Source organism: Anas platyrhynchos, chromosome 2, assembly GCF_047663525.1.
Source record: "Anas platyrhynchos isolate ZD024472 breed Pekin duck chromosome 2, IASCAAS_PekinDuck_T2T, whole genome shotgun sequence".
Taxonomy (NCBI): Eukaryota; Metazoa; Chordata; class Aves; order Anseriformes; family Anatidae; genus Anas; species Anas platyrhynchos.
In genome coordinates this window covers 39,201,360-39,345,538 of record NC_092588.1, presented here as the reverse complement: position 1 = coordinate 39,345,538, position 144,179 = coordinate 39,201,360, and the positions used below count along the sequence as shown (strand labels likewise).

At 39.9% G+C, this 144,179-nt stretch overlaps 4 protein-coding genes and 2 long non-coding RNA genes across 17 annotated transcripts in view; 2 read left to right on the top strand and 4 right to left on the bottom strand.

Moving 5' to 3' along the window:
* Nucleotides 1-6,876: 6,876 nt before the first annotated feature.
* CYP7A1 (cytochrome P450 family 7 subfamily A member 1) lies at nt 6,877-14,262 on the bottom strand. The gene is given in 6 exon segments (NM_001310351.1): nt 6,877-7,834; nt 8,505-8,680; nt 9,587-9,717; nt 11,363-11,973; nt 12,641-12,881; nt 14,109-14,262. Coding segments are annotated over 6 exon segments (1,539 nt in total). The 5' UTR covers nt 14,189-14,262; the 3' UTR covers nt 6,877-7,534.
* Nucleotides 14,263-27,790: 13,528 nt separating this feature from the next.
* On the top strand, nt 27,791-41,619 carry SDCBP (syndecan binding protein). Its single transcript, XM_027452272.3, has 9 exons — nt 27,791-28,075; nt 31,884-31,949; nt 33,466-33,544; nt 36,038-36,147; nt 36,475-36,633; nt 37,979-38,154; nt 39,377-39,548; nt 39,944-40,035; nt 40,904-41,619. Exons 2-9 carry the CDS (start codon nt 31,899-31,901, stop codon nt 40,956-40,958), a joined length of 894 nt encoding a protein of 297 aa, XP_027308073.1. The 5' UTR covers nt 27,791-28,075; nt 31,884-31,898; the 3' UTR covers nt 40,959-41,619.
* Nucleotides 41,620-44,378: 2,759 nt separating this feature from the next.
* Nucleotides 44,379-81,650, bottom strand: NSMAF (neutral sphingomyelinase activation associated factor). Of its 4 annotated transcripts, none has more exons than XM_027452273.3 (31): nt 81,307-81,650; nt 71,870-71,959; nt 71,695-71,773; nt 71,535-71,602; nt 71,412-71,448; nt 68,565-68,615; nt 66,123-66,194; nt 65,694-65,741; nt 65,543-65,595; nt 64,920-65,049; nt 63,891-63,962; nt 62,914-63,022; nt 60,836-61,012; nt 59,922-60,001; nt 58,475-58,565; nt 58,318-58,381; nt 58,137-58,188; nt 57,075-57,195; nt 56,650-56,781; nt 55,122-55,164; nt 54,568-54,725; nt 52,978-53,086; nt 51,614-51,672; nt 50,896-50,963; nt 49,151-49,218; nt 48,781-48,904; nt 47,964-48,047; nt 47,003-47,153; nt 46,454-46,556; nt 45,730-45,839; nt 44,379-44,744 (listed from the first exon to the last, which is right to left on the bottom strand). In XM_027452273.3, the coding sequence occupies exons 1-31, from the start codon at nt 81,357-81,359 to the stop codon at nt 44,650-44,652; spliced, it is 2,751 nt and encodes a 916-aa protein (XP_027308074.1). In that variant the 5' UTR covers nt 81,360-81,650; the 3' UTR covers nt 44,379-44,649. The 4 variants fall into 4 exon arrangements, with proteins under 4 accessions (XP_027308074.1, XP_012948096.1, XP_071890684.1 ...); XM_013092642.5 differs by lacking the exon at nt 81,307-81,650 and adding an exon at nt 78,353-78,481; XM_072034583.1 differs by lacking the exons at nt 62,914-63,022; nt 64,920-65,049; nt 65,543-65,595; ... (6 more) ...; nt 71,870-71,959; nt 81,307-81,650.
* A 173-nt stretch (nt 81,651-81,823) lies between these two features.
* On the top strand, nt 81,824-109,577 carry LOC119716158 (uncharacterized). Its single transcript, XR_011807498.1, has 5 exons — nt 81,824-82,241; nt 97,865-97,968; nt 102,947-103,093; nt 103,632-103,769; nt 108,912-109,577. It is a non-coding gene; the product is annotated as an uncharacterized lncRNA (long non-coding RNA).
* A 384-nt stretch (nt 109,578-109,961) lies between these two features.
* Nucleotides 109,962-124,968, bottom strand: LOC110351435 (uncharacterized). The gene is made up of 3 exons (XR_005263924.2): nt 124,924-124,968; nt 114,488-114,576; nt 109,962-111,591 (listed from the first exon to the last, which is right to left on the bottom strand). It is a non-coding gene; the product is annotated as an uncharacterized lncRNA (long non-coding RNA).
* A 16,906-nt stretch (nt 124,969-141,874) lies between these two features.
* The window catches only part of TOX (thymocyte selection associated high mobility group box), a 223,865-nt gene continuing 221,560 nt past the window's right edge, over nt 141,875-144,179 (bottom strand). For all 9 annotated transcript variants that reach the window (XM_005012134.6, XM_013092644.5, XM_038174659.2 and 6 more), the window contains one exon: nt 141,875-144,179. This exon is cut by the window's right edge and continues 39 nt beyond it. The gene's annotated coding sequence lies outside the window, so the exon portion shown is untranslated.

Below are 144,179 nucleotides of genomic sequence, written 5' to 3'. Positions count from 1 at the left end.
GGATCCATCTGTCTGAATTTCAGAAGTGGCTGTTATCTTTAAAAGATAAGTAGAGACTGATGAATTATGTAAAATGGACTTTTAATTTTAAAAATTGGTGGCTCTTCAATAATTGCTCTGAAGTGACCTCTCTCTCTTTTCATGACATGTGAACCACTGAAGATTATTTGATTTTGATCATTTGATTTTAAGTGTGTCTCATAGAGTTGTCTGTTTTGGCAGAAAACAAAGTAAAGTCAACAACAGTTAGCAAGACAGGTATTTACTTTGACAGTAGTCCATTTAATAATATGTAACCTCTTTATTGTTTAATTCTGAGGTTACTGTGAGGCAATGACTGCTTTTACCACCAAACCTCCTTATACAGCTGACTAAAGAGGGACAGGCCATAGCCATAATTATGCTCAAGCCCCCTCTGCGAGCTGTTTAAATGTGTTGACATAACTGTGGTTATTGTGGTGTGAATGAGGGCAGATCTTGGTGCTATGTTCAGCCTGCCAATTACCCTACTTCAGCACTCTGTGCAGATCATAAACAGTGGATGCCTATTTATCCTGCTTCAGCTATCTGATTACACCAAGACCATGGACAGTATCTTCTAAAGCATGCTACTGACAACTGAGCTGTAATTATCAGGAAAGCATATTTCATGCTTTCAGACAAAATTATCCCATGATTTCTCCTCTTTGTGCTTCCTCTTCTTTTTATCTTTGGAAAATTGCTTGAAAGGTCCTGCAACATAAAGACTAGCTTATCATGTTACTACTACATTAAGATCAAAGAACAGTTTAAGAACTTCATCCATGATTTGTAAAATCTTAGCTCAAAACTGCAGTCATTGAAAACACTTGTTATGTTGAAGACTGGCTGGCTGAACCTAGAAGCAGCACTGTTAATAGGCACCTACCATTCCTCTTTTATTTGAGCCTAGGAGTGATTTTTTTATTATGTTTTTAATTGAAAAGAGCACCTTGCATACAGCTTTGACCCTCAGCCCATCAGGACCCATATACCATGAGGACCTCCTCCCCTTCTGTCACTGGGGAGTTCCTCAAAGCAGGTCTCAGAGATTGGGTCCACACACAATACGGTAGCAGCTTTTTCCATTTAAAATTTGGCTAAGATGGCCTTAGATCCATCCTGTCAGGCAGTTCCAGGCTGAACCTGAACCTTGACAAAATCACCAGGGTGCTGCAGCTCCCAAGAGCCAGGTTCCAGCTACCGAGAGCCAAAACTACCAAGACCCCTCTGTGCTGCATCTTCCACATCCCAGGCCTGCCCCTAATGCCTCTGAGTGTGGCTGCTGCTGCTTCATGCTCATGCTCCTGGAAAGGAGCTGGTTCAGCCTGCCAGAGATGGTTGACTGACCAAGCTAGTTTTACATGACCTTTAGCATCCAGCAAAGGGTTATCAGGTGTAGTTTCTCTGCAGACAACTCCCAGCTGGTGAATAGCAGTGATGGCCAGCATGGTTTCAGAAATGTGAAACTGTCTTTTTCTGATAAGGTGCCTTGTTACTTTAGTAAGGTCATTGTGTCACTTCCAGGAACTCCAGCATGAGGAAAGATTTCTTTCAGCAGAAAAACTGTAAAGCATTTTCTTTGTCTCACTTCTACCTCTTCAGCCAAAGTGCCTCTCTGCCGGGTTATACACCACCTGCTCCCACTCAGCTGCCCGTGTCCTGCTTCTTATCCCAGGACTGCCGTGCAAAGGCACCTACCAAGCCCTTTGCAAAGCTCATCTGGGTCCAACAAAGGCTTGTGCCCTTAAACCCCTTGGTGTGCCTAATCTACCGAGTGCTTGTGCCTCCCTCAGGAGGTACCCTCACTTTTACTCACCATGGTTAGAGACTGCCCTCAGCATGTGGATTTGATTCCTTCATCCACCTCCGGGACTTCAATCCCATGTCAAAACTGAATAGTTTCTCAGCTAAGAGAGGACTTTAATTAAAAGAGTACAGGTTGGGAGACATGCAAATCATTCTACTAAATTTGTTCAGTTTTTCAGAGAAAAGCTACCACTGGAAAAAGCAGTGAATGCCTGAGCTAGCCTAATGGTTAGGATTCTCACCTGGGAGGTGGGGTCTCTGCCTCCTTTCTGCCCATATCTCCTTCTGTGTAGTAGATAGGTAATGTGAAAGACTCACACAACTCATGGCGTAGGCTGCCTCCTTCATACCAACCTGAGTCTGCACAGTATTTTTCTAATTGCTTGTACGGCCTTTCATCTTACCTTGTTTTGGTCTCATATCTTGAGAAAAGTACAGTTATTTGGAGACGCAGCACAGAGAATTGCCCTGGTATAACTTTGCGGTGTCCGTGACCCTGGCAAGGCAGATGAGTATTGATTGTTAAGTATTTGATTACATTAGCTGAGGCATAGCAGCCACAGACTTTGTACCACTTTCTCCCCTCACTTGCATCTGGGTGACCCTGGTAACAGAGGTTTAACTGAGGTTACAAAAGTAGCGGTCATGGAATGAAACCAAAATACTTCCATATTAACCAATATTATTTTTTTATTTTTTTTTTTTTTAAAAAGAACTGTTCAAACTTTTCATTTGCATTTCTTTTGTCACAAAGTGTGGAAAGTGCTCAAGAGTTTATTCTGGATCTTTTCAGCTTCATAACTCTGGGTCAACATTAAAAATTGACATTGCTCTGCAGAGTCCTCTGAAGATATGCTGATATGCTCCTTCTGTTACAGGAGTTCAGAACTGGACAAGAAGAACCGATCACCTCTCTTGTTTTATATTTCTCACCCAATGAGTACCAGTTCACAGCTTGTGGGTCCAGGTGTCCATTGAGAATTCCTACCCCAGCAAAGGAGCAGTGATGGGAAGTTGAATGGCAATGACCATGCTCCTATGGGAATTTTGGCAGGAGCACTTGAGCCATCCCTGTGGGACCCTGTGTATGGTCTGATTTCTACCAGTTTGTAATGAGTCTTCAGTTAAGGCATTGCACTTGGGTGGGATGGGTATATGGATTCTCCTGCCTGCTGTGATTTGTTAAATGTTCTCATTGCCTCTCATAGTAAATCTTTGAAATAGCTCTGTGGGAGAGGTGTACAAAATCTGTCCATTATTATCTGCATTACTATTATTACAAGAGAGTTGTGTTGCATGAACTAGTGCCAAGATTTGTCTTTTGGAAGTAGTCTCCCCACATTCCTAATGGAATGAACCTTCATCTGGCTCAGGTACCTCAAAGCAGTAGATGGTCGTGAGTCGGATTTATTGTAAATTCTTTGTAGAAAGGCTTTAGTGCAGGACAGATCATTAGCCTGCACTTGGAGCTATGTCTATGAATGGTCTTGCTCTTAATAGGTTTAAATCAAGTAAATAACGTGACTGAAAGGATGTGATAGGAGAAAAAAGTGGAGTGTTTCTTCTAAAAAAAAAAAAAAAGGATGTGATAGGAGAAAAAAGTGGAGTGTTTCTTCTAAAAAAAAAAACTCTTTCCCTTTTTCTTTCGCTTTTTTCTTCCTTTTTTTTTTTTTAATTATTATTTATTTATAAAAGCATAGACCAGTAAAAGGTAAAGGTAAATTTTTACCTTTTACAAAAGTAAAATACAAAACATTCACATAATATGGCATATTTGCTTTAAATCCCATAACAAATGTGGATGGAAGTCTAAAATAAAATAAATATAAAATAAAATATATAAAATAAAATAAAATCCTGGTATATACATATGTAATTTGTGGTTACAGCCTGTAAAAATATTTCTGATAAAACTTAAAGTTATAATCCTCTGATTTAGATTAAAGAGGATATATTTATGCATCTTTATAAATAGTTTATAGAAAGGTGGGGTGGCTGGTTAAAAAGAATTTGGCTAGAACTTGATGGTGTCTTTACAACATAGCCAGACCCTAAGCAGTGTGTGGACATTGCCAGCCCAACTCTAAACAATTCGTATGGTCATAGACCTTATTCACATGACCCTTATTCACATGTTTGCTTGTTTGTTTTTTAACATGGTACTACTTTGCTCAGTTACACTAGCATGACCAAGCCAGTTGGAGGACCCATGTCTCACTGTTCACTTTATTTGACGTTAATTGATTTCCAATTCTCGATGGGGATAAAAGTTACAATATAGATTGGTATTGGCTTTTGGCCCAGAATGACTATGCAGTCCTGGAAGGCCTAAAGAGCTAGTCTCAGCTAGTCTCAGCCTGGACCTTTATCCATGTGCAAATGGAAGCTGGACATTCATTCACATCTACCTCACATTTCTGGCCAGTGTATCCAGACAGACAGATGCTGGAGAAGTTAAATCCAGATACATTACCCTCTTGTGAATTCTGAAGCACATTTGCAGGTAGCCCTTCCTACTAGAGACTTCATTTCATGAGTTCTCCCATTCTTACAGGTATTGCATTTTGATAAGGAATGCATTTTCCCTCTTTAACACAAGGCTTGGAATCATCCGTCCACTGTTAGGTAAGTTTCCTGGACACAGTTATAAGATGGACCATAATACCTCAGACACAAAATGTCTTGGGAGTTCTCCTGGCCATTCCTTAGTCATATCTGCCTTGGCAGGGGTATCTCTCTTTTGTATTAAGCTTGGGTTTATAAAAGTTTCTTTGAAAAAGAAAGCCTTTACTTTCCATATTGCAGTAAATAATTTTTAAAGGAAAGTTTTTCATCATGTGCATCAACACGTATTGCAAATAAAACAGTATAGTTATTTTAATTGCAAATAGAGTTTTAAGAGTAGCAGTTTACATTATTTCCATTGGAAATTCATAGGGATTTATGCAGGTTGCAATGAAGCACTTTTTGTTCTAAAATGTCAGCAACAATTTAGCACTGGCTTCAAAAACAAACATAAATTTGTAAATAGCTGTCTAGTCACAGAACCTTACAACTTTTTTTTTTTTTTAATTTATTTGGTCTTCACCTTCTTGGTGCAAAAGTAGCTGAAGGCTATAGACAAACCCTAACTTATTTGTAGAATTTATCTTGTACATTAAAGACTGATCTAATCCTCACTAAAACAAACAAAAAGAAATAAACATAAAAAACAAAGCTCAAACAGAAACTGAGTTTCTTCTTACATGTCTGCTGCAATAAAAAATGTGGATGGTTGCCTCTAACTGAACTTGTAGGCAAGATCCAATGGATCAGGGTTATCATACATCAGGGGATGGAAGAAAAAGTGCCAAGTGTCAATGCAACCATGGAGATGCTGGCTTTAATAACTCCTGTGCTGTCTTCCATTATCTACTGTTGCAATTCTGTTTTGAATTCATTTTCATCAAGGAAGGTTATTTTGCTTAAAACATTGCACAGACTTGCTACTCTCAAAACCTGTAGTGTTAGGAAAGATTTGTTTAAGAAAGGAGGAGTAGATACTCTAATAGTAATAATATGTGCCAGGGCATATGTAATTATGATAATGTCAGGCTTTCATGTGTTCTCTGAGTCAATACTAACTTACAATGAATGTGCTGTAATTTATATAAATCATACAAAAACATAATTGGCAGAACTATGAAAAGAGGCTGTACCTATGACTGGGCACTTCCCTTACCAAGAGAACCAAACTAATAATTCAAAGCCACTTTCATTATATCTAATTTTTTAAATATTATACATATTATAAATGGCAACAATGTGGTGTTCTTTGTTCTCTTTTGAAAATGAAAAAAGTTTAAATAAATTTACAAAGGTAACACACGGGTAATAATCACACACTACAGAATCTTTTTCTTTGCCTTTGAATATTTAGCACAGTGGATAGTGAGAATAGAAACAGATGCATAATTTAAAGCAGTTCAAGGCCTGTGTCCTGGTAAAATTCCATGTTTAGGAAGAGCTTTATCAGCTAGATTGGATGTCTTGCCAGAACGGGAAATCTGAAAATATCTAATAGCTCTGTATCTCATCTTCTGTGATGAGGCTAACATTTGATTCAAGGACAAAAGGTCAGATCGTAAATCCTTAGAAGCATAAAAAAAAATAGGATAACAACAATATTTTAAGTCCATTTGTTGTTTTCACTGGCGGATGATAAGAAAACTCTTTCTTTCAGCCTAAAGATGTTTCATTAAAAACTGGACTTTTGTGACACCCATCCATCATTTGCAGCAGAAAGGAACAGGATGTTACAGAGAACCAAATGATATGCCTGAAATGATTTTTCTTACAGACATGACACCACTGAAAATGAAATGTGTGGGCATATCCATAGTAGCTTTAATGGAATTAGACTAGGAAGATCTATGGAGTATGACCAATGGAGGCCTATGGATATATGGAATTTAGAGAAGGGTGCAAAATCCAACTACAAGCACTGGTGGCTATTTACTTATCTCCGTATTGACAACACAGATGGTGAAGGGTCTAGAGGGAAAGATGTATGAGGAGCATCTGAGGCCCCTTGGTTTGTTCAGCCCAGAGCAGAGCAGGCTGAGGGGAGGCCTCATGGCAGCCTGCAGCTCCCTCAGAGGGGAGCAGAGGGGCAGGCGTTGAGCTCTGCTCTCTGGGGACAGCAACAGGACCCGAGGGAACAGCATGGAAATGGAACAGGGGAGGGTCAGGCTGGGGTTAGGGAAAGGTTCTGCACCCAGAGGGTGGTCGGGCACTGGGACAGGTTCCTCAGAGTAGTGGTGATGGCACTGATCCTGCCAGAATTCAAGAAACGTTTGGGCAGTGCTCTCAGACACATGGTCTGATTTTTTGGGTGGTCCCGTGTGGAGACAGGAGTCGGACTTTATGATCCTTGTGTGGCTCTTCCAAGCCAGGATATTCTACGATGTTTGAGCTGGCTAGTTTAAAGGTGGCTCAGGTGGCTAGTGATGAGTGCATAAATCTTTGAGAATGTTAAGACATTGAAACAACCAACAGTCTAGAGAAGCATTTAGTGCAGATAATATCATTTATTGTAATACAGTTAAAAACTTTCTGAACAGAAATATATATTACAATGAATATGATACAGATTCTGCAGTTTCACTAGAACGTGAAAGATTTTGTAGATTTTATTCAAGTCTTTTCTAGTTTTTAATAAAAACATAAAAGTACTTCCCCAGGAAATTCTCCCCTCCCCCAGTCTGCCTTTATACTATAAAAATCTTATTTCACCCATGGTGAGAACCCTCCACCTCCAACATTTCAGTTATAAAAAAAGAGTATGGTTTAACTCTTGTTGAATTTTTATAATTATTTTGAACTACCTGATGAAATTTTAACTATATTACTCTGGGAAGGTAGTTGCTGGCAGAAAAAAAATGAACTATTGTACATACACAACTCAAAGTCACAACTTGCATTTTAGAATGGTTGGTAAAAGGAGTAACTTTTGTATCAACAACATGCATTAAACCCATTTTCTGCTGGTACCATAATAGTATTATGTATTCTCTATTAGGTTGATGAAGTAGCATCTTCCTATGGATTTTCCCCTGAGACTTACAATGTTTCACTTGCATACATACGTAATGTATATACAAAATATATGTTATATAGTGTATTTATACTGTACACAGTTTATAGATATAATAAAACATATATATATTCATAGACATTTCAGTCTATACCTGAAATCAATGTCATTGGATGGTTGCAAAATCCCCAGTCCTGCACGGGATTGATCTAATGAAGGACACTGCACGTTGTTGTCCACAAGCTCTATCTCAAAGTATGAAAATATCAAAACCAAAAATTGTTTAATTTCATGGACAGCAAATAATCTGCCAGGGCATTTTGCTATTCCTGTCCCAAATGGCATATAATAATACTTCAACTTGCGACCATTGCGGTAGAAGTCAGTCTTTTCTTCTCCGTTCTCATTGAGATAGCGATCGTATTTGAATGTCTGCAATAAAACCCACAAAAGAGTTAGTTGATATCTGAATAACTCCAAGGACTGGATAATGCTATTAAGACACAAAATGCAGGCTGGGAGGGAAAAGCCTCAGGCAGTAAACACTTTACAGGACAGTTTTTGTGCTTCATGGTGGTACCAGGCCCTAAGGTGCTTTCTGCAAAGGGTAGTCCTTGAAAAGGTCTGGCATGTGGGACAATATCATCTCAGGATCTTTGCTAGAGTCAAGCTAGGGAATCCTTTTGATAACTTCTTAAAAGTTTTGATAACTTCTAACCTCTTAAAATAAGCAGTACAGCTTGCATCTGTGTTCATGCATCTGAACTGGAAGGTTTCTCATCCTGTGTTGTTGAGAAAATATTATCCTTATCCTTGCCCTCTCTCAATCTCCTCCTCTTCTTCCTCCCCAAGTGGTAATCTGTCATTATTGAGGGAGACAAAAGCTAAAAGGCTCTCCTGGGCTTCCAGTACACTTTTTGTTTACACCCAAACATGTTTTGCAGGTAGTTCTTGCCTATCCTTGAGACTCCAGGCATAAGAACAGACTGTCTGGAGCACAACAGAATAACAGCTGTAGAAGCATTCTTGGTAAGTGCTCTATTAAAAAACATGCTGGCTTCTGCTAGAGCTCAGAATTTAATGCACTGTGATAAATACTTACCAAAGGATCAGCATAGATTTCTGGATCAAAATGCAAAAGTTGAGGATAAAGAGCTACAATATCATCCTTGCGAATGTTGTAAAAATCATTCTCTAAGTGCAAAGTGAAATCCTCTTTAGCAACTCGGAAAGTCATGGATGCACTCGATAGCCTCATTGCCTCCTTGATGATGCTATCTATAGAGAGAGGAAAAGGAATGATTACCACAGAAATAGTATGTATATGTCCTTGGGGGAGGACATATTTTGAGCTATTTCAAACCCACTATTAAAGCCTATTAAAAAAAATAATTTAACAGTAACTTCATAAATGCCTAAGAAAGTATCTTTCTCATTTCTTGTTAGCATTATTATCCCTTCTGCAGATAACACTGAGAACATAATCCGCTTTCCCCTAGAAAATTACTCATAGCTGATGCAACAGAATGTTTGAAAGTGAGACACACTTTTAAGCTGAAGTAAAGAAAACCATGAAAACATAACAAGAAAAGGAAACAGTGCAGTGATCAGGCTTTTCTGAAACTTTTAGTGCTGGTGCACAGGAGCACCTTGTTTTTTGTTTGATTTCAATATAAACTGATTAAAGAAATCAGCAGTAGTCAAACAGTGACATTTTCAAAACTCTTCCCTGTAATTTGGACACTTGAAATATGTGCCTGTAATTTGAAAAACATTAAGAAGAAATTCCAGTAATGGTACTAGAAGATCTTGCTTGATATAATAACAGCTGCCATATACAATTTGGCAACACCCTTTATTTGATCTAAAGCCATTACCAAACAAAATATTGTTCTGAATTATCCACGGGTGTCCAACACTGAATAGTTGTGCTGACACACACTGTATTCCGACATGCCATTACCCATGCTAAAAAAAATGCTATTTATGTGAATTGGTACACTCAGGACCACCTCTGATACTGGGAAGACTGATTGTGTTGGCCATTGCCAGGGAACATACAGGTTTTTGTTCTGGTGTGTGCTGGTTAATAGTAATTCCGTAGAAAGTGCTTATATGGGGACAAATAGAAGATTGTGAAAATTGTGGGGTGATTTCTGGTACTCCTGCATAAAACAGTCATACCTAGTACTGGCATATTATCCAGCTGTTTTCGGTTCAAGGAAATATGTTTGCCATCTAAGCTGATCTTCTCTCCAGCACTTTCCAAAATGCTTTGCACTTCTTTGATAGCAGCTCTCATTGCTTCTGGATTCCTAAAATCAAAAGTGCAGAAGTATGACATAATGTTATACTTAAGAATGGTTTAAAAAGGGTTTGTGCCATTCATTTTATTCCCAAATAAAATTTAGTTTGTTAGCTGACAAGTACAACCTTCCAAAATGAAAATGTTGAAGCAAAATCTACTTATGCAATTAGACTTTTTCACCTTTTGGCAAAGATACAATAGATTCTATAAAGGAAAAGAACCCCAAGTATTTGATCTGTCTCCAATGACAGGAGGGACAGAACTAATGTGCGTAACAGAGGTAATAAATAGTGATGTCACTAAAAAGCAATGCCAAGAATAAGAAATGAAACAATCAGTTGCATATTAGGAAAGAGCTCCATTGCAGGTAGAAGATTTGGGAAGGGGATCATAAATCAGTTTTATAACATCACTTATCCTGGATGATGTCCTATTATGTGATGTCCTATTCTGTTTATCTGAAAAGAATCTTCCAAATGCTAAAAGTCCACATAGTACCCTTTACTATTTAGACTTTCTTCAGACATGCAATATATGAACAATATATGGTGCAATATGCATGATAACAATGCAGGATTCAATAGTGTTGTCATTATGAAGGCGTGATTAGCCAAGACAATTTAAGCAAATGCCTTCTTAGAATAAAAAGTACCAAATAACCCCAGTTAGTGACACTGGCTGGTAGGTATGAGATTACAAGCCACTGGCTAAATAAAAACATTAGAAATTTAGATACATACTTAAGAGCTGGGGTAGTTTATATTCCATGGAGTATACTCACTCTAAATTGGACAATTAATAGTTTTATCTGAACTGTGCTCTCCTCTCATAAGTAACAAACTCAGTAGCTCCAGTTTATACTGCAGATATCTAAAGTTAGGAAAATACTATATAGGAAAGTCTATTCTGGAAATTTAGGAAATTATGTACAGGAATCTTAACCCACTTAAGGCTTTGAATGCCCTTCCTTCTCTTGAGGAATTTGGACATACACCCCAAGTGAATCTCAAATCACTGGCCTAAAACATGTATGAATAGTTGAGGATTTTGTGTCTCACTCTTCATGCTGCCACGACAGCTTTATCCAAGTGGAAGAGCTCTGCTGAAGTCTGGGTGAAGAAAGCAGCAGGGAGCTGCTGTGTTGATATTGCTGCATAACTACTACAACCTCAGTAGGATCTATCAACATATAAACTACTGTCTATTAAATATCTGTTAAATCAACCATGAAGTTAAAGCCTGTTTTGCCTGCTCTAGTGAGATGGTCTAAAAATGTCTGATTATACTGGGAGCCTTCAATGTAATTAAAATTTTGACTGCAAGCAGCACTTTTAGTGTCATATATAAACTTACTCCAAATTTGCCTTTACAAAGTGCATCACGTGCTACTTTTTAATGCTAGGATTCAAGGCATTGCCCTGGAGTATTTTTGAAAATCTTCTATGGCATTGCTCTGTGGTACCTCTACTTGGTCTGAGACAAGAAAAGTGGGAGTTCTGCAGAAGTCTACAACATGCCATTTGTGTTGTAATCAGTAAGCTTCTTGATACTGAAGTATCAAGCAGTGGAATTTACCCATAGTAGTGAATTGGTTTCTGAAAGAAAATAAACATTATTTTTCTCATTTGGAAGCAAGAAATGTTGGGACTTACTTCAGAAGATAGAACAAACTCCAAAATGTGGCAGGAATGGTGTTGGCTTGCGAGGCCCAGAGTACTGCCACATGGGTCTTCGCTTTTTCCATGTCATCAAAGGTTGACAGAGTGTCATTCAGGAACATGCGGAGGGTGACAAGCTCAGAGAGATTGTTCCTTTTCAGGAGGTTCTTGTGGAGCAGTGCTTCCCCCAGCTTCTCACGTGCACTGTGGGCACTCTTGAACAGATGGATAGGCAGCCCCGCCACAAGAGCCGGAAAGATCCTATCAAATTCCTTGAAATTTTCAAGGGCATTTAGAATATGTGCTCTCTCGGTCTCCTGCTTTGATAGATTTTTCTCATGATTTGAATTAAATTCTTTACCAAAAAGTGTTAAAAAGCCTGACTCAAACATCACCTGGCAACAGAACTTATAAAGTCCTTCTGTTGTCCAGGCATTAAACTGAAGTTTAGATGTTCTTGACTGCAGCATGACGTCTTGTAGATTTTCCATCATTGCTTTGATGAGGTCATCTAGGGCGTTACCTTGAAGGGTTCTAATGAAAGTCTGATGAAAATTTTCAGTGGTGTTTCCCTCTGCTGGGTCAATGCTACCATGCCCAAAAGCCTGTCACAAAATAAATTGCATGCATGATAAATAAGACCTGTGACAACCTTGATGATAAAGTCTAACAGAAATTAAAGCCAAAGTATAACTTCATACCTTACTAAAGGAAAGTACAATAAGGACTGTGAATACTAGAATTGATACTTTCTCATAGCAGTTAAAAATGCAAATGCAAATAAAATCAAGCATGCTTACAATAAATGTGGTTACCTAGAGCTTCATTCAACTCCCACTGACATCAGAAAGACCCTTTTTGCTTACTTCAATAAGAGTTTGATTGAGCTTCTACTGTGTTGCATCATTTTTTAAGGCATTGGGAGCTAATCTTCCACTGAGAAGCTCCTGAAGAAGTTTTCAGCTTCAGCAAGCCATGTATCATTTTGTAAAAAAGGTGCTAACTGTGTTTCTACTTTAGCAATTAGGAATACTACCTGACTAAATGTCCTTCTTTTACAATCCAAATTACTGTAAATTTCCTTTCTGTTAAGGAAAGGGGGGGAAATAAGACTCCAATGTTTTAAACCGATAAAAGTGCAGAAATGTGAAGTCAATTATATTTCAAAGGCATGGTTATGCTACAGGGATTAACTTCTGTCAGGACAGACTACTGTCTGTCCTGCCAGAAGATTCTACACATTAGATATTGAAGCCACTTTTAACATTGTACCTTGGCAGAAGTAGCAAAATGGAACTTTTTCCAGTCCAAGTGTTTTCCATGGCGTATCAATGAATGGTATGAAAAAGGGTCAGTGAGGAAATGAATGTATTTCCCCGCTACTCGGCAAGTGAAAATGTGGCCATGCTTCTTTTGCTTTTCTTTGAGGAATTCGAGGGGGTTGGCACCGAACTGCAAGGCACAGCCCAAGTATGGAAGGAACCCGTTTTCAAGTGGTGGCTCTCCTTTTTGCCTACAAAACACAAACAAAAGCTGAGTTTAGAAGTACGTATCAAGATATCTCCTCCAGGAGAGTAAGCAAAGGTAAGTAAAGGTAAGTAAAACAATGATGCAAAGCTTTTTGTAATAGTTTTCTGCTGCTGTTGATTAGTAATTTCTTTGCCTTTAAAGAGTAATCCTATTGTGATGTCTATTGTATACAAAAAAGAATAACTTACTTATGTGTTATGATAAGCATAACAACACAGTTTGACTTTGTCACTTTTATTTTCTCTTGATCAAGAGTTTATTTTTAATCTATTTAAATGCAGTATTGTTGCCACTACCTAACATGCACAGATGCTTAATTGCCCCATAAATAAATAATCTTTCCTGCTAGCATTGTCTGAAACATTTTTGGCAGTGGTATTCGCAAATCAATTTGAACACCAAAGAGAATAGCCTTTTGAGTGTAGAAAGGTTGTTATTATTGGCATATCCCATTTGGACCAGGTCCTGCTGAAAACAGTGGGAATTTGGCCATGATCTTCAGTAAGCATAAGATTTAGTCTTTCAAGGAAAACGTCATTAAGAACATGCTTTATGTTAAGCATATACTTAAATGATATTTTTTATTCCGACAATCAGAAAACTGCATACAGTCACCGTGGCTGCTAAAATAACTTTCAGGTAATAGTTTAGTTCTTCTACTATGTTGCAGGTGGTTATTATATGAACTTAAATACTTTTACCTTTTTATTAAACTTTTTTATAGTAAAACAAGAAAAGGACTGCTGAAAAATATAAAATTACAACAGATAAGCAAATATAAACTTGCTCTGTGTAACTAGTTAGGATAGATTGATAATATGAAAATGTTTCTAAATAGGTATTAAAGTATAATTAGATAGAAGTAAGTATTAGTTGCAATTAAAATGCATGTAAAAATATAACCTAGTACTTTAGGAAATCAGAACAAGTATATTAATGTTTTAATTTCCTCATTTATGCATAGATTAGTATTGGCACATGCCTAGGCATTAACTCACCATTATTAAAAGCATGTATGGACAAGTTCTGTTGTAACACAAATCTCTCAAAAGACCAAAGTACCTTGTTGCCCATGTTATCCTGCATTTATCTACCTGCATTTATTCACATGATAAACTTAAGATTATACTAGTTTTAGGCACATATACAGTATCTTTGTCAGAAGTAAAGACTTGGTATACTGAGATACATTTTCAAACAGATTCCTTACCTCCTCCTCCTCCCTAGAAGAAACCAAAAACTGCAACAGAGTATTATTACTATTCCCCAGATCCATGGTGATATGAACATTTCTGGCTGTACACAAAATCTTCCAGGTGGACAACCTGGTAACTACCAGTATGGCAGAAATGGTGACTGAGAATGATACAGACAACAGGTCACATCTTATATACAGTAGGTGCACCACTGTATTTAATGACACTCAGTCAACCTTGCAAGCTATTGATTAACCTTTTTCTGGACATAGCCCACTTTGTCTCTATTCTGACATCTTTTTGCAGAGCACTTCACTGGATTGATGCAGCCAGTTGCAGACATGGCCTTGAGCTGATATCGGGTATCAGTAGTGGTTCCAAAGTAATCAAACAGCTGTAATAGTTGATAATTTGAAGGTCTCTCAGGTGTGTTTTGATCTATCCTGCAGATTTACCAATTACAGTCTATAGTTCAAGTTTAGCAATAAATCAAATGGCTGCTGACAGGTGTCCAGTGGATTCAGACTGGGCTAAACGGTGGCTGAAGATCGTGTTGTCCTTTGGCTACCAGCCTGCCCATCCCTGCTCTTCTCCTTTGTGTGTGCTGACCTGACTCTACTGTGCAAGAGGGAATGGGAGAGGTCTGGCTATGGGTAAAAGGGTGGACTTGCTCCCTCTAACAAAGTTTCCCTAGCAGAAAGAGCAAATTATTTCCCTAGCAAATTATTTTCTATAATGCAGAGCAAGAGAAAACAAATTTGTATGATCATACAGTGTTTTTTTGTTTTGTTTTCCCTCAATGCCCTTGGATCTCCAATCCACCCTTTACTTTTCAATTTAATTCTTCTGTTTTCTATCTTTGACCCATGCTGTACAGCACAGCACCAATTCAGCTAATTTTATGGCCTACGGTCTCTGGTCCTATTTCCCAGAAGCTCTGAAAAATGTATTGAATTTTCAGCACCCAGAGGACAAATCCTCCACCCCACCCCACCCCACCCCACCCCACCCCCTTTTTTTTTTTTTTTTTTCTTTCTGATTGATTCCTTTCTGCTTAAATACATTCCTATGCACTCATTTTCTTTGATCATCCACATTGAGTTCTGCCATAGATCAAGACACTCAAGCACCTCTCCTATGAGGAGAGGCTGAGAGAGCCAGGACTGCTCAACCAAAGGAGGCTCAGGGGGAATCTCACCAATTATGTCTATACACACCTGAAGGGAGGGTGCAAAGAGGATGGAGCCAGGCTCTGTTCAGTGGTGTCCAGTGCCAGGACAAGAGGCCATGGGCACAAACTGGCACTCAGGAGTCTCCCTCTGAACATCAAGAAGCAATTCTGTGTTGTGCTGTGACTAAGCACAGGTTGCCCAGAGAAGTTGTGGAGTCTCCTCCTTGGAGATATTCAGAAGCTGCCAGGGCATGGTTCTGGGCAGCCTGCTCTGGGTGGCCCTGCTTGAGCAGGGGTTGGAGCAGATGGCCTCCAGAGGTCCCTTTAAGCCTCAGCCACTCTGTGATTCTGTGATACCCTGTCCACACATTGCTAAGACCTTTCTAATTCTCCATCCAACCAGCCACTTTCACTCTGACGTTTGCTTTAATCAGATATCACAAATCCTGGCATTGTCTCGCTACTGTATGAATAGAAATCACCCACAAATTTCCTCTACTTATCTCATGCACTGCTCTGAATTCTAATTGCACTTTCCTCACTCTCTGATTCCACACCTCTCTGTTCTAAAACACCTCTCTGTTCAAAATTCTTTCAATTTCTTAACTCCCAAGCCTTTTCCTTACCTTCCTCTACCATTATGAACTCAAAAGATTACAAACCAAGATGCTTCTCTATGTCTGAGCAGTTACCATCCCAGTTTCTGACACCTTGCCAACAGGCCCTTCCCAAGTGACAGGAATTTCCATGGAAGAACTGACTAAATTCTCCATGAGGTATGACAGACTTTTTAGTAGGGGAAGTGGAGTCAAAGGCTTGGAACAGAGAGATCTGGGAGAAGATCATGACAAACTGACTTGCTTGGAGAACTGGGTTAAATCAGGGACCTACTGCAAAGGGCCAAGTGTGAGATTGGAGCAAAAAGTCTGCTAGCTCTGGGCTGGAGATAATCCAGGTGTGAAGTAACTGCTGGAGACACACCAGCTGCCCAAAGGTCAGCGCTTGGAGTGATCCTGGACACGTTCATATTTGGTAGCGAATATGTGGCTTCTCCCTGCTTTTCCCTCATGGCTAAGCTGCAGGGAGTAGGACAGCACTTTTGTGCTCAAAAGGGGTAAAAGGATCGTATGAGATGAATTTAGTAATCACTAAATAGACATGTTCTCCTGTATTTTGACTAAAATCTTCAAGAAAATGTAAGGAAAAAGTCATGAGAGCTATGCTGCTTCTTATTTGAAATCAACAAGTACAATAACTAATGTGCATACCAAGGGTTGTTGGGTCACCCAACACTGGAAAGGACAGAGTGGTTATTTCTATCATGATGCTATTTTAATCATTTAAGATTAAACTTTCTTCCTTTTCTGTTGATAGTCAATGGGAGTTCAAACTTTGGCTTGCCCCTAGCACCTGGCATCAAGCCATCTAGGAGGTGACTCAGGAAGCATATAGCAATGTCTCATTAATCACTCAGGGCCTCGTGTATTTCTAAGAGAGAAACTGCTGGGGGTTAGTCATTTTGGGGGCTCACTTTTGTACCAGTTTTGCTGAGGTCACTACAGCTGTGCGATAAAACAGCAAGGATTTGGACCTTTTGCCAAGGCACTGAGCTGCAGGTCTGGTAGGTGCAAGTATTGCCCTGGCTTCAAACTGAGGCAGGCAGTGAAGCATGGGGTAATTCTGTGCAAATGCCATTACATTGGAGGCAATTTTTAATTTTCTAAACAAAAGAGAAAAAGCAACATTTTTATATCATTAAGGTTTGCCCTCATTTAATCTAAAAGCCACTCTCTTTGCATGTCACCTAAGGATTTGGTATCCCACCCCATTTCCATTTAAGCACAGATGTTCTTATATTTTGCTACAAAAACTGCTTTTTCCATCAGCTGAAAATAGCCTGTTATAACAGAACTACTTTATAAAATTCATGTTTTCCCACTTGCTGCTTGTTTCCGTTATGGAAACATCTTTGACTACATACTGTCATTTCCTCATCCTAAACAAGTAATAACCATTTCATGTTTGCATCTAAGTTTTATTGCATGTATAGGCCTCAGCCTTTTTATGTCCAAACAACAGAAGAAAGTTGGAAGTTTCTGTCAGTTTTGTGTCTAACACACACAATACTGTTTGTCCAGCAACCGATACATGTGGTTTCTCCTACCCTGTGTGTAGCACCAGGTAGAGCTGCCAGTCACACCTGTCTTTTCCCTACATGATTTGCATAGCTGTGCTGTAGTGTGATGGTAAAGTCATTTACAAATAGCATCAGGCTGCCACACAAGTAACTTCTCTAAAACTGCCCATATTTCTCATTTTCATTTCTCATTTTCATATAACAGTATCAAAATGTCTTTCTGATAAATCTAAGCAGGAGCATTGCCTGCCATAGATACTCCCCACAATTCAGCAGATGAGAAATTTGATTCTCTTTTCACTTATACCAGCGGACACGAGGCTTTCTTGATTTTTTTCACCAGCATCAGTAGGGTGCCCTGAAGTTCTGGATATGGTATTTTGGTGCTTTTCAGTTTCAGGCATAGACATGTCGTTTGGCTAGACGCTGGGTCCCTCTTCCTACTGCCAAAGCCCAGTCAGTTGCCCTCCAATCTGCACAGCAGGGCTTGAAAACACTGTGGTGTCCCACTCTCATTAACAGATTCTTTATTTTCTGCAGCACATTGTGTGTTCGGTACAAGCCTGGCTATCTCTTGTCCCAGCCTGAAAGGGAAACCCATGCCCATGCAGTCAGAAAAAGAGTTTGCCCAAGACCAGCCCATACTGACTGCTTTTGCCCTGGCTTTGTGAAACAGGCTCCTGACATAAATGGTAAGAAGATTAGTGAAAAGGACTGATGTGACTTGGGCTCAACACTCCCCCCAGGCCAATGATACCAGAAGCAGTAAAGCAGCACTTATACCTGTTTCGGGCATTCATCTCTTATGGATAGTGGAGAAACTCAGCGGTGCATTTGGTGGTGGTCAAAGATAAATGGGACACATTTTAACAACTGCCAAGTGCCTGTGCACAGAGGCTGCCAGGAGTACTCACCTCTGCTCCCGTCCATGAACTATTTTTGGTCGTGGCCTCCACAGAGCCAGTGTTGTTCCCATGAAGCAAACAGCCCCAGCTTCACTTCTGGAGAGGGACAGCTGTGACTCCTGAAGCCTGAGGGAGCCTCCTTGCTTACTACGTGCAGCTGCTTGGGAACAATTTGCTGTCCACCTAAACCCCAGCTCCATCTCTTATGTTGCAGCTCCACATCTCTCTTAGTCATCACCCACCCATGGTGTTTAAGCAGCCAATAATTAATGGAACAAGCTGAGGTGAATTGTTTTCCTCCAGGGTTACTGATAACTTCAGAACTTGAGAGCACTTTCCTGTAAATATCAATTTTGCATGCAGCTAGCTAGAAAACCCGTTTATTCAGTAGAAGTCAGTAAGAGAGACACCCTAGAAAAAAAAATGATTGACTTTTTTTTTCCCCCTTTATTGTGTTGTGAGAACTGGACTAATGTTTTTCATCAGCTGATAAAAAATACAAAAACTTTACAAAATACAACACTGCAGCATGAGGGCAACTGTAGTTTACAGAGTGGTGCAGGCTGACACGCTACAGCCCAGAGATGCCATCATAGCTATGAAACATTTCTGCAGCTGTGAAACATATAAAGGATATCTCAGAAAGCTGCAGAAATATGAAAAGAACATGTTAGAAGTTCTGCAGATAACTGGTTGTAGCTCAGAACTTTTTGCAGGCAGAAAAATACTAATAAATAATTGTATATCACCACCTACTGGTAATCATTTTCAGCACTCGTATTCTACAGCAGTCAGTGAACTTTGCTAGTATTTCTTTCCTTTTTCTACAAAACAAAAATGGCATTTATTCCTCATGCCTATGTATTTCTCTTTGCATTTACATATAATTATAGAATATACAAAGGCTGTTTAATGGGGTAGAGAGATTTAGATTTGTTCAGAGCATGGATGTTAGGTAGGCAGTGGACTGCTGACATGATGAGTAACATTGTTGAGGTTCCCAAGGTGCTGAGGTGAAAACTTGACTTTTTTGGGGTCACTGGGAATTTTGTCATTGACTTCAGCAGAATCAGAATATTATTGTTCTCCAGCCATGAGAAGCAGCTATTTTAAGAGAGGAATAACAGCTGTCATCACATGAATCCTATGTTGAGGGGTGAATCTAGGAATTGAAGGTCCAGCATCAGTGTTGACTTGACACAGCCACCATATATCTAGAAACTAATTCAACTTACCAGCACCTCCTCCGCAGAGCTCTGGCTCACACTTTGAAAAGCATCAGTGATGCTCCAGGCACAGAAGGGACAATGCTGGCTGTCGTGTCCACTACCAACAGCCAGACCTGCCCTCCCATTGCAGCACGCCATCACCCATCCTGCCTTCACTGCAGTTTCACAGAGGTCAGCACTTGTTCCTGTACATGCTTTGGCACAGAACTGCCCCGTTGGGCAGCAGTTAATGGCAGACAAGCCATTAAGTCTTAAGCCTCACCTCCATTGCACTCCAGCTTTTCTGTGCTTCCCCTTGAGGAAAAATTATTACTGGGAAACGGAATTACGGTGCTTCTTGATCCCATCTTATTTTCTCCACCATTTTAGAGCTCTGTTGTAAGAGCATAAGCTAGCTGCTGTTATCAATAGGTCATACCAGAAATGTGGTTTCTTCTGCAAGAGACTGTAATCCCAGAAGTAAATCCAGCAGAGCCCAAGCTGAATTCACCTTTCCATGGTTTTCTTAGATCAGTGGAAATGGTGGAAGTCTTGCTTACCTAAACGAGAATACATTGTCTAAAAGAATTGGAGTAAAATGATATTAAATATGCTGCTGGGGAATAACGCCAAACTGTTTAAGTACTTAATGATCTGCATAATCTGTCATGATTTCATGCTACTACAGTATAACACTACAGCTCTATTTTAGCACATGTCACGGTTGTTCAAGGGGCAGATGTTGTCTTCATGGTAATCTGCCTGCTGCAAAATTTTTGAGTTATCTGGCTCCAGGACAGTACTGTGCTCAGATTTCCTTTACTCTCCCTCCCTCTCCCCCATGATTGTTTAAATGTACATACAACATTTTAGTAATGATACTTTTATGATATCTTTGAACCTGTCATTTTTTTTTTTCATCATGAAGCTCTCTGTGTATACAATGCATTGTATTTGCATTAAGTTAATCAACATTGGCAGATTATAAAGATGGACAGGCATGGAAACTGGGCTTATTTGCATCCTGTTTAAGGACAATTGCCCCTGAATATTTCAATAGCAATATGGACAGATGTTTCATTGAATGAACAAGTTAATGTTTACATATTTATCTCAGAGCATCCTCTGAATGTGCTCGTATATCAAATAATGACCTTTGCTTGCTTACACCATATCAGGTCATTTTTTCTCTGGAATTTTCTTTGTTCTTTGGGAATGTCAGTTCATAGTTTTGTAACCTTTCCATCAAAAACTGGATCTTGCTATGTCACTACCGGTCCATGAATATCAGCCATCTTAAACTAAATCTTATTAATAAATATAATAATTTATTTAATTTGAATTATAGTATTTTAATAATATTCAGCAATTTGGCTTGGCAGTTTTCCTTAAAAATGCAGAAAAACTACTGCTAGTACTTTTAAGCATCTCTTGGTAAAAGCTGAGAATATTAAGATTTAAGTAAATTACTTTTTTTTTTTTTTCTATGTATCACAGAGAAGAAACTGAAAAGAAAGAGGGCAGTTACGAAAGTAGGGCAAGCAGGGAAAGGGCATGGATACTGGATGCAAAATAAGCCATGAGGATCTTACTACTAATTACTGCTACTACAGGGCATACTACTATTCAGTGTAGCAAACTGCATCTTCCTAAAGCAATTTTTTTTCAAACTCTTCAGTTGATTGAAACAGAACAGCAGCTTCTATATTATCCAGTTGCACTTAAAAGCTTAATTGCATGCACTCGAACACTGAACGGGGAGAAATCAAAGCTCAGATGTGATTACAAAAATGATACAGCTTCCTAATACGAAATAATTATTTGGAGAAAGGTAAACAGGTAACAAGCCATAGAAAATGATGACAGTGCAAACTCTGGAAGAATATGCCAAGCTATTCTGGGCTGCCCCAGCAGATGGAGCAGGGAATGTAACAGCACCTTTTCTCCTGCTTCCCTTTTCCCTTGGTTATAGTAGCCTGATATTTTTTATTTTGTTTTTCCCCTAAAACAAATACACAGAAATACAGTCTTCCTGTATCTCATGTTTTATCATGGCTCAGTAGTTGCTCTAGTTGCTCCTCTCCCTAAATTAGCCACCTGCAAAGCGTAGCTCTTAATTCGTGTTTCCTACTCCATCATACTCACAACTCATTTTTATGTCCCCATTTAAAAGTCACAGAGATTGGGTTTCTGGAAGATCTCCAGCCATCCAGGATTATGTCAGTTAGTGCAAGTGGATCTTCCACCTTACTGAAACACCATTTCAGAGCTGGGAGCCAGCCTGGGTCAAAGTGGGGTATCTTCCATAGGGCTGATCGGAGGGAAGATGGGCCAGCAGGGAATTGATAGTTGGAAGCCATCAGTGAGTTCCCCTTGATGTGGGCTCACATGGCCACTTTGGGACTGAAATCTTCCAACAGTACAGGGAATGGAGAAGCTGCATTTATAACACCAACTGGAAAGGCTTCACAGTCTGGAAAGGCTGAGGGTTGCCTGATGGGCAGAGACAAGTTATCACTTCTTTGGACAGCTGCTCTTTTGTTTCAGGAGCCTCTATCATTTTTCCTATAGATCTATATACAAGCACAGGGCTTATTTTTTGAGAGCATCCTTTGTGGGTTGCTGCTAGCCTGTTGCCTAGGTATGAGAAATTTTGCCTAGAGTAACTGTACATAAATCTGACCTTTAATGTGGATTCAGGCTTCACTGGACTGTGCAAAACGTGAGGAGCTAGATGAAGTGTGGGGCACACAGCTCTGTGATTGATCCACATTTTGCTCTTCCAATGGAAAATGCATGTCCGTCTCATACTAGAACTGCTTGAATATTTTATTTTCCCCATCTCTATGTGCTACTCTTTATTTTACAGTATTTGTTGGAGGATATGAGAGAAGAACTGAACAGTGAGTTCCTTTGTATATTGCAGCAGAAATCTGCCAGCCATGGCACATCCTTTTTTTTGTGATATATTTCTCTTTGTGATCATATTTATATGTGGGCAAAGTTTTTTTTTTTTCTTTTTTGTCCTCTTTTTTTTTTTTTTTGGCTAAAGGAAGCTGTGGAAGTGAACAATGTCTTCATTGTGCAGCAGAAAGGAAAAGTAAGGCATGTTGTTGTAATAGACATAATATGAAAGCATCTTGAAAGTGTGAGGCTGCCCAACCACCCAGATCAGATTAAAAAGAGATGAACACAGGACTACATAAACAAGCTGTCTAAAGCACATCCCACTAGCTTTACATGTGAATCAGCCTTCTGGCCTGAGAAAATTGAATTGCAACTGAATACAGATGGCTAATTTGAAAAACTATTTATCTGTGCACAAATTTAACAAGTAATTCTGATTTTCCACTACCAGAATTGCTGTAATACTGTATTTTACCCATCTCTGTTTATATGTTTTTTATATATATTTTAACTTAAATAGTCAAAACCCAGAAATTGATCTATTATGGCTTCGCTTTGTTAATGAAAAAAATTAAAGCATAAATGGAAAAGCAAAAATGAAAAAGAAATACATAAATACATGAAATGACATGGTAATATAGGAAGAAAAAAGTGATGGATGAGGGATGACAGGTAGGCGTAACAGAGAACAGGAGGTGAGGACAATAAAGACAAAACACAAGGTAAAAGACAGAAGACACTGAGACATCTGTAAAGTTTGCAAGTTGGAACAGATTTTTGCTTTTCTTAACAAATTAACAAACATGGATGCTCCAGAAGCCATATGGCTCAAAACTCTGATCTTGTAAGTTAAGCAGGTTTTGTGTAGTGTGACATGTGGTGGCAAACTTCCAAAAAGCACTCGTGCTACAGAAAGCACTTGACTCACTGAGTCAGCGTGGAGACAGCTCCCCAGAAAAGCAAGGGCACTGTGCCACCAGCACAGCATCCCTTCGGGTGAGACCCATACAGCAAGTGTCTGGTTGCTTTGGGCAATTGCACTTCCCAGGGCAGTTTTCTCCAAAACTGTCAGGTTAGCTCAGGAGGGGCGAAGACTTCCCGTTGTGACAGGTGAACCTTGCTGAAGGAGTTGGTGTCGCTGATGGCTTCATCTCTTCTTTGCCTCTTCTGCCTGCGGTCACCGTTCCTGTAATGAAACGAGAGCGCTCAACTCCATCTCAGCCACCCCAGCTCAGAGGCCAGTGTCTGGTCAAATTTATTCTCAGATGTGTGTTAAGACAAAATACCAGCCTCCCATCCAGGCACCAATACTCCTGTTTCTTCAGGCCCTTCTTGCTGCAAGCACTCGTGCCATGTTAGCAGAGTGTGAAGGAGAGCAGCCATGGTGCTGTCCCCACGGCGAGGTCTGCCTAACCATCGCAGTGTTACTTCTTGGGTAGCTGCATTCAAACCTATCTAAATTCCTGCTGTGTTTTCCTTTTCAGCAGGCTCGAGTATTGCTGTGACCCAGTAAAGGCAGCACACAGAGGTATATGGTCGGCCAGGGCAGAGAGACGTGTTTGTAGCCCTCTAGTCTGGCGTCACGCTTCATCGAGACCACAGAATTTCACCAGTGGTGCCTAACTCAGAGACCAGGGCCTCTGCCTGAGCTAGACCGTATCTAATGTGAATGTATAAATGTTCACTTAGAGACACTGAGTGAAAGGAAAAACAACAAAAAAAAACCCACTGCATTCCTGAGGAAGCAGTGCTTACAGTTAAGTTGCTGTTACTGTGAACTACATGCCTGACTTCAGCTATGCCAGGCTTCTGTTCTGTCTTTACAACATTAAAACAAAAGACATAGAAATGTAGATGCCTTTATTCCAGTTCCTTCCAGCAAAGTCCTGTCTGTGTCCTGGGCAGAGGAAAAGCACAGGCCCCCCTCCTGTGTGCTGCCTGCAGCTCGCGTCCACCCACTTCCTCAGGGCGCCCTCCGGCCTTCCCCTTCTGGCCTCCCCGCTTCGTGAAGGAGCCCAAAGCCTGCGGGACCATGGCCACAGGGGCCGAGAGGGGTCTGAGGAGTAGGGAGGAGGACCATGGAGAGAGAGAGTGATGTTTTGTGGGTGCCACCCTGGGGTGGGTGCTGCTCCCTGCTCACACAGAGGTGATAAACAAACGCTCTCGCCAGGCTCTCCACAAGCAGCTGCTGTGTTTCCCTCGCTCTCCAGTTGCCCCACAGGAGGCCCTGGGGGCTCGTTTGGAGAAGTGTTGGGCACACGCGGCCCAGAGCGAGCTCAGGAAGGTGGTCATTTAACAAACAATCCTCTGTATCCACACCAAAGCAAGGTAAAATGTCATAGAACAGAAAGCTCAAAATAATGCACTGTGAGCACACTCCAGTGAAGTGCCTCGACTCCCTGCCTGTACCTTGGGAGTTAGGACAGAAAATAAATTAGCAAGTGTTTGCACAGCACTCAGACACTAGAGTGTTACTTGGAAAAGACTGTGACAACATTAGCATTTCCATCTTCACAGCGGAGTTTGAATAGCAGGCAGGAAATTGGGCATGAAACTGCAGCTGAACAGTGGAAAATCATAAATTCCCCAAGCACCATCCATTCTGCAGGCTGGCGGGGGACAATGGGAGTAATATGTTAGATAGGCAGGATGAAATGTATGTGAACAGGGAGTCAGAAATAATGTTACCTAGGCTATTTTCATTCCTGTAGTTTCTAACGTTACATACTTTAACTTGGTGAAGCTCCCATGATGTAATTTCTTCTACAAAGCAGGTTTTTACACTGAAATTCTTGTTTCTATATGCCAACTGCAACAATTCTTGTTTAAGAAGTCTAGAGGTGAGTGGGTACAACTCAGTGCAATGCAGCAGTTCCGCCTGTTGGTTTGGGGCTGGTTTGTTCCAGAAACACAAACAACACGTCAGGATCTCCTTGCACCTGGCTTGGAGCAGGGCCAGGTTAACTCATTCACAACTGCCCCAGGTTCAGAACTGCTCCGCTGCAGTTATTCTGCTTCCAATACTGACAGGGACAGTCTTGCACAATTTGTACATGCTTTCTGTGACTATTTGTAATGTCTCATTGTTGAATGGGTGGAGAGTTTCCTAGCAAACAAAAGCACAGTTTATTCCCAGGTTCAAAGGAGAAATGCAACTTTTAAAGTAACTACCATGTATTATTTTATTATGATTTTTGCAGCTGCTGTGACTGATACCAATCAGTAGGTGGCCTCTATTATTCTTTGAAAGTTGGCACAAGACTGAGGAGGCGGAGAGGGAATATATTGACAATGGAAAATTACCATGAGATTGCCCATGGGTGTTCTAATTTTGGTAACTTTTGCCATTTGTTCCGCTGCTCTCAAGCAATAGATAATCTTGGAATCCTTTTTGCAAATAGCTCGGGAACTAATCAAGAGCCATTTATTTGGGTGTTTCACATCCGATTCCTTCAAGCTCTCCAGTCTCAGAGGTGTTCTTGGAAAGGTAGAGGAGCCAGGCCCTTCTGCTGCCCACCTCTGAACTCTGGGATGCAGAAGTATCTCCCTAGTCCCAGATTCTCCCTTCACATTGCAGAGACTGAGGCACGTGCCATCCCCTTCCATGCTTTGGTTTCTCTGGGAAGGAAACTAAGAGATGTGGCTTTGGCTAGCAATGTAGTTGGAATTGCCTTTGGTCTACAGGTTCAAAGCATAAAGACCCTGAGACGTGTTAAACTGCACTGGTTGCACAGATTAGACATAGATATTTTCAAATTGTTATCTTTCTATTTTACTACATTTTGTTCCTACATTTAAATGAGCAATAATTTTGAGGAGGTTAATCTTCCTCTGTCCAAACACCTGTTCTTAAGCAAGAACATTTAAAGCATCTTCATACAGTTCTTCAAAATCTTTAATGAAGTTGTGTTTCGTGATGCATTTGGAGATGAAGATGAGATTAATTTTTGTTAATAGGGCTTTTCATTCCCCCAGGTGGATGTGGTACTGAAGCTATTACCTGTAACTTGGATTTGGACATAACGTGCATCAAACAAATAATAGACTATACAGAGATGAGTGTTTTGGTTAGGACATCATCATAAAGAATGAATGTCCTTTGTAGCCTCTAGGGTAAATGTGCATTTTCACTGTAGGTCTGACATCCACAGACAAGAGCTGCTACCTTGATAGTAGAATGTCTCAAAAGGTAACAACAAGGGATAAAGTAATGCAGAAAACAGCAAGTAACAAGGTAAGAATGGTGTCTCTGCAATGAGAGAGACCAAAACCAAATATTGCCCTTCCATGGTCAGAACCAGTAACCAGAAGAATTGTATCACCTGGACGGTAACCCATTGTATATCTGCAATCTCCGTGCTATAAGGGCACTACCATGGTATGGATTCTCCAGGGTAGGTACAGGGCTTCACTGCACAGGGCTCACTGCAGGATGAAGAGTTAAAGCCCTTTTTGAGGTATAAATCTTGTAAACTTTTCACTTCACTCATGAGGACTAGAAAATGCACATTGCAACAAAAATCTCCGTTTAGCATTAATTAAGGTTTTAATTGCACAGGTAGGTCAAATGACGAAATAGCCTGTTAGTGCCAGAAGGAAGGGAATCCCTTCCCTCCCAATCCCATTTCCTCCTCCTCCTCCTTCCCCGTTTCCAGCCGCACCCTCCCTTCCTTTGCTCTGGCTGGCGCTGGTGCTCATGAAATCCTGTTGTTGCTAGTTTAGCACACCAGCCCAGCAGAAATATATTCATATTTTTGGGTGGATTAGCGTGGTGCTGGAGCAGAGTTTAAGCTGTCCCACAGAAGAGCCGGACAATTGCTGGGACTGGTTGAGCCACCAGCTACAGGGCAGGAGAAAGGGACTGGAGATGGGAGCAGATCTCCCTTTGGGGCTGGTGAGCTGTTAAACACCATTGTTGAATGCTCAAGTTTATTTAGTTTATTTATTAAGGGAAGCTTTAGGGCACTCAGCATATTTCCATGTCTACATGATGAACAAGCTGTGCCATCAGGCAGTCTGGTGAAGATTTTGAAGACAGAGAATTGATGGTAGCCAAGAAGCATGGCAAATGTGTTAAGAATTATGGTAATGAAGTATAAAATTCCTCTGTTTTGGGTGTTCTTTATGCGATAGGGGAGTTTCTCCAGACAGTGGGCAGCCCTGTGTGGGGCGGCGAGCCGCAGGCCAGGTGATGTGGTCACGGCAGGGCCCCGCGACGTCAGGACTTACGAATGCATGACGAGGGAAGGGAAAGCGAGACGAGATTAAAAATAAATAAACCAGTCACCGAAACAACGCGGAAAGAAAAGAATTTATTTTCAATAAGAACAAAGGAAAGCGAGCCTTTCCTCAGGCAACCAGGCGGTGAGAGGGCACTAAGATACGCGGCACGCCGCGGGCAAAGCCCCGCATCTAACCAGGGACAAGGGCGAGGCACCGAGGGCCGGGACCCCCTTCCCCGTGGGGCAGAGCCGCCCCCAGCCCCGGACTCCCCCTCTCCGGCCACCTCCGGGGCCCGTCCCCTTCTCTCGGCCGCCGCCGCCAGAGCATGCGCGGGGCCGGGCCAGCCCCGCCGCCGCCCCCGCTCCCCTCATAGCGGCGCCGCCGGGAGCTGCTGGAGCCGCTGGTGCCGCCGCTCGTCCCTGGGCTGGAGGTGAGGGGCCGGGAGGGGGGGTGCTGGGGCGCTTCGTTCCCCTTTGTGCTTGGGCACGGGGCGGTGTGTGGGGAGGGTGAGGGGTGAGGAAGAGGAGGAGGGGGCCTGGTGGTGTCGGAGGAAGGAAGAAGGCAGGGAGGGAGGGAAGGAGGAAGGGAAGGGTGCCCGGCGCGGAGGAGCCGCCGAGCAGCCATTTCGTGGGGCTGGGGGGCGGCCGGCGCCTTCCCTGCCGGGGCTGCCTCCCGCACCGGGCTCCGGTGGAAGGAAAAGAGCGATTAAATAAAGTCTGTCTGCGCTGGCGTCCTCTTCATGCGTTGGGGTTTTGGGGGGAGGGGCTTGGTCGGGGTCTGTACTGCTTTCTCTGTAGGGCTGGGTAACGCTCTGGGGCTGCTGTGGGTGTGTTGCGCCTTTTGGGGCGAGGGAGCCTTCCTTCGGGTCTGAAATGGAGGCGGCGGATTCCTGAGCAAAGTGCGCAGCGAGAGCAAAAGCTCAGAGGCCGATTAGATGGTATCAGAAGAAAAGCACTTCTCTCTTTTTTTTTTTTTCCTCTTTTATTGGAGGACGCCTCTTGCAAAACAGTTCCTGTCTTCCTGCTGTCTCAGCTCGACCTTCGGGAGGTTTTGTCCTTTAAAGATAAAACTTCATCTCATGGCTTGTAGCTGCTCGGGAAGCCGAAACCAATATGTTGCTATAGGTGCTGGTTTTGTGGCCTGCTGTAATCTCTCCACAGGACAAAACACTGTTATTCCTTCCCTTTGCCCCCATCCAAATACCGTCTGCTGCCCCTTTCAGAGACGGCAGTCGCCACGGACAGGTCAGACTTAAGCTGGCTCTCAGCCTGCATTCAGCTCTGGTGTTTCCGACCCAAGAAATGTCGGGAAGCCCGTCATCTTCCAGTTGAGCCACTGTGTGTAGTAAGAGCCAGCTCCTACATACAAAACTTCCTGCTAATAGCCCGAGAGTGTCACGAGTGCAGCCTGTCCGCGGTCTCTGCCCAGTGGTCAGGCACTTCCCTTGGTAAATAGGATCCTCTTGGTGAGACAGCCTGCCCACGGGGCTGGCGGCTGGGTTTCTGAGCTTGAGGGTACTTGGAAACTGGCGTTTTCTCCTTTTGCTTTCATTTTTGCTTTCCTGAAAGCTTCAGGTTACTATAGGTGTTCTCCACAGGGTGTAGGAGCCTGCAAACAATCAGGGCGAGTAGCTCCGTGTCGGTGTAGGCTTGGGAGTCGCCCACCTCCCTTCCTCTCCGCTCTGTGGTTACCACTCCCCTGCTCCTGCAGAAAGCCGCGGCTGTCCAAACTTCATGTTCAAATCTGTTTGTGTTGTGAGTCATGGACGGATTCTTCCTGAGATTACTGGCAGTCCCCGACAGTGACGATTGCTACTGAACGGTCATGTTTTAAACTAAACGGGGTATTTTGGGGCATTTCACATTACCTAATGAGTGGTTAGATGTGTACCTCAGTGTTACAACTGTCTGCAAGGAAATCAAAAACGCTCCTTGCTGGTGTAAAAGCAACAAAGCTGGTATGCAGGGAGCCAGGCTCGCTGGATGCAGTGACGGGTGGCCATTATTCTGGCTATTTATTGAAAAACCAGGAATAGCAACCAGTGAGATTGTAAGGAGGGAGCTGGCAGGGCTGCTCCTTGGTGGCCCTGACGGAGGGTTGGAGTTGGAAGCCTCCAGCTGGGGAAGGGAGGTGGCCTGGGCGGTGGCAGAGCGGTGGGGTAAGCTGCTGGAGTGCTTCCTAAAGTGTTTGGGGAGCTAATATATGTTGAGTTTTGCTAGTACTCTTCGACAGAAAGCTCCTTGTTCCTCGTATTAAAGTAGAAGAAGTTTCAGATGGCATCCTGGCAAGTGTGACCAGGGATTGCAGGGCAGGATGAGGTTGGTCTGTGGAGGAAAACCAAAGCTGGTCCAGGTGGAAGTTTGCTGGTGTTTAGCTTAGTGATATGGTTTAGTGGAGGACTTGTTAGTTTTAGGTCAGAGGTTGGATTCGGTGATCTTGAGGTCTCTTCTAACCTTGAAATTCTGTGTGGAAATGGTCACTGGGACCAGAGACACCGCAGACCCTGGGTGCTGTCTGTGCTACCATGCAGATGTTGGAGCTCATGGTGGGCTTCTGCTCCCTTTGTTGCCCTATGATGGGACCACTCTGTCCCATGGGGTGCTGACTGCTGACTTTGAACGTGTGCTGCAGCTGAAATCACCATGACCGATGTAGCTTGGAAGGAGATATCCAGCCTGATGTGTGTGCCTCTTCACCGGTACTGGCAGCAGAGTGCAGTGTCCAGGGATTGCATACCCGAGCAAGCGTTTTGCTGGGCTTGGGTTTGCATTAGCCATTACCCCTTTGAGTTTAGCAAAAGCATTTAATTGCTTTCAGGTCAATGCTGCCTTAAAATGGAATTTTAAACTCGCTTTAAATGTGTTTAATTTTTAAGGCTTCCAGGTCTTGGCTATACTTGGTTTAGCTGCATCAACTTCACGAAATTATCAGTTGCACATAATTACAAACGCGTGGCCTGTTATGTCAGGTCAATTCAGATCCCTGCCATGTTTTGGGCTCTTCTAAAGTTTTAATTGCAGTTTGACATGATACTTGAGCTCCTGGGCACTCTGCTGAACAAGTAGAAAAGCTGTTAGTGACCTTGATGTAATGTAAGGAGACATCTATTGTGTTCCTGCAGCGTCATGTTAGGCAGCGGATTTTTTTAATCAATTCGGTATCTGCATGTGAAGAAGCAGTAGCTCAGGGATTTATATAGTGGTTGCTCTTAGTCTGGACTTATAGTTAATTCGTTACGCAAATGAGGACCTCTGAAGTGTTTGGATGAGAAAATTAATCCCCAAACCAGAAGCTATTAGTAGTGCTGCCCCGTTAGCTGTGTTCTCCGTGCCATATGTAACTTGCAAGACTTTGTCATGTTTTGATGTCTTCTCCTTCTGTTCCTCTTCTAGCCTTCCTCCTCTGAGTTAACACATTCACGTAATTTGGGGTGAAATGTCTCATTACTCTTTTGCAAAGCTCTGTTGACCTTGGTGAGAACTTGAGTGAAGGATCTCTTGAAAATGGCATTTCCTAAAGCCTCTGGTGCCCAGCTGTAGCAGAGCTGAGCATCGGTACAGTGCATTACAGGATCATGTGAAGTGTTTTTTTTTTTTATTATTACTTCCTGTTAATGTTGTCACAGGGCTTTCACAACATCACATGAGAGGCAGGCTGAAGTCCCTGTGGATTTTGAAACTCACCACTGACCGAATCTGGCTGGCTCATAATGTGGTACAAGTGGACATGGGAAGCCAGCTCTGATGAGTGACTCCTTTTGTAGGAACATCAGAATTATCAGTGTTTAGATACTTGGGGTAATAGTGTGAAAGCTTACAGAGTTGTATATAAATTACTGTTGAGTTTGTGTGGAGGAATATGATTAGGTTTTGCTTTCAAACCTCCTCACTGTTGCATCACTGCTTCCTACGTTCTTTCTTTATGATACTTACTGTGAAACAATTTTCTCTGTGTGGGATTTCTCATAGCTGAGACCTAAACTTTGGCACCACTAAGTATAGTAAATAAAGCCTATTACACAAAGACTATTATTGATAATAGATTAAATAGATAGCCTTAATGGAATTTGTCTCTAGTGCTGCGTATCTGTCATGCTGAGACTTGCGGGTCACAGCTGAACTTATTTAATGCTTTGTCTGTTTTCTCTTTTCTTTTTTAAGTTGTAACATTAGGTAAATACCTGATGTCTAACCCTGTTTTGTTTGCTTTTCTCCTTTCCGTGTCTTCCTGTAATTCAGTGAGACTGCATCAAAATGTCTCTCTATCCTTCCCTGGAAGATCTGAAGGTGGACAAAGTTATTCAGGTATGGGAGGCTTTTGTAAAAATGGTGACAATAATAGATGTGTTGATATTTAGTAAGGGGAGGGGGAGATTTTTATGGAAGTTGTGATGTGATGTTTTACCATTGCACTTCTAAGGATCATTGGACCCTTGAAGTTGTAGGTAAGGATTGTAGTTGGGATTTCTTTGTTCTGTCTGCCATGTCCCGTGTGCTTCTTATATGAAGATGCAGTTGGGTAACATGAAATTTACCCCCCTGAACAAACAAACAAACCCACCCTGCCTGGAGCTAAAGATCAACTGCTAGAGTTTGTGATCTAAATGCTAAATGTGGTCTATTTACTACTTTTAACTTTTGTGACCACTGAATGAAGCATTGAGGAAATGGAAGTAGGGTATCTCTGTGTTGAAAGACAAAATCTGTGTCTACAGCAAATCAGTGAGATTAAAATGGCTGCTGGTTTAAATGTAAACTTCTTGCACTAAATATTCTAACCCATTCTTTTTGCCCAGCATTTAAGTTGGAGGCATTTCTTCTAAATATGTTTGATAAATAATGAGTCACTCTTGCTCTGAAACTTCTCTCTAAACAAAACTTCCTGAAGAGGACTACGGAATCTTCTGTTTTTAAACATTATTTCCGTGAGGGGGGAAAAAAATAAAAAATTAAGTAATTCAATTGTCTTGCTGAATTAAATGATTTATGTGTCCTGCACAACATAGTTTTTGTTGTGCTGAAACTTTTCCACACCTTTAATCTGTGTCTTAGAGATAGATACTGGGATAGCTGTTCCTGTCATACTTAGCAGGCCTCTGTATGCTAATCTATTTTGGCCTCATGTATTCATGATCAGTGAAAAACAGGTAGCTGAGATACCATGAGGAGGAAGGGAATTAGCTTACTTTAATGCTATCTCTTCTATTTGCAAGTCAGCAACAGACAGTGAAAACACTCAGTTTAATTTCTAAACTCAGTTGTGCATTTGGGACCTCCTGTAGAAAACTCCTAGGAGGTCTGTTTCTTTCAGAAGGTGTTGAATTAGTAGCACTGAATTGCGTGGAATGTGAATTGCAACCTGCAGGTAACTGTGGCAGAACTCATGGCTAATACCTGTAAGCAATCAAAATGTAGAACTGCCTTTCAGCTGAAAAAAAAAACAACACAACAACCTACAAAACACTCTGCAAAGGCCATGCTTCCATAATTTTAAGTTTTAAAGTTTGTCAGCCAAGTTGAATGTGTCTTTCAGAGAGATCTTAGGCTCTTTAACTTGCTTAATAACAAAACTGGAACTGAGGTTGATGGTCAAGCCTTTGTGTAATTTCTGTGGCTGTCTCTGAGGAAGGTATGAGTTTCTGTTGACATAATAATGCAACATATTGTATTAAATCATTTGTTTCAAAGAAAACAGCTGACTTCAGAGCTTCAAGATAATGGCAACAATGCGTAAAATAATACATAGTCTCCTGGCTGCATAGCAAAGATTTTTGTAATTCCTCTTTTACAAGATAACACATATGAGTTTCCTTGCTCTTAGGCTCAGACTGCCTTTTCTTCAAACCCAGCTAATCCAGCAATCTTGTCTGAAGCTTCTGCTCCTATTCCTCAAGATGGAGGTAAGGTCATATACTGTGTGGTATCCTAATGTTTCATAACTGCTTTCCAAAACTCTATAGTTAAAGTGCAGTCAAATACCTATAAAGATGAAACTGTTTACTGAGGGTGAGGCTGCGCCTTTTTGGAAATGCTTCCCCAAGTGCACACACAAAAAAAAGTGGCAAATAATGTTTTTGTAGCTTTAAGAAGCCTTTTTTTTTTTTTTTTAAGTGAGTCTAACATAACAAGATCTGTTGCTGGTACTGTTTGATCTCTCCTTAATGCTTACCTCAAATGCTTACGTACTTATCACGTGTTTGTAAACTTCAGAGAGCAGCCTGAGTCTTTCCCCTACCCCACCCCCAGCATATGAGCTTGCTGGGGAACAAACAAGCACAAATCTCTGTCAGTAGAGAAGAGGAACTTCACTACTGTCATGCAAGCAACATAAAGCTTCCTGCAGACTTTGGGCTCAAAGGTCTGTTGGGAAATCCATCAGACCTAAAGTTGTATTGACTGATATCTCCTCCTGTTTACTCCATGCTCACATACACCCACAAATACACACGGGTATGTTTGATTTCTGGGCTATTAAGTTATGTTTGGTCTAAAGGACCTAAAGTCTCTAATGAGCTTGACCAGCTGCAGTGCTGGAATAGCCATCAGGAATGTTGGTGGATCTGGTATTAAAGCATGGGAGGTGTACCTTTGTCTCCAGTTCTGCTCTTGGAGCTGGTGCATCTAAGATCACTTTAAGGGTGGATTTTATACAGCTCACCTTAAATCCAGGAAGGATCTAAGCTCTTACCTGACCTAACCTCATTACAGTAAGTTTGTTTCAGCAGTTCTTCTCCCTAGCAGCATTTTTTTCGACTGTCTGGAGTCTGAATTCTCCTGCAACTTCTGTGTCTACTGTACTGCTGACCAAATGACATTTTGACATCAGCTTGTCTGCAATTTGCTCAGGAGTTGTGTGTGGCTGAAGACTGCTTATCACTTAAATCACCTTTCCTTTGGGATATGTTGTTAACAATCTCTAGGACTTGCCAAGCCCATGGGATCTCTGTCTTGGTAAAGGCAGGAGAAGATGCATCTGACAGCTCTTGATGTTTTCTGCTGTTTTGGAGACTCTTTGAATGAGAATGTAATAGCAAGATTCATTCTATGTTGTCTTTTATGAAGAATGAAGGAGAAAAATCAATTCACTGCAGAAGTCTTGGGAAGCTTTAATTGCCTATAATCACAGGGGCTTGAAAGGCAAGCAGAAGACAGCCACAGAGCTACTCATTAGAGGTTTACTAATCTGTATCAGTGAAACCAGTTTGGAAATAAGATTGGGCAGTTCCCACATGAAGCAGAATGCTCACGTGACAGCTGAAAGTATTAAGGGACAAAAAAAGTTTTTCTTGATGGGATTAGAATTCCTTGTAATGGCCTTTGAGTTCCTTCCTGGAAAAGTAGCTTTCAGTTTCTGGTCAAATGTGGATTCTTATAATAGCTGTTCTTAAACATATACCCATAAATGAACACTAAAAACATCATCTGTGTGGATCAGGGAGCCTATGTGCTTTCAAGACTGCCCCTTGTACCACTTGGCTCTCTGAGCAGCCTTTTCTGTCTCTGCTGATTTGGTCAAAAGGGCGTGTGTTCTTGTAACTGCTTCTTGTTAAATAGCATCACTTAATTATCTCTGGAATGTCAAGAGCAGCATCAAGCTTCTTTCCAGAGTGGTTTGACTCAAGGTCTGACAAATCTGACTTTTCTCCCATTCTCAGCCACCTGCTCCTCTCAGAGTAGAGGAATGTCCTGCTGGATATTTTAAGGACTGCAGTTCTTTTTTTTTCTGTTGGTATGAGGACTGTATCTAAACAAGACTTCAATTTGAAGCTATGGGAAAATGACAGCCACTTCCTCATGAAGAATATTATAGTCAATTTTCCTCTGTGTGTCGCTTCTTTGTAGGGGCTTCTGGGGTGTTTTTTTTTTTTTTTTTTTTTAGTTCTATCAGATCCTACACATTCAGTAGCTGCTGGTTCCATGAATTCCTCATGCACTGCACACTTACTTCTGTCAATGCCATTCCGTCACACACTTTTTTAATTTATCCTGTGTTTTCTAGCTATCCTGCTGTGGGGGTGGGAGGGAGAGTAAGTAGTTCCCCACCAATTGCCTGTAAACTTTGGTGGAAAGAAGGGCTTGTCATCATGGACTGGAGCAAAACATTGGTTTTGGAACTCATCACCACATATCTAATGTTGCTTGTGCCATAAAAGAAAGGAATGAATGGAATTACTTAACGTAGATAACTTTTAGTTTTCTCAAAAGCACTGCTCCTGTAGTTGCTTTTCTCAGCTGGGCTAGAATAACAGTCCTGATTCAGGTGGATCTCACACTGTAATTTTCAAGTTACGTACATTACAATACTGCAAGGTTTAAGTTGTTGTCTGTGTGATAGCAGCATACTGGTCTGTTAAACAAACACATTAACGGTTTTGTTTTTCTTGTTCATGTAGGCTTATACCCCAGACTATATCCAGAACTTTCTCAGTACATGGGCCTGAGCCTCAATGAAGAAGAGGTGCAGAGAAACCTACCAGTGGCAGCAGCTGGTCAGCCACAAGGGGTAGGTATCAGTCAAACATGCCTTAGAAACTGAAAGTATAAAGACTAAATGTGTATCTACCATTCTAGATAGTAGACTTAGTTGTAGTATGTACCCCACCTGACTGGTAAATGATTTTTTTTCAGTAGCAGAGCCTATTTTTCTACAGCTTTAAACTGAGCAGTATACTTCCAGTTTGGGAGGGAGGAGGGGAAGAACTGGTGTTGTGACTTGCATTTTATTTTTGCTTCTTTTCTTTTTTTTTTTTTTTAATCACTTGATATAAACTGACATACAAGTATTGTAAAAAGTTGAAATTAAGTTGTCTGGCTATTTTGTCTTAATCAGCAACTGGTAACACGACCTTCTACTAATTACATGGTAGCTCCAGTGACTGGCAATGATATTGGAATTCGCAGAGCAGAAATTAAGCAAGGCATCCGTGAAGCAATTTTGTGTAAAGATCAAGATGGAAAAATAGGACTTCGCCTGAAGTCTGTTGACAATGTAAGTATAGAAGCTTGCTTTTGCCTATACAGATCCTACTGCTGAATTAAGTTAGTAGTTGAATTAGTGTATGGTCAGAGAACTGTCTATTGTATAATACTTGCTTGTCTGTTACTAGAATTTGAAAACCCTCTGTTAGATCCGAAACTAGGGCATAGTCTAAGATCTAATTTTATAGCAGTAATTTATTTTCATGTAACACCTGGAGAATACCTGTAGTATTCCTTCAGAGTATAAAATGTCCTTGCAGAGCTGCTGTGACTCTAGTTAACAGTTTAAGTGCTTCCCGGAGTTTCCACAAAGATAGAGATAGAAGTCTTGAAGTTCAACAGTAGGCAGAGAAATGAATGTGATATAAAAGGAGAGGTATTTTTACAAACTCTTGCAATATGCTACTCATGAGAAAATTTAGGATAGTGAGGGTGTCAGCTATATACAAAGAGTAATTTAAAATCTCTCTTCTAGTTTCCTTCAACATGACTGTAGCTGCCAAAAGGTCCAGGAGGTTGTCTGCTTCAGAGCTTCCCTGTTTGGTTATTTTCTGATTCTCAGTATGAGAATACTTCTTTGTCTCTTTTTTGGGTGTGTTTTGGCTGGGTCATTTATTTACTCAAGGTTTCACATAGAACTACAGAATCATTTTAATCCTAACCCAGGAAATACTGGACTTTTCCTAGAAAGTAGTGTGAAATCTCTGTTGCCTGCCCTCACCCCATGGGAGGGTTTATTTATCTTCTTTGTTGACATCCTTTACTTGGTTTTGGGGTTACTTTGACTGGAAACAGCGTGTTTTGTTTTTTTTTTTTTTAACACTTTTTATTTTTTAATTGAGGTGCTAACAGTCAGTAAAAAAAAGTTGAAAACTAATGGGTTGAGAAAGAAGGAAAAATCTGCTATAGAGTTCTTAATATTGATGATCTATTTCTCAAGCTATATGTAGACTGTCTTACACAGGAATTTGAAGTCAAATTCCCAGGCAGACATGCAAATTTAGTACCAGTCTATATGACCTAGTTTTTCAGAATTCTTGTTAAAACAGTATTTACTCCTTCAAGGAAGGTGTTACTGTGAAGCATGTGTCTCTTAATTTCTAGAAACCTAAACAGAACAGACTTGCTTATTTCCTAACTTTATTCTAACATTAGTATGTGTCAGTCTCTTAAAGACATCTATAAACTTACTGAAATTTCAAAAATGTGTCTTAAAGACTTGCTGAATTCCTCTCCTTTTGTCCATTTGGTTGGTATTACACAAGAATAGAAAACTAAAGGGCTGCGTATTCAGTGATTGGCCTTCACATTTAAGGAAGAACGTTCTGTTTCTACCATGCCCCCTTCTTTTGCAGGGTATATTTGTCCAGTTAGTCCAAGCAAACTCTCCAGCATCTCTAGCTGGTCTGCGGTTTGGGGACCAAGTTCTGCAGATCAATGGTGAAAACTGTGCTGGATGGAGTTCTGATAAAGCACACAAAGTTCTGAAACAGGCTTCTGGAGAGAGGATTTCAATGATCATTCGGGACAGGTAAGGCCGACTGCAGATTGTTGTTATCCATCTTGGAATAACTGTGAAGTTCAGGTCTCCCTCACCTGAGAAGCATGGCAGGCATACAAAATATGTTTGTCTACTTTACTATTAAAGATCATTAGAAATGTTCCTTTTTATGGGGAACAGTCAAAATAATATTTCAAAATAGTCACTAACTCGTGCCATTGCACACCTCTTGCTTGGGCATGATGAGACCTAACACCTTAAAGAAAACTTAATGAGTGATAGCATAACATAAATTCTGAGTTCAAGAGTTCTGTGCTTTCTCTGATACAATTTGACTTTTGCTTATACGTATTGAAGCTTCTCTTTACTGGTATTTCAGTAAGCAGTATAAAAATAGCCACTATTAATGAGCTTAAATTTTTCACTTCCATTTTTATTTAGCATGGTAGTTTTCTTGTGGACTTTACTGCTCACATATGAGTTCATGCCAGGCTCACTAAAAGTATGCTTGATAAACCAGTATGTTTTTAATCAATATTAGGTATTAATGTATGTAGTAATAATGGGACAGATGCAACATGGTCTCTAGGCTGAGATGACAGAGGATGCGTGACGTGACTAAGTACATGTCTTCAGAAACTCTCAATGTTCTTTTGTGTTTGAGTCAAGTTTGACCCCAATGGGGGGCATATGACTTCTACTGTATTAAATCATAAGTTTCCCTACTGTCTACCACTTCTGTGCCCAACTTCTGCTCTGTTGCTGGATTTCTTAACTTCTTAAGACAACTTAAAGGTTCATTGTTTATAACACAGTGGAAAGTTTGTTGGAGAAGCCTTTAATCTCCAGAATCATGCAGTCACCTACAGTTGTCAAAATGGCCTGCAGTATTTTAGCTACCTGCTAACATTTGTTAGGCAAAACTTCAGTTTGAATGGCCACTTGTGTGGTTGACTGTTGGGTGGTTTAGTAATCCAGATGGTGGAATACGTGTAGAAAAGAGAAAACACAAACTTTAAAAACTAATTTCCATATGGAAAGTGACTTCAGCCTAGAAAGAAGAGATTACAAGAGCAAGTAGTCCAAAAATGAAGTTAAACCCCTACCACTTTTCATTGTACTCCTTAGAGACTCATACATCAACTACACTAACTTTTTGCAAATCAAAGGTACTGAAATAGTGTGTGGTTCTCTCTGTGGTTTGGTAGACTGAAAGCATGTTTTTGCATTAAGGTTCTTCTGTTTCTTACAGGCCTTTTGAACGAATTATTACCATGCACAAAGACAGCACAGGGCATGTTGGCTTCATATTCAAGAATGGAAAAATAACCTCAATAGTGAAAGACAGTTCTGCAGCGAGAAATGGACTTCTTACAGAGCACAACATCTGTGAAATCAATGGCCAGAACGTCATTGGACTGAAGGTGTGTTTTGAGGCTTCTGTGGTTCCTTTCTATAGGCAGGGCAACTCATTCTCTTCTTCTCTACATCTACATTTTATAGTTGGTTCTCAGTTTTTATCTTTAAGTCATGCTTTGCCAACAAAGGAATAAGTTTCCTCCTGCCAGCCAGTGTAAAATCATAGTAGGACGTCTGTATCCCTACTCCAATGAGTTCCTGTAAGGGAACTGTAAGGGATGACTCCATAGGAAGTTCATTAGCACTGCAGCTTAGTGATTTGCCCTGAAGGTTAAATACTGTAAGCAAGGAGTTATGTGGCTGTTAAGCTGCGTGAATGTGTCTCGATTGGGTTCCTGAACTGCTGCTTTATTAGTCATCTCAAGTGATGTTGCTGATATGATTTCTTGTTCAATAACAGGACCCCCAGATAGCAGACATCTTGGCAACAGCTGGAAATGTAGTGACAATTACCATCATGCCTTCCAGTATTTATGAGTATATAATAAAGAGGTAGGTAACAACCAAATAAAGCAGCCATGGTGTTAATTATATCAAAGCTGACAATTATTTTGCAGGTTGAATAAAATGTAATTGTCTTGCCATGAGAACAGATCTGATAGAAGGACTAGTTAAGGTGGTGAAGTCTGAAAGTGTACTTAATCCAGTGGTTTTAATCAGACTGATGTGATGTGGTTCCATTTTTAAACTGTTGATATGTTAGTGATGCTCCTTTGACTTTTATTCTTTTGAAAAACCCTCTTCTAAACATGACTCAACTAAATTTGAATCTCTGAGTGCTTTGAAGTACATGGATAATATCAGTCTTTGTTACCTTGCAACTAAACTGCTTCTAGTGCAGCTAGTTCTGGTGATGTAAACACGATTCTTGGCAGGATGTAGTTGGGTTTCTTTAATCCTTTGGCAGCACTAGCTTTCTACAGCTAAATCTCTCCTGGAAAAAAAGTTTTAAAGCTGCTAGGAATTAATTGTAACACTCTGAATGCTTAGAGCATAATTAAGTGTTCCTCCCCACCCCCATTCTATGTTCTTCCTACAAAGCTGTTTCCAGGACAGCCATCTTCCCCCCAGCCCTTTTCCTCCCTCCTACTTGTGATACTGCTCTGAACAAATGACTGCATCTTGAAAGATGTTTGTATCACAACCCAGCTGCTAGCAAAATGTTGGGTATTGGGGCATCTCTTATTCATGCAGTGTAGTGTAGCTTTTCTATAGCAATGCATTTGTTAAAACAGTGGAGTCAGACTAATTTTTTAATTAAAATTAAAGGGCTAGCAAGGACAAAGATACAGTGAACAGAAGCTTTTAGCCGGCTTCCATGTCTGTCTTAAAAACCTGAATGACTTTTCCTTTTCTATAGGATGGCAACTAGCATTATGAAAAGCCTGATGGATCACTCTATTCCTGAAGTCTAAACATGCATCATGTACATGTGTCTGTACATACATCTGAGAATTCCACTAAACTCGGGCTATTATACTCAGTGATTTCTTTCTTCTGCACATGAGCCTTTCTGGAGGCCAAGAGAAGATATGCTGCATCAAGCATTTGCATCTATAATGGCTGGGAATGTTACAGTTCAACATATCTTGTTTATTCACAAACTGTAAAACTTGTAGCCTTATATGCTTGACGAATGTGAAATTCCAATTGTGTTATGACTTTTCGTAGATCTCTTCCTTAGTTCACTACTCCTATAAGCCATTGCAACTAAAGGAACCAGATATCACTTGCAAAATTATGTGTTGTTACCTAGGGCAATGCTGTGCTTTGTATGTTTAAGAGAAACAAGTATTTTTACTGCTTTCTGTCTGCAAGAGTAGATATGAAATAGCCTATTTAGAAGTATGGCTAGTACTAGTTTATTTCTTGTTCTAGTAAATTCTGTTTACACAAGTATGCCAGCTAAGCTGAATATAGCTGAAGGCATCATTCAGTAAGTATATTAAATAAGGTAGTGTACAGATAATCAAATCTTTTTATTACTTGTTATACGAATTGTAACTGATGCTTATCTCTCGCCTTAACCAAGTTCTTAAAGATTCAGAAGTAACCAAATAAATGACTGAAACTTTAGATGGTGTGTGCATGTTCTTGAGGTGAGCTGAGACAGGTTTCTTTCTTAAGGTCATTTTCAGCTGGCAAGAAAGACAAGGTAGGAAATAAAGTTTTAAATAGCTTCATAACAAAGGTCACAGGCATGTTCAACTTTAGGTTTTTAAGTGATCTGAAGCTAAATGCCAGGTGGTGAGCAGTTTCTTTTTTCATGTTCTATTCTAGCTTCTAGCTGTGCAGTTCTCCTCAGATGTTGCAGTAGCCCAACGCAAGCAATTTTAGTTTAGTATAGGTATGGGAAATCAATTCAGGTTTCCTTTCCTAAATGAACCAGGATCCAAAGTTGGTTGGAGAAGATGGTACCGGATTGACTTGCTAGTCCATCTAACTGGAGAAATATTTCAAAAGGTGAGTGCAAGTGCAATAAATAAAAGAGTTCAAAGCTCAACCCTGCAATAAGGATAGTCCCAGGCTGCCAATCCCTTAATAGCCTGTGTAGCTAGCTGTAGCTTTTCCAGCTTGTAGGAAATGCACTGTGGGGGTAGAGTTGGGAACTCACAGACATACTTTTCTTCCTGGGAACACTGCCAAATTTAGCACTTCAAGTTCAGCCATTTCTGGCTTCTCAAATGAAGTTCTGTTACTGCAAGAGAAAACCAGTATCTTACTTCAGATTGCAGTGGTGATCAAATTCTTCCTGAGAGCCAATTTAATTGGATTGTCTCTAAAACTAGTGGGGTAAGCACTTACTGGCAGGAACTGATGACTTCATGCAGCCTTGGTATGCTCAGAAGCGCATGGGTGTTGAGCCTGTGACCTGTAGCAATAACCTTAAGGAACTCTAGCACAGTAGCTTACTTAACTATGAAACCCCGGTAACCCACAGAATATGTGGTCTCTGTATCTAATTAACTTCTCCTTAGGAGCATACTATTTAGTGGGGGACAATTCTATACCCCTTCAAGCTTTAAAACCCCTTATTTAAGCAAGGCTTTTCAAATATGTAAACAGCAGCTTGACCAGCTTTTCACTAATTAAATCCCTTCAATTCCCTACTGGGTGTAAGTGGATAAGTTGTTGTGCTTATTTTATATATGTAATTTAAATAGTCTTAAAGAAACAAACAAACAAAAAAAAAAACAACAAATATGCTGCACAGAAGGCCCTCCAATGTGAAAGGAATGTGCCTGTCTGAAACTTGAATAAGACAACATGAGAAAGAGGTGTGTGAAAAGGGAAGGGTAGCTCTTTGTGGTTTTTCAAGCACATGATAGTTCAAACTGAGAAACTGCAGGTTAGTACCTTTTATGCAGGTCCTGCTAAAAGGGAAAATGAATTGCAGTGCAAATCTTAAACTCACAGTAGTGTTGTATGCAGGAAGCCTAATGCTTGGGGCCAGTAGGGTAGAGGTAAATGAACAATGACCGGCACAATTAAGACTTTTAACATGCTGCAAAACGCAATTGAGACTTCTCCAGGCACTTGTAGAATTTGATTTCCATCTTTTTTGGCTATGCACAACTCTATGTGGGAAATAAGTAAAGTGAAAAGCAAAGAGTAAACACCAACCATGCTCCTGCAAGATCATGTCTGGTAACATAAAGTGCATGTGATGTGGCTTAATTTTTTCGTTACATATGCCTTTACTACACAATAATTAATTGAATTTTATGTAATCAATCTAAGTGAGCAATGTAGATGATATAAGTTTGCTTTAACTCTATACCATTACAACACTGAGAAGGTTTAAGTCCCATCATAAAAAAAGGTTAAATAATGCCACTGACCATAAAACAATTATTTTACAATGCTAACTAATGAAACAGCTACCTTGTGACATAGCTGTTATAATGCCTTGGTTTTGAAACATGTCCTGAACCTCAAAGGAGTGACAGTGTAATTTAGAGGAATGTTTGTCCTGGACACATTATGGGTAACGCTAAGAAGGTTTGCTAGAGAATACTGTCAGAGAAATAATAATCATGGGTCACAGTGATGAAATACCACAGCTGTAGGTGACTATTTCTTAAATATGGCACTTAAAGTCTATTACTTGAAGTCTTTACCCTCAGAATAGTTCCTTGCAGAGAAACATATTCTTAAGTCCTACAGGGAAAATAAGCTTGATACAACACCACTTTGACCTTGGGTTAAGACTAAAAGGATCACATAAACCCAGAAGTTGTAGCTCTATTTGAAAGTTGTATCGAAATTCCATCCCAAAGCCTATTTGAGTTGAAAGAAGCATACAGAAAAGGTGAAGATGAATAAGAAAAGGATAGTAACAGAAGTGATGAAAGGCAGCAGTAATAAAACCCAATTATTAGGGAAGATTTCTATTAACATACATGTATGTATCACTTCTCTGTTAGGGGACCAGTTTTATACTTGGCTTCCTTTCAGGCTATAACAATAGGGTATGGTTTTAGGTGTATCCTTCCACCATCTTCTTTTTAATAATAGGAAAAAGAAGATAGGTGTTCTTATTGTTCTTTATGCCTTTGCAGATAATGACAGTTGGAAACTAGGTGGCACTAGACTGACCACTGCTCAGCCCAACAGCTGCCTTAGCAGTGAGTGTTGAAAGTAGTATTTACCTTTGTATGCATCTTCACTAGGAAGAGGTTTCCTACACAAGAGGTACATACGTTATGTAATGAGACACAACACAGAGGTGCAAGCATCCTTAAAAGACTTGAGAATGCAAAAGATTCTTCTTTTAAACCAGTTCAGACAACATGCCATGATGTAGTCTATGTAAATCAAACAATGACTGCCAGTTAAGAGATCTTTAATTACAGAAAAATAGGTCTTTAATGTCATCTCATATCACTTTAGACAAGCATTTTCAATGATAGTCCATGAAAAATAAATGCATACACTGTGGAAGTTAAGAGCTCTCAGTGAAGTCACCATAATCCAGAAAGCTGTAGTTGAACAGAGCTTCCTATCTGGTTGAACTTCAGCAGCCATCATTGCACACAGTTAAGTTCCTTTAAAAGGTTTGGTTTAAAATAAAGAGTTCGTTTAAGTGTCTGGAGGGAAAGGCACTTAGTATTGCAGTTTCCAGAAAATGATTTGTTTGTCTTCCCCTCCTGTAATAACACTGTTGCATTGTTCATTCATCCACATGGACATTACACCACCTGGGGGAAAAAAATAATTTAGAATACAAGTAGTACTCATGAGAACGGAACATAACTTTTAAATAGTTTAGGGTCATCAGTATATATTTAGTACCTCATTATATACTTAGTGTCTATATACTATAAACTTATATAGTGTGAATGTAATGCAAAGAAGATGAGACTGCAAGGTGGAGTCACAGGAGTAATCTCATGCTATACTGCCTCAGCTGATTTTTGGAATTGGAAGTGGAACGTACGTTCCAGCGTATGTTGCAGACAACACAGTAGCAAAAGAATGTATTGGGATAAGGGGAGAAGCTTCTCCAGAAAGATTTTTTTCCTACATCATCTAGACTTGTCATATTAAAAGTATATAGCGCCTTATAGAATATGCTTAGAGACCGCTTTTAAAGATTCTCTAGCTGCAGCTAGAGATTAATTTAATACAGCTCAAGTTCCAGAGTACAAGTTTACAGAAGGGAAGTTTGAAATAACTTCATGAAAGCAGCCTTAAAAGCAAACTGAATAAAACTGAGATAGTTATTCCTTCTTCGTACATTTTGGTTTCTCATGTCTTGAAGACTATTCACGTACATGTAAGATGTTTGTAAATCTCTAACCAAGATACATTTATTTAGCAGACTTTACTTAATTGTTGTTAGATTTACAGTCTGGACAGACTTTGATATAAAGTAGTCTACTCTACACTTTATTAAGACTGTGAAGTACAAGAAAATACGGTATTTTTGATGCTATATGGATTAGAAGAGCCCAACTCATCTGCCTCTGTTCAGTCTTGTAAAAAGCAGTACTGCTCCACTACTGTCACATTTCCTAGGAGGCTCATGTGTACCTCCTTGGGGTGTTCTGGTGTTCCAGGTAACACTTAACATCAAGAACAACTCACAAGCAGAGCAGATGATGCTAGAACTTGTCAATACCAACACAGACAGAAAATTGGAAACTTCCATTCAATTTGAGAACAAGAATAGTTCAGGCATACCTGTATGTCCCCTGATTCTTTCAGTAACTTTTCCACCAAGAAGGTCCCAGATCAATAATTCACCAGACTGACTTCCTGATAAGATGGTATTTCCATCCCACTTGAAACACCTGCAAAAGTAACTCTGTAATCAGTTCACTTTAAGCTAAACAATTCCAAACAAAGCCAAAGATAACTGAAAACTGAAGTATGAAACTGAAGGAAATTTACCACTTCAGAGTCTTTCTGGAAAGGTTATTCCACATCCATTTTAAAGGGTCATGACCCAAACTTTCTTTTCTGACTGCCCTAAACCCCCCTGCCAGAGGGATAAAGTATATTCCCACAGCACAAGAGGACCCAGCCAGTTGTACATGTGTATGGTACGTACACCCAAGTGTTCTCATCTCATGAACTTTCACTTCCATCACTTCATGTTTCTGAAAGAATCACTTGAAGTGCAAAGACGACTTTCAGGGTAATGAAAGAAGTTGGTGCTGAAAAAGCAGGAGTTATTTTCTTAGATACCTGTTTGTTTTCATTCCGGTTTGGAAAGCTTGACCATAATGCACACAACTTACTAGGATGTCAGCCTTTGCACTTAGGTGCAAATTAAGTAATTAATTTAATTCAGTAAAACAATCTTCAGTATTACTACCCTTTCCATTCTATTGCCAACCATTAAGCATCTCCACAGTTAACTAAGCTGGCCATGCAGCTTCATAGTCTGTGTTCTCAGGATTACCTCTGTGGCTCATCAGCAGTTACAGAAGATATGAGCATTCCAGTCTGCACATCAATCACTTTAAAACAGCAGTCTTCTCCTGCACTGAGTAGATGTCTGCTGTCTGTGCAAAAGAGCAAACAAAACAAAACAAAAAACACAAAAAAGAGCATGTTTAAACATGCAGCTCTAGTTATCAAAGCAGTCTACAGTACAGCATGTTTACTGTGACAGGCCTGACCTGCTTATTTATACAAAATTTACTGTAAATTGTCTTCAAGCATGCAATGATAAACATTGGTCTAGAGTCTAGACTGCTGGTCTACAGTCTAGTATGGCCTTACGTAGAATTAGTACATTTTTTTTATTGTGGAGAATCAGAATCATAGAATGGTTTGGGTTGGAAAGGAAAGGTCATTTAGTTCCAACCCCACTTTCATGTGCAGGGACACGTCCACCATTCCCAGTAGACCAGTAATTTCAATAACAAGACTGTATTACATGAAATCAGGAATAAGATTCCCTTTGAAACTCCCAACAGTGCATATTAAAAACCAAAATCCAACATACCGGGACTAAAAGCAGCATCAAACACAGTCCCAGAATGACATGACAACTGGTGCAACATTGTTGCTGTAGTAACATCCCAAATACTAATGGTACCCTCTTTGGTTCCAGATGCCAGTACAGTATTTGCAGCATTAAGGTCGATTGTATTTACCTAGGAAGTTAAACATCCCATGATTTTCCTGTTCTTTCATGTAAGCCATCTTGAGACAAGTTTTAAACACACCCAAGTCTGATCCATTAAGATACCATTTTATTTACAAAGGTTTTACGTTTAATTCTGCAACATCCTTAATTAAGTACAATTATTACCTAGAAAAAGCAAAAGATAGGTCCCTTTGATTATATTTTTAAATATTTTTTCTTCACAGAGTACGGAATGCAAATTGACATTTCAGACTATTTGTACCCCTACCCTCCACCTAAATGCAAGACATTACCCTTATGGGTAATATTCTCCTTTATTCCTAAAGAACTTCAGTTGTTTCCAATACTCTTGGGTACTATTCTTAAATGTTATCAACACTGTTTCAATACTTGCTTATTTTGTGCCCTGTTAAAAAACAAAACACTAAACTACCAATCAAGTAGGTTTACAATACTTAAATATAATACAGTGATACCATATGCTGTAAGTAAAAGTGCACATTACACAAAACCAAAAACTCTTCTCACTGTTACTTCAGTCCACAAGAGTGCACCTTCCACCCAAGAAAGTAGGGGACATTGTAGAGCAGGACATTCATCTCAGATTAAAACAAAGAAACAAAAACAATAAACAAAAAACCCCAAAGCAGTAAACCAAACTAACAAAAACAACAACAACAAAAAGCTAAAACCACACAGCTAAATGAAACAATCCCCCAAGACAATCCTCGTACCTTAACACATTATCTTGACTTTTGTTTTACTTAGCAACTAGTCTTCAAATTCTCAGATACTGTATCTCTCTCTGCATACTTACACTAACATCATGTTCTAACTCTGCAAGGAGTTCAAAGTGGTGTTTTTTATTGCTCAAGGTCTCTCCAGGAACACAGTGCCACACCTGTAACACAGACATTTCAGTTTGCTCAAGATAGCATTAGTAAAACTCTGAATGAATTTCTTCATGACTGAATTCTCATATTAAAAGGGCTGGTTGTGTAACTGTGGGCCTTGTCTGTGTGGCACAATACAGCAACAACAAATTGCACCATAAATCATTTACACCAAGCAGAGCAACATATTACACATGATCATTACAACTCCAAGTAGGTTACAGAAGCCTACCAAAGTGATTGTAAATCACTGCACTGAATGTATACTTATCAAAAGCCATTTACAGAAGGCTTTGGGAATTTTTTTCATGTTTGTAACTTTTAATTTTAAATTATCTTTCAATCTAACTGTAAGTATGCTCTTTTGATTAGCAAGTTCCTGGTCCACTTGACTGAAGAAATAAACTACAGAACTATCAAACACTTTAGGAGCCTATTCCAGTCAGCAAACAATTTTCAGTCAAGGTCACAAAACATTCACATTCCTTCAACAAAAGCAGTTTACCCCCAAAAGAGCAAATTTGTAGTAAATTAGAATGAATTAGATTCCTTTAAAGTAGCACTTCAGCGTTGAAACACAGCTGAGGTAAAGCTAATGAGCTTGTACTACAGTAAGATTATTTCTAGAATAAGTATTTATTCTACCACAACAGGTGCATCCACTCCAATGCATTTGTCTGGCTAAATAATAAAGTGTCAGCAATAAACAGTTATTGAAATATTAGAAATTTGTATACAAACCTTCACAGTGGAATCCCAAGACGCAGAATATAAACGCCCATCACGCCAACAGATCTTACTGACAGCATCATCATGTCCCATTAAGATGTCTTGACGTCTTCCAAATGCAATTGAATAAAAATATCTAGTAGGAAGGGGTTATAAAAGCATTATCTCTTCAGAAAATGTAAACAGGTTTCTCTGTATTGATTAAAATAACTTTTCTTCTACAGTTTCTAACACAAATCAATTGAAAATTGAAATTGAAAAAAAAAAACATAGAAATATAGATACTGCATATTAACAGTGAACTTCTGTATCTATAACCATAAATATAATTACCAAGGTACTCAATGTAATTCAATAGAGTCACTAGGAAGTAAATACACACATATGATTGTCCCATGAAGAACTTATGACAGTGGTATCTCCTGGTAAGATTAGACAAGATGACAAGGCCTGTAGGAAAAAGGAAAAAGAAAATATGTTTTTTACCGTGAGTCAAAGTGAAGTACATTAACATGCTTCTGGAGAACAAGAAGCATTGTAACTTCTTAAAAACAACATACAGGTGTTACATGAATATTACTTAAGAAAAACCTTTTAAGTTGGACGCTGGCCATCCTTTAAAGCAAAAACACTGAATGTCAGGTAAATAGAAAATTAACCCTAAAGTTCAGAAACACATGTAGAACTGATGGATCTCTTTTTTCAAAATGCTGTTTTTCCAAGTAAATTGGATGTGATTCCACTCAGGAGAAACTGGGTCAGCTTTTCGTCTTGCAAGCTACTGTCAATTCTAGATGCAAGAAGAAACCAAAAAACATAGGTTTCTTTTGATGTTTGTTCTCCATGTCAGTATCTTATGTGCTAAGCTCTTTTAAGCAACAGATGTAAATACCTTATTTTCTATTATTCTCAACACAAAACATTCTTTACATACAGGTGCTCAGTTACATTGCCATTAATGGAAGCAGAAAAAAAAATAAATAAATCAGCTCACTGCTTCTACTAGTATCATCTAAAACACGAACACTGTACTGTTCTAAAAAACAGGTAGGCAGCTGGAGTGTTAAAAGACTATTGTTTCTGGCCTTTCTCCAGCAGATCTGCACTGAAACTACAAAAGGGGTGGCAGAGAGGGAAGAGTACAAGAATGTACGTGGCCTCCTCATGATAAATTAACTTCTGGAGTAGGATTCAGCACAGAGCTCCCTTTCTATAGTGTCAAAAGTGGAATTTCTAAGTTTGCCTTTGTTAAAGCATTAAGAATTCTTGTATATAAGTTCACCCGCTAGTGTGTGCCACAGAAGGCACCAACCAGGGTCTTGATGCTAAAATTTGTTTTGGGACCTGTTAGAGCATAACTACAGCTTGTATCTAGGCAACATATTTGGCTTTTCTCCCCCTCCATAGAGATGAAGGTACAGAGGAGGGCTAATGCACGCTAGTATCTTGTCTTGGTAAATTTCTCAGAACGTGACAGAGAGGGAATCTCAATGACCCAGCTCTGACCACAGTGCTCAAGCACAGAAAATCAAGTAGGGAATTCCTTTCCAACTTCTGATTTAGAAGCATGGGAAAAACGTTCAGAGGCTGCTGAGATCACTGCTCATGAAGAAAGGATACCTCGGGTTCACACAGCATGGATTCCACTTCCTGTCCTTGGCTTTCCTCTGCTGACTGACTCACAGACTCCAAACACTTTGCAGCAGTACGGCAATAGTGGGTATGAGAACACGGGTGGCATTTAAGCTTTGTGAATCTGTTCTTGTACTGAATGGCAGCTCAAGGTTGTACAGAAAGTCAACCTCTGCTCATGCAGAGGTATTTTTGTCTGCCACAATCCCTTCCCTGGACAGCAGAGCAACTCAGAACAGCACTAACACAGATGTAAAGTGCAAGCCTTTAAATGCACCCTTCCTGTGTTCACATAATGTGCCCTCTTCTCTCCCTGGAGGCCTGACAGGGAATCTCAATTCACTCTACTAAATTATTCACACACAGTAAAACTGAGGAGGCAGGCAGGGAGGAAAAAAAAAAAGAAAAAAGCACTGAGGTATGCTAAGAGGTGTTTCTGTGAGTAGCTTTCAGAAGATTCTTAATGATGTCCTTTTTGTTTTGACAGTAACTTACCATGTTTGAAAAGGACACACTTCTTTGGAGCGTTTTTGATTCTTTGGAAAACATCTTCAAAGTTGAATCTAAGGATAATGGACAAAACAGACAAAAGACAAAAAGGACTGTTTTATATTACAGAAGCTAGTAATTTTGCTCCTGTTTGAATATTCAAATAGTTTATTATAAAAAGGAGGTATAAATTTCTCAGTCTTTGAACTGAGAATCTAAAGTGAGAAATTACCAACTTCTCAAGCCTAGATATAGACAATACTGAAATCTGAATTAAAGATCTAAAACTTTAAAAATACATGTACTTAAGCTTTTTAATTACATGAAATATATATATTTCACTTCATTAATTTCTGTAATAAGTTACTTGCAAATCTGACAGTCCAGAAGCAAACAGAAGAAGCCTTTACATATTGCTTGATATGGTTCAGTATTCATAAGAAGTAATTGAGCATGAATCGAAAAAAACAACAATCTTGCATCTGGCAGATTAGGGCAAAGCTCCTTTAAAGATAGTACAAAAAATTGAACTCAATGATTCTGGAAAAATCCCATATAATGTTGCCTTCATTTTGCTCTCAGAGAAGATATTCAAAGGATTCAATCTTAACTACATTTGAAAGCTTCATGATGTTTTGTTCACAAAACATTATTTGGTGTTACAACCTATTACTGAAGTATTTACACTGCAGGTTCTAGTAAATACCTCTGCAATAATACTCACCTTGGGATGTAGTGAAGACAGAAGACCCATTGCTTGTGACTGCTATTCCAGTAATTGCCCTGTTTAATACAAGTAAACTTATAGGTGATTTCATAGGTTTTAAAACTTAACCACCAATTGACTATAGTAAAAATTTGTTATTTCATCTCTGTAAGAGCTAAGACTTTTAAGGAGATTTAAAACACTACAGCGGTGTGTTACATGCCTATATACAAAAATATACCTTGATATATGTGAAATACCAGTACAGGTCCCCCATATTGTTCTGCAATAACTTCATCCTCACCAGAAAGGACGTGCCCATGTGAAAGGATTAATAATTTCACATTCCATCTTCCCAATTTGGCATTAGCTACAAACTACAAGCAGATACTGAGTACCTCAAGTATTGGTATTTGGAATTCACACATTTTTTCCTCCTTGAATTTGCTAGTGGTAGAGTCATGATAGTCTACATATTTACCCATCAACCAACTTAAGTCAGTGAGTTAGCTGCTAGGAAGCACAGAGCATTCTGTACTGCCAGAAGTCTCTTATACAGTTCTGCTTCTATTTTTTAAGTCAGTATTTTCAGAAAAAAAAATGTTTAGAAGCTAAAATTAAAATTTGTTTTCAGGATTAGGATTTTCTTAACTCCTAACAACCTGGTAACTGGGAACCTTTCTCACTGCAAATACTGCCTTGTTTTCTGGACAAGGAAATACCCCTTTTCTAGATTAGGTTATAATCACAAAGGAGGTAGTTCCAGTCGGTAAGACATCCTTCTACTGGTCTAGCCACTAGGAAAAGGGATGGGACCAAAGGAAAACTTGTTCTTGAAAATATGTTTGCTCTTGTTCACTGTTAGGTGTTTTCAAAGTTCACCTGAAACTGTACTGTTGGCCTATGGTTCCCTATGAATCCATCAGAACAGCAGTATGGTAGCTGGATTACCTGATAACCTATGGCTGGAGACTTGTCAGACTGCTTGCACAGGAGCAGCTCCAGGTGTGCAGCGACTGAATTTATAATTGACTTACACTTTCAAATCAAATGCTATGAGAAGAAGCTGAGGTGCTCCTCAACTTACAAATAAACAGAAATATTTATCTATCTGCTGCTATGACAATTTTGGAGAAAAGTAATCAATACCTGCTTCAAATACTAAAACGATAATGAACTTGGCTGTAGATCTGTATAAGGAATAAAATTAAGCTGACAAATACCTTTTCTAGATTGATAGCTCATCATATACTCAATCAGCTGTCTCAAAAAAAAAAAAAAGTCATCATAAGCCCTAACCCATCATTCAGATTGATACACAAATACCCCTCATCCCCCAGTTAAATAGAACAATTGTGACTGAAAGGCAGAGTAGTACCTACTCTTTGTGAATTTTATATTGCTCATCTAATTTTAGTTTGGCAATATTATTCCAAGCAAGCGTTATACTTTCTTCTGTCAAATCTTCAAATGATTCTTCATGTAGAGAAACTGCAATAAAATGCCACAGTAAGTTTCATCACAAACAGAAATCAAAAAGATGAATTTCAAAGAGCTAGGTAGTTCAAGTTGCAAATATAAATATGAAAGCACAGAAACCATGCAGAGTTTCAGGAACACAAATTTCTGGCTACTGTAGACAGAGACCAGATAACTTTTTTTCCAAATATTTTCCTGAATGCATAGGGCTACAGTAAAAAAAATACCTTGTTGTCTTCCTCCTCTCCCCCCCCAAAAAAAATCATGGCTTTTAAGCCAGAGACTTTATGTAATACATTTCCAAAACAGAGGAGGCAGGAGGGGAGGAAAACAAAATACACACACACATAAAAAAGAACCCTTAACACTTTCTGCAGAGATGTTGTGGTGTTCCTTTGAGATGCCAAGAGCTTTCCAAATGGAAAAGTACCAGGAAAGCCACCTACTGCTTTTTATCTTACTTCATTCTGTTAGGAATGTAGGAGTTTTACAGCTTTATTTCACTGCAGTGTTCTCAAAGCTAAGGGATAAAAAATGTAAAGAAAACGAGACAAAGTAAAAATATCCATTACTGTAAAGAGGCCAAATCTAGCAATTTAACACACATGACCATTATTACAACCATATACAACTTCCAAAGCCATTCATGTCATTTCAATGCTTCTGTTTGCCATGCTAAGTAGTAACCAACTTTACTTCTCTGCTTAAAAATGAAAGCCATCAAAAGGTAAGAGAATCAAGGACAACCACCTTGAGAGAAGTCTTTCCATGTTATAGCTGGGCTGAAGATCCAGTCCAGTTTATAGTAGACCACTATTCATATGATGAGGTCCATAACATCTAAATTTCAGAAAAAATGGGCAAAGTTTCACATGAACAGAAGCCTGTGTTGGCCTTTTCTTGAAGTTATTCAACCAACATTTTCTTCCATACTTACTGTAGGAACAAAGTTATTTCTTTACAAATTTTCATTCAAGTCATGGTAGAGTGGGGAAAAAACAAACAAACAAACAAAAAAACACCACTACGCATTCATATCCAGATGCTCAAATTAAGTTCTTAGGGTTCACTTAGACCAAGCCAACCAAACACTCCACAGACATCCCTGTTCAAAAACTGAACAAATCTTTATGTCAGTTAGAGTGCCTGCAGAGATAGTCAAAGAAGTTGCTGTCATGTCAGTTTGGTTCTGAAGTGCCACGAAAGGCCAGGGAAGATAGCCCTCCCACAGCTTCAAAAGCAAAGATTGAACAGTCCCAGAGGAGACCACTGGAACATAAGGCAAACTGCAGGACCAGAGCTCCAGGACAATGCATGTATTTTCAAATTTGAAACTGATCTTGTCAGTTTTTCCTCTAACAGTTAGTTCATGTATTTATTTTGAGTTTGCTTAAAGGGCAAGTAGCCAGGAGAGTTATATAATGAGGTCCTGTGGGAAAAAGATACAGAACTCCAAATCAGTTACATCGTCAGTTTATCTGTTACACACTTACCTGGAGACTCAGTTATGGAAACACTGTGAAAAGATGTTCGAGAGGAGCTTTTCGATAATATCCGTTGGGGATGAGGAACTGTAAACAACTGTTTTGGCGTCTGTCCAAACTCCAAGATTTGTGTCAGCAGAGCTACTTTTTCATTAGGGTCCATAATACTTCAGAGGAACAAGATATTTAATTAGGGCAAGTTGTTTGTTTCCTCCCTGGAAGCATGGATCTGCACATACAGTTACTATGGCACTATCAGCAATCACAAATTCTTACAGAACAGATTTACCACAGATGCAACACACAGCCATACGACAGCTCCACTATTTTAATAATAATAAAATTTCACAGAAGTCAGACTGAAGAATCATTCAAGTTACAATCTTTCAGCATTTTCTAAAACTGACAACTCTGTATCAGTTCACTGTGTATTTGGGAGTCTAAAATGGAAGAGCTACACAGTTCACATACAGAGCTTTCTTGCAGACAGCAGAGAAGCTGAAGGGATACTGGCATATGTAGGTAACAACTTTAACAAATGTATTCAGATTTTTGTTAATTACCTGTTTAAATCCACTCCTCCTTCATAAGTTAATGGGTGAAACACTGGAAAAAAATAAATTCATACAATATAAATATACAAGGTTCATTATCTTTAGGTATCTACTATGAACAACTTGTATTTTTACTCAACTAAGTTATATTTTAGTAACCAAGCTATTTCATCGAGCTAGAGAGTTTGAGATCATGTGTTTTAATCCTGGGTTTCTTACTTGAAATAAAATCCAGGATTTCTAAGACACTCAGAAAAAGTTTCAGAAGTCAGTCCTTTCATAATGGTAGCAGCTGCAAATACAGTGAATTAATTTGGGACCTCTGTATCTGAACACTTACTTTGTCTTTTGACGTAAGGTCATTCTTACACAAAACCCTTCTGTCTCTCGTCTACTCAAGACTGTCTTGCAAACTCATCCACATTGCAACGAGAGAAGCACACTGTGTTTTACAAGTTTATTTGTGAGATAACATACAGATGCCATAACTTAAATGCCAGTTTTCCTCATTTAAAGCCTCTGGTATATTTTACTTGGCACTTACGGCATCCAACCATATTGTAACCAGACCCTGCAAGCCTAACATACAGCCAATCATGATTTAAAAGCATGTGAAAAAGCATATTAATATATATATTTTAAAATCACATCATCTGACTCTTAAAGTAGCATTGACAACCAAAATTAAGGGGTATTTATTCCTTCCCTCCCAGTAGTTGAAAAGAACAAAATGTATCTATCTCACGTTGTCTCTTACTTGTAATCCTTCAAAAGGATCAGGGCTTCTGAAATAGACAGAGTATCTTCACCCTATAATACAAATCTGCTAATGTTCTTTTACCAAGAAGACATTTCCTTACCAAACAGTAACATACTTAAGCTACGTTATCAGACCACTGAATAGACTGATTGTTGGTATTCCTATTAGGTCTAGAGAAATTAAACATGCCAACATAGCTATCCCAGAATAACATCCTCTTTTATAAGCATTTACAATGGCTCTATACACGTTCAGCATATATACAGAACAATTAAACTTTCCACACACAAAGTACACACACTACACAAGGACAAACTCAGTCACCACGTACGTTTTCCTCCATTCTCATTCCTAAACAGCTGTAGCCCATTAGATGCTTCTTTCCCTTGACAATTCACAGAAGAGGAGGGGGGTAATTTTAGAATCTTATGCTGTAGGAATGTTAAATACACATTTGTGTGGTGGCTCCTACGAATTTCCATTCTTAACTGGGAAACACTACAACGTCAACACCACATTGCCACACTGCACTGTGTGAACAAATAACCGCAATGCTGCAGGATCTTCTTGCCCACCATTTAAAATACATCTTCAAAGATGCCAATAGATTTTACTGGATAAGGCACCATTTCCATTAAAGAACTGTATTTCCTTAAAGGATCAAGACTTCCAAGCATAATTATGAAAGTTCAAAGCAAATCAAGCATCACAGATGGCTGTTCATTTACCTTTTTTTTTTTTGTTTTGTTTTGCTATTTCAATAAAATGTATACTTACCATTGTGAGCTGCAACTGCTTCAGTTCCCTTCTGCTTGTAGCCAAATACAATGTCAATCCATTCATGAAGATGTTCTGATACATATTGACTCTCTAAAGCCTCTCGGCTCTTCTGAAGAAAATCGTCAGGACCTGGCAAGAAAAAGGTTAATGAAAGACGACATCCCTCTCAGTATTGGTATCCATTTATGTTGTTCTTCACATAAAAACCTGAGCCCTAAACAAGTAAAACAACACCAACAAAAAACCACACCAAACTCAAATTTGCTATGAAAATTAAATGTAACAATTATACCAGTGTTTAAGAGCAAAAAATACTTCAGAAGGAAACAGAGTAAGAGCTCTTGAGAGAAGAATAATCCCAGGACCCTAATAACAATGATAATTTAATTCATTCACAAAACAAGAAGCTTGACTATTACTACCTGATGCCCAAGGCGGAAGCTCTACATCTTCAACTGTCTTTCCACCTTGTCTTTTTCCCAAGTCCAACTTCAAACTGTTTACTAGAAAACTAGAATCATTTTCATAAAATTCTGGAATCAACTGGTAGAAAAGGAAAAGAAAAAGTAAAGTTCTGAGATCAGCTTAGCTTTTATCATTTTAAGTAGAATACAGTTAATAAAAAATGAAAGTTATTGAAATTCATACATTAAGCTCTAAAGGTGGATAGACATTTCCCAAGGCTTTCCTCTCTGTCAGAGAACATTGGAAACTTCCTTCTGTTATCCTTCCAACTAGGCTTGCTGTCTACCAACATGGTAATTCTCAAAGTTAAATTCAGGGTAGCATAAATATTTTTAATATTATATGTATGGCATATGAATCCATAATATCTAAGAGTATCTTCAGAACTCTCATCACAGAGCTGCCTTCTTACTTTTAAGACATGATACAAGACAAAAAAATAGAATAAAAATAGAATTACAAGAACAATTTGAGAGGTTAAGTCAGTTATTTTAAAGACCACCACAGCTAACCATTCTTAATTCCACTATTAACTATTAAAATAAAAGTAGTATTTAAGTATCACTAACCCTGTCATCAAAAAATGTTATTTAACAGTACCCACAATCTGGCAATCATTCAACATACTCCACAAGTTTTTGTCTCTAAAAAGCTCAAAAACCTAAGATAAAATTTCTGTAGTTTAATCTCTCCGGATGTACTGTTATAATGCAGCCAAATCCTAATGAGATTCCAGCAGGTGTATCCAGCACATAAAATTGCCTGTCTCACCCTAAATACACTTTGATTATTCCCCCTTATTCAAATATCATTCATACAGACATTTGTCTTAAAAAGAATGTAAAGACAAGCATGGAATAACACAATTATAGAGAAGAAAAGTTCAAAACTTTAAAGGATTCATAAAATGCATTAAATAGACTTAATAACATATAAATTCAAATCAACAGAAGATATCTGAGAAGAGGAAGCTCAGCGTAAGCACTAAGAAGGACTTGAAATATTTTCTGGCCACTTACCTCTTTGAAATCTGTCGCACCATCCAAACAATTTTTCCAGGTTTCTGCAAGACTAGACAACATGTATCAATCACACAATTGTTAAACCAAACGAAACAAAAGCCATGTTAAAAGCTCTGTGCTCCCTTGATACCTATTTTAAAATGAAAACAACTTTGCTATAAACAAAACATAAACAAACCTGTTAAATGTTCTGTCAGCATGATCAAACTTTCCGTTCTGCAGACACAGCATATATTCTGGAGCTAGGGAGAAAAAAAAAGTCATCAGATGACTTCAAACCTTGTCCCCTTCTGAGGCAACAGTCTGCATAGAGAACACCTACAAAGCTATCTTACCAACTCTAACAAGATAAAATAAAACATAACCCGGAGATGAATAGTGGCTCCCATACATGAACTTAGGTTCTGGCATTTCCTGATAACGTGTCTGCAACACAAGAAGAAAAGAGTTCTGTTTAATATCAGCACTCGTGCCTTCTTTCAAAATTGTACACCCATATACTGTCCCTTTATCTATTTATTAAAAAAAGAGGGAGTTGAGGGTCACCTCCCAATTTTTTTTTTCCTAAAGACAAAACATACTCTACGTACTAATAACTATGCTGCTTTAATCAGATCAGTAAATCAATAAGAAGGCACAAAGGTTTTTTGTAATTCATCTTCCAGAATTATCAGGACTTCTGCTTTTTTCTTCTTTCACTTTCCACACACCATGGCAGTGACTTAACTTCAAAGTACTTGATATTTTTGCTTTTCACCTGAAGTTTACTAAGATTACGGAAGGCACATATTGATTGAACTCAGCCTGGCAGATTCCCTCCTGTCTTAAGCTCCTATGTGTTACCCCCAAACCCAATTGTACTCTAAATAAAAAGCCCATTAAGTATTTGCTGTTATTGAAGAAGTGGAGAGTACAAGCATCATCAGTATTACAACCTTAAGAACCATTTATGATTTTAAAGTACTTAGTATTTTTATCAATAAAATGCAGAAATTCTGGCAGTATTTTCTTCTCTAATACTTCATTAAGGACTAATGAAGACTCCAAAACATGAAACATTTTCCACAAACTATTTTGGAATAGTCAACCTACCACAGTAGAAAATAATTTCATACAAAGAATTAAGAGCAAAAAAAACTCGGGACCTTCTAACTGTAATTCTGTATTTGACTGTTTATGAAAAGAAAGCATGCCTATTTTGAGAAATGGAAAAAATTTGTGCACTGCTATCTGCATGTGGAAATTTCAACGAACTCTGATCTGCATGGATCTGTGTTTCCTCCCCTTAACAAATTCTCACTCAAATTCAGCATTTTTCTAACATGGAAATACTTAAGATTTCTGTTAGTCTGCCTTGTGTAAGGCACACATGCATTTTACATTATGTATTTTAATCCTTTGGTCTTGAAGTTTTATATTTCCGTGTATGTTAACAGTGCCTGCCATACAAATGCGGTTACAATAATGACAACTTGGTGATCTTACTATAAAAAACAAAAACAACAACACCAAACACACAGAATATTTAAAAGTACAATACATACAGTATGTTACTAAGAGAGATGAAGCAGATTTAAATAATTCTAAATTAGTACCAGTAAAGTCAGTACTCATAAACTGAAAATAAATGTAACACAGTTTATAGGCAAGTTTGCTTCTGATAAGGTTTATAGTATTTTATATTTGTGCATTAACTCCAAAAGATTGTTTGACAAAGCTCCTTTTATTTCCAATATTTACAAGGCCTAAAAAGTTCAGTTTAAAAAGCCAAGATATACATACCAATAATCTATCCAGCCTTTCCTTATTCAGGGCACCAATTGGTTTACTAAGATCACGGAATGTTTCAGGCTTTGTTAGATCTAAAAAAAACAGTTAGACTATGAATTGCTAGGAATAAATATATTCTGATCAATAGTAAAAACCACAACTACTACAACAATCACCACAGAAACACCCCAGTAATTTTTCCTTCTCCCCAGGTGCAAAAGAATAATATTCTTGCTCTAAATAGCTACTCAACTCCTTCCTTCCCAGTAGAATTGCTCTTAAACCACTTGCATAAGAGCTAGTGGTTATACATGCTTGACAGTTACTGCAACTAACATCGTCTTCTATATGAGACACAAAAGCAGCTGGTATTGCCTTATTTCTGCTCAGCTATTCTGCATGCTACAGTTAAAACCACCAAACAATCACATTGCACTACCTGAGCCGGTGCTCAACACCACAACATTCCTCTATTCTACTGGTTTTAGAGGGACAAGCTTCCAAAACAAATTATACAAATATCCTTAACCAATGAGCCTATTTAGGCCTATTTCTTTCAACTTGAAATATTCAGAACTGTGAAGGAACACCTGGATCCTGTACATTTCAATACATACAGATTGTTCCACGAAAGACCATTTTATCCATTCTTACACACTGAATGTTTCATACCACTGATTTTCAAAGTGACTAAGCAGATGCTAAAGAGCCTTTATGTGAAAAGTGAAATATTTAACAGAGAAAGTGAAAGTTCAGTCGTCCGCTGAACTCTGGAGCAAGGGCAAATACAAATGAAAACATCCAAGGCCACTAACACCAAGTGCATTTTGATGTACTTGGAACTTTTGGCAGTGTAACACCCATCCCCCCACCTGCCCAGAGATGTTGGGCATGATGCACTAACATGCCTTCTTGTATACACATACCTAATACTGAACTAGAGTAGTCCGCTATGATCCAGGGAAATACAGGATACTGGGAGAGATCATTGCAGCTCCTATCAGCCAGATTGTTGAGATGAAGAAGATATTCGTAGTTTGATAAATGTCCTCGCTGCCATTGTAACATGTAACTTTCAGCTGTATGCTCTGTAATATGATTTTCTAAAATGAAACATAACATTAAGGGGTTTTGAGGTTTGGAGTTCCACCCACAAAATTATACTGTAATTAATATTAATCAATGTAAATTAATTAAGGGCACAGTTGTTTAAAAGAACCAATCAGAATTAAGTGGAAGTTTTGTGTTTCAGTTGCTACTATTCTTTATATATTTTGTAATACCTGTTCAGATGGGCCTGAAGTGCAATTCTACGTGTACATCCCTGCCCCCCTGCCTTTCCCCCCCCCCCAAAAAAAAAAAAAAATCACCCAGAAGGAGTTTTGAAGCTGAATATGGACACAATAGGTGGAAAAGATCCTGAAAGTTTATGAAGGTATAGAACAATATTTGCAGACCATGAACAGTGTTCATGGCAAACAGGCAATCTTTAAGATTTTAAGTTTCAAGAAACAGCTCTGCTGGGAAGCAAGGAAAAAAATGTTTCCTACTGGGCAACTAAAGATGCCCACTGACAATAATTTATTGCAAGGAGTCACACACAAATGTAAAAGGAGTTCAGTATCAAGACAACTGAAACAGAGAAACTAGTGGAAGATAAAACTTTACCACAACTAAAGTAGGAACTATGTAAGTGAAGCATCCAGCCACTGAGATGTTACAAGCACATTTAGAAATTATAAAAGGGTGAGCCCTATCCCTAGTGTCCAACATCAACAAAATCTTCAAGACAGAACAAAGAACTTCACTGGAAGTGGAATAAAAGAGAGAAGACTGATTTTTCCACTCCACCCCCTTGTACATCTTTTCACCTCTTTGGAAAGTAGAGTTGTACTCAAATAATTTATTTCCATGGAACTGGAAGCTTTGACTTCATCAGTCCCTGCACCTGGAAACTTTGTCTTTGGAAAAAAAAAGTACAGGAGAAAGTTATCCAGCAAATTCTGAAGTGGGGTAACAGCATGCAATTAATTTAATAATAGAGGAAATCATATCAAACTCTACTTCCTTTCCAAAAAGGAAATGTAAAAGACAAAAAGGATTCTCAAGTTAAGTGATTATTTCACTGTGGATTTTCCAGTTTCCTTTGTGAATATTCCAAGATTTGATGAAGTGGGGAAAATGTTAATTGGTATTTAGGCAAATTCATTAAAACAGAACTACAGTTCAGGTACAATAACGAGTTAGTACAAAATTTACATAAACACTTCCAATATTGGCAGTAAACATGGAGTTCCAGTGTTTCAGTTGTAGTAGTATTCTAGAAAAAATAACTATTAGCTTTTTCTTTCATTTTCTCAGTGCACATACTAGCATTTTAGAAAGTTTGTGTTCATGATCTGCAAAAGATATGCACCACTTTCTAGGAATTAATGAATAAAAGACTTAACAGAAATGATAATTTAATTGTTTTTGAAAGGTGATTTTCATAATTTAATTGTTTTTGAAAGGCAATTTTCATCAGCTGTTGCTGCTGAGTTTGAGGAAAGTTCACGTATTTGCCTGCACTAAAGATCCATTCACTACAGGAGCCTTCTCAACATGATTTATACCCAGACTTCACAGGGGGTAGGAGTGGAATCCACTCACCATCCTGTCTATATTCTTCCAGCAAAGCATAATTTAGCTGAGTGGATCTTTCTTACTCCTTGCTTTGATGAAACTCTATTTTATTATTTTGGGTTTTGGGTACTACATATCAAGTTGCAGATTAAAGGAATCAGTTTCACTTTAATAATGTGAATGTGTCTCAGCTTTCATACTCAGTTCTTCAAATACAAACAAAAATCATGCCACTTTGCAAGATTCACTTTCAACTTTGCTTGCTTCTACCAAAAATTTTTAGGGCCTATTCTTCCAATTCTCCCTACAAATCAAGAAAGCAAAACCCAAATTTCCCCTCACAAGAGACTACAAACTACATTAATAAATAAATACTGCAAACCTAGATATGTTGCAATAAGGAAATAGAGCTCATCTCGATCTTGACAGCTGTAGAATTTCAAGTAGATATCAGAACAAAGATCATTTTCTGTGCAAAATACTTCAAGTCCCTTAGAAGTTAAAGGGGAAGAAAAAAAACAAATTGAAAGCAGTTACTGACAAGGTATAACATTCATGTTTTTACAAAATATTCCAGTTACTAATATCTAAAGCTTTAGACTAATAAGCTGGGCAGTAGTTTTGCCTACATACAGTCTAAAATCTTGATCTTTTCTGTTTCCAACCCTAAAAGTATTCAATTTACACCCCACTAAGCAAACACATTTACAGCTGTCCATAGACTGGCTCCATCTAACTTGTTTGAGGACAGGTAATATATTTTTTGTCCTAAGTGAATGAAGTGAGGCAAAGAGTTAAAGGTCCATTTAGTTTAAAGGTGTTTTGACATGCGAATTTTGTTCAATACTGAAATTTCAGTGTTAACACTGAGAACACACAACTGAGGTTCTACCACAGCACGTCAGTATTCCTCAGTCACATACAGCAGAGCTCATCACTCCACATTAGTCTCAAACTAAACCAGTGATCAGGCTCCCTCCATGAATCAATCCAGAAAGAAAATACACCATGAGAGGGCAATTCATTCTATCATAAGATAGGTGTTTGAGATAAACGGGATGAATTGCTCCCTGGAGGTACTCCCTTCTCCCTTCCCTTACACCAACTGCTTATGAAGGAAATTTTTCATCCTTGACAGAGTTCAATTTTCCTGTTTCCATCTTTCTGACAACATGGGGAACTAAAACACCTTCTAGTGTTTTAGGTTTAGTTTTTGAGTGCTGTTCACTAAATATTCCACCATTTTTAAAAACATATATGTTTTACCTGATGATGCACAGAACTTCAGCTGGTCAGTTTAACAAAACAGATACACAGCATGCTGTTAAGATATATGTATATATATATATTTGAGCTTACCAGTGGCATTAGACCATGTCTTCTTTTATAGATGCGACGTACATTTTGCAGTGTTATTTGTACTACTGGTTTCTGTAGGGGGAATGGGTAGGGTGGTAAGGAAGAAGACTGAGATATTCCAGGAGATGTATATTTTTTTACATTAACCTTTCCAATCAATGTGAAGTTTCTCTGAACTAGAGATACTAGCAATATCAAAGCAATATCCACCCATGTCACTTTAGAAATGAAACTGGGTTTAAGCAGTTACTTTAAAAAAAGGAAGTTTGTCTTTGCCGTTGGTTCTTGTCTGAGTAGCAAAGCAGCTTAAGAATAAAAGATGAACAATGCATGATCACCTAAATCTGTTGCCAGTAAGAATTATCAAGCAAAAGATGTGCAGAACACAAAGATTTGTATTAAAAAATAAGGAAGCCATTGGGTTGCTGGGCAAAATGTTTGCCAATGGTGCCATCTAATGGATGAAAATTGAATGGCATTTTGTCATAAAAATGTGAAACACTTTACTTGTCTGGACACATTTTCAGTATATTAGTAGCCTGCTAGGACTATTGCTGCTACTTCTGTGACAAAGTTCCAAAGCAGTGAGATGCTCTCAATTTTCCTCTAGAGAAAGCAATGCTCAGTTTAAAACCTAGATACATCTTCCAATATGAAGTAAATGTATATAAAGCTCTCACCAGGTAGGGACTGCATCAAAGAGTAAGATTAGAACTTTATCTTAAATGAAATTTTATGAGAAGTTATTGTTAAATATTAATGGAGAATGAGCAAAGGACATTTTGTACTTAGGCAGTAAGAGGTAAGTTTTAAGCAAGTTAGCGCAGAGTCAGAGTACTGAGATATACCAAATGAAATCAGAGCAGCATAAATTAAAGGAATGCTATGGAACTTTATATGAGAACTGAAAATACAGTTTTTTGGAGATGTGCTGCATGTGCATTTAAGGGAATAATATTAAAAAAAAACCTCTCCACTAGAGGAGCAGCGTGCTTACACCATATGCAAGACCATCTATGAGGCACTTACAGGATATCCATTAAGAGGCTGGAAGTACAAGTTAGCATCAGTAACACACACATGCCCTGGATTAGTCACCAGTGGTGTCACCATTTCTGCTTTACATTCCATATTCAGCGTTTCAGAAATGCTTTGAAATCTACAAGTGAAGAAAGGGAGTAAGTTTACCTCTGGTTCTTACATACGCAGAGCTACCCTTAAATTCTTCAGATTAGTTTATAACCATGGGATGTCACAATGGGGACTTCACTATTTTAGGAAAGAAGAGAGTTCTTTGTTGAGACCTCTACTTTACCATGTCGTGTTCTGCACCATTCTCAGAGCAGTATACTACTTCTATGTTCGTTTTTCTATACAGAGCTTTATTCTGCATATACCAATGCCCAGTTTGCAAAAAATTAATAGGTAAACTGAACAGTTTGAAGAGGAAAGAAATGGGGGGAAATAACACATTCATCTTTACAACACAGAATTTGTCATTCTCCATTCCGGGTGGTTCAGAATGTAAAGAAGATAACTCTCTGAATTAGAGAACTTGTGCTTCCCCAAGGAAGCACTTACGTACTGAAGCAGGAGACTAATTGACCAGAATTCAAATATATTTTCCCAGTAGGAAGTTATTAGAAAAATACCTGTTTTTATCAAATGAAGTTCTAGCCAAACGGGATTGCAGTATAGCAGTTATCTAATGTGAAGAAAAAAGAAAATACAGTCTATGATTCAAATACAATTAGAGTTTCATTAGTAACATTGATATTCTGATAGAAATAATGAGATACTTACCATGGCAGCTTGATCTCCCATCTTATCTAGACAAGAAGCCCTGTAGAGCTAAAGGACGTTGAACATTAAATGAAATAGCACAGAACTCCCACACAAGTCACAAGTCAATAGCAACTGGGAGTGTTCTTAGTGCTGGAGTACTACAAGAGCTATTATTCTTTCTTTTTAAAGTAGAACATGTTTGTTAATTATTCTTATTATTACTTTGTCTATACACTACCACCCAGCACAGTAAAAAGCTAACAAGAGTAGCTTACAACAGTTTTCAGAACTAGATGCTATGTTCAACTGCTGCATATTTTTTAAAAAAAGATACTCCCATCATTTCACTTTGAGAATAAGTTACTCAAAATATTTAAAGAAAGCTCCCCATCAAATACCAAAAAGACACTCTGACAAAGTGTGTAGTGATACCAAATAACCACATACCTGATGTAGAGTTTGCACAACATCTCCTACTTTCCCAGCCACATCCAGTTGGAATAAGTGTTCTGTAGTACCCTAAAACCAAAGGGATATTTACTACAAGTAAGTTTAAAATAAAGAGCAATAAAAAAAAAAGAAAAAAAACACCTAAAATTAAAATACACTAAAACCTTGTCAAATTCTTTCCACAGGTTGCAGTATATATTTGAAAGACCTATGTTAAACCCAAACTTTTTTTTTTCTTTACAAACCTATCTTCCTCGTGGTAAGCCCTTTGCATAATAATTGGTCAGTCATTTAATATAATGCAACATGATAACTTTGAAGTGATCCATTTAATATAGTGAAAACATCTGTAAGTGTAGAACTAGTGCATGCTCTAACTAGTTTAGTATCACAAACATGTAAATATAGAATTAGTAAATGCTCTGACTAGTAAATGGCAATACCTTTGGACAGCTACTATATATAGTTTTTTAGACAAAATATTCCAGGCCATTCAATCGTGAAAGACCTGGCTTTAAAAGTCATCATTTTTCTCTACATAAATAGCTTTAAACTGGAATGATTCCAAATGTAATCACATGTTTGGACTACTCATTAATAAAAACTCTAGGAAACCTGCTTTGGCAGGGGGGCTGGACCCGATGATCTCGAGGTCCCTTCCAACCCCTACAATTCTGTGAAAACCTCATGAGTATACCACACAAGTTGGGTGATGTTCATTTCTTTCCTTTACAACGTCTTCCCAGCTGTCAAGTGTCATTTCATTTCTCATTTTGACTTAACTATATTAAAAGTATGTGTGCAGATCAGCTGACAGCAACTCTTACACATAAGTCATCTTCAGCAAAGGTGGTTAGAATCCCTTGAAAGACCCAGAATGTAGTACAAAACTGTATTAACACATTTCTGTAGGGTTTTGTTTTATCTTTGGTTAGACTTTTAAAATAGTTATCAGTAAAACTACTTCAAGACATTGATCGGTGGATACAATTGGATTAATTTAAAACTTAAGGAAACAAAACAATCTAGAATTTCAGTAGCAATTTGGTTAAAAACTTTGTAACATTTTACAAGCACACAATTTTCCTTCAACAGGGAAAGCATAGCTCTCATATTCTAGCGGATGGTCTACAAGGGCTGCTTACAGCCTACAATGCAGAAGCTTTCATGAGCAGTTCTCTGTCTAGCTCTCCAGCTGCATGCAAAGACAGCAATGCAGTGTTTTGTAATTAATCTCAAACAATCAATGGAAGACATGGAAGCTAAAATGTACTACCAGATTCCAGCACTCAGTGAAGCATCCAGAACTGGCAATGATCTAAGTGTAAGATATCTAGCAGCAATTAAAAAATATATATTCTGAAGTGACTTAAGGCACACTGGACTTCTGTTTTAATTCACAGAAACATACCTGCACTTTTGTGAAGGAAATTGTAATGGTTAACTCTCAGGAATGGTTCAGGTATGAATGACTCTTGATTCGGGACAAATTAAAATGAAAAACCTTACAAAAAAACACTAATTCTGTTATCTTTTCACTGTTTTGACAATGTGATAGTTATAAGATATTTAATAAATTGTGCACTTGGAGGCAAAATGGAAAATACAAGGACCAAAACAGAAATCAGGTTTAACACAAAGAAGTAATGGCATAAAGCAAATGAAAAAAAGTAAATCAAGAAATAAAATAAAATAGTTTAAGAGATACCAACAAAATAACCCAAACCAGTTGTTGAGAGAACAATTCCTACAATTTCTTGTCTCTTATAGCAGCAATACATATTTATGGACTCCATGACTCCTGAAATCTTTCACTTGAACAAATATGGCAAGAAATATAATACAATAGCCTGTTTCAATTCTTGCCTTTGGAAAGACTTTTTGGGCAGAAATAGTGTTTCAATGACTCTGCGTTTTCATTTTGCATTTGTATCTTAAACCATCTCCCATTCCATCTGAAAAACCCTTACTTGTGCACTTCAAAGCCCTCAGGCTCAAGAATCGGAGCAGACTCACCCCATCAGCAGAAAGGAACCAGAAGCAAGCTCTGGTTTCTGCTGTAAGCAGACTTATCTGCCATTCCTTTGAACCGCAACGCATTCAGCTGGGAAATCTCAGTTAGGAATCTCTCATCTGGGTGTGCTTAGAACTGAGGAGAAGTGACCACTAAATACCAGTGGCCAGCTGACAGCTCTGTCTGATTGTTCAGCCCACAGAGCTGCACAGCAAGGGCAGCAAGGTCTGCAGTATGTCCTCCAACAAACAATACAAATACATTGTAGAAGAATTCAAGCACTGTTTTTTTATTCAATGTGTACAATTTTTTAAGCTTTCTTGTCATATTCCTCAACTTATTATCACCTTACTCTTTCCAAAATGAGAGCATAGGTCTTTGCAGAACATGAGTTCACTAAAAACAGTGAAAAAATGCATACTTACTCTGACTGTTTTATAGGGTGCAATGATGTTTCTTTCTTTAATGAGAAAAGCCTGAAAAAGCAAGAATGTTAGTTTTAGCCTGAAAAAAACCACACCACCCCAAACAAAAAAAGAACACATCCGAAAAAAGCAAAATAAACCCAAACCCACATCAATAATAAACATACATCCTGATAAAGGCAGAACTAAAAACACTGTTTAAGCAGTCAAAATACTGGGTTGCAATATCCTGCTTTAACAACCCTACATGAACTGCAGAAAAACAATGACCTTTTGTAGCTGCTAACCACAAAAGGGACAAGTGTCCAACGCATTTCAGAGGCTTACTCACTTATACAGTCAATTAGTGAGCTTTTATTCCCATCATATGACCTTCAAGGAGTTGCGAGATTAAAGGCAGTAAACATAGCCACCAGTCTGGCCCCATTCAACAGAATACTCCTCCCCACCTTTTTGTCTGGCAGCTCATGTCCCTCCGGTTCTGCCCTGAAGGGAATGCCCCTTCCCATAGAGGCAACTCATGAAATACCGTGAGCCCTCTCAAATGAGCTCTTTCCACTGCCAAACATTTTGCTTCCTGTTCCAACAGCCACAAATGTCAGATTTCCTCTCTCATTCAATAGCTCGCTTTTGAACAGTTTTGTATTTCTGATGCTACTCAGATCTGGAGAGGACCTTCCCCTCCTCCCCCCTCCAAAAAAAAAACAAAACAAAAAACAACACGTGAAACCTTTAGATTTTTCTCTTCACAGCTCCTACACAAAGGTTTAACTGTTGGCACACTGGTTCATCACCTTATCATCTGCTGTCTGAAAGGTGTCAAAAGCCAGAAAAGTCTTGTTTTGCCCTGTCCATGGGAAAGGCTCAAACTTGTTAAAATCTCATGCCTGATTACGACTAACTCAGTCCTAAACTCCACGAAAGGCACCAGACTGCACTACCAATTGCATTATTCTACACCACGGCCTGAGAGCCTTTCAACACACCAGGCATCCACGTGGCTCCATCAGACCCAGTGCCTTGGTTTGCTTCCTACAGAGAGCATCACGCCTGTGGGTCTGCATTCAAAGGCAAATAAAGAAAACCAAAACCAAGAGAAATACTGTTATCAGCCTGGCAGATGAGGGTAGAGCAGTGGACACTGTCTATCTGGACTTCAGTAGGGCTCAGAAGCTAACATCACAGCTGACCTTTGCCACGTAACAACTCACAGTACGGGCAAGCCAGCAGAAATTGAGCAGCATGCTTAGAAGCTTGAAGGCTCAGCATGCCTCTTGAAGTGCTACATCAAATAATAATGGCAATTAGTTCCTTTCATCTGACATCAGCTTTTACAGACCTGGACCAGGCTACAGGAGAATAAAAATCAGAGTAAGAGGCACCTACTTTATACTCAGCACTTACTTCTGTACGATAACTAAATATTATTCTACACTGGAAGTCCCAAATTCCGAACTATGAGGGAAAAGCCAACAGCACACATCAAAAAACATATGGAAGCAGAACAAAAAAATGTAGCATACTACATTAATTTCATATTTTGGAGGACCTTTCTCCAATTATTATTTATATTTGAAATTTTAGTCATTATTTTTTAGTTTTCTTGTTACGTAAAGCAAAGCTTCTTATGCAGCTATGCATTAACAGCTTTAAGCCCAAAGAAAAGGTGAACATGTTGAAGATGATCCAGTTATTCACTATGTACAGTTTCCTACGAGACAGAAATTCTACTAAAAAATATTCAGAACTAGATCATGATTTATCATCAATACAACCACTGAACGAGTACTTTACACTTGAAAGTCCCTATGCCTTTTATATAAAATACCAGCATGTGTCATCACAGCAAAATGTTTCAGAGTACTTCCCCAGTGACAGAAGGATGACTGGCATGCTACACGTAGTGGGACAAACATTTCCCACTTAAAAAGTTAATTCTCTTTTCTTCATGAATGTTTTTATACTCATCTGTTCTTCAGAACATCAGTGTACGGTAGATGGGATGAATAAAAGGTGTAATGAAATAAAAGACAACACTTTTTTTTGACCACCTGCAAGTTTGCATGGAACAATTAGAAATACCTATAAACAACAACTGTAAAACACTCAATATAAAAAATAGCATAGACAAAATTAAATGCTTGGGTACCTCATTGACTGCCAGAGTACATTACGCAAGGCCTTCAATCTTTGGTAAAGACATTTTACCTTCTCAAACATTCTAGCATATTTGTATTTCCCATCTCATTTCTGCTCTTTCCAGAAATGACAACATGAGGGGTTTCTTTGTTTGTTTTAAGCTCTGGAACACTTATCAGCCCCAATTTTGCAAAGCTTGAAGTATATTCAGTTAGTTAACATTAAGTACAAACATGTTCAAGTTAATCACACCTCATGACTGAAACTTGAGCCCACATTTCAGGATAGCTACTGAAAATGACTTGGTGGACATACAGTAGAGTCCAATGTTTTTATAAAGCTGAATTGAAAGGACAAAGATGGCTTTGCCATTGCAAATATATGCTGCAGAAAGAAAAAAAAATCTATATATATCTGTATCAAGATGAAAACAAGGATGATTAATAACCACTTTGAGATCAGTCTATTCGCCTTTTTCATTCAATTCTAACATTGCCCTAAGCTCCATTATAAAATGTAGTGTAAAAAAATCTTCTATAGTTTGAGATTTCCAACAACAGACTCACATTAATGCTAAGGTTTTTCACACCAATTAGTTGTGTTTCCAGTCAACTTCTCACCCTAAAATTCCAGCTCTGAGAAAGACAACATTAAAGAATGTAACCTTTCATGTTTATACATCAAGAATCTGTTATATGCAGCTCTTACCTGATTACATACAACAGAAATCCCTCCAGATGTTTCCCTAAAATGTAAATAAGATATTTAAAGTGATGGGCATTTCAGCTTTTAGAGTTAAACACATATATACAGTAACTCAAATTCACATACCGAGTGAAAGGATTATTTGCTTCATTGTCTTCTGGGGCTTTTATACTAATGCAGTCTCTCAGTGGTATCTGCAACAAGTAAGAAAAACACATACCCCTTCTTAAAAGGTTTTTAAAAGGAACCTTAATTTATCAAGAACTTGCAAGGTTGCACTGCTTACCTTGATAATGGGTTGGATATTTTCATCAGGTTCAAAAATTATTGATTTTGAGCAGATTTTTAAAGAACCTCTGATTTTTCTAAAGGAACAAAAAACAAGTAGTAGTTGTGTGTGTTTTACAGATACATGAGACTACAACGACTAGAGTAAACAAATGTGTGTAAACCTTTTGTACCTTTCATCCCTGCAACCTTTATTTATGATATGATTAGCTGTGTGCTGTTCAAAGTAATATTCTTCCAGGTTAAGAAGCAGCAGTGAAAACCTGCAAATAAATAAACAAAAAATATTTCATTAGAAAGAAAACACCATAAAACAGTTAATGTTCTTAATAAAAATATATCAAGTGTTTGGGAAATCTTCACTAATATGTATAGAAACATAGAATCATTCAGGTTGGAAGAGATCTTCAAGATCATCTGGTCCAACCATCCCCCTACCACCAATGCCACCCGCAAACCACGTCCCTAAGCAGCACGTCCAACCTTTTCTTGAACACCCCCAGGGATGGTGATGCCACCACCTCTCTGGGCAACCTGTCCCGATGCCTGACTGCTCTTTCTGAGAAGAAATGTTTCCTCATTTCTAACCTAAACCTCCCCTGATGTAACCATTCTCTCTAGTCCTATCCCTAGTTACCTGCAACCTGAACCTATCCTGGCACAACTTGAGGCCATACCTTCTGGTCCCATCACTAGTTACCTGTGAGAAGAGGCCAACACCCAGCTCCCCACACCTTCCTTTCAGGTAGCTGCAGAGAGCAATGAGGTCTCCCCTGAGCCCGCTCTTCTCCAGACTAGATACCCCCAGTTCCCTCAACTGCTCCCCACAGGACTTGTGCTCCAGGCCCTTCGTCAGCTTTGTAGCTCTTCTCTGGACATGCTCCAGGGCCTCGATGTCCTTCTTGTACTGAGAGGCCCGAAGCTGAACACAGCATTCGAGGTGTGGCTCCACCAGAGCAGAGTACAGGGGGACAATCACCTCCCTGGTCCTGCTGGCTACACAATTCCTGATCCAAGCCAGGATGCCATTGCCCTTCTTGGCCACCTGGGCACACGACCAGCTCATGTTCAGGTGAGCATCAACCAACACGCTCAGATCCTTTTCCTCTGCACAGCTTTCCAGCCACTCTCCCCAAACCTGTAGCGCTGCATGGGGTTGTTGTGGCCAAAGTGCAGGACCCGGCACTTATCCATGGTGAACCTCATCCCACCGGCCTCTGCCCATCCTGTCGAGGTCCCTCTGCAGGGCCTTCCTACCCTGTATGTGCCCTGTCACTCTCTCAACACCTGAGAATTAATTAATTTAAAATAACTTTTTAAAAGAACAAGGCTGTATGGAAACTTTGTACACACATAAAGATGATTGACTGATGCTCTTCCAAAACAGTGAAGGTTAGATATTTCAGTCTGTTCATATGTCTGAGGTGAGAACCATCCTAGCATAGCCAGTCTTTAAGTAATAATGATAATAACAACACAATAACAACACTACATTTAACTCGGATCAGTGTAAGCCAGTCAAAATATGCAATGACACAAAAGGTGGAGCAGGAACTAACCAGGTGGAATGGAGAAGATAAGATCTTACCAGGGCAAAGCCAAGTGACACTGGTTTCAAGTGTTAAGTGCAAACCACAGGCATGGTTTTTACAACATGGCTGAGCCACGCTATGGATACCCTCTAAAATAGCATTCTCCAACAACTATTTGGCATTTTGTACCAGTGCCAGTGTTTGTTCAAGCCCACAGGAAACCTGTTTATGGGCTAATCCAATAGAAAACAAACCACAACAACAACAAAAATTGAAGAAGTCTTCTAAAGCATTTCATCGCAGGATCACGGTAATGCCAACACTCACGCAAGGCAAATGCAAATAGGTTAGGTTTGATATAACATGAAACTATATCCTCTAACAAATTAACTGCTGCAAGTAATGAAAGCTCATCAGCTCTACTAACAGGGTGAGCACGGGGTCACCTATGCGTTTCAGCAGCAGGGAATGACAGCGAGTATCAGCACAGCAGGCAGAGCAGCAACATCTTATTTCCCTTCCACATACAACAGCTTGTTTGTCTGTGGAGCCGGCCTGATCTGCAGAAGTACTTAACATTTATGCACATCCACGCTTTGAGCTAAGTTCTGCATTGTGTTCATGAGGTGCTTTATGAGGAATGCTTGTGACAATGCTAATAAGCACCAAGAGTCCCCAGAGCAGTATGGCACATTTAAAAAGCAAGCAGTAAACATGTCGAGAGTTCAAGAAATGAACTACATATTAAACAGTCTGCTTGTTAGGGCAGCATATTTCATACTAGAAAAAAAAACACAGCATTACTGGAAAATATATCCTGTTTATGTAAATTTTGTGTTGTGTCTGTGTTGCACTAAATGCACCAAGGCAAAGGTTTGCTGTACTTACAAGTGGGTCCACATGCTCAACACCTCCTCCTGACACCCCACATCCAAGACTCTCTGCCCTAATGCTCTCCTGCTTCTGCAAGAAGTCCAGTGCATTATCTTTGCGCCTGCATTCTTGACTACAGGTGTTTTGTGATGCCATTAACAAACAGTTAAAGTTAAAATGTTAGAAAAAAATACCAGTTACAACAGTATAAGCCATATAAATCTCCTTAAGAAAATTCAATGTGAATCCACAAAGGTCACTTCAGTCTTTCCCCCAGTTACCATTACCGCGTGTTTCTTGAATATCTTAGGTTTCCAATGGAGTTTCAGGGTCTTTGCCTTCACATATCATTTCTCAGAAGGCACAGTACCAATTGTCTTCTGTTTCTCATAGAAGTTTATCTTTCAAACTCACTGTAACCTATGAAAGCACATCCTATCAACAGGTGTAAACTGAATTCCCAACTTTCAGAGGCTTTGGTGCCATCACTCACCTTCAAGAAGCTAAAATAGAAGCTCCAGCTCTGCATTCTGAAGAAAAAAGCTTCACTAGGAATGTTCTACATCCTAGGGGGGTAGAGAAGTATGAAACCATAGCAGCTTCCACATAGCTACCATTAAATCCCATTTTTCAACACATCACCTAATTGAAGTCACACGGGACAAACTTAAGTTTTCTAAGTTCCACTAGCCAAAATATTTAAAGTCAGGAACAAAGGTAACACCCAGATTTGTTTGAAAAATCTTCCACTTTTTTTGTCAGGGAACAGACACTATGGACACGAGGGACAATCAGCTTCACAGAAATGATGTTAGAGGTCCCGTAAATCTTCTTTTGTGACAAGTGGTAAATCACGTTCGATAGAACTCATTTCTGAAATACCGTAAATAAGTAGAGCCACTAACTGTAATTGTATCAACGGGGTCCCTCGTGAGAGCCTTCACCACACACAACGATACTTCAGGCTTGCCAGGAGTTTTAACAAGTATTTACAGGTACCAGGGGAACAGCTCACTCTCTGGTACATGGCATCAGCAAGCAAACACGGTGTTGTGAAGGTCTGAAAAAATAGGAGATCAATAGCTATACAATTATAGCAGTGGGGATCTTCAACATGCAACTAAGCAGATGGACTGCAGAGGAACCAGCAGGGTGATTGTCTTCCAATGAACTACAGAAGGTATTTGAAAGACACTTGTGGTACCAAGATGACTGACACACAAAATTTATGTTATCAGCTGCTACATAGTCCTATGGCAGGAATTTGTACATATGTTTGGTACAGAGCTAGAATAGTAATTTGATTCTTCTGGGCATGACAAGAGACAACAAACACACACACAAAGGAAAGGAATGATACCCAAGATACAAAACAGATTAAATGCATAGCAGTGGAGAACTGTATCTTGGTCTCAAGCCACCGAGCAGCTGGGCTATTCCCTGTGCTGCATAAGCCTATGACTTACCATGCTGCCCTGAAGAACAGCCTGGCTCACAAACCCAGTGTCAAGTCACGTAAGACTAGGACTAGGTAAGCCTGTTCCTTTTTCCTCATGCCTGACCCTAAGACATCAAGAAAACTCAACCTCAGCCATCAGTCAGGCAAACATCTAACCAAGGCCTTCCAGTGAGAAGAGCCAGACTGCGTCAATAATACAAGTGGTTTCACACCCCTCCCCTCTAACAGAAAAACAACAACAGAATCTATTTGTATCTATTTTTTCCCCAAAAAGCAAACCATAAGTATCAACTGAAAAATGTACAACACCACCGCCAAATCTAAAATAAAAAAGATTTTTTTTTTCCTTTTTAAATTATCACTAAGAACTAGTACCTGGAAAAAGAGGTTTTGTTCTAATGCAAACACTTGTGTTTTTTAATAAAAAAGCAAAGAGATCTTCTACGTGTGGCTGCTGCTCTCAAACCCCATATTCCTCTCAAACCCTGTATTCCTATAGCACAGTAACAATGAATACTGGCAGCTATTGTTTCGGGCAAACACAGGAGGATCAAGTTTGCGGTATTTTTCTTAAGCATCAGTAAGTGGCTCATTTTAATCCACTTTTGAAATGTATAACCTCGTTGTTACTTGAAACTTCCCTGAAGTTGAATCACTTGAAGCAAGTGATTTCATTAGCATTTATTAAAAATAGCATTACCTTTTTCTAAGTAGCTATCTTCTCTTGGAAATCTCATGGAAACCAACTCAAATATCCTTTGAAATCAAGCAATGAAACTCATACCCTAGCATATTGTATGACGTGTTTATGCTAGCTTCCTAATAAATATACATTTCACAGGCTTAACGTTCACAATTTTTGTGGTCACCAGGCTATTTAGTTACTTACAACAGATTGATAAGGTCAGTAAGCCACATTTCTTCAGAAATTTCTTCAGGCATTTCTTCAGATACAATTTACAATTTTTTCCTCATACATTGACCTCGACACATTAAACTATTTTTAAAAAGCGATATATTGATTTGAAAGTGACAGAGAGGAACAAAACAGACAAGATTTTCAAAGAAAGCTCAGAGGCTGTTAAAATATCTGTATGGGGGAATGCTCAATGCCTTATGTTTTAGCTTCTTAGCAGTCTGGTCTTTATCCTTGAATAAAGTCTTGCCAACAGTAAGAAAGCTTTCAAGAAAGCTTCTCAGAAAATGATATGTGCCTAATGCATTTGATCATTTCAAAATCTGAAGGAAAAAGGCTTTAACAGCTTCTCTTGTCCAACCCAGCCTACCAGCTTCCTCAGAGACCACTTACAGTTCAGGAGACAACTCACTTCAAACTGCAGAAGCCATCAAATTAGCAGACAGAGAGGAACACCAGCTTCCACTCGGAGCTGCGGAGTTCCCTCAGGATAATTTTGCACAGGTTTAATAACCTGAATGAGTTCATGGAGGGGAACAACAAGTAACACAGACTGTACAGCATGAAGGGGTCGGGGGCAAGAACACCGTGGCCAGAAACGAGACCTTTCTGCTCAGAGGGCAGCAGCCCTGCTGTCAGAGTGAGAAGGCAGCAGTGCCCCTTCCAGGATGAAATGAATCGACAGCCTCCACGGCTAGCAGGGCAAAGCCTCGAGCTTTAACACGGGTGGAAGGGCATCTGAGCTGTTACAGGGTTTGCATTAAATCTGAGCTGTATCTGAGACCAACAGCAGAAGCAGCTTGGAGGGAGAAAAAGAAGAAACTTCAATGAAGGCCCTAATAGCGTTTCTGTCGAAACATCTTTGATACCCACCTGCATCCACTGGTGTTTGTCCATTAACTCTTTACTCACGAGGATCAATCTTTTAATAGCTGTTGCTTAAAATCCAAGTACCTACACTGAAGTGTAAATTAAAGCATGCTAATACAAATTTGCTTGAAGGCTTTTTCATATTCCTGTTTATGTGTTGTCCCAGAAGAGTGGCATTAAGAAAATCGAAAAAAAAATCAAATGGAAGTGATGTGGAAGGTGTTCCCTTGTGATGAGAATCAGTATTGGTTCCAAAAGTAGCTTCAGGGGAAAAAAAAGGAGGAAGGGAAAAGGACAAGGCAAGCACCTTGCCAAGACAAACAGAACTTAATCTGTAGCAGGAAGAAGAAAGAGTACCGCAGGTAAGGCTGGTACACAAACAAAGAAGTGAAAGACTCTGATTGCTCTTTTATTTTTTATTTTTTTTTTGAAGAGTATTGTCTTGCTCATTTTTGCCTTTTTCAAAAAGCTCCAACATAATTGCCACTCAGAAAAGGGCTGAGGAATATGAGTCAAGAACACACCCTAGACGCATACAAAAACTAAGCAGCAGGAGAACACTTGCAAAACCTAACCTCATGTGAGGTCATCTCCTATAAACAAGGTTTGGGAACCCAAATTGCACCCAAACATTCCTAGCATTGTTCCAAGTAAAATACAAAGCCATACACTGAACTCTTCATTTACCAACTACAACTTGAGGTTTGTAAGTCCTGCCAAGATGCTGTAAAATATCCCCCAAGTAGAAAGTGTGTTACATCGGGCTCAGTTCTCAAAGACCAAGTGAGATTCAGCAGGGAGAGAACCAAAACCAACCCGACCCGAGAGAACCAAGAGAACCAAAACCAACCCGACAGCAACAACATAAAAAAAACCAAAACCACAATTTATTTTATGCACCAATGTCATCTATCACCTGAAGCACCAAATCAGGTACAGGAACAAGCATGCAGGGACCAGCATCTCAGAAAAACAAAAAAAAAAAACAAAAAAAAACCACATTTACATTATCCAGAAGAAACAGCAGCCAATTGATCCTGCTTTAGATTCTTCATCTGTGATTGAATTGTTTCCATTTCCATCACTTCATTGCACACGCTGGGAAACTACTGGGGCAGAACAGTTTCAGGTGGTTGACTGTACACACCTTGGACAATCACTTGACCCAATACTGAAGTACAGTCCTCAGAAGTACACTGCCAGGGACGAACAAGCAGGCCACCCAGCTCAGCAGCAGCCTGCAGGTACACAAAACCAGCTCTAAGTAAATCTCCTCCTAAGAGCAAAGTATCTATTGGCCAGCTGATGCATGAATAAAAATCTTCCATATGTGTATTTTGTCCTCAGAGGCTAAAATACATACTTACTACATACTTAAACATGAAACAAAAAGCCAAGGGGACATCAATCTGCAGGACCTACATGCTACCGTTGTCTTACTTGAGTGATGTGAACAGCAAAAGAGATGAACTCCTCGAACAGGAAGCCGAGCAGGCAAACCAGCAGAACTATTTATAAAAAGCCTCTGTATCAAGTGTTAGATATGCCTACATTTGGGCACACAGCCAGCAGAACCCGGAACTCTATTTATAAAGAGAGCAACAACCTCACCAAAACGCCACATCATTTAATTTGAAGTTTTGTAACTAAAACTATTAAAAAAATAAATCAAATATCATACTAATGAATGCTGAGTGCTTTTGCAGATTAAATTGGGTAATCATGTACACAACACTGCATTAATTAGAAGGGAACATAATATCTTTCTTCTCTCTGAACACCTAAGAAAAGTGAAAATAGATGTCTAGCAATACAGGTACATTCGAAGTTAAAAATCCTGCCAAAATTAACCCAAACTCATTAGGTAGATTGATTTGTTTAATAAAAAATAAAGCCCATTCTTTGTTCCCAGTGTATGAACACAGGACATTTTAGAATGATGTTTTTTTCTTCTAGAAAATGACATAGTAAGAAAAGTAGACTTACATAATCAGATATTAAATCAGTCCAAGTAATTAGTTTAGGATTTTTTCCTGATCTCTTAGAACTGATCTTCCTTCCTCCCCCCAGAGAGCAACCATATAAGAAGATTAACTTTTTACCTACTGTTTCACTGTGCTCTCAACCAGAACTTTCATAGCTTGCACATTTGCTCATTGCTTTATATAAAAACAAACAAAAACAAACAAACAGCAAACTAACAAAGCCACACATGAAACACCATTATCACAAAGTTTCAGAAAGGCCTGGTCATCTCACTCGGAAATAACTACAGCAAGATTACTGAAGATAAGAGAAGTGTGAGCTATTGTCCCTGTACCAATTACCCAGCAAGAAGGCTAAAAGAAAAGCTCCCAGAGGATGTCATTTCTATTAGGCAAAATAAACAGCTTTTTTTGTGCTGTTTTAAGGCAGGACTGCCTATTAGGAAAACAAAAGACAGGATTTGATATTTCACAGCCAAAAATGTTTTAAATTGCTTAAGAAATATTTTACGATTTCCTTTTTTTTTTTTTTTCTTCAGAAAGGCACAGGAAGAGAGAGAGGGGAAGAGACACAATACATATGTATATATATATACACACACACCTGATTTCATATATACACATTTACTCTTATTTTACACATTTGTCAAATTAGGCAAGGGGAAGAAATAGAGAAATGAGTTTGCAGATACTTAGATGGGAAAAGCTACAAGTGAAAATGACGACAGAATTAATCTTTCATGATGTTCTCAAACTACAAACAAGAAGATACAAGATCCTAAAATGCTTCCAAGGAACCCTCATTAACTGCAGATCAGTAATGCTGACAGACATTGATGAGTTGGTTTTGCTGTCAGGGCTTTTAGGAGAGACTTTTATACCACTTGGATCTTTAGAGCAAATCTGATGAGTCGTGGCCTCTTCCTCAGTTTCTCAAAGAAGCAGAGACAAGTTATGTTAAAACCTGAACAGAGCTATTATATTCATACTTCTAGTTTTTCCTACAGTGAAGATGTTTCACTTCACAATTAAAAATCCTTCTCCTCCTCCAAAGGAGCTTGTCCTTTCTCCCTCCAGGACCCCCCCAGTTAACTGAAAACACAGCAGTCCCCAAAAGCAGCAAGGAAAAAGATACTCAAGAAAGCGAAAAAGGGATCCAGAATACGTTCGGCCTTTGGAAGCGTTTCAAAAGCTGTAGTAGCTTCATCGGCTGAATACCTATGAATCAGAATTTATACGGGCAAAGTGAGCCAAACCCTTCGTCACATGTTTTTCTCCCCAACAATAAACAGCACTGTGCAGCCAGCGGCAGGGATTTGCACAGGGCTCACGCGGGCCCTGCTCGGTGTCCACGCGGACCCCCCAAATCCTACAAGGGGAGGCACCTGGGGGGCACCAGGGTGCCGTGCCCTTACCTGGCAGAGATCTCCTACTCGGCAATACGAAGCTTTATGAAGGGCTTTGAAACTTTCTGACGAGCCCGGGGCGGATAAGCCACATAAAAGAAAGTGTGACACAAGCTAAAAATAAGAGAGCGAATTCCGGCCAGGCGCAAGGTACAGGCTGTTAGTCACGGGCACACGAAATGCAGTCGGGGAGCAGGAAGGGGAAAATTGCGTTTGGCGCTGTAAGGAGCTGTCAGTCTGTAATTGAGGGGCTGACGAAACCCGGATCGTAATGCTCGGAAAAATAACAAACAGTGAAGCAGCGCTGTGCCGCGACACCAACACAACCCAAAACAGCCGAAACGCAGCTTCCACAGAATTGAATTCAGCCGAGCGAGCTCGTTTTATCCCCATTTCCCCAGCTTTGCCCAGCACCCTTCCAGCCCCGGCTGCGGGGACCCAGCACCCACCCCCCTGCAGCGAGGGCGCAGCGGGCACGGCGCCTGCCGCCCCTCCGCCCCCCGGCACCCCGGGACCCTCTCGCCCGAGGGGTCCGTGCCCGGGTCCGGGTCCGTGGCCGTGGCTCTCACCTCTCCTTGGAGTACAGCTCCTGCTCCAGCCGCCTCCTGCGGATGAAAGCCATGGAGCCGCCCGGCCTCCCCGCCGCCGCCGCCGCCGCTGTCGCAGCAGGCCGGGCCAGGCCGCGCCTCAGGGAGGCGGGGAGAGCAGGGCCGGCCCGGCGGGTCGGCAGGGTGCCTGCCCTCAGCTTCCTTCCTCTTCCCCTTCCCCTTCTCTTTCCTTCCTTAAAACTCAGGCTGTGCTGGTTTTCATCGCCGCAGGTCCCGAGGAGCAACCCGCGTCGCCAGCTCGCAGCAGGGCCTGTGCCCGAAGTGGTGTCGGGGGGAATGTTTTGGGGTTGGGGTTGGGGTTGGGGTTGTCCCTCTCCATGGGGCTTATTCAGAGCAGGAATGCAAGCCTCGTCCTCCTCCCAGGGGTTTAAAACCTAAAAAACCTCCGTGGCAGGAAGAGGGAAATAAAACCCCACACGCTTTTAGTCCGTGTCACTGCAGGGGCATCTGAGCAACCCGTAACGTGTGCGCTGACACGGTTTCACGTGAGGTAGGAAAACACTGTTGTTTGCGTTTTTATAAGTAAAAAACATAAAATAAATTAAAATTGAGTCACGCAGGGAATGTGATTTTTCATGTAGGAATAAAAAGAATTACAGGCTTGTAGGCCTCGAGTCTGTCTGATCTAATCTCTGTGCTGAGGCTGATTCAGATATATGTTGATCAGTGTTATTCAGACAGTTTCAATTTGTGGACCCATAAACATGAATACGAGAAGTCCTGTATATGCTAAGAATTGATCTGCGTTTGCCATTTGTCTTTCAGGGACGTTTTAGGAGTAGTTCACAGACTCTAAGGAGGCTGTGCGACATGGTTTGAAAAGTGATATCATCCATAAAAAGTATTTCTCTAATTGATTTATAAAAACACCTATTTGAAGGAAATCTACAACACTGGTATGTAGATTGCAACAATGTTTAACTGCACTTGTAAAAATGTATTTACCTTGTATCCCACTTTATTCTTTTACTGCATTCCTTGCTGCCATCTCAAAATGGAAAATGACAATATTTTTATATTGTTCAGGTATGTTTTTATACATCTGTGTGTAAATATATATATGTATTTATTTATACAAGTGTTTGTATGTGTAGATATGTATATCATCTTCACACAGACTACACAATTTTGTTCATTTTCCTCCCAGACTGCATTCATTAAATGATTTATTCTTACTGATTTTCTCTAGTTTCTTTTGAGTATGTTTTTTGCCTTTATCTTAAGGTGTGAGACCCCTTAGAGCAGTTCAGCTGAGGACTAACACCAACTAGAGTCTAGAGTGTAAGAATTACACCTTATGTATTAGACAAAAGAGGAACTTCTATAAATACATCCCAGAAATAAATTGCTTTTCTTCTGACAGTGTTACTTCTGCTGAGAACCTTTTCTAATGTACTGCCACCTACTTCTCCCCATTTTAGACTGTGCATTTGAGTTTTTCTCAGTTGTAACGTTTTGCCTTAGTCCTCCTTCTAACTATAAATACTTAACCAGGTAATAGAAATAGTTTTGAACTCTGACTCCTCTGACTCTACCTTGTAGCTCCCACATTGGTGAAAAACATTTACTTTTTTTTTTTTTTTTTTTTTTTAAGTATATATGTATATTCTGTTACATCTCGCAGATCGTTAAAGGAAATATTGAATAGAACAGAAATGACAACATACCCTGACAGGATGTCCCTGAATATGCTCTTCAGGTTTGTTTTTTGCAAGCAGCATGCCAGTTGGTTGTGATTTCATGAAAACTGTATTTCCTTTACCTTTTGTTTTAATAAAAGTCTCATGGCACAGTCTCCAAACTACAGTAAACTCAAGGTCTATGATACTGATTCAGTAGAAAAACAGGTGAAATTGATTGTAAAAAAGGACATTAGATTAGTGTGAGATTATTTGTTCTTGACAAACCCATGTTGACCTCTTAACAAAACAATTTTTCTAGAATATCAGGATTAAAATTAGCGTGTATAGCTGTGGACCTACTTACCTTAGATAGACACATTTTATCCTCTTCTTGTCTTCTGGAACCTGCCTAGTCTTAGCAGTTCAGAGATTACTTTTGCCGTATTATTAAACCAAATTCTTCAGGCTCTATTAATTCAAACCTATATCATCTAAATAGTTTTTAACCCATTCCTTCTCTAAATTCTTTGTAAGATAAATTTAACTAAGTATCTGGGTACATTTCCTTGTTGCATTATCTATCACTTTTTACCTGTCACTCATTTTGTACTGTAGGCTTTGTGATGTTATTCTTTTATTCCCATTCTTTTAGATTACTCTTCAGTTATGTTCCCTTATTGTGGCCTTTTTTTTTTTTTTTCAAATCCTTGAAGGACTCCTAATGTAACTTTAACACAGTATACCTAAGCTTTCTACAGTTTCTTTTGTTCACATCAAGATAGCTTGCTATTGTATGTTTAATTAAAAATGAGTCTATTGTTCTCTGTAGAAAATCTAGGTTAGCTTTAAATGACCGAGCACAGGCTATACCATACAGAAGGGAGGTTAAATAACTCATATAGGATGTCATGCTGTTATGATGAACCTGCTTTTAGTACCCAGATTAGCTTGATTAAAGTTAGTTTAACTGTTTCTACATAACAATGTAATCTGTAGTTGGCAGTGGCAGCGTGCTTTTTCTTCCTCTTCTTAGAATAGAGAAGCCTATTTTGCTAAAAATATGCCATGATTGCTTTCACCCGGTTTACCTTCTCCTTTTAAAGTCAAAATGAATTCTACCCTACTTGTCATGAAATTCAGGTTAGTAATGCCTCTTTAATTTCCGTCCCTTGAAGCAAAAGATCATCCCTAAAATGTAACAAGAACTTCATGGACCTTTTTTGCCCTGGTTACATCATTTTTCTCATTTTCAAGTAGTTGAAATCCACTGTTATCTCAAGGGCGAGTTTTTTTTTGTATACCTCTATTGCTCGGAATAAGTCAGAAAAAAAGCATGAACTTCCTCCTTTTTAAGAGAGCTATAGTCAGTTATGAAAAGTAGACCCCAGTGGTGACATACTGCTACTTCTGCCTTTTCATTTTCACAAAGATACAATCTCTCCCTTCCTGGACTTGATACAAAATGAAGCACCTTCTCTTGCTTTCCTCTGCCCATTTTCCTTAGCAAGCTGCATTCTTATACAGCTATTGTTGAAGTGTGCTACCGTATCTCTGATGATACTAAAACCATATTATTTCCACAGGTTCGTTAGATCCCTGACATTTGACTTCAAATATCCCTGCATGTCTTTCATGATTTTCTTTTCTCTCTTAATGCTTAATCATTTCTTTCTTCTGTCTTCCTCTCTAAGATTTCTTATTCCTGGCTCTTTGTGGCAGGTCTCTTTTTCAAAGTCTCTCTCTCAAGTTGTTAAAAGATCACCTCCCTGCATATGTTAGTGTCCTCAGATGCTCTTTCCTGTCTTTGTGGAATTCACACCTCTCTTCTCAGTATCGAAGAAATATATTTAAGGAACAATACCCCACAGTCATGTCATTCAGACCTCCTGTCAAACCATCCACAATTCTGTGCAGTTAACCCTTGTATTTATTACAGAATAGCCAATGCCCAGTCCTCCGTCATAGAGGTGTTAGTCTTCCTTCTGTCAGTGTGCTGCTATAATCCTGTTATTCTGGCTAGCTTCCTCTATTCTAGATTTGTGTCATGTCAGCATCATGCTAATGATGTCCTTGTCACCCCTTGTATTTCCCAGGTAAAAACCCCTGCTCATTTTCCTTGTCCTGAAGGTGGAGGGCAAATAATGGAAAGCAGCAGAATGACAAGGCCTACTACTATTATGTTTTCACATTACTGCCATCTTAAAGAAATAAAGGGCTCAGTTAAGTCAAAGTCCATGCATCAGCACAAACTTTAAGGCATACATGATTTTTTCTTTCAGGACTGGAGAGAACATATGAATGTATATCAGGCAGTATCACTGTGAATACAGGAGTCATATATTACATGTAGTATCATATGTACTGTGCCAGCAGTTTTATTAGGGAAGGTTTCTACAATAGTAGAAAAGCTTCTTCCAGAATAGCTTCTGGAAGATATTCTTCAGTAAAGCTTTGTCCTTCAAGTACCTAAAAAGCTTCATGAAATACAATGTTCAAGTATTCCATGTCAATCCATTATGTTCTAGGGAGAGTTTTTAGACATGCTCAGGAGAGCCTTAACCTCATCTGTTGAAGTCAGTGAAATTCCCACTGAATTACTGGGATTGTAAAAGGCTTCCTGAGTGCATTTCAAGGATCCATCCAGTACTATAGTTATGCTGTAGTGTATGGTAATGGCCAATCCTTGACATGTTAATGAAAAGCAGAACTTGTAAAGAATGCTCTACCTATTATTGTTAGAACTGGTGAGAAAACACAAGCACATTTTTCATGCAAAAAAAAAACATAGTCACCTCTCACTGTTTTTCAATGACATTTAAACTATTTTAAATAAGTTTGCCATTTTGTAAAGTTAGCTTTTATTTTTTTTAAAAGGTGAAAACAAATACTTGTACTTTCAGCAAGAGCTTAGGGCAGGTTAAGTCCTGTAAAGCAGATGCTAGCTCAAAGTTCTTTGTGGTATATGCTATCTTTTCATTGTATGTGTACTCACAGCCTAGACTAATATGTCTCTAACTGGTATATCTTGCTTCTACCACAGTAACAATAATAGAATCAACAACATCGGCAGCAACAATAATTAGATGTGCCATGGCTTAACTGTTTTTCCTGATCTGAATGATGACTTCAAGGTACATGCAGAAATTACACTAATTTGAAAAGAATCATATAAAATTTACCCTCATATCATTGCAAGCTCCAGTGTGAACACTTTTAAACTAGTTTTTAATCGGCTTATTTGTACTAAATTCTGCAAAGTTTTTTTTGAGCTAGTTGTGTGTACGCAAAGTGTTTAACTGATTTAAAATCAATTTTAATTAAACCGATTTTGTCAATCAACAAATGCATAATTTACCATTTTACTTGTAGCAAAAAAATCCTATAGGCAGATCTTTACAGTCAGCATTTAAAGAGGTACTATAAGAAAAAAAAGTGAAGACAAGGAAGAGAGAATTTTGTACAAGTATTTTACACAACAATTTAAATTGATGATTTCATAGGTAGTGTTTCTTGTGAAATCCCCCTGAATGACACCAATGATTAAAGGGAGTACTTGACTAAATGGTTTTGATTTTACTGATATCCTCTACCCAGCCTTCTGCAAAGCATTTGACACTGTCCCCCATGATATCCTTGTCTCTAAATTGGAGAGACATGGAAGTAAGGAATTGGATGGATGGTCTCACTCAAAGAATTACAGTCAATGGATCAACACTGAGGTAGAGACCAATAATGAGTGGTGTTCCTCAGGGGTCAGTATTGGGACCAGTGCTGTTTCACATCTTTGCGGTGACATGGACAGTGGGATTGAGTGCACCCTCAGCAAGTTTGCCGGTGACACCAAGCTGAGTGGTGCAGTCGACGTGCTGGAGGGAAGGGATGCCATCCAGAGGGACCTTGATGAGATGGGCCTGTGCAAACCTCAAGAGGTTCAACAAGGCCAAGTGCAAGGTCCTGCATCTGTGTCAGGGCAATCCCAAGCACAAACACAGGCTGTAAGGAGAATGGAGCGAGAGTAGGCCTGAGGAGAAGGTGTCTGGGGTGTTTGTTAATGAGAAGCTCAACATGAGTCAGCAATGTGTGCTTGCAGCCCAGAAAGCCAGCCGTATCCTGGGCTGCATCAAAAGAAGCATGGTCAGCAGGGAGAGGGAGGTGATTGTCCCCTCTACTCTGCTCTTGAGTTTCAGCTTGAAACTGTCCCCACCTTGAGTTTCAGCTCATTTAGCTCTGGGGCCCCCAGCACAAGAAGGATATAAACCTATTGGAGCGAGTCCAGAGGAGGACCACTAAGATGATCATAGGGCTGGAGCGCCTCTCCTATGCAGAAAGGCTGAGAGAGCTGGGGATGCTCAGCCTAGAGAAGGCTCCAGGGAGACCTTAGAGCAGCCTTCCAGTACCTACAGAGTGCCTACAGGAAAGCTGAGGTATGACTCTTTGTCAGGGGGTGTAGTGACAGGACAAGGAGGAATGATTTTAAATTAAAAATGAGGGTAGGTTTAGATTGGATATAAGGAAGAAAGTATTCAGAGGGTGGTGAGGCACTGGGAAAGTTTTCCCAGAGAAACAACTGTTGGAACTAGATGTCCTTTAAGGTCCCTTCCAACCCAAGCCATTCTATTATTCTATGATTTTAGTGCTCACTGAATGGTGGTCTACTTTAGGTCTCTGTATGCTTTCACTAACTCACTAGGAGCTCTTTATCACAGTTTCAGCCATGGAGAATTCCAGGGCTGCATTCTCAGCCCCTGGTTTGGTCAGTTCAGCCTGTTTATGGGCCATAAAGGAGCTGATGTAGTCAAACATGAAATGGCACCTCTATAGGAAAATGCATATCATTAGAGGATAGTTGTCAGAGAGTGCAGGCATCTCTTGAAACAACTGCAGAGGCATTTTAGGTAATGCAAGAGGTATGTTGTCACTGAAGTCTTCAACTGCTTTGATGTCTGCTATGGTCAGAGGTCAGACTACGGTCAGACTCATGAAATAGTGCAGGATGTATGCTTATCCCAAAATAATCCAGTACACATTTATATATCCACACTGGTGGGGTATACAGAACTAAATGCTAATTAAGTTTCTTTACAGGCATTTAAGTTTTAAAGATCAAAGGCAAAACTTTAACATGAGTATATTTACTCTATTAAAATAGGTTTAGGACACATGATAACTATACCAGGAAAAAATGTAGATTATGTTCATCAAGTAAGATCCCTCCTCACTACCTCAGTGCCCGCACACTTCATGAAGTGATGACTTTGCTCCCCTCCAACATCCATAAATCACATCATTAGATTTGTAGAAGTCACTCTGATCTGCTGTAGAAATACTAAATATCTTACCGCAGATATTAGTTTGAAAAATAGATGAGTGGTTGAGTCATTTCCCTGTGTAACCTCTGTTTTAAACCTTTCAGTAACCTTATTACATATAGATATAGACTCGCAGTCCTCAGGACAATGGAGCTGTATTTGAAATAGCAGCAATGAAAATGAATATGGATAGTGATGGTGAGACAACCAGAAAAGTCTAGGAGAGTGGGGAGCATCTATTCAGCACAGACACATTATGCAAAAGTAGTATTTAGAAATACCACCTTTCAGATTAAAGTCTGATTTTCACTGTATCCGCCACCATAATTTGTCACTTAAATGTACTTACAGTTTAGAAATTTATGATATTGTTGGGTTTTCCCATTTTTTATGTGGGAAAATTGTTTTGTTGGCAGAATATCAGTTTGCAAATGAATACATTGGTTTTTATTCCTGTTGTGAGCAAGTGCATGTGACAGGACGTTTAAGAACATGTATGTAGTATATATGAAATCCTGTGGCAAGAGGAAGTTCAAATTCCACTCTGTGAATGCTAAAGTCTCCCTTTTTTGGTCAACAGCTTGAGCATTCTGCACAGAAGCACCTTCCCAGGCAAGGGTGGTTTGCTCAGATGTAGGGGATGGAAAAGAAAGCAAAAGAAGAATGGAGATGCAGGGCAAAGCTGTGTAATTGGATTAGTTAGGCTGTAGCTGAAAACTTTCCAAAATCTTGGCCAAGGATATTTTAAGTGCCTATATATATATGTGTATATATATATATATATATTTTTTTTTTCCATAGGTAATAGTCCTAGGTATGTTAGTCCATTTATTAATCGACGACTGCTACTCTGTATCCAACAAGTAAAATGGATCCATAATTTAGATTAATTTTCAGAAATGCATGCACACATGTAATATTTCTTTGATATATTTTAAATTATTGGTTGACTGTCTCCTGCTTTCCATATATCAGAACCCACTTCAGTAAAGATAAAGAGCAAGCCTATGGTAACGTAAGTTCTGTCTAAAACCTAAAGCTGTGTGATGAACTGGGGAGGTATAAGATCAGCTCAACCAAAGCCTAAATAAGCAATCGGACTGCTTACCTCTTAAAGACCACACGACAAAGATTTAAGGGCCCTTCCTTCAACAGCATTGCCATCCAGAAAACATGACACATTTTATATGATGTGTAATGCTCATGTGCTGTGGATGTATTTCTGAATGCAAGACCAGATTTTTTCTTGACTGGAAACTTCTGTCTCCTCTGTCACCAGTCAACAGAGTTATATTTTATTTCAGAGCAGCTGGAGAAGTGACTAAAGGATACAGCACTTCTATTCGGAGGGATTGTTCAGAACAGAATTTCTTCAGGAAATAATTGTAGTGCAGGCGCTAAGGGTGGATTTTTCTCCCCTAAATATAGCCATAAATACAAGTTAAGCTTGTAATCTGAGATAGTCTTCCATATTTCTACTGTAGATCATAGGAGGAAAGGTGATTCACCACTCTGAGCTCAGACACCACCACTAGGGAGAACGCTTTGCTTCCTCTGGGATCTGCATTCACTGTGACCTCCTGAATTTTGATGGCCAGATGTGCCTGGGCAGGCTATCCACCGGGCAGCACTGTGAAGGGATGGTTCACCAGCCATAAAGCACACCGTTCTTACAGCTTCTTTGCAAGCTGTGCAAAGTTCATTTGTTGTACTGGAAACAGGGCTGCCAGCAGCTGACCGGTTAGAAGGAGAGGAGAAGCAGTCATTTATATTTCAGAGGGACTGCTTTTAATTCAAGAGCAGAGGTGAAATTGTAGGTTCTTGTGTGCTCTGAAAAAAAATCCAAAACCAAACTAGGGCTTCTGCTCGGTACTCATAAGCATATGGTAATTTTTACAGTACCACATTTAGAGTTCCCACTTGGTATGATTTGAAAGAGAAAAATTCAGTATTTGATACTGCTGCCTCATTATAATAGCCTGACTTCAATGGCCTTCTGTTCACAGAATTGGAACAGAATAGGTGTGAGAAACTACTTAGGACTACATCACTCAGCAATATGCAGGAAATAAATTGAACAGCTCTTCATGCTGTATTCCTTCCAAAAATTATTATGATTGTTATTATTGTTAATTCCTAAAGGGGAAGACCATTGATGAAGAAGCTGTTTAACTTCAAGCTATCTGAGCCCTTCTTTCAAAAGCATGTTTGAAAGATGGTTTAGACATTGAAACAAACAATGTTTGGCTTTTCATTTTGGGGAGATTAAAGGGTTCATCTGTTGCAATAGCATACTTTAAGTAACTAAGAAGAATTTTAAAAAGTGTAAAGCAAAAGATACCTACTCCTTTTCTGAGGTTGTGAGCCTGAAATCCACTGCTTCAAAGGAGCTTGTGTGCTCAGCATTACTACTGATCAGGCATAAAAGAATCCAGCACTCTGGTTTACAACTTAAGCAGTGGTGGCGTTGATTTGGGAAGAGGAGAAAAGAAGAAAAAATAAAGCCAAGAGTACGGTTTATCACCACAGGTGTCCAACAAGTGGGATGCATTTCTCCAGCCAGTTGTACACGTGAGCCGGATATTTTTGACTGATTATTTTCCTTCCTCAGACTGTAAACATTTTTTATGTCTTTATGTTAAGTAAACAGTATTTTTTTTTGGAAAATGGAGCATCTTTTGGTTGTGTTTGTGTGGTATGTAGCAGCATATTGTTGCCTATGACATTAAATACATTTCAACAATAGAACTATAGTAGATGATGATGACAACTGGACCATAATAAAGTCCAGAAAAACAGCAAAGCATACAAAGTATAAATTGTTATGAGGCCATAAGCAGATGTCGTTAGCAGAAGGAAGATGTTATTATTAGAAAGTAAAATTCTGCCTGGTTATTACTGGTAGCATTTGATTGGCATTCAGCATTTCCTCTACGCTGACCACTGCATCTCAGTCAACCATCTGTATCTGAATCCCTCCAGAATCTGAAATCTTGTGATATAGGGATGATGTTTAACTTAATTTCCCTTTTCATTTATTTTATTTTTATTTTTATTAATTTCTTCTTGCATATGAGTATCTCTGGCTGATCTCAGCTTCTGGCTGTGCTCTTTGTGGAATCACAGAATGGCTTGGGTTGGTAGGGACCTCAAAGTCCATATGGTTCCAACCTCCCTGACTTGGGCAGGGATGCCACCCACTACATCAGGTTGCTCAAAACCCCATCCAACCTGGTCTTGAACACCTCCAGGGATGGGGCACCCACAGCTTCTCCGGGCAACTTGTGTAAGTGCCTCACCACCCACACAGTGAAGATTTCCTCCTTATATCTTATCTAAATCAACCCTCTTTTAGTTTAAAACCGCTCCCCCGTGTCCTATTGTTATCTGCCTGAGTTAAAAGTCTCTCTCCCTCTTTTTTATAAGCCCCTTTTAAGTATTGTAAGGCAGCAATGAGGTCTCCCTGGAGCATTTTCTTTGGGCTGAACATCCCCAGCTCTCTCAGCCTTTCTTCATAGGAGAGGTGCTCCAGCCCTCTGATCACCTCAGTGGCCCTCCTCTGGACCTGCTCTAAAAACCCCACATCCTTCTTGTGCTGGGGGCCCCAGACCTGGATGCAGCACTCCAGGTGGGGCCTCACAAGGGCAGAGCAGAGGGGCACAATCACCTCCCTCCCCTTCTGGCCACTCCTCTGGTGATGCAGCCCTGGATGCAGTTGGCCTTCTGGGCAGCAGGCACACACTGCTGGCTCGTGTCGAGCTTTTCATCCACCAGAACCCCCAAGTCCTTCTCTGCAGGGCTGCTGTCAGTGAGTTCTCCCTGTCTGTGCTCATGTCTGGGATTACCCTGACCCAGGTGCAGCACCTTGCACTTGGCCTTGTTGAACCTCATTAGGTTCACATGGGCCCACTTCTCCAGCCTGTCCAGGTCCTTTTGTTTGGCATCCCTTCCTTCTGGTGTATTAACTGCACCACTCAGATTGGTGTTGTCTGCACAGGTCTCTAGATATGTAACTTTAAAGCTTTGTTTTCCACAACTTTTTTTTTTTTTTTTTTTAATAGAGAATTAAAAGCAAACAGTTGTTAGTTTAATAGAAGCAAATAGAAGAAGCAAATACAATGAAGAAGCAAGCAGTTTTTGAATGATTTTTTTATAACTTCATAGGAAAGTGAGAAACAAAGCAGGAAGAAGTTAAAAAAAAGAAGTTATACATTTTAGTATGTATTTAGAATGTAAATAGCTTGTAAATATTTCAGTACTGATTATACAGTGCACTCAGGACATTCCCAGAAAACATGAAACCACTGTAAAAGCTAGGGAGTATGTGCTGAGTTTTTAATTCTTGCAGGCTTTTCACAAAAGAGATCCAACTGTAAACCACAGGCTCTTGTGAAATGGCACCATCACAAAGGTTTGTTCTTCCTTGTATTTCACTGGTAGCTATAACCACAAGTGCTAACTGTCTGCACATGATATAGGAATTTGTAAAGGCAGAGGTGCTGCGAACTGTCAAGGAAAGTGTTTTACAGAATCATCTATGGTGTTATTTCTGGCCAGGGGACTATTGATCAGGTAACAAGCATGGTTTGTAGTCACACTCTGTGCTGCTCTTGACCACAGCCAAGCTCTGGCAGAACAGTATTCTCAGCCTATTTCTCACTAGGGCATTACCTGGGATTTTTAAAATGCTTGTTTTTAGTGTCCTGTCTGCAGATCCTCAGCTCTCCCAACCTCTCTCAAGCGTGTTTTGTAGTTTTGGCACATCCATGGTGCTTCGTCCACTCAGTAAGCCTCATGTTTACCTGACTGACTGAGAGTTTTGTCTGCTGGTGAAAACTTAGTGTGGTGTCCTCAAGAGGCAGTGCCTGTACCTCAGAGAAAACGGCTCCAGAACAAGGTTGTGTTTGGGAACTACATTAATGATCACTAAGAAGTTGATTTACATGTATATTTATATAAATAAAATCTGGAAAAATAAGTTGTAGAAATGTTTTCTTGGAAATTTACATTACATATGCTTGTTTATGCAATGGTCATTCATATAATAAGTGGACATACTAAAACCCAACCATTTTCCTTGCTGTATCCACTTCAATCCACTTAGGGTTCTTGTTTCTGACAGAGCTAGCTACTGCATTTCAGAATAAGGAGTTATACACTGAGTTTATGATGTTCTTAATTAAAAAAAAACCAGTATCAGAGCCTCAGATTATCACCATGGGATAAAAAATTATCATGATTTTTAAAATAGCTGAGACCTCCTACTGAATTATATACAGCAAAGATTTCAGCCAGAAGTTCTTCAAACCTTATAAACTGAGAAAACGGAGGAAGCCTTGATTTGTCAATGTATGGAAGGAATTTTGAAGCTAACTTTTAGATTCTTATGAGAAAAGCCCTAGAAGTAACACCTTGTGAAGCTATTCCCAGTAGCTATATTGAAAGGAGAACAGGTCAGTTTTCCATATAAAAACAAAAAAAAAAGAATCAGAAAAACAAAACAAAACAAAACAAAACAAAAAAAAACCACCACAAAACAGAAGTGCTGTTTCACATTTTTGGTCACTTGATGGCACTAAACGAACACGGTATACATATTAATCGCCAACAGCATAAGAATATTTCTGTGCCAGTGTATTTTTTTAAGGCTTGGCCTGACGAAAGTGCTTTGTTTTGTTCCGAACAGATTTCAGACATAAAAGAGATTAAAAATAAACAAACATAAAACCAAGAAACAGTTGTGAAATCTGGCTTACTGTGTTCCTTCTGTCTTGCTAAAGTTCATGACATACTACAAATATCAGACAGTAATGGAATACATAGCATTTCTGAGCAGAACAAAAGTCACTTTTCCAATATAATGCACTGAAGACCAAACCAAGCCTTCCAGCATCAAATCTGATGGACGTATCTGCAGACCTTGAGCAGTAGTTTCCACCACAGTGTACTGCCAGCAGGTTGTTTATGGCCACCTGCATTAGGCAGAGCACACGGACGTCCTGGCCCTTTACATATCTCAGTGTCTACAGGGAAATGGATAATATTTCAGGGCTAAATGTCAGGGTTAACTGCATGAATGCAGAGGTGAAGGGGGGAGAGCTTGGCATGGATGATCTCAGTCCTCCTACAGGGAGCTGCTGGTGTGATTGATGGCTAAAGATGGGACTGCAGCCTGCTGTGCCTCCCAGTAAAGACAGCTCCTCATGGACTGTCCAGCACAATGGCTGTATTCTCTTTATTTGTACTTAGAAATCTGAGAGAAATCTCAACTAAATGGAGCCTTTTTCAGGACTTTTCAGGATGTGACTGCAGTAGCAAGGGAACATTTTTATTTGATTGATAGAAATTTTGAGCTTTAAAAGTATTTTCTTCTCCTACAAAGGTTGAAAAAATACATTTTTGGAAAATTTTTAAGAGACCTGGAATCAAAAATGCTTTGGCTGGATCAAAGAGAGTATTTTGTTATGATAATGCTCTCTCTCTGGATGTTTTTTACTTAAACAGGAAGTCACTTAGATTTCAAAACCTCCAAAGGTTTTGAAAGACTTTTTACAACCTCCAAAGGCAATCTTTTATTTTGGAAATCTAAAGCAGGATATTACAGCAAGTTAAAATAAATAGTGGGGGGGAGAGGGGAAGGGGGATTTTTTTCTTTTTCAAATGGAGATTACATTCAGTCCTTTCCCATAAATAGGCCTTAATGAAAGACAACAAGCCGTGGCACAAAATTCCCAGGCAGCTCTAGAAATGATGCTGCTGATTGCAACCACTCTCCCTCCGCCTTTTCAACAACCCTTCTGAAAGAGCAGCAGTGACTGGCTGAGCAGCACTTGCACAGAGGGGCTTTCATAGAGCTGAATTTGGGAAGTCCCATGACGTCACATGCATCTAACTGAAGGGGAAGGAAATGTGGTCATTGTATTTATTTAAAGGCCATTTTTTTCTTCTTTTGATCATTTTTGGACTTACAGCATTTTGTACTTGTTTCCATTCTTGTTTTATTACCTGTTGTGTCTACTTGCAATATGGGAGACTTGGATGGTACTCATCCCAAAGGGAGAAAAACCTCCATGACTTCACCGCCACTTTTGGAGCACTGAGCATCAATCTGCAGGGTTTTCATGTTGTCACTGTTGAACTGCTGCAGAGAGAGGGCTCTGAGGGACTTCACTTTGTCATATCCTCTCGCTTTCCTTTTCCCAGTGATTCTGCAACGATCAAGAAGCATGGTGCTTTCTGGGGGGTTGTGAACTTTACCATGACTTCTGTTAAGTGGTAATTTGTGAGGTGCCAGCCAGTGAATCCATTGCCAGAATTTTGGTTGAATTTGTAATCTCATGCGTCTTTAACCATGTTAAGTTAGAAGAAAGGGATTGGCCAAAGCAGTGCAGTGATTTCCACAATATGCAAAGCCAATTTCTGCTCTCTCTGCTATTCATGAAAGCACCTAGATTTCCACAGGAGGTAAATGAGCACAAATTTGGATTTCTTGGCTTAAAATACCTTGTTTCATGGCTATCTGATTATGCACTCACTAAATTTAATCCAGCTACAACAAACTGAATCTCTTCATGAAGTTGGATAAATGTGAGCTAAGCTAATATAAACCATGTGAAAAATGACACTGTTCGATATAGTACCAGTCAAACTGTGTTTGGAAATATATTTGGAAATATGGAAATATGTATGATAATCTTTTCAAAAATAATAGATGCAGTTCTAGTTTTTAGATGCAGGTCTAGGTTTTATATGATAAATATAAGACTAGAATGCTAAGACTAAATTCAAACTCACAACCCCCCTGACAGAGAAACAAAGGAGAGAAATGAGGAGAACTCAAGAAATCCGCTTTTCAATACCACACATTGTCATATAGGTTTTCCACTGTTACACATCTTTATCTCATGCTTCCCGTAAGCGTGCTGGAATCACATAACACAAAACCTAATTTTTTACAGCCACGGTAAAAAATGATCACCATTTTAATTACATGTCGAGTTTTGATTATGGTTGTACCCAGAATGAATAACTTCTCATGGCAACTCAGAAACCACCCGCTCCTTTATATTTCTGTACAGTGATCACTTTCTAAAACTGCTTGATTGTACAGCATAAATTTATTCATTTCTTTATTTCTATGTTTCTAAAGGGTTTTCAAAACAATTACAAAATCAATAAATCCATTACCATTTGAATCAAAAACCTAACATTCACTGAGAGGGCTATTGGAGGGACTTCCAGGAGGATGGACACAAAGAGACTCAGTGGATATGCTGCCCAGATGGCATGGGCACCCCTGCCCTTCCCGCTCCTCTGTGTCTTCATGGAACCTCGTGATCCTTACTCAAACAAATCTGCATTACATTTCTACCTGAGTAGAGATGAAATGCATAAATGAATAAAATGCTGAGATGATGGCAGCTCAACTAGAAACACTCCTGAAGACTCCTAGGGAGACCCCTCATGTCCACTCCACTACTTGTCGGCCCTCATCAGCCGTTAGCCACTGAACAGGATAGATGATACATTTCTGCTGGCTTAGGTTCTTGCTCCCATAATTATGTGCACTCAAATATGCTAAGATTTATGCATCTGGCAGATGTTTAGCCTAACACTTCATTGCGAGCAGAATTCTTCTTTACAGAGACCAAAGTGAATATGTCCATATGCTTTTGTTCACTCTCTACTCTGTCAACATTTCCACTGACTTCAGTAGAAGTCCAAATGGGGAAAGTCCAGCTTTAATATTCCTTTATGCCCACAACCTTCCCCTCATAGAGCCTACTCATTTTGACAAATTCTTGAATTATAGTTTTACTTACAATAAAAGAAAAAAAGTGCTTAGTCTTAGACTTCAAGTTATTAGTGGGTAAGTACTGGAGACTAAGTACGGTACAAAGAGAAAAAAAAGCTGTGAAGCCAGATACTAACTTGGCATAGGTCCCTTAGCATCAGTGGAATTCTGCTGATTTACATAAACTGAGAATCAGGCGTGTTTAAAAAAAAAAAAAAAAAAAAGCCAACAAAACCTACAAGCATCTACAAAACTTGAACACTGTGCTTTGAAATATAAGGCAGACACTTTATCCATGGGTCTGTGTAGTCTTTCGTTGAAATCCACTGGAATTTAGACATATTATTTTTGGCCACTGGAAAGTGCTCACATTGTTCCATGAAAGAAACAGAAGCGTGTTGTGAATTCAGGAGAAAAATTAATAGAAATGTAAAAAAAAAAAAAAGGAAAAAAAAAAAGTAATAATTATAATAAAGAAGGCTATGGAGTTCACACAAAGTGCATTCCTTCATCCCAAATTAAGAGCTGCATGCATGAAGAGCTGCTCAAGAAGTCAGACTTAATTTAGCTGTCTTTCTACGGAAATTAAGTGTGGTAACAGTAGTGATGACTTTTTTCCCATTTGCTAACTGTTCATTTTTCTTTTAGTCTCTTAATTCCAGTCCTGAATAGTGTATGCAATTTGGGAAAGACTTAGTCTTTTCCAAAGAAGTACAAATAGTGTTGTGTGTGTTTACTGCAGTACCTCAGCGATGCCAATCCTCTCTGACTTGATGTTTTCTCTGTCTGCCAAGGGAGCCCCGTCCTCTTCAGACTCACAGGAGAGGCCATTGGGTCTGGCCAAGGCAAATAGGTGTGGTGGTTCTGTAACAAGTATATTTCTGGAACTATTACACAGGTAAGAAAAACTGACCTGCCAGGCCATGGATCACAGACTGGACATGTCTATGATACCACACACAACTCCTTAACTCAACGCAAAAAAAAAAAAAAGAGGTGTTTTTTCAGTTATCTGGGCTAAACATGACAAAATGGGAGCTTTGACTATTCAATCAGCAGTGGAAATTAGGAGTAGTTAAATCAAAGTTCATGGTGTCAGATAGAAAACCAAACAGGGTATACATACTTATATAAATATACACCTGAATCTTGCTCTCTTTAACCACTGGAAGCCATGGAAGTGTTCAGCATGCATCTACACTGCTAAATAGCAGGAGTCGTAGAGCAAACTCATACTCTGGTCATCCATGCTGCTCAATTAGTAAGCAGCCTGATGGCATGATTTTGTCCTGTGCCAACTAGTATGCTCTGCCACAAGTGTTGGATTCAGATTTGAGGTTTGGAGGCATTAACAACCATTCCCAAAAAGGCAGTATGAATAAGAATGACAAGGCTTGGCTCCCTCCACCCTTTGCAGCTCTCCAAAACTGTACTAGAAACCTTTGTACCCTCAAGCATGTCAGCATATCAAACCCACGGCATACAATCATAGTTTTTATTTCAAGCTGCAAAAACACTGTTTTGGTAAGCTGGAATGTACTTTTTATTATTATGAACATTTTGAGCACACATGCATGCAGCAACTATCATATCTGAGAGCCTCAGGGGTACCTAAAGGAGATCTGAAGGACAAGTGGTTGTAGTAGTGTAGACAGGACCAAGCCAGGACACTTTGCTTCAGGGCCAGATAATGGTCCCTGAACAGGTGTTATTTAGCAGAATAGTCATATTCACCAGCAGCTACACTAGCAGGATCAAATAATAAATGTTTTGCTGCAGAGTAACTTGTTCCTGTGAACTGAAATACCATCTCTTGCAATGTAGCCAGTACAAGTATAAAAGAGGTCTTTATCTTTCCAATGCGTGCTTTAGATAAGCACATTAATGTAGGGATGTAAAAAATAAAATAAAATATCCAAATACAAATCAGTCTGGCAAGTGTTTTTCATCAAGGAGTTTTTTTCAATAAAGTCCTGAAAAAAAAATAAAAGTCTTCCATTTTTAGATAGGTACAAATCATTAATATGCTATACTACATCTAACAAACCATGACACGGCAATAATAAAGTCCCATCTTTTATTGGACAGAATGTGTAATGCAACCTTTCTGATCTAGAGAAGATTCTCTTTTCTCTCTGTTTTGAAGTAGAATATGAATAATAAACTAAGTGGTAGCTCTAAGAGACTGGTGCTTTTTCTCTCTTGTAGAAGACAGAAAAATAGGAAAAACATCTTGCAAGTGGGAGTTTTTGAAACTCCCAATGGAGTTTCAGTGGCTGTTTTAGAAAACATTAGTTACAAGGATGTTTAAGTCCAGGTATCTTTTACTTAGCTACACTCACACAATTCCTGTTGTCTTAAATGTGTATTTAGTGCTGATCTGTGCGCTACAACAACACATTCATGTACAGTTACTGAGAGTAAAAGTTCTTGAGACAAACAGCTCAAGACACACAACAAAAGCAAAACCAAACAAAATAAAAAGAAACAAAAAACAATATACACTAATACTTCAAGGATAGCTGGAAAATACAACCCTTGGCCAGGAAAAACCCAAAACATCCCAGCACTGAGAAACATATATCCATATGTTATCCTTCATATATGATGCAAACTTCAATTTAGTTTCTATTGCAATAGGCATACTAATCTAAAGAGGCCCAGTTTTCTTAAGAATTGGAAATCTAGAGGGCATGGTACTTGTCCCACAATGCAAATCTGGGAAATGGTGTTGGTATCAGCACAGAGCCAGTCACATTCTGGCAATGTAAAGACTAAGGCAAAAGCTCACTATTTATACTAGGTTTGAGTGGTAATTTGGCTAATTGATGCCCGTATATGTGGAAATGTACACAGAAAAGTACAAAATCTTTTCTGGCATTTTGTCAAATATTACCTGCCAACATGGCGAGAAAGCCATTCTTAGGACTGCTGTCTGCTCTCTCCATCTGCAACACACATACGGCGTGGGATGTACATGGGAAAGTACACCTTGTTAAAACACTGGCCTTTTAGGGAAGGACAAAGAGGACGATGCTTTCATATATTGGTTCCTAAGGCTAGACAACTGAGTCCACATTTCAGCTTCTAATTTTAAGATTCTTACTCCTGATTCCCCTGATGAATCTGAGAAGAATCAATGACACTGTCTATGGACTGTTCCTTTATTCACTCCCTTCTTAAGAATGCAGACATGCTTCTCCACTGGAAGGCGGCTCTCTGTTCTGCAGATTATGCATTTGTAGCAGGTTGCACTTGGCCTTCAGTTATTGATTACAAAATGTTGAAAGCATATGAGTTTACATATATAGGTTTAGCTAAAATAACAAAAAATCTTTCATGATATTGTACAAGGCAGTAAATGGTAACTTTAAAAATTTCCATTTGCCATATGGTCTTCAGGTAATTTGATATAATTCAAAACAGGCATTCGGTAGCCTAATAGTTTTACTGTGTCACAGATGTGTGCATTCCCTTGAAATATATTTTTAGTTTGCTTCTCAGGCCTTGATTCTTCTGCTGGCATTAGAAGCCCAATTACAGAAGCAAAGCAAATTCCAAATTCAGTTCACAAGTCTACATTATCAAAACCCTCTATACTGGAAAAATATTCATGTCAGGCTTGAAATACCTTAATCACATTTCTCTTCTTCATCCACCAACACAGTATATGAGGATATGATGTAGAAAAGCTAGAAGTAGCTAGAAGCTACTCAGGAAAAGCTCTTCCCTGTGTTGTCAGAGTCATTTCAGAGAACTGTGATTTGAGTCTGAGCTTAGGCTTATGGGTTTGCAGTTTTAACATGATTATGCACATGCATGACTACCACCCATACTTGAGTGCACATACTGAAGATTTTAATGCAGTGGTTCTAAACACATCTTAGTTTGTTTTGTTGCTGTGTCTGAAATAGCAACGATAGCTCTGAGAGCAAGCCAGGGAAACGTTTTTGTTTGTTTGTTTGTTTTTCTTCTTTTTTACTTTGCTGCTTTGATTTTTTACAATAACTGAAGTATTAATGTGAAACCTTTGCACTCAGATCAGAAAGTTTTCAAACCAAATGAGTGCATGTTCATAGACTGATAAAGTTTAGATATCAACAAAATGCGTGTCTGAAACCTTTGATGAGCAAGTCCACTTCTCTTTGCACAGCCATTTGTTTGGGCAGTTGTCTAGTGGTTGATTCATGATCTGTGCCTCTCCAATCTACCTCATGTAGATCTGACAGATTAAATCAGGGAGGTGGCAATTTCACAGCACAAAGTTCTACCCTAAGTGCAGCCAATGTGAGCTAAGCAGTCTGTAGTGTGTAGATAGAAACTTCTTGTTCTGCTTTAGCTGTACGGATTAAAGATTAGCATAACAGCATCATAGCTGGCAATCCCCTATTAAACCATATCTTTTCTATCAGTTGTTCTCTACTTTTTGCAGCACTATGTCCATTTACATACAGTATGTTCTTCTGATGTTTTTGGTTTCAACAATTAGGCTTTAAATGGTATTACTTCAAATGATTAGAAAGGTGATGGAGCCAGTGGCTCTTTAAAAGATTTTCAGACTCCCTCAGAAATGCTTACAGAATCACCATTGGTAAAGTGGGGCTTCATAACCACTAGCTCATCGGGAGCATTAATATATACTAAAAATGCTTACGTTGTTAGCATGGTAAAAGTATAAGCATGCTTTATGAGAACTAAATATTGGCAGAAGGCTGAGCAGACACAGATGTAGTTGAATGTAGTGCAGGACATGTTAGCAGAACAAGAGAGATCACACTTCATGAGATATGACAGCTATACTCCTGTCTGAAATGAGCTCTTGCTCTGTGGGGTTGCCCACATTGCCGTGCTGTCACACCACAAGAGCCAGCAGATTTTAGACATGCAAGGTGGGCACAACAGTTTTTTGGCATGGTTGCCATTCTCTTGGAGGAGCTGGCCAGGAAGAGGCCAGTCCTACCAACTTCTGCAGCTCTAACTCCCATGGCAGGTACAACCAGGAGCATCTCAACTGCTCACAGGTGTAAACATGGCAACTATGTCCCCTAAAGACCAGAGTTCAGAAAAGCAAGAGCTCCTTTACTCTTTCTCACTCCAGTATTTGTACAGGTGCTTATAAAGCTCTTGACATGGAAGGGGCATGAGTTGTGAATCATGATGAACACTGCTGCTAGGTTATCACACACCCATTTTTCAGCACCTACACAGAGATACTTACGGGAACTGTGATGAAACTAGACACAGTTTCTAACCACTTATTAATGAGGCCAAAGTTTCTAGTTCAAAACAGGTGAAACAATAAATACTCAGTTTGAACAGAGAAAGTTAATTGTATATGTAACTTCTTATTAAATCAAAAGTAAAAAATTATATATATTGCAGACATGTTGTTTCTTGCCAAAGTCTTGTTGTTGTTCCAAGAAAAATTAATAACTGACCTACTGTAAAACTATATTTTTTTATTACTTTCTTGAGGATTTCATCAAAAATAGATATCTTGAATGTGCTGGATATTTCTGGTTCTTTTGATGCTCTGCTGTAACTTTAATCTCCACAATGCAGTTGTGTTAACACTTTCCCACTGCTAAACGAAATTTCACCTTCAGACACAGGAGGCTGAATTTTTAGACAGGGATAATCCAGGACTCAGCAGCAGTGGATTTTGGAAAAGTGACTGAAATATAACCCAAGCTGGGCTGACTTGGTTGGCAGGCTGAAGCTGAGGCAGCTTAACAAGAAATGAGTCTTGAAAGATCCCGCATGCTGATACTTCAGTTATATGCTACATTTATGAAACTTCCAAGGGAAGTTAGGGGGACCAGAAAGCACTGATTTATGGCTGCAGAATAACAGATTATTATTTTTTTTTTCCTTAGGAATAAGGGTAGTTCATCTCAACCAGTTCTCATCCATCGGCTGCACCATTGATCTATTGAAACCTACTGAAATGGCTGCACATTCTTTTTTCTTCAATAGTACTTAGACATTACAGCTAAGTGTTTTCTCAGGATACCAAGATACAGGTACGACAGCAATATGAATTGTGTATGTGTGACAGATGGGTAGGCAGGCAAATAAAGACAGGAATGTTCTCAGAGCCTAAACAAGACCCTCAAAAGTTGATGCCATCATTATGCATATGACAGCAATTTGATTTCAGTGAACCTCTCCTCAGGCTGCAGTCTGGGCAAGGGATCACTTGCTTGAGACTCTAACAGAGCTGCAGGTTGTTCACTGGATACCAGCAACTCCTGAAGAGCATGTGGAAAGTGAAATCTGAGCCATGGTTTTCTACTGTTGGTGCAAGGGAAATGGGTAGTCTGTTCAGTTACTGGTACCTTAGATCCAATTCATGGAATAAACTACTGTGAATGTCCATATCAGGGACTTTTGACATCATAATGTAATTTTTCCTTTTGTCTCTTAGAACTGTGTGTTATGCTCATACATATATATACATGTATATGCAATGTATAACAATGTGTTCCATGTCAGTCTCTGATTAAAAGAAAACTACGCAGAAACTTCAACTAGTGAATTTTATAATGATGTGCTATACAGAACATTCAGCAAAGAATCTGACCTCCCTTTCTGCATGGTGTGTCTTCCATTGCAATGGATGGAGATATTTGGTTCATTGGCAGAAACTGTTACCAGAATATATGGAAGGCTGGTAGAGACAGAGCATTTGCAGTACAGGTACATACATCTTGAGAACTGTCAGTATTTTATTTCCTATAGAATTTAGATCATTTCCAAAACCTTACCTGCTTACACATCTTAACTTCACCATAACTTCAATTTTTGATTTCATATAGGAAAGGTTTATTTATTCTAATTATTGTTGAATAAATATTTATAATTCTATAGCTTCTTGTACTTGGCTGTAGGTGCAGACAGCACTTGCATTCAGCTTGTATGATAAAGAAGAAAAAAAAAAAACAACAATTAGAACCATCTACACTATATCACATCTCAGGGCATACTTCTAAACTAAAATACAGAAGGAATGTGTTACCTCTTTGAATGAAGGTTGTGAGGTTTTCTTCTTTTTTTTCATGTCCCAAAAAAAGGATGCTTGTTTCATTCTGACAGAAGATGCTAATATTACCTCTCTTCCTTCCTGAAGGTAGATCCTACACTGGTGTCCAAAAGATTGCAGTTAACAAAACACTTATTTTCTACTTACAATCTTCATTTTTCCTATGTTGTGTTTTAACCCGCCAGGCAGCTAATTACCACACAGCCGCTGGCTTACTTTCCTCAGGTGGGATGGGGGAGAGAATCAGAAGGTAAAAGTGTGAGAATTTATGAGTTGAGATAAAGGCAGTTTGTGAAGTAAAGCAAAAGCTGCGTTCACAAGAAAAGCAAAACAAGGAATTAATTTGCTGCTTACCAGTGGCACTCAGGTTTTCAGCCACTTCTGGGAAAGAATCACGAAATCATAGAATACCCCAAGTTGAAAGGAACCCACAAGGATCATCAGGTCCAACTCTGCAGAACCACCCCAAAATCACACCATGTGTCTGAGAGCGTTGTCCAAACACTTCTTGAACTCCAGCAGCTCAGTGCTGTGACCCCTGCCCTGGGCAGCCTGTCCCAGTGCCCGACCACCCTCTGGGTGCAGAACCTTTCCCTAACCCCCAGCCTGACCCTCCCCTGTCCCAGCTCATGCCATTCCCTTGGGTCCTGTCACTGTCCCCAGAGAGCAGAGCTCAGCGCCTGCCCCTCCGCTCCCCTCATGAGGAAGCTGCAGGCTGCCATGAGGCCTCCCCTCAGCCTGCTCTGCTCTGGGATGAGCAAACCAAGGGACCTCAGCCACTCCTCACATCTTGCCCTCTAGACACTTCACCATCTCCAAAGCCCTCTTTTGGATGCTCTCTAAATAATTTTATGTTCTTACACTGTGGTGCCCAAAACTGCACATGCTACTCAGGATGAGGCTGCACCAGTGCAGAGCAGAGCGGGACAATCTGTTCCCTTGACTGGCTAGCAATGCCATGCCTAATACACCCCAGAGTACAGATGGCCCTTTTGGTTGCCAGGGCACACTGCTGGCTTGAATTTATTCAACTCACCATTGACCAGACCCCCCAGATCCCTTTCCACAGGGCTGTTCTCCAGCCTCTTGTCTCCCAGTCTGTATGTATAGCTGGGGTTGTCCTGTCCCAGGTGCAGAATCCAGCACTTGCTCTTGTTGAACTTCATGCAGTTGATGATTACCCAGCTCTCTAATTTGTCACGATTTGTCAAAAGGCTGCAAGGCCTCTCTACCCTCAATGGGGTCAGCAGATCCTCCCAGATTAGTGTCATCTGCAAACTTACTTAGTACACTTTCAAGTCCTGCATCCAAGTCATTTACGAAAATATTAAAAAGAACTGGCCCTAAAATGGTGGCCTACAGAATCCCTCTAGTGACTGGATGCCCGTCTGATGTAAACCCATTTACTAGAACCCTTTGAACCTGGCCCATCAGCCAATTGTTCACCCATTGTATTATGTATTTATCTAGCTGAATGCTGGACATTTTGTCCAGAATGATACTGTAAGAAACAATATTGAAAGATTTTCTGAAATCCAAAAAGATTACATCAACTGGCTTCCCTTGTTCAACTAAGTGAGCAACCTTGTCATAAAATGAAATAAACAGAGAAATAAACACTTCAGCATTTCTACTGTTTCCCAACATTTTTATACGGAGTAAGACAAATTTTGCAGCAAAGTTTATTTGAGATTTGAGTTATATTGTTAGTATGATTTTTGTTTTGTTTTGTTTTGTTTTGTTTTGTTTTGCTTTGTTTTTAACCATTTCTACAAGTGTCCACAGTTGTGAAAGACCAAACTTTACCTTTTAAGCATTTGACAGCCAGGTCTCAAGGAACATTATAAATCTTTGCAGTTCCAGAGCAATTGAAATGAATGCTGCTATCATTATTTTAAAGTTAGGAAAAGCAACATCCTAAAGTATTGCATAACTCGGTAACAAAGATAGTCTCTGTTTGAAACAGCAGTATATGCTTTGTCTATTGACTTCCAGCTAATTTTTAATCTTCTCTTCAATAGTTTAAATACAGACTCTTTCAGAACAAGAGATAGCTATGGATGTGTACCTCAACTTGTGCAAAATAGCATTGCTTATTACCTAATGGACAAAATGGGCAAGAAATATCTTGGCTACACCAAATTTATTCCTTGTGACCTCATGATGTGAAACCAAATGCTAAACACAGGCAGAATAGACTGATATTTCAATCAAACCACATTCACATTGCACTACCGTAAACATCTATGCAGGATGGAGGGTTATATAAATCGGGCATCCAGCTTGTAAGCAGAGATACTCACCACCAAATTGTTGTAACCGTCTTATTTAAAATGAATGAATAAATAAGAACCAGACTTCACAATACATTGAAACAGATGCCTGACTCTGTAAACAACAGTGACATATATCTGATTAACAATTATTTTTAGAAAACAAAACAAAACAAAATAAAACCCACCTTTTAAATCTTGTCTAGGTTAAAAATATTCATACAACAACTTTTTGTCTTCTGCCAAAAAACCTACCTTCTATTAGACTGATGACATTTCCTTTGAAAAACATATCTGGCTTCTGAGACTACAGTGTCCATCATTGAAAATCATGGTAGTGAAAGAGCAACAAGAAGGTGATATAGCAGATAAGGTTACTGACATATCTCCAAATAGAATTTCCTCTGTGCCAATTTTGAATAGTCAATTTTGAACACTTATGGAGAGTTTCACAAATAGACAGTGAAACTTTGTTATCTTCAACTGGTAAGGAGATAGCATATTGTAGAGCAAAATAGATGGCTACCACACTCAATGTGTCATTCTGCTTACAGATGTGTTTGTTGTCTGATTGGAAAAGTAAAAAAAAAAAAAAAAAAAAGATTCTGCACAAAAAAGCCAAAATACACCTGGCCACTTGGGAAGTGCTGTTTCCTAAAACACATTCCTTCCTGACTTCTATAAGTAATCCGTTTATACCAAGAAGCATGAGGTTTCATTATACTTAATTATCTTTGCATAATTATAAATGCTAATGGTCACATAATTATCTAGATCTTTTAAAAATCCAATCACTCAACTCACTATTTCACTCAAAAAGTCTCTTGGGGCTGTAAATCTCATAGTTTGCATGAAATAATATTTCCTTGAATTTGTTCTTCATTTAACTGCCATTAATTACACCATATAACCTCTTCTCATATTTTGGAATAGAGAAACAGTGGGTGCATGTGATAGTTTTATATTAATACCACTGCATTTCAGTGCTCATTTTGTAAGTTAAAACCGTAAAAGAATACATAAAAACCTAATGAATGAGTTGATGACAACCATATAAAATAACAAGCTTTATAAGCACTATCAGAATTACTACCTTAAATTAATGCAAGAGCAGTCCTATTCAAAAATATGTCAGGCCCGTAATCAATCCAAAGTATGTAAATGAATACTGAAGAGATAAGTTCAAACTTTAGGACTGTATGGTAATCCCATTTATCTATAGGGACCATAGGGAAGCCATGCACAATATGAAACCATCAAACAATATGAAACCTAGATATCGGCCCAGGATCCAAAGCCAGTTAAAAGGTTTTGTAATCGCTGATGGATAATTGGCACTTTTTTCCCCACAGCCCTCCTCTCACACCGTTGCAGACAATGCTGTTGGCTCTGGTGGGTGGTGGGCTTGAACCAGCCCTTCCTCCTTGCAGGGCTCCCTGCTGCCATCAGCACCTCCTTCAGGTCCATCCCTGTAGGTCATTAAAATTATTACAGCTTTCATTTCAGAAATTTTACTGTTACCCTGTGTACTGGGTCTGGCTGGGATGGAGTTAACTCTCCCTGCAGCAGCCCATACAGTGCTGTGCTCTGCACTTGGAGCTAGAACAGCAGTGGTATCACACCAGTGTTGTGTCTGCTGCTGGGCAATGCTGGCACAGTACCAAGACTCCCTCCAACCCTGCTCAAGAGCCAGCAGCCTGGGGGTGGGAAAGAGGTGGGGAGGGGACATCACCAGGGCAGCTGACCTAAACTGACCAAAGGGGTATTCTATACCATGTGGTGTCACACATGTGGGCTCTTGTTATGAAAAAATCTGTCCTGAACAACCCCCACGTGTATTGAGGCCCTGCTTCAGGGACGTGGCCAAACATCGCTCATTGATGGGACATTGAGAGTAAATTCTTTCTTCTCTCTTTGTGTTTCTGCATGGCCTTTTCCTTTTCCTTTTCCTTTTCCTTTTCCTTTTCCTTTTCCTTTTCCTTTTCCTTTTCCTTTTCCTTTTCCTTTTCCTTTTCCTTTTCCTTTCCCTTTCCCTTTCCCTTTCCCTTTCCCTTTCCCTTTCCCTTTCCCTTTCCCTTTCCCTTTCCCTTTCCCTTTCCCTTTTTCTTTTCCCCTCTTCCTTTTCCCTTTAATTATATTTATTTATCTCAACCCATGAGTTGTTCTTTTTCCTTTCCAGAATACTTTCTTCTTCCCCTCTTCTTCTAAGGAGGGGGAGTGAGAGAGCGGTTGTAGTGGAGTTCAGCTGCCCAGCAAGGTAAAACCACCACACCCCAAGGCCCAGTCAGTGCAGGGGCTCTTTCTTTTCATGAGCAATTAAGGGAGTAATGCACCTGCATCAAGCTGAGAGGGGAATCCTGTTTGTTGTCCTATGATCTTCGTTTTTCCAGCCTGATCTGCACTCTGAACGACTCTGAACAGCTACTGAACAGCTGTGAGAGCTTCTTTCCTACATTTGCATGTCTCAGCAAATAGGCTCCTTGTCTCCTCATTCTTCAGTGTGCTCCCCTCTGATTTCTTTTACAGTGTGAACCAAATCTCATTGCCAAAAGATGATCTTCAGTGTCCTTGGGATTGATTGCTTGTACTTCTATTCCACCAACCCTTGAATAAAGTCGATGGAGCTCAAAGGTGCTCTTGCAGAATCTTCAGCCCATTTTTAAAGTTTCTTAGGACCTTCATCCCCCTGTGCTCTTCATTCGCCTGTCTCATTGGCATCTAGCCCTGCACCACTGTGAAGTTAATGGGAGCAACCATGAATATAAGTTCAAGCTGTACAATGTAAGCCTGGGCCTAAATGTCAGTAAAAAGTGCATGTGACAATTAATACAACTATAGCCTATAGGTCCTATGGCCGAGTAATGACAATACTAGTAAATTAAATTAAATATCCCTAGCTTAGCTGTCCAAATTTAAAGCAAGGACACACCAGTCCCATGCATAATAAGGAGATGGACTGTTGTGAGTGTGTGGCTCAGATACATCAGCAATCTCTGGCACGATGCAAACAGTCAGCAGTGCTTTGGGTATAAAATAAAGTATGTTTAGAACTCTGCAGATCTTAGGCACTGAAAAAATTGGCTCTGCTGTGTTGCCCATTTTGATTTGGGGATGGCATAGTGCTGTTGCACATTTTTTTTCTGTTTGCTATACTGCCTGAACAAAACAAAACCAAGTAATAATTTTATCATCAAGTCTAGTCCTTGGAAAGAGGTCAAGGATCTTCAGCTGTTTGGAAAAGTGTATCTTGGAGGATAAATCAAGATTATAAGGCTCAAAACTCCTGCAAACAGCTAGGAGTTATATTTCCTAGCTTTTTGTTGTTGTTGTTGTTGTTATATTTCAAGAATACCTCAAGTTTTTCATGTTGTATTTTTTCCTTGTCTGCTCTTTTCATGCTTAGTAATTGGAATCTATGTTAGATTCAAATATATATATATTAAAAAAAAAGGTAATATACTTTTTTTTTCTTTTTTTTTTTTTCTTTCTTTTTTTTTCTTTTTTTTTTTTTTTCTTATTCTCTGACTCTTTTCTAGACCTTCATCCACTCAGAGTTCTATTCTGTCTCATCCCTCCTGGTGGCTTTCTGGAGCCCAACACTGATAGAAATCCCCTAAAACCTGGCTAACGTTTATGTGTTTTTTTTTCTACTCAGGCAAAAAAAAGTGATGCTTCATAGAACCACAAGATAGCTGCATTTGGGAGGTGCTGCTGTAAATCATCTAGCCCAAAGCTCAAGCAGAGTCAGCTGGAGCAAGTTGTCCAAAACTGTGCCCAGTTGGATTCTGAATATTTCTCTGCTATGTTCTCCTATCTTGTAGAAAGATCATATTTAAAGTCCATAGGGCAGGGGCCACTGAGATGAAAATTATGACTTCCTCTGGTCCTAAAAAGTATAACAACCTTAAATCCAATGAACAAAATATTTTTATCACAGGTTTCACTTATGGTTATTTATCACTGCTTTTAATATGATACAGTGTTTGCACATGGATATGGAATCCACGGTGCCAACTATAGATCCCAAAGCATGTATATGAAGAAGAACCTACTTGTTACTTTGCTTGTTGTCATGGAAAATTTTGACACATTAATAAGGATTATGTGTTTACATATGTACATTTATATATTTACTGAATACATGTATGTTATATATTCACATTCACACACACACATATATTAATGTATGCATATATAATATATATGTATTCACTCTGCAAGTGGTGGAGCACTGGCAGAGGTTGCCCGGAGAGGTTGTGGAGTCTCCTCCTTGGAGATCTTCAGAAGCTGCTTGGGCACGATCCTGGGCAACCTGCTCTGGGTGGCCCTGCTTGAGCAGGAGGTTGAAACAGATGGCCTCCAGAGGTCCCTTCCCACTTCAATCCTTCTGTGATTCTCTGCTGTATACATAAATGCATATACATAAATATGGTGATAAATATGATGTATACATACTCATGTGTATGCATATGTAAGTACACAGGTATATGCAAATATATGCATATATATGCACATAAGAGGTGCTTCCTTTGTGTACATCTGAAAAGCACTGACAATTTTGCTGCTTTCCCTCATAACAAAAATAAAATTAAAATAAAATAAAAAAGGAAAATGTGTTTCTCCTCTCTTCACAAAAAACACAGGAAAAAAAACCAAACATTTGCCCAGCTGCAGATGTTAGACTAAATAAACATTGAAAACAGTAACAAGCAATAGAAATAATTTCATTTCTGAACTTTGAGTAGCACAAAGGAAAAAAAAAACTCTTTCTTCTTTTGATGTTAAGCAGTTTGCAGAACAGTTACATAACCTAGAAAAAAATTATTTTCCTATAGACATAATTCCACTATGAAAACCACAAGTTAAATGATTAAAATTGAACTAAGCAAAGTCAAATAAACAGCACAAGAAGAGCTATAAAACATATCATTGATGAATAATGTCATTGTTATGCTCATGAATACTTCCATTTGCAGGGACAATGGTTCAGATCCCCAGCTAAGTGAAAGAGTATACATTCAATTGAAATCAATGAACCCATTTTGGCTGCATATAAAATGCTCTTACAATGTTAGTCTAACAATTAGAAAACTGCTGAATTGCCCATACTGATCAATTCTTACTCCAGTTTGGGAAACTCTTCATCCATTCTGCTTATGCAGTGCCTTGATTACCTTGATCTTGAGCCAACCCTTTTTCTTCATGTCTAAAATGCAAAATATATCATTTAAAAAGATCTGTTATCATATATATTGTGTTGCAAAGACATTCTTCTACATTTGGATTCTTGGGCTGTTTATTCCCCTGTTGCTCTACACATTGTGATGTACTTACTAATAAAGCTTAGCAACTAACTGAGTAACTGACTGAGTAAACCAGAGAACGGTAAAATGAAAATGGTAGTATATCTGTAAATCCAAACAAATGCTGTGATCAAAAATTGCTGTTCTGAGAGCTTTTTTAAAATAAATAAATAAATAAACAAACAAACAAATAAATAAATAAATAAAAATCTCATAATTGTAGGGGTTGGAAGGGACCTTGAGAGATCATCTGGTCCAACACCCCTGCCAAAGCAGGTTCAGCATATGGCTTCTGGGAACATCTATGAGGAGGCATCAGTCATCAAGCAAAGTTTACAGCACAAAGAAGTTTTAATCCCTTATAGTGTGTGTATCCTACAGTTTATTCACCACAAAAGGTGATGAGATAACCTTATCATCTTCTCTACAGACTCCTACACTAATGGTGTGGTGATGTAATGACAGAGTCAGTGTTTGTGATAGGTTGGAAGTTGTTTGGGAGAATTTTTCCCAAAGCTCATTTTTAGCTCTGAAGAGGCCATCAGCTTCTGTCACTGAAGCTAGTTTGAATCAACTAATAGCTAATTAGACTGTAAAAATTGCTTTCTCGACACACCATTTCAAATATGCACACCTCTTGCAGAGCTGCACTGGCTCCACTGTTTGTTTGTTTTGGTTGGTTGGTTTTGTCACATTGAACATAAGATACTTCTATTTGTCTGCATGACTCCCTCCAAATTCTCTTCATCTTGAGGTCTTCAGTAAACCAATCTCAATCCCTATAGACTCATGGTGCCTGTTCCTTATATTGCCCAATTGTGTAAAGGTGCATTTTTATGAAGCCAGAAATATGAAGCTAAGTAATTTTCAAACATTTGTAAAAACAGTTGTAGTGAATGATTAATGTGAATGATTAATTCCAAATGTTTGTAAACATTGTATGAAGTATACTAAAAGCCACATTTCCCAAGCGAAAAAAAAGGAAAACCTAACTCACTCAAACAAAGCTTGCTTAAAGAGAGTATTAGAAATATCCATTTATTTACTGGAAGAAAGGAGAAATTGCTAGTAATAAATATTAATAATAAAGGAGAATTTTTGAGATGGCAGAAAAACAGAGAATAGTATGATTTTTTGAAATTTATTCATACAAAATTTTATGTGATGTCAGTTCAATAGTATTGTTAAAAAAATATATATATATATATATAAAATTTCAATTTGTAGGCATGTACAGTATATAACGCAGAATATGTCAATGTCATCTCCCAGCCCGTAGCTCTGCTTGGGGTTGTTGCAATCCAAGTGCAGGACCCGGCACTTGGCCTTGTTGAACTTCATTGGAAAACTGCCTGGCAGAGAAGGACCTGGAAATATTGGTTGATAGTCAGCTGAATATGAGCCAGCAGTGGGCTCAGGTGGCCAAGAAGGCCAACAGCATCCTGGCTTGTATAAGAAGCAGTGTGGCCAGCAGGGCTAGGGAGGTGATTTTCCCCTTGTACTCGGCTCTGGTGAGGCCGCACCTCGAGTACTGTGTTCAGTTTTGGGCCCCTCACTACAAGAAGGACATGGAGGTGCTTGAGTGAGTCCAGAGAAGGGCGACGAAGCTGGTGAGGGGTCTGGAGAACAAGTCCTACGAGGAGCGGCTGAGGGAGCTGGGCTTGTTCAGCCTGGAGAAGAGGAGGCTCAGGGGCGACCTTATCGCTCTCTACAGATACCTTAAAGGAGGCTCTAGCGAGGTGGGGGTTGGTCTATTCTACCATGTGCCTGGTGACAGGATGAGGTGGAATGGGCTAAAGTTGTGCTGGGGAAGTTTAGGTTAGATTTTAGGAGAAATTTCTTTACCAAAAGGGTTGTTAGGCATTAGAATGGGCTGCCCAGGGAAGTGGTTGAGTCACCATCCCTGGAGGTCTTTAAAAGTCATTTAGATGTTGAGCTTAGTGATATGGTGTAGTGGAGGACTGGTTAGTGTTAGGTCAGAGGTTGGACTCAGTGATCTTGGAGGTCTCTTCTAACTTAGACAATTCTGTAATTTGGTAAAAAATAAAAATAAAAATAAAACAATAAGAGAAGTGCTAATATAGTTCACTGCTATGGTTCCTTTAAAGTGCTAATATAGTACTAATAAGGTTAAAGGCAATTCACATGCACAAACAGAAAACAGATCCTGTCCAGCCAACCAATGGGATTTTTCAGTAAAGCTGGATGATGAATATAATGGTGCTTTGCTTTTAGAAGTGTTTAGTCGGTTTCTGTACAACAGCTGGGATGACAAAAAGTAACATGGCACACCTAGCTCATAGAAAACTCAATAACCAGTCATTGCAAACATGGGTGTTGGGCACAGTTATTTTGTTTCACTGAGAGTGTATCTAGAACCACTTCATGCTTCTACCATTTCTGATCAGGTTTGCAGATGACAAAAACTGTGGGACAGGTGAGTCGAGGAGGAAGGGACGTGCTGCTCAACATAAGCAAAACGTCTTTTTCAGACAGTCATGTGTAATGTCACTTGAATTAGCCTCTCTATGCAAAGGGAGTCAGTAAATTGTGAAGAAATAGCTCAGCTCAGTACAAGTGCCTAGTGTGTGGCAGTGGGCCCTGTTACTGATGTGATCCTTGGGCTGCAAACAGTGATCTTAAGAGTTGGAAAATTATATTTCCTCTTCATTTGGCATGAATCTGACTGTCACTGCAACACTGTGTTACTGTTTTCTCTGCAGCCTGAGGAAAATGTTTACAATTTGGAGAGGAGTCAGAGAACAGTCATGACAGATACAAAAGGACAAGTAAACATACCTTAGAGAGAGAGGGAATGCAAGAGCTCTGTCTGTTTAGCTCAACCAGGAGAAGATGGAAGGATGCCTTTGGTCACAGTCTGAAGCAAACTGTAGGAGGAAAATAGGTCAGAATAGGTACTTCAGCCTGGATGAAAATGCATAACCAGACCCAGCACTGAGGACACATACACTCTGTGGTAGTTAAACACTTTAATTGTTTACCAAAATCTGCGGTGAAGTCATCTGGAAATATCTCAATTAAGTTCACATGTCCTTTAAAGTGTTTTTCATTACAAGCAGGAATCAGCTCAGTGAGTCCTATGGCCGATATCTAAATGCTGATCTCTGAGTCAAGTCCTGACCCACAACATGCTTCTTTCCAGTCCAGCATATTTATTTATCTGTCTGGCAGGAGCTGAAAACCCACATTTTTGTACCTTCTTCTGCACACAGAGAGACATGAGCTGTTATATATGCATGGGATAAGCAACTAGTACTGGAGGCATCTCTCCCATGCTGTCTGCTCGTGGCTCAGCGCTTAGAACTGCACATGGGTTGTAATCACTTAGTCTTGTACAACACAGGAAGGAAAGCAGGTAAAGTAATCACAGTGGTATCTTCTGTTAAACAAGGCTGTGTTTATTCATTTAGCATCATTCTTTAGCAGGACTGTGAATAACACACTAAGGTTTGTTTAGTTCGGAGCACCAAGGGCAGCCCTATTTAGACAGCCTATGAATAAAACAGTTAGGAAACACTTCATATTTATCGGAGCACATCCTGAAAGCACCAATGCCCTGACCAGAAGCCTTAGTGCTCCAACGATGTTTTTCCTGATAACTTTTCCTTAACCATAGCTTGGGAGAATCATTTAGATTCAGAAGACAGACTCTTCCTGGGAATAAACTACCTTTAAATCCTCCTCACTTTTATCTTAATACTTGTTCTGTATTTTTATTTATTTACTAGTCTCAGAAAGTGTTTTATGAGAACTTATTTTCCTTAGTGTCTGTATCTGGTTATCACTACATATAATCTTTGTATAGCACCAGCACAATAGCATTTTGGGCACTTATCTTAAGGACTTACTGTTAGTTATCTGGTTCCATCACATACGAGTTTCAGCTAAACACTTCGCTGTTGGTGTAAAAGAAGATACTATTTGTAATTTCTCTTCTCTGAATATCATGTTCAAGGTATCATAAAAGCCTGTATTCTATTCAGCTATTTGTCTGTACTGTAGTAAAGCCCAGCTGTCCAAAAGACAGCTGGACAATAACATAGTCTTGCTTCTCTAAATCATTCAGATACAAGCACAAAGAATGGTAAACACACCACATTGCTTTAGTAAATGCTTTAATCTCAGGAGAAGGGTGAGAAAGGATCCCTTGAAAAGCTCTGCTCTTTGGCCAAAATTGCAAAAATTGTTCAGATTGAAAATTGAAAGGAAGATTGCACTGGATTCTGCACACTTTGGGAAGGAAAGATTATCTGTAGGTAGAAAATTGCATTAAATTCCCACCCAAAGTATTCAAGTCTGGCCTAATTTCTAAGTTAAATGTTGAAGTCAAATATTGTGACAGTGCTTCCTAATCCCAAGGGCACCTGTATATTTCACAAAAAATATTTCTTCAGAGCTAGAGCTTCACTCCAGGGGCAACATCTCCACTACTTTTACTGAGGGAAATCTGCTAGTCTTAATGGTTGGGACATTGTGACATAGGGTGGGATGATGAATATTTATCCTTTCTGTAGACAGCTGAAAAATGAACTGAAGTTTTCCACTTTCTAGCCAGAAAACTGCTCTTGCTGAGAAGAGAGATTGTTCCTTCCTGAGTGCTTCTAGAATGTGAATTTGAGAAAATCCAGTAAAGTAGGGAGTGTCTCCTGGCAGCACAGAACCACGTGCCAAGGGCAGGGGGTGGGCAGGATGTCAGACTTACCTCTGTCCCCTCCTGTTCCTCATAACTACCTCAACTCTCTTAGGTTGCTAACTGCTGAGAAAGTAGTTCTGCAAAACCTAACTTGCCCTGCAATCACACAAGTGCTTACCTGTCTGACCCCACACAAAGGCTTTCATTTCAGGCGCCCTGAAACACAAAAAGTAGGAACTGACTTCTGCAAGCTACTTAGCTTCATAGCCTCAGTCTCCCTGTATACATTCCTAAAAGCACTGTGGCAAAAATTGTGTTTAGTTGGTCTGTCAGCATGTAGTTTTTATACTGTTCATGTAAGTAAAGTAAAGCCTGTAAAAAGAACATATTTATAAAAAGAGCCTATATAAAGAACATTTGTTAATGTTCAGGGAGAAGATGCCATGCTGGCCATGGCCATGCCATTTCTTCAAATATATCAAAGAATCTGAAATCCTTGGAGCTCTAATAGAAGACAAAGAAGAAAAGCTCACTCATCACATGGAAAAAACAAATCAGGCCTATCCTTTCACCACAGATTATATCCTTTGCTCCAATTTTATTTTATTTTATTTTATTTTATTTTATTTTATTTTATTTTATTTTATTTTATTTTATTTTATTTTATTTTAATTTTTGTTCCAGCATTTTTAGATGCTCCCTGAGATCCCTGAGCTCTGTAAGCTCTGTACAGTCTTTTTTTTTTTTTTAATGGAAAAAACATGGGTGTCCGTATGATGTCTCACCTACTAGTCATGTTGCTTCTTTTGTGCTTGCTATCAGATTGCCACACTATAGCATAAATATTTAATTAAATCTGTTTAGTACTTTTTTCATTTTGTCTACACTGTGCATGCTCAACACAAGGAACTTCCTCACCTGAACCTGTCTGAGATATATGGATGTCTTTCAAGAAGGCCAAGAGTTAGAGAATGACCACCTTCATCAACCTTTATAGGCTACTGTCAATATCTCGGTACTAGGCTTTATGTCCTAGGATGACTAACACTTTAAAAATACACAAATTTTGGCATCAATTCATTGCCCTTGCTGCAATGCTGAACAAGTCCCCACGTGCTATTTGACAGACCTTTGAGCACAGACATGGTGTAGCACTGTCTCTCAGTACAATGCTATTAGTGCATGCAGTGACGTCCCCGCTTCCCAGTCAAGGGAGTTAATTTTTCATTGAAAACTACAAATCTCTTTATTTGGATAAGGCTTGGATTAATTTGTCAAACCTGACTCACAGGGCTGTCTATTATCCCTTCCAGGGAATGGTGATTAGATCTGTACATAGGTTGGGGGTCTAATCACTGCCTTATACAGTTATAATAAATATTATAACCTTCTTTGTTTTATGTTTTTCTAGCTGTGCAGTCTGTCAACTGGTTTATATTCCTCACTAATTAGGCTCGGGGCTTTGGGGGAATTATATGGTAACTCCTAAATCTCCTTCCTGATTAGCTTCATGTTTACCTTCATCATTTGATCTGATAGTTTTTGTTGTTATTTTAATACACAAGAATACAGTCATTAATACCCTTGGTGGGGGTATAGGTACCTTGACTCTATAAAAATGGTGTCAACTGCTACCTCCCCACTGTGCTTTCCCAGTGCTGAAAGTGGTTAAAATGTCACTGAGAGAACTGCTTCTCTGTGCTTATAAGTAGCTGTCAGGGGGACTGCTTTCTCACTTGTATTACATTTTGGGAAAGCATGAAGAAACAGATTTGCATGGTAGATGTGGGGATTTATCCAATGTAGAAGCACTAGCAATGTGGAGTGAAAGGATTCCTTATTCTGCCAGGACAGAAATTTTCAGAACGGGCAGAGACACTGCTCACTGGACAGCACCCTTTTTGAAGTAAACGACATCTCACCAGTGTTGGTGGCCATTGGATTTTGCCCTTTGATAGGAAGTAGAAGAAAATTTCCCTGAGCAAAATATTTTCTTTGTTTCTTTAGGAACCAAGAATTGTCAGCAAGGAGACACATAAATACTCACTTTGGGAAGAATTGTAGAACATGAAAAAAGCACAGAAACCTTAGAAAAGTTCTCTAAGTTTGAATTCTGACGCTATGAAGGACAGTGGCAGAATACAAATAAAAAAGATTACAAGAAAATATTTTCTATTTTGCTGGCAATATCTAAAGGAAGCATCTAGAAGAGGTAAGTAAGGAAAGGGTGCTTTGGAAAATAGTCATTATAAAAATACCACTTAACTAAGGAGTTAATGTCCAAAGAATCAATAATTTACTCAAATCAAATTACTCCATATTTATAAATATGGAGTGTATATATATATGTGTATATGTATATGGAGTAATTTGATTTGAGGATTTGAATTTTATATATATATAAAGAGAGAGGGAGATAGAGAGACAAATAACAGGAAATTAAATGCAAAACCACAAAATCTGCATAGGAAATAATTAAAAATTCAAAGGGTGCAAAAATTAAAATTCCTTCAGAAACAGTGTCTTGGCTGCAAAAAACATATACAAAGTCTTCTGTCTTCTCTTTTTCTTATAAAATGAGTATGTTGATATATTGTATTGTTTTTACATGGTCAACAATTATTGGAAAACATACTTCAACTATACTGCAGCCAACTAAAAGCTACTTTTTAAAGCTTCATTTTTATATTTCCCCAACTATTTTTTTTTCCTAAATTTGAGCAGTGGAATTATAGCATAATATGAATACAGCTGCTGGGATTTAATAAATATCTGAAATGACAGAATAAAATGAGTTCTAGCAAAGCCCTGCAGGTGGTTCTGGTTCAGTTTGCAGACAAAGGAAATGTGGAGAAATGGGGAACATGGGAGCACAACATCTCATTTTGGGGAACATAGTTTTATTCTGAGCTTAAAAATGCAGAGCCAGGAAGGATCAGCAGGTAAATGAAGGGTTTGCTTTACCTGAAAGGATGTTAATCTCATATATATACAATAGCAAGAATTAATGGTTGGTGGTAGCAGGGAGTGGGAGATGAGGGTGAACCACTGGGGTCATGAGGCTCTGTGTTAAAGCCTGTGTCAGGACACCATGTCCTGTTATACTCAGAGGATGGAAGAAAGATGAAAATGAAGGTAGTATCTCAGCAAAAAGTTATTGAATACAGTGGATACTGCAGTAGATTTTACAGACTTTTTTTTCCTTCAGTCCAAAATCTAATGGCTTTGTTGTAACTGGCCTGTTCTCCCATGTGCCTGGTGACAGGACGAGGGGGAATGGGCTAAAGTTGCGCCAGGGGAGTTTTAGGTTAGATGTTAGGAAGAATTTCTTTACTGAAAGGGTTGTTAGACATTGGAACAGGCTGCCCAGGGAGGTGGTTGAGTCACCATCCCTGGAAGTCTTCAAAAGACGTTTAGATGTAGAGCTTAGGGATATGGTTTAGTGGGGACTGTTAGTGTTAGGTCAGAGGTTGGACTCGATGATCTTGAGGTCTCTTCCAACCTAGAGATTCTGTGATTCTGTGATTCTGTGTAACTTCAGTCATGAAAGCTGAAAAGTTGATCAGAAAGGCCAGCTTGGGGTCGGTCTAGTCCTGGAAAGGAAAGAGAAGGAGGTTCTCCAAACTGGTTTGCATGTCTTCTGCTCAGCTGGCTACAGGCAGCAGGGCCAATGCCAGGGCTGTGGGGGAGACAGAAAAGCCCCAAATAGTGCCTTCATGCAGGCAAGCAAAAAAGTGTCTCTGAAACCAGGATGGAGTGGCACGGCTGGGTGTACAGGAGAGGTGTCAGGGGGGAGCAAGTTAAAAAGAGCTGAACTTTCAAAACTACCAATTGTACTGCTTTGAGCATACCTAGTCAAATCTGGGGGTTTCTGATTAAAAACAGAAAGATGGAAAAAGAGAGAAAAGAGAGAGAAAAAGAGAAAAAAGAGAAGAGAAGAGAAGAGAAGAGAAGAGAAGAGAAGAGAAGAGAAGAGAAGAGAAGAGAAGAGAAGAGAAGAGAAGAGAAGAGAAGAAAAAAGAAAAGAAAAGAAAAGAAAAGAAAAGAAAAGAAAAGAAAAGAAAAGAAAAGAAAAGAAAAGAAAAGAAAAGAAAAGAAAAGAAAAGAAAAGAAAAGAAAAGAAAAGAAAAGAAAAGATGAAGAAAAAGGAAGGAAGGAAGGAAGGAAGGAAGGAAGGAAGGAAGGAAGGAAGGAAGGAAGGAAGGAAGGAAGGCAGGGAGGGAGGGAGAGAAAGAAAGAAAGAAAGAAAGAAAGAAAGAAAGAAAGAAAGAAAGAAAGAAAGAAAGAGAGAAAGAAAGAGAGAAAGAAAGAGAGAAAGAGAGAAAGAGAGAAAGAGAGAAAGAGAGAAAGAGAGAAAGAGAGAAAGAGAGAAAGAAAGAAAGAAAGAAAGAAAGAAAGAAAGAAAGAAAGAAAGAAAGAAAGAAAGAAAGAAAGAAAGAAAGAAAGAAAGATTGAACTGCCTAATTCTCAGTGTCTGCGATAATGAGGTTTTGGATAAATAAACAGTTTTTGGAAGTTAAGCTTCTTAGAGCACTGGGGAGAAGAAATCCTCAGATGTCACTGTAATGTGTCCACTTAGTTTTTTAATGCAATGTGACATGGAAGTGCAGCGGATGGCTACTCTTGTGAGTGTAGTTCAATAGCCATGGCCATATGTGGGGAAATACATCTTAGCAAACTCCCTGGCATGTGACCAATATTGAGTATAAATCTACAGAACAAGAAAAAGGAGCCTTTTGTTCCACAAGATTATTTTTAACTTGAGCTTTCAAGTTGCTATCAGAGATTACCTCTCATCTTTCACAGCATGAATTTCATGTATGTATTGTTAGAAAATCCAGAACAATATGGAGAGCATGAAGGAAGAAAAGGGGAATTAAAGTACCTAAATCAGCTGAGTCATGACTGAAATATAAAAAGGATTTCTGAAGGGTTGAGATTGAAACAGTAATGAAAAAAATCCCTCATCTATAGCTATGGGGTTACTTACTACAGTGTTTTTGATGGGAATTATGACAGGGTTCCTGGGGACTTTCTTGCTTCAATTAATTAAACTCACACCAAGAGAACTACTTCAGCCCTGAAATGATTATTCCTTTTTTTTTTTTTTTTTTTTTTTTTTTTTTTTTTTTTCCATGGGAAAGTAGGAAAAGTGATTTGAAAAGAATTTGGTGAGCTTTTCTTTTTTTTTTTTTTCTTTTCATTTTCTGCTGTTGAAGCCTTTGCATAGAAACCAGAGACAAGGTGAGAGGTGACAGGCATGGAACAGAGGGCAGCACTGCAAGAAGGAATGGTCAGACTCTCATGAGTATCATCAGCCCTCGTATCAGTTCGTTCTCCTTTCCTTTTTTTTTTTTTTTCTATTACTTTTTGCCTCTTCCTCTTAACTTATGATTCTGAGCTGCAATATGCTTTTCAAGGAGAAACAGGGATTATTTTACTTTGTTTTGGTTTGCTTTATTTATTTTATTTTTAAGTGAAGCAAAAGGGTAACTTCTCCTCTCTTGGGAAAAATGAATCACATGAGCTCCTGCAATCACTAGGCAGAGTGATAACTAGCTCGTTGGAGCCGTATGTTCTTTCCAAACAGTCTGCTATTCTCACATTAGCAGTTTAGCTCCTATAGGAGACACCACTCCCCAGATTTTGCCCCCTTCCTTTTTCTCAGAAGGAAACCAGGTTATTTGAAGCTATCTTCCTTTGTGAAACAAGTCCCTCCATAGTCTTTTCTCTCTTTGAAGTTGGACATACGGTAGTGCATGTGGTAAGTATGAAAACACCACTGGGTGATAACAAACATACAATTAAGCCCATGAGTGATAATGAACAGATGCTTCCCTCCCACAAATGCTTTTTCATATCGAATGAAATCTGGCTGCAAGATTTTATCAATTCTAAGAGTTTACTCAACTTTAGAGAAAAATGTGACCTACCTTGATAAAATCCCGTATGGTTATCTCTTGCCCCAGGGCTTTTACCTTTGTGGGTAAGTTCTTGTTTTTGTTTTTTTTTTTTTTTGCTGTTAAACTGATTTTTCCGATCTCAGCAAATTAAAAACAAAATGGCATGAGACTCCTTGTGGTTTTACAATAAACAAAGCAAGTGTTTGCATGCTATCTGATGGTGGATCTTTCTCTACACTCTTACTAACTACTCAGATATTTCCCCCCCTAATGAGAGAGGGCAAAGATAAAACAAACTAGTCTGTATTAGTAACATAAAAAGGGAGATGTTAGCAGAATTAGTTTGTTGTCATATTTTATGCAGGGATGGCCAGGATGGTTTCTAATAACAAATGGTATTTCACATGGTGAAACTTCCCTTTGTCCTCTGGTATTGCCATTACTATTTTTGAATCACTTCGGACCTTTTCTACAGGGACCTGTGCAAGTCTTAGGCAGGTGGGATGGTTTTGAGGCAGAGGCTGTGGAGCTGTGGGGTTGGTCTGTGGGGCTGGTCCTGCTGCACTGGCACCAACCTGCCTGTGGTGCTCTACAACAGCTGGTGAGCCTCTTGACTTCTATCTGTACTCCTTTCTTCCTCCTCTTACCTGTCCTGATGTTTTAGACTGGAACCTCTCTAGGGCAAAGGCTGTGTTTTATCACGTGGCTGTCAAGTGCCAATCTCTGCTGGTGAATCTCAGCACTCCTGTGGTAGGAATGATAATTCCAATAATAAAGGCAAAGCCTGGCCATCTGGCTGCTATTATGGTAATGTCTTGCTCTGTGACAGTAGGTCACTCTGTGCAGCTGCTTCTCCGGCTCATTCTGTATTGGAAAAGGCCACTCTTCAGCTTTAGGCTATGTCTCTGTGGCTTGAAAATAGAAAAAGCCTGTAGTAGTGCCACCTGTCCTAGGTACAGAGGCTGAAAAGAAGCCCACAATCCACAGAGTATCATTCATGGTGGCATGATTTGATACTCAGCAACTGTTAAGTCACTGGTTCCCCCCCAAAGCAAGTGATGATCACTTCTCCCAAGCAATCGTCTTCTGAGATGGCTCCATCCGTCCCTGCCTGGTGCCCAGATAACATGTTCTGTCCCCAGAGGGTGTGAACACTCCTGCTTTCATTCAAACATAATGGCAGGATTATGACTTGATAGCAAACCCCTTCACCTCCCAGTTGCCTCCTGCTCTGGCTCCTGCAATGTGAGCCAGCATGGCAGAGCACTGGGATGCTCTCCCTGCCCATCTCACTGCTGCTGGTGAATTGCTGCCTTGCTGGTTTGCCTATATACAGCAGACTCTCCAGTGCTTTGGGACTGAGATATCACTAGAGCCGAGAGTCACAAAGTAAAACAAAACATAAATTAGAAATTACTTAGGAGCTGCATAATTTATGTTGATCAGAGTTTTCAAACAATGGCCTTTTTCCTATTATAAAACGAAGCATAGCTCACAACGATAATTCACATGGCTGAATATAGTGTTGCTGATAATACTACTCAGCAGTGGGAAACAGTTAAATGTGTAACCTTACTGTTTATCTATTATATTCTCCCATTAGCTGTTTTATTTGATTCCATCCAGAGTTTGCTTTAACTGGTACAATATGTTTGGCACAAGTGACATTAAAAAAGCACTACTGTATTTGCAAAATGGTTCTCACAGTCTTGGTAAGAGCTTGCAAACTCTCAATTGGAACTAAAACTCCTTTTCCTCCACATATATATATACAAATCCAGAATAAACAGGAACCTGAACACAGCTGGATGAGCAAGAATAATTTCAGTAGCTTTTCCTGTGTGGTATGTAAAGCCCAGGACCACTGTATGGCTGATGCCTTGCTCACAGCTCTGTCCAGGGTGTCTGAAGGTCCATTTAGTCCCAACAATTCCCAGTGTGAGGCACAATAAAGGTCCAAGGGATGCTGAATTCACACCAACCGCTTTAGCATGGTCCAGCCACTCTGAACAGGGCCAGCCTCCCCTTGGCCAGGCTGGCTGCATCCATACTCCATAGCCCTTGGCTCAGCACCCTCTATGTTCCCACGGTACCCTGGAATCACAGCACATAGATCAGGTTGTGTGAGGCTTTGTGTTTTTTTGGCTCATAACCCTTGATGAAGCCCACTGACAGGAAAGGGAAGCTCTGTGGGAGTGGGATGGTTGGGGGTGATGGGCATTCAGGGATAATGCTGGAGTTCCATGTAAGGGCTGGTGCCACCTTGTTCATCCCCAAGGACAAAACTAAGCAATTTCCATAGGGAAATATACTTGAAACCACATACAGGTCTTGTTTCAGAGGAACTTCACAACAAAAGAGAGCCAGGGAGTGAACTGACACATAACATAGATATCAGGGCCCAAGAGTGAATTAATTGGTGAGCTAAGTGTTGTGGTTTAACCTGGCCGGCAGCTAAACACCACGCAGCCGTTCGCTCACCCTCCCCCCTCCCTCTCCGGGACGGGGGAGAGAAATGGAAAGTGAAGCCCGTGAGTTGAGATAAAGACAGTTTAATAAGACAGGAAAATAATAATAACAAAATAATAATAAAAATAATAACAATAATAATACAATGATGATAATAGGAAAGTAATAATAGTATGTACAAACAAGTGATGCACAATGCAATTGCTCACCACTCGCTGACCGATGCCCAGCCTAACCCCGAGCAGTCCGGCCCCTTCCCCCCCAGCTAGCCACCCCTATATATTGTTTAGCATGACGTCAGATGGTATGGAATACCCCTTTGGCTAGTTTGGGTCACCTGTCCTGGGTCTGTCCCCTCCCAGCTCTTACTGCACCCCCAGCCTGCCCGTTGGCAGGACAGAGCAAAAGGCTGAGATGTCCTTGGCTTAGTATAAGCACTGCTCTGCAACAATTAAAGCATCGGGGTGTTATCAGCACTCTTCTCATCCTAAGCCAAAACACAGCATTCCACCAGCTACTAGGAAGAAAATTAATTCTGTGCTAACTGAAACCAGGACATCTATCCACCCCTTATTCCATACCATTTATGTCATGCTCAGGTTACACTCTTTTCCATACATTCTAATTAGTCACCTATAGTAATCATGGTAGTGATAACATACAGTATAATATACTATTTAACATGGTACAATTCAGTTCATGGGCTATTCTCACCCAGTATTAAATCTCCTTGAGGTACACACCGGACCTCTCCGTTCTTTTGCATCACCCACCAAGTGTATCCAGGTCCCTGAGCGAAAACAATTCCACGAATAGGTTTGCCTTTTCCTGAGGCAGGAGTAGCCCAGACTGTTTTACCCAGCATATTTTTTACATGCACTACAGGAACTTTATCCCCATCTACAGTACGTAACAGGTTTGATTGGGCAGGTCCAGCTCGGTTGGTAGATCCCCTAGTATTGACTAACCAAGTGGCCTTTGCTAAATGCGTATCCCAGTTTTTGAACGTCCCAGCGCCCATTGCTTTCAAGGTAGTCTTTAACAGGCCATTGTATCGTTCAACTTTCCCGGAGGCTGGTGCATGATAGGGGATGTGATACACCCATTCAATACCATGTTCTTTGGCCCAAGTGTCTATAAGGTTGTTTCGGAAGTGAGTCCCATTGTCTGATTCTATTCTTTCTGGGGTGCCATGTCGCCATAGGACTTGCTTTTCAAGGCCCAGGATGGTGTTCCGGGCGGTGGCATGAGGCACAGGATATGTTTCCAGCCATCCGGTGGTTGCTTCCACCATTGTAAGTACGTGGCGCTTGCCATTGCGAGTTTGAGGGAGTGTGATGTAATCAATCTGCCAGGCCTCTCCATATTTATATTTCAGCCATCGTCCTCCATACCAAAGAGGCTTTGACCGTTTGGCTTGCTTGATTGCAGCACATGTTTCACAGTCATGAATAACCTGTGCTATAGCATCCATGGTCAAGTCCACCCCTCGATCACGAGCCCATCTGTATGTTGCATCTCTACCTTGATGGCCTGAGGTGTCATGGGCCCATCGGGCTATAAATAATTCACCTTTATGCTGCCAATCCAAGTCCACCTGAGCTACTTCAATCTTAGCAGCCTGATCCACCTGCTGGTTGTTTTGATGTTCTTCAGTAGCCCGATTTTTGGGCACATGAGCATCTACGTGGCGTACTTTCACAGCCAGGTTCTCTACCCGAGCAGCAATATCTTGCCACAATGCAGCAGCCCAGATGGGTTTGCCCCTACGCTGCCAGTTGTTTTGCTTCCATTGCTGTAACCATCCCCACAGGGCATTTGCTACCATCCATGAATCGGTGTAGAGATAGAGAACTGGCCATTTTTCTCGTTCAGCAATGTCTAAAGCCAGCTGAATGGCTTTCACTTCTGCAAACTGACTCGATTCACCTTCTCCCTCAGCAGCTTCTGCAACTCGTCGCGTAGGACTCCATACAGCAGCCTTCCATCTCCGATGCTTCCCCACAATACGACAGGACCCATCAGTGAACAGGGCATATTTCTTTTCATTCTCTGGCAACTGGTTGTACAGTGGGGCTTCTTCAGCACGACCCACCTCCTCCTCTGATGATATCCCAAAGTATTTGCCTTCTGGCCAGTCCATGATCACTTCCAATATTCCTGGGCGACTGGGGTTTCCTATTCGAGCCCGCTGAGTAATCAATGCAACCCACTTGCTCCATGTAGCATCAGTTGCATGATGCGTAGAGGGGACCCTTCCCTTGAACATCCAGCCTAGTACTGGCAATCGGGGTGCTAGGAGGAGTTGCGCTTCAGTACCGACCACCTCCGAAGCAGATCGAACTCCTTCATATGCTGCCAATATCTCCTTTTCAGTTGGAGTATAGCGGGCCTCAGATCCTCTGTATCCCCGACTCCAAAACCCCAGGGGCCGACCTCGAGTTTCCCCAGGTTCTTTCTGCCAGAGGCTCCAGGTGGGGCCGTTCTCCCCGGCTGCAGTGTAGAGCACATTCTTTACATCTGGTCCTGTTCGAACTGGCCCAAGGGCTACTGCATGGACTATTTCCTGCTTGATTTGTTCAAAGGCTTGTCGTTGTTCAGGGCCCCATTCAAACTCATTCTTCTTACGGGTTACTTGGTAGAGCGGGTTTACAATCAGACTGTAATTTGGGATGTGCATTCTCCAAAACCCCACAACACCTAGGAAAGTCTGTGTTTCTTTTTTGTTAGTTGGTGGAGACATAGCTGTTATTTTGTTGATCACATCCATTGGGATTTGACGACGTCCATCTTGCCATTTTATTCCTAAAAACTGGATCTCTCGTGCAGGTCCTTTGACTTTATTCTGTTTTATGGCAAAACCGGCTTTCAGAAGGATTTGGACTATTTTCTTCCCTTTCTCGAAAACTTCCTCTGCTGTGTCACCCCACACAATAATGTCATCGATGTACTGCAGGTGTTCAGGAGCTTCCCCCTGCTCTAGCGCAGACTGGATCAGCCCATGGCAAATGGTAGGGCTGTGTTTCCACCCCTGGGGCAGCCTATTCCAAGTATATTGAACTCCCCTCCAAGTGAAGGCAAATTGTGGCCTGCACTCTGCTGCTAGAGGGATGGAGAAAAATGCATTAGCGATATCAATTGTGGCGTACCACTTGGCTGCCCTCGATTCAAGTTCATACTGAAGTTCCAGCATGTCCGGCACTGCAGCACTCAGTGGTGGCGTGACTTCGTTCAGGCCACGATAGTCCACTGTTAGTCTCCACTCGCCATTAGACTTTCGCACTGGCCATATGGGGCTATTGAAAGGTGAATGGGTCTTGCTGATCACTCCTTGGCTCTCCAATTGACGAATTAGCTTATGGATGGGAATCAGGGAGTCTCGGTTAGTGCGATATTGCCGCCGGTGCACAGTTGTGGTAGCGATTGGCACTTGCTGTTCTTCAACCCTCAGCAACCCCACAACAGAGGGGTCCTCTGAGAGACCAGGCAAGGTAGATAATTGTTTAATGCCCTCTGTCTCTAAGGCAGCTATACCAAAAGCCCACCGGAACCCTTTTGGGTCCTTGCAATATCCTCTTCTAAGATAGTCTATGCCAAGGATACATGGAGCATCCGGGCCAGTCACAATGCGGTGCTTTTCCCACTCATTCCCAGTCAGACTTACTTCAGCCTCCAATACAGTCAACTGCTGAGATCCTCCTGTCACTCCACAAATATAGATGGGCTCTGGTCCTTTATAGCTCGATGGCATTATAGTACATTGTGCACCGGTGTCTACTAAAGCCTTATACTTCTGTGCGCGTGATGTGCCAGGCCATCGAATCCACACAGTCCAATAAACTCGATTGTCCCTTTCCTCCCCCTGGCTGGAGGCAGGGCCCCCCTAATCCTGGTCAGAATCTTCTTCGTTTCTGTGTTTGAAGGATTGTCTGCTGGAAGTTGGAGCAGCAAACTTTTCGGAGAATCCTTTTTTCCTGATTGTTTTCTTTTGCAACTCACGTACCCGTGCCTCTAGGGTCGCGGTAGATTTTCCATCCCATTTTCTCATGTCCTCTCCATGGTCTCGTAAGTAAAACCACAGGGTGGCACGGGGTGAGTACCCACTATATCGTCTTCCTTGTGTGGATGAACGCCTACCCCTGATAGCTGAGACACTGCTTTGTACAGGTGCGGAGGAGAATAATCTCTCTTCAAGTTGGTGAAACTTTTCAGAAAGTTTCTCCCAGGTGTTCTCTTTCGGTCGTTGGACACTGGTTGGTTCAGGTTGGGGGGAAGATAGATTCTCTTTAAGTTGGTGGACCTCTTCAGACAGTTTCTCCACAGCTGAGACGCAGGCCTGTAAGGAAGAGGAGAGACTTTCTTCGTACTGCCGGAGTTGTTTAGCCGCTTCATCCACTGTGGGTTCCTCATCCTCTTTCCAGGCCATTACTGCCAATGAGCTGGCATATGATGATGGTGCACTCCGTACAAACTTCCGCCACATGGGTCGTGTACACTTGACTCCATCTGGATCTTTGGATGTTTGTGTCTGGTCTGGATCCTCATAAATCACTTCCCGTACGGCTAATTCCCTCAGGTACTGGATTCCCTTCTCCATAGTGGTCCACTTGCCTGGTACACATAAAATATCTTCCTTGAAGGGATACCTTTCCCTCACAGCTGAGAGGAGACGCCTCCAGAGGCTGGTGGGTCGTGCTCCATCTGCAATTGCTTTGTCAATGCCGGCGTCTCGAGCAAGGGATCCCAACCGTCTGGCTTCCCTGCCGTCTAATTCCACACAATTGGCTCCAGAGTCCCAGCACCGGAGCAGCCAGGTGACAAGCTGCTCACCTATACAGCGACCAAAATCTTTTCGCACATCTCGTAGCTCGCGCTCGTTTAGGCTTCGCGTAGTTACTGTTGCTCTTTCGGCATCCTCATCTTCCTCCTCCTGAATCCTTGATGGCCCAGCGTCGTCATCATCTTCGTCATCTCTATACTTAGTTTTGGCAGAAGCCTTACCTGGATTGGCAGAAGACTCTCTGCGTTCTAAACGACTTGAATTTCTGTACCATATTTTCACCTTCTCTACAGGGGCAGCTTGCACTGCTACTGCTCGTTTCTCTGACTTTGTTACAGGGTCTGCCACAGGGATTGGAATACCCTCTGCAGGGTCAACTTGCACTGCTACAGCTCGTTTCTCTGACACGGCCACAGGAGCTGGAGCGGCTGCAGGAGCTGGAGCAGTTGCAGGAACCGGAGCTGTAGCGGCTACAGGAGCTGGAGCTGGAGCTGGAGCAGTTGCAGGAGCTGGGACTGGAGCAGCAGTAGGAGCTGGAGCTGGAGCGGCTGCAGGAGCTGGAGCTGGAGCTGGAGCAGTTGCAGGAGCTGGGACTGGAGTAGCGGCCGGAGCTGAAACTGGAGCGACTGCAGGAACTGGGACTGGAGCGGCTGCAGGAGCTGGAGCTGGAGCGGCTGCAGGAACTGGAGCTGGAGCGGCTGCAGGAGCTGGAGCTGGAGCGGCTGCAGGAGCTGGAACTGGAGCGGCTGCAGGAGCTGGAACTGGAGCGGCTGCAGGAGCTGGGACTGGAGCGGCTGCAGGAGCTGGGACTGGAGCGGCTGCAGGAGCTGGGACTGGGGCGGCTGCAGGAACCGGATCTGGAGCGGCTGCAGGAGCTGGGACTGGAGCGGCTGCAGGAGCTGGGACTGGAGCGGCTGCAGGAGCTGGAACTGGAGCGGCTGCAGGAGCTGGAGCTGGGGCGGCTGCAGGAGCTGGAGCTGGGGCGGCTGCAAGAACCGGATCTGGAGCGGCTGCAGGAACCGGATCTGGAGCGGCTGCCGAGTCCACCGTAGGGGTCACAGTGGCCGTTGGATCTGTCACAGGGCTTGGAGTGGCCGCAGGGTCTGTCACTAAGTTGATAGCAGTATCAATGGCAGCTCGATAGGCATGAGCCAGGCCCCAGCACGTTACAATGATTTGTGTTACTTTAGAACTGCCAGAATCATGACACCTTTTTTTTCAAGCATTCTGCCAGTTTTTGAGGATTTTGCCATTGTTCAGGGGTGAATTTCCAACACACTGGGGGTGCCAACTGCTCTAGATGCCTGCCCATATCCGCCCATACTCCCTGCCACCCACAACTATCCTGCCCCCGGGCAGATCTCCAGAAGAGCTTCCCAAGTAGTTGTTTAACTTTAAGCAGAACCTGAAGTGCATTCATGAGGCAGAACAACAAGACTATGGTACTCTGAGTATTCCAGAAATATTCAATATCTTGGAGAGCTATTGTGACAAGCTCAGGGGATAAGAGGGTGGTGAAGGAGGAAGGCAGAGTGACCCAGGAGGATACAGGGGTGGTGAAGGAGAAAGGGAGAGTAAGCAAGTAAGGAAAAATATCCTCCCCTTTCCCCTCCACAGATTGACTCCTTAATGGAAAAAAACAATAGGTATAATTGCTAATAGTTTCCAAGATACAGTTTCCAAAGTACAGAGTCGACGATGTTACTGAATACAAATAACAAGTTAGAGTCATGACCACATATTTCATCGTCTCATAAGCCATTGCTACAACACACAGCACCATAATGATCTGAAACCAGGGCCCGGAGAGGATAAACAACACGACAGAGAGTAAATACGGAAAATAATGTACTATAATACTCAATTTGGAAAACAGGCGCAGCAAAGTTGAGATTAAAGCAATCAGCATTATGACAAGTGACTATTAAGCAGGTCTAATCCTTACACCAATTTTAGTTTAACACACTCTGGTCAGATCTGCCGTTATCTCAACCTTTCGTGCCCCACGTTGGGCGCCAAAAAGGCTGTTGTGGTTTAACCTGGCCGGCAGCTAAACACCACGCAGCCGTTCGCTCACCCTCCCCCCTCCCTCTCCGGGACGGGGGAGAGAAATGGAAAGTGAAGCCCGTGAGTTGAGATAAAGACAGTTTAATAAGACAGGAAAATAATAATAACAAAATAATAATAAAAATAATAACAATAATAATACAATGATGATAATAGGAAAGTAATAATAGTATGTACAAACAAGTGATGCACAATGCAATTGCTCACCACTCGCTGACCGATGCCCAGCCTAACCCCGAGCAGTCCGGCCCCTTCCCCCCCAGCTAGCCACCCCTATATATTGTTTAGCATGACGTCAGATGGTATGGAATACCCCTTTGGCTAGTTTGGGTCACCTGTCCTGGGTCTGTCCCCTCCCAGCTCTTACTGCACCCCCAGCCTGCCCGTTGGCAGGACAGAGCAAAAGGCTGAGATGTCCTTGGCTTAGTATAAGCACTGCTCTGCAACAATTAAAGCATCGGGGTGTTATCAGCACTCTTCTCATCCTAAGCCAAAACACAGCATTCCACCAGCTACTAGGAAGAAAATTAATTCTGTGCTAACTGAAACCAGGACACTAAGTTATTTGGCAGTGTTGGTAAACCCTATAAATCCTGAAGATGTGCTGAAGGGGAATACAGCTTATTTACCTTTTTATTTTTTTATTTTTTTTCCCCACTGCTCAGGCTGAACTTACTCATATCCAGCAGCCATCTGAGGCTGTAATTTTTCAAATCCCCATGGAGATCTTGCTGCAGCAGTGTCCTCAGGAGAAAGGCTGGTTCTCTGCTTGGCCCAAAGCAGGTGGAGCACTCACATGTCATATTGCAAATTGGATGCTTATTCCTTTGGGAGCACTTCCTTTGTTTGAAGTAAATGAAATCTCTGCCTTGTCTAAGGACAAAGAAAAAAAGAATCTGTTTTGAGGACAAAGGGGAATTTCAACTCTCTCTTGAAACACAGCTTAATTCATTTTAAGTGCTTGCTTATGTGCTTTTACCTAGTTTATCTGTTTTCACTTTTGAAAGAAAACATAGCATGACATCAACGCATCCATTCAACACCATTCTGCCCTTCACTTCACTCTTATTTCTACGGTCTACATTTTTTTCCCTACTTTTAAATTTACTTGTATTCAAAACAATGGCAAAAGTCCCTTTAGTCTTAATGGTAGAAGATCAGGCCTTACTGGAAAAGCACCTTCGTAGGCTTCTTGACTTGGATGTGTCTCTCAAGAGGAATTCTGATCAATTTTGGGAAAGGCATGACAATCTTGAGATAAATTTATTCTCCCTGAAGAAAAGACAAAAAAGAAACTATTTGGAAAGTAACTAATGTAGGCAAATTGTTTGCAACAAATTATTCATATGATGAATTCATTTTTTTTTTTTCTGTTTGGAAATATTCTCCATAAGTGTGATGCTTAAAAAGATGAACTAGCTGTTTCTTGATATGCAGTTTATTCATGAACAGTTCATTGTAATTCAAGTCATAGCTCCTTTGAGGGCATGCAGGTCATAGTTTGGGTCCATTTTCCCTGACTGGATGCACATTATTCTTTTAGAATCTGTTTCCCTGGTACAAATATTCATTATGACAAAATCATAATCATATGTATTTGCTGCTATGATAAGAATTCCTTTCCTTAGAGCAGGGGGATGGGGGGGGGGGGGGGGGGAAGTGTGCTTACCTGAAGCAATATACTGAAAATTTTCCACACAGTTGATATAATTCTTCTGCTGTTTCCACCTAGCTGTGGGAATGGTTCCTACACCCTTTCACTTATTTCACATATCATACAATAGTCAGTGTGAAAGAAAGAGTGAGAAGTGGCTGGTGACCCACCTGCAACTGTCTTCAAAGTATAGGTAGGAGAGTGGAGGTAAATACCAGGGGAGGTGGATAAATGACGAGGTAGCTTGGTAGCTTTGTTTGTCCAACAGCTCCTGTGTTGGCATGTTGACATGGCACTTCTGTGTGCGGGCTAGAAGGGACAGATTAGTGACTGCAGAACAGCATCAGGGTGGAGAAAGAGGCCCAGAGAAGCATGTTTGTAGTGGTCCCTTCACAGGGGTTCTGCTTCTCCTTGCTGCCCCCAGAAGCCCTCCTGCCTTGATGCATTCAGCTGCAGAGAAGCAGGCAGTAGACAAGCTGATCTGTCCCAATGCCATAAGAGAGATGGCAGGCTTGAGGCCAAAGAGTCTCAGACTGTCCTGAAGGTTGGATCAGGATTTGAAAGCAATCCCCCCAAATGTAATTATTAGAGTCCTCACCAGCTTGTCTGAGGTGTCTCTCATGGTTTACGTGTCTGGTGTGCTTCAGGGGCCGATCTCTGGGAGGGCAGGGTCAAGGCAAGGAAAAAGAAATTAAAATAAAATAAAGTGCAGCATTTAGCTTCTGTCAGATGGAAAGGCAAGGGTGTCATCAGTGGCAAAAGCCATTTACTAACTTCTGATCTCTGCAAATGGATTCATGTCTCTCAGTCCATTGAGGACCACTGAAGAGCTACCCACTCTCTTGATGGAGAGTTGCCCACTTCAGGTATAACTACTGCCAAGGGTGGAGAGCTCTCATCCAGCCCTAGATGCCCACAGATGCCAGTGCTTGTGTCCCAGTTACTGCCCACAGCTGTAAGTGAAATGCTGATATCTGTTTACATTATTTGGGGAGAAAAAAACAACAACACTCCCATTTGCCATTTTGATATGCAAATCTTTCTTTTGATGCGGGAGGTGCACCACAAAAATAAGCCTTGGATCAGTAGTTATTTCTGAGCCACGGATTATGCCTGTCTTTGTTTCATACCACAGGGCCTTGTGGATGTCTTGGCCTGGCTTAGATTTTCCTGTTGCTGTTCACTGAAATGTTTTATTTTCCACCGTTGCCTGTAGGCACTGACATGGATTAGCCTTGGCAGCACCACGCAGGGGGCTTACACACCCTGATGCTCACTAATTACAACCTCCTGAACATCCTAACAGCTATAATAATACAATGATGTATATATGAAGTCACGGTCTGTCAATGTATTGCCCCTGTGGTGTAAATCCTGCAACCAATATACTCATGACTGGAAATCCCCTTATTGCATGGAGAGTTTTGTTCTTCGGAATGGTTTCTATTTACATGTGCTCAGGTTCTCTGAATGCCCAACAGGATGAGATACTACACAAGCCCACATCCTGAAGACACACAGGAATGTTATTTCCTTTCTTTTCCCTTTCCTTTTCTTGCTTTTGACTCCCTTACATCTTTTCTTCCCACAGCTACTTGCCAACATTGCTTCTGCCAAAGAAGCTGGAGTACCCGATGTAGGAAAATTCATGTAGTGTTAATTTGTTATTAAATCTCTGTGCTAACTGCTATTACATTTAATTTGATGAATACCTGTCAAGATCTAAATCTGATCTGTAAAGTGTGCTGTGTGTTTCAGAGGTACTGGTGACGAGGTGCAATGCAGGGGAAGACAGCAAGGTCAGCCCTGAGTGAACACCTTGAACCTCGTCCAGTGCAGCTGTGGGAGCTTCGGTCCCCTGCACATCTCCAGTCAACTGATCAGCTGCTGGTGGGAAAAATTAATTCCCGTTGTTGTGCAGTCATGGGTTTTGGGGCTCGCCAAGTACTGTAAACAGGTAGGCAAAGGGGAGGGGAGTTTTGTCCCGCACTAATATGCGCCTTGCAGGTGCTGATCTTTCTCTTCTGACCACAGAGGAAGATGAGAGATCCAGTTCCTAACAGTGTGCCTCCATCAGATGCTGGTTAGGTCCTCTGCAGGACCGACAGGCTGGGTGCTGGGCACCCCAGAGCTCCCAGAGAACTCTGCTGAAATGAGAGAAAACAGCTGATAGTGTCTGTTCTGAATCAAGTAGGGTGACGGTGTTAATGAATTGATTCTGGTGTGTCCCGTGTCCGCTTCTGCTTGGTTCCAAATGAGCTCCTTGAATGATAAAGACTCCACAGAATTAAAATTACTCATGTATGCCTTCCTAACATCCCTTCAGCATGTGCATATCAGAGCCACATTAATTTCATTGCTAAGGGGAATTCCCTACCTCCAGAAATGGGAGTGGATTTAGTTAGGGTTTCCAGTAGTGAACCTTCTCCAATTTTCACACACTGAATGTATTCTGCAAAGTAATGACATCAAGACAAAAACGAAGATAAAGGGTCTGCATCATTATGTTTGACAGAGCATGTACACTACTTATGCAGAGATTGAAATGATCATAACTAAGCTTATGGAAAATTGCAAACATGCAAAGGTTGTATGAAAAGATGCATAAATCAAATTTACAAAGTAATTTTAATGCACTTTTTTGACATAAATTCTTTTAGAGGACTCATCAACCATATTCTGGTGTGCATCTTCTTTGATGGTAAGAATGATGATGATTAAAATATTAGACACCAGCAAAAACTTCTCCACTTCTAAAAAAAAATAAAAAAAATCCAAGCCTTGAGGCAAAAATGCTAAAAATGGACATTTTTTGTATGAAACCATTTGCACGAATGAAACTAATAGGTTTTATCTAAACCATCTGGTGGAGGAAAAGCATTAAAATGGAAAGTCACGTACTGAAGCCCCAGAGATTTCTTTTGAGTGCTATACATTAAAAAAATAAAAAAGGAAAACTCTGTAACTTTTCCCTCATTTATCTGAGGCCTTTCTCCCCTGAGTCCAAGCTTTAACTGATCAGCTTTACTTTGGCAACCAATACATTCCAGCTTGTCTTTGCGTGAAAGTTGCACTCCCAAAAATGTAGACGAAATTCATTTCAGTAAAGGGATTGGTGGGTTAGAGTTTATGTCTTGCTTGGGAGTATTTTTTTCCCTTAAATAAACCTCTACAGGAAACTCAGATATAAATGACATTCACTTTTGCTTTTTCTGTAGATGTAAAACCAGAGTGTGAAACCTGAGTTCAAAATAGTACAATTTAATGTAGCACATGAGGTGTATAACAGGAAGTAACCAACAGAAACTTTCTTACTGCCTTTCCCAAACTGGGGCCAAATAACCACGATCTGCTGGCTTTCTTTCTATCCCGTGTGTAGGGATATTGTGTAAAACACAGCCACAGACTAGCATAGGTCAGAAGGGATCCCTGGAGGTTTTCTGGTCTACCCCATCCCCACAGTAAACGCCCATGAAACTTAAACAGGGCTGTTTAGGGCTGTCCAGTTGAGTTTTGAATATTTCCAAGGATGGAGATCCCACAGCCTCTCTGGGCTCCTATTTCAGCTTTTGACCTCCCTCCTGGTGATTTTTTTCTTTTACTAATATGCAATCAGGATTGTCTCATTGCAACTTGTGTCTGTTTTTTCTTGTCCTTTGCTGAAAGATTTGGGCCCTGTCTTTGCTCTAACACCTGCTCTGAAGTGGCAGACTGCAGTAAGAGCTCCCCTTGGCTTGCTCTCCTTGAGACTCTCCTGATCCAGTGCTCTTTGTCTCTCCTTTTGAACTCTCTTCTCCAGCTTTGTGACCATTGTGGTGGCCTCCCTTGGATTCACTCCAGTCAGTGCTCTTATGCTGGGGTCACCTTTGGAAAGGCTGGGCTTAGGTTCCTCCCAGTCCAAAGGTGACACAGTACAAGGAGACAGGATAGCCTGTTTCTGATTTTGACCTCTTCTGAGAATTTAGAAACAGCCTTGAAAATCTATCACCCATTTAGCACAGAAGCATGACCTTGCTGCTAGGACCATATTGTGTCACTGCCTCCAGCCTGTTTGCAGAGGGCAACTTCTGCTGGGGACAGAGCAGCAGGACAGCCCCATTTTTCAGCTGTCACAACTCTCGCCTTGTGAGTCCGATGAGTCTCCTTGGTGTGCACATATGTAAATATATATATATGTATCATGCTTTGATAAATCTGATGCATAAAGTCAGGATTTTGCCAGGGTCTAGGGCAAAATTCTGCAAAGAGAGAGAGAGGGAGAAATAAAGACATTTAAGAACAGCCTAGTCAAAACGACAGTCTCTTGAGATCTGAAATTTTAATGTAAAATTCCAGCAGGGTGAGATCACAGATTAATCCCTCTTTTATTATTTTGTTCTTTTAAAAGTTACTTTACAGATAAGTTTGAAAATAGCACTCAGTTGTGCACTTAGGGGTGACAAGTAGAAAAACACAGAAGACCAGTAAAACCTGGAAAAATCTCCCTATTTATTATATATATTAGTAAAATCTCACCTGATTAAAGCTGTCCTCATGGGTCTGGGCACTGCTTCACAGTTGTTGAACTTAAATTATGGTTAAAGCAGGAGATTATTTTTTTTTTATTTTTTTTTTAAGCTCTCAGCTACTCTTCCACTAAATTACTCCCTGTTCCTGGAGACATCACTTATCATTTTTTATATTTATCTATTTAACACACAAAAAACTAACATATATGTGCATGCCAGAGGAGTTGAGAGGCTCAGCTTATTACTTCAGAATCCTGAGCAGAAGTAGATATCAAAACATGAAGTCTTCTACTAATTAGGAAAACAGATAGCCTTATTTACTGAAGCGATAGCATGCTTTTCAATGAACTTTGGAACTTCATGTTTGTATTTAATCAGTGCAGTGCTATATTGACAACAGGAAAAATCTCACATCTTTAGTACTTAAGAACTCAGTACTCTACACTGTTGGCATAAACACTGGGCCAAGTGTTTTGTTGTGCAGAAAGCAATCTGTGGGCTCTCTGAATGAAGAAGGCTTATATTGCCATGTGAGCTGTGCTAAGATGTTCAGGTGAATAGTCCCTATGCCCCCTACCCAACTTGGAAAGATCTGGGGCTTCTTTACTTCCACTGAAACTCTAGATTGACTCTAGATTCCAAAGTGTGAAAAGTCTGAATATTTTTTTGTTGTTGTTCTCAAATATTGGACCTATACATATTGTAAGGCAAAACTTCTTAGAAAGCCACTTTAGAGCAAGCTCTGAAATGTGTGATTCTTGGAGCCTTCAGAGACTTCTGTATTACAAAATGTGTGCCCAGCCTGCTGTGAAGCAGTGGCACAGTGGCACATGGAATATCCTCCACTCCCCTATTTGATCTAGCCCAAAAAACATATTTTACAAAGGTATCCATCCTTGATCTAATGTCTTTTTCCTTTTTTTTTTTTTAAAAAAATTTATTTATTTATTTTTATTTATTTTTATTTATTTATTTTTCTGACCTAAACTTCCAGCCTCTGGACATTGCCATGAATACTCTGGTCCTGCCTTCTGTGTGCATTCAGCATCTCCTATCCACATCCTCACAATTCAGCTGGCCGGTAGTCTGGAAAACAATGATGTTCTAAGGGTTACTGGATTACGATTGCTCTCTGCAAACAAAATTCACATCTGTTCTGACAACTTATTTCAGCCTGATGCGACTTGAAAAGGTCGAGATTAATCCCAGAAAATCAGCCTTCTATTGGAAAGGCCAAATCAACTTTAATTGTAACACATGGCTATTTGTATTGGCGTTTAGCTGCAGCCGTTTATCCTTCTTTCCACTGGTATTATTTGTTTCTGAACCAGCTACTAAAGCCTACAGTAAAAGCCGAACTGTTTTAAGTAACATAACAAAAACAACAGCTGACATCTTTCCTTTTACAGGTTCCCATTGACCCTGGGTATTTTGGGTGTATGGCTTTTATGACTTTTGTTTACCAGCAGGGGGAACAAAAAAAAAATTCACAGAAGAAAATGTTGGATCATTTTAGGATGATTAATGGTGCCTACTGTATTTGCACACATCCTCCTCGTGCGTTGTCTTGATGCATTACAGCCCGTTGAGTGAGCGCGTGCGGCGCCCGGGGGGGATGAACCACTCCTTCTGCAGCCCTGCCCCTCACGAAACTTTGTCAGCAGGTGCTCAGGGGTTTAAATCCCCTCTGCCACACCGCAGTCACAAGCTGTGGTTTTGTGACTTGCTGCAGCCCCCTCCCAACGCACGTGGGGCCGGCCGGCGCAGCACCCCTCTAACCAGCCTGCCGCCTTCCGCTGGCTGCTATCAGCCCAGCCATCAAGCCATAAACTGACATTTGAGCTTTCAGGGCCCCTGAAAAGTGACAGGATGAGAGAGACTCATTTGGCAATACTTTGCTCTTGCTGTTTGGCCTGGAGAAAGATACTCAAAGTGGTAAGATTGTTTAGCAACAGCTGGCAAGCACCCGGGTGTGAGCCTGATTTTCAGACATGACAGGCACTTACAGGAATGTTGCCAGATACAGCTGTTTAAAAGCCTTAATAAACAGCAAGTCAATACTAATCTTTGCCAAATTAATCTTTTCCTTGACAGCCCATCAGAGCAATTATGCTCAGACTCGTTGTAAACACGCAATTGTCAGAGGGTAAGGATCTTCTCTGCAGCACACTGTGTTTTATTTTTTTTTTTTTTTGCACAGAGCTTGTTTTCAAAATAGGAAGGTTTCTTTTTCTTCTCCCCTTCCTCTCTTTCCTTTTCTCTCCTGTTTTATTTTCTAGCCAATTACATGTTTGCCAGCTTGGTATTAGCCTGAATGAAATTTCTTTGTAAAGTGTCTATCGCAGCAAGCCCTTAATAGAATGTGAAATGATGACAGTCGCAGGATCCATGCAGATGCACGTTTGCTAGTAGGTTTCTCTAATTAGGCAGTAACTGTGACAGACTCTGAAATGTTACAAGTCATTGTTCTCACTTGTCCCCTTGTCAGTGGAATAAGAAGTACATTTGAGTTGTGATTTAATATGGTGTGGGTAATAATAAAATACATGACTTTGCAAAGGAAAGCAAATGCTGTCTGAAAGACCTGACTCGAAGCAAGAGCTCATGCTCTCTGAGGTGCTGAGCACCTTCTGCAGCACTGCCAGAACTCTCAAACTCTTATGCACCCAAAATAATACTCCATTTAAATGTTAAAAGACTCGAGGACGCCAAATAAATAATTAAACAGGTAATGGCTCTATATCTATCTTTATCAATACCTCTTTATCGAGGGGAGCTCTGGGGAGTGACTCCCTGTATGGTTACATACAGCTCTTTAGCTATTTCTCAGACTGTGTGTGGAGTAAGGGTTTTAGCTACTCCATGTCTCCAGAGCATGGAAAGAGATCTCCATGGATCTGCCATGTTTACAGAATCATGTAAGAAATAGGCAGATGCAGCCTTGGAGGTGGTAGCTGAGGTTGGGATGAAGTCTCAGAAGGTTGAGGAAGGTGATAAGCCTGTCTCTTACCTTCCAGTAATGAGCTCTTTTATTGCAAGATTTCCTGTTTACAGAGGAGCCTCACAGGGAATATTTGGCAGATTTGCCACTGGAATCAGGAAATGGTATTTGGTGAGGGAGAGAGAGGCAGGCATGAATACATTAAGTTTCATTGTGAATGGCTGAGGCCCTCCATGAATACATTAATTGCTTACTGCCTGTGGATGAATGTAGGGGGAAAAATGCTACAGCAAGTCCTTTTAAAGAGCCTCTTCAGGTCAGAGGCAGCAGCTGGGTGCAATGCTTGAACCTCTGTGAGTTGGGTGAGAGACTGGGTCTCACATCACCAGAACAGAGCACTCTGAGATCAGCAGCAAACTCAAAGAGCTCTTTTCTTTTTCAAAACTTCTGCTTACCTTGGTGCAAGCAGACAGCATTTAAATCCTCTGGAGTGATTATGTTCCTAACCTTGCATTTCACCTACCAGTTTTAAAAAATCATCAGGAAAAACAAACAAACAAACAGCGACAGCACAAAAAACACCAACCAACCAAGCAAACTAGTTCCAATTAATGGAAGACATTATTTCTCTTGGTTTCTATCATTTTGATGGATGTCTTTATTGTATTTTTTGTTGTTACTATGTTGCTTCAGTGTGTAGGTTGTTTTATTCCTGTGTGCTGTCTCATTATCATCTTTATGACAGATGGTGACTTACAACCAGTAACTTGGATATATGTATTACTGTGGTGCCTAAGCCAAAGTGCTATAGCAAAGGATGGTGCCTATCTTCATCAGCTCCAGTGAAGTTTCGCCTGCTTGCAGGAGAACCTCAACTTTTTGGGCTCCGCTTATCAATAATTTGTACCTGTTGATATGCAGCTGAAAACAAAGAGCAGATTGCCCTTGCCCAGCAACCATTGCTTTTTCCTAAGGTCAGACATGAAGAACTGACATTTATTCATCAGAGTCAGACCTCTCTCTTGGAACGAAGTGGCTTCAGTATAACCCAGAGCAAAGGTGCTGCTCTTCCAGCACAGCTGACTCACATGAACAGAGCCCAGGCACAGAACCACACTCAAATCCCATGACCGGTAAAAGTGTTGTGTGGTAAACACAAGGCAGGTTTCCGTTCTTACAGACTGAGAGACATCAACTAGCAAGAGATTCATACAGAATAAGTATTTTATTCATGATGTATTTTTTTTATTATTTACATTAAAGTTTTCTTGTATTTTGAACTCTGCTTGGATATTGAAATTAACAACTTTATGTGACTGCGCACCTGCTCTAAAAGAAATGGAGATAACACAGTTCTTTTCTGTAAAAGAAAAAAGAAAACTGCCTGTCAAAATCAAAGCTGATTTTTCTCATCCCAATAATTATCTTCTCACTTTGGAATTAATATGAGTGGAAAATGTAGTTTACTATAATATAATAAATAGAAGACATTGGGTAATTAGTAGTGCTGGTATATTTCTAAAGTACTAAACAGACAAACAATAAACTGTGAATTTAATCACGAGTTCTCATACAGTTTCAAGACAGAAAAATTAGAGCTCTCAGCTACAGTCATCCGAGTAATCACATCTGATCTGCATTATTTATTAGTTATTACATGCCAAGTGATTTCAACTGTACATTGCCTGAAATCATTCCAAAGCAAGCATACCTTTGTTTCTGTTTTGTTTTCTATAAAAATCAATGGCATTGCATAATTTGTATTTATTCTGAGTTGCATTCTTTATTTCACACAGACACTACAAATCAGTGGTACTCTCTATTACTTTGACAGGCATCTGGGATGAAATCCTCCAGAAAAACATTTTCAGATCTATCCCTGAAGAAACACATTGACAAAATGCCTTTTTCTTTTTCTTTCTTCTTTATTTTGGATTTTTTAAATCCTTCTTTATGGCTATTGAACTTACCTTTCACTTTAGTATGTATTTGTAATACACTCCCTAAGACTCTGTAGGAACTTTTGAATATACAATAAAATGTTTGAAGCATATTTGGTAATATTTCTGTTGGTAATATTTCTATTCCACTTGACTAATTAACTGATGAATTTTCAAGAAGCATCATTGTGTAGTTTTATTTAGTTACTTTTGTTGGTTCAAGTCTTGGTTTTGGGCAACTTCTTACCACAATACTTTAAAAAGGGAATTACTTAAAAGTACCTTTTTTTTTTTTTTTCCCCCTTAGCAACCAAAGAAATACAGAAATAAGTATTGGTTACCTTCATTTTCTGCCAGAAAAGCAGGTTTGGTGTTATATATGTCACTGTAAAAACTAAATAAAGTATTCACATCAGTTGTGAACAATTTGTGCCAGCAAAAGTTAAAGCGTCAAAGAAACCTCTTTAAAATGCTAACAAATTTACTTACAAACACCTATATTTATTATTTCATAAATAGGCGCAACAGGTTCCATAAAAAAAGATTAAATACAGACACAGTATGAAGAAACAATAATACATAGCCATATGTAAAGGTTATAATTTAGCTGTCTCCAATCTGTTTCTGCATCTAATAAAATAACAGGTAAGCATTTGGCAGTTTTATACATAAAAGGACTTAAATGACATTTACTAACCAGTACACATAAAGTGATTTTTTTTTCTTTTTTAAAAAAAAGAAGCATTTTTAGGCAGTACAAAATAAATGTGTTTGCTCTTTATCAACACTGTGTTTTTTTTTTTTTCTCCCTAGTTTTTGTGTTTATTTCATGAGATGAGGCCAATATTTTTAATTAATATCTTTTGGGAATATTTTACTTTTTTTTCTCCAAATACTTTGAAAATATAGAACTATTAGTCAGTTGTTTAAAAATGAAGTAAAAATATGAATGTTTGCCAATTTAACCCATTTTTTGAAATCAATAAACTGGAATGAGCCAGTTTCAATTACAATTAGCTACAAAAACATTCACATTTTATACTCTAGGAGAGTGTAACATAGATGCTATTTACAAACTTGCTATGACTGCTACATCAAGCCATTTAAAAAGTCTTTAGTAGTTTCATATAAACACCCATTATGAAAAACCAATGGAAAATCCAGGACTTTTATCCAAGACATCTACAGTTGCTAAGGCAGTTACTATCGCAGCACTTCACAGCAAAAAAACAACATAAAATCTGAATGGTCCAAGTTTCCTTCAGGGAAGAAGAAAAGCAATGTCCGTTAAAGGATCTCAGGGTGGGGATGGAAAGGGGAAAGAAAGAATGAAACAAAAACGAGGGGAGATAAAAAATAAAAAATAATAAAAAAAAAAAAAAGAAAGAAAGAAAAAGAAAGAAGCAAGACTATTTTTTCCAGAGTGGGTGACCCACGAGCTCAAATAGTCCTAAGTGCTTAGCAACTTGTACATGTATTTTCTAATAAAATGCAGAACTGCCTTGACTGCATAAAGCAATCCATGATGAAAAGACTTCCCTGCATTCCTCAGTGGAAAGGAGAGATGTTTCAGAT

Coding starts and splice junctions, on each gene's coding strand:
- SDCBP (XM_027452272.3), top strand. CDS start 31,899: ATGTCTCTCTATCCTTCCCTGGAAGATCTGAAGGTGGACAAAGTTATT. Junction 36,148..36,474: donor CAGCTGGTCAGCCACAAGGG/GTAGGTATCAGT, acceptor TGTCTTAATCAG/CAACTGGTAACACGACCTTC. Junction 38,155..39,376: donor TCAATGATCATTCGGGACAG/GTAAGGCCGACT, acceptor TGTTTCTTACAG/GCCTTTTGAACGAATTATTA.
- NSMAF (XM_027452273.3), bottom strand. CDS start 81,359: ATGGCTTTCATCCGCAGGAGGCGGCTGGAGCAGGAGCTGTACTCCAAG. Junction 60,002..60,835: donor CTACTCTAGTTCAGTATTAG/GTATGTGTATAC, acceptor TGTTTTTTTTAG/ATCTAACAAAGCCTGAAACA. Junction 53,087..54,567: donor TTCCATAACTGAGTCTCCAG/GTAAGTGTGTAA, acceptor ATTTTATTGCAG/TTTCTCTACATGAAGAATCA.